At 42.8% G+C, this 113,685-nt stretch overlaps 5 protein-coding genes and 1 long non-coding RNA gene across 12 annotated transcripts; 2 read left to right on the top strand and 4 right to left on the bottom strand.

Moving 5' to 3' along the window:
• Positions 1 to 32,680: 32,680 nt before the first annotated feature.
• On the bottom strand, positions 32,681 to 49,439 carry vimr2 (vimentin-related 2). The gene is made up of 10 exons (XM_014211819.3): positions 49,251 to 49,439; positions 48,286 to 48,430; positions 47,714 to 47,863; positions 47,226 to 47,345; positions 44,617 to 44,712; positions 42,408 to 42,545; positions 40,775 to 40,927; positions 37,746 to 37,856; positions 37,025 to 37,149; positions 32,681 to 33,593 (listed from the first exon to the last, which is right to left on the bottom strand). The coding sequence occupies exons 1-10, from the start codon at positions 49,364 to 49,366 to the stop codon at positions 33,551 to 33,553; spliced, it is 1,197 nt and encodes a 398-aa protein (XP_014067294.1). The 5' UTR covers positions 49,367 to 49,439; the 3' UTR covers positions 32,681 to 33,550.
• On the top strand, positions 36,344 to 38,221 carry LOC106611528 (uncharacterized). The gene is made up of 3 exons (XR_001330116.2): positions 36,344 to 36,439; positions 36,572 to 36,646; positions 38,100 to 38,221. It is a non-coding gene; the product is annotated as an uncharacterized LOC106611528 (long non-coding RNA).
• A 270-nt stretch (positions 49,440 to 49,709) lies between the features above and the next one.
• On the bottom strand, positions 49,710 to 85,622 carry ocrl (OCRL inositol polyphosphate-5-phosphatase). 6 transcript variants are annotated; one of them, XM_082955843.1, is made up of 24 exons: positions 84,666 to 85,622; positions 83,886 to 83,969; positions 78,811 to 78,902; positions 78,364 to 78,402; positions 77,612 to 77,725; positions 71,716 to 71,925; positions 71,208 to 71,472; positions 70,281 to 70,442; positions 69,685 to 69,786; positions 69,171 to 69,285; positions 68,812 to 68,928; positions 68,069 to 68,250; positions 67,539 to 67,650; positions 67,021 to 67,130; positions 66,251 to 66,386; positions 65,838 to 65,948; positions 65,303 to 65,468; positions 64,434 to 64,669; positions 60,881 to 60,904; positions 54,623 to 54,742; positions 54,228 to 54,312; positions 53,576 to 53,703; positions 53,255 to 53,366; positions 49,710 to 52,876 (listed from the first exon to the last, which is right to left on the bottom strand). In XM_082955843.1, exons 1-24 carry the CDS (start codon positions 84,707 to 84,709, stop codon positions 52,752 to 52,754), a joined length of 2,991 nt encoding a protein of 996 aa, XP_082811969.1. In that variant the 5' UTR covers positions 84,710 to 85,622; the 3' UTR covers positions 49,710 to 52,751. The 6 variants fall into 6 exon arrangements, with proteins under 6 accessions (XP_082811969.1, XP_082811968.1, XP_082811970.1 ...); XM_082955842.1 differs by having other exon boundaries at positions 71,208 to 71,475; positions 84,666 to 85,620; XM_082955844.1 differs by lacking the exon at positions 60,881 to 60,904 and having other exon boundaries at positions 71,208 to 71,475; positions 84,666 to 85,619.
• Positions 85,623 to 85,807: 185 nt separating this feature from the next.
• On the bottom strand, positions 85,808 to 96,018 carry si:ch73-335m24.2 (protein eva-1 homolog C). Of its 2 annotated transcripts, XM_014211817.3 has the most exons (8): positions 95,800 to 96,018; positions 88,797 to 88,999; positions 88,349 to 88,472; positions 87,935 to 88,087; positions 87,398 to 87,541; positions 87,136 to 87,213; positions 86,918 to 87,001; positions 85,808 to 86,606 (listed from the first exon to the last, which is right to left on the bottom strand). In XM_014211817.3, the coding sequence occupies exons 1-8, from the start codon at positions 95,909 to 95,911 to the stop codon at positions 86,212 to 86,214; spliced, it is 1,293 nt and encodes a 430-aa protein (XP_014067292.1). In that variant the 5' UTR covers positions 95,912 to 96,018; the 3' UTR covers positions 85,808 to 86,211. The 2 variants fall into 2 exon arrangements, with proteins under 2 accessions (XP_014067292.1, XP_014067293.1); XM_014211818.3 differs by lacking the exon at positions 86,918 to 87,001 and having other exon boundaries at positions 95,800 to 96,016.
• A 4,373-nt stretch (positions 96,019 to 100,391) lies between these two features.
• clic2 (CLIC family member 2) lies at positions 100,392 to 105,300 on the top strand. The gene is made up of 6 exons (XM_014211812.3): positions 100,392 to 100,681; positions 102,373 to 102,482; positions 103,301 to 103,426; positions 103,517 to 103,620; positions 103,941 to 104,122; positions 104,402 to 105,300. The coding sequence occupies exons 1-6, from the start codon at positions 100,628 to 100,630 to the stop codon at positions 104,561 to 104,563; spliced, it is 738 nt and encodes a 245-aa protein (XP_014067287.1). The 5' UTR covers positions 100,392 to 100,627; the 3' UTR covers positions 104,564 to 105,300.
• A 1,050-nt stretch (positions 105,301 to 106,350) lies between these two features.
• On the bottom strand, positions 106,351 to 108,159 carry urp1 (urotensin-related peptide 1). The gene is made up of 5 exons (XM_045723831.2): positions 108,015 to 108,159; positions 107,423 to 107,554; positions 107,200 to 107,240; positions 106,963 to 107,068; positions 106,351 to 106,632 (listed from the first exon to the last, which is right to left on the bottom strand). Exons 1-5 carry the CDS (start codon positions 108,115 to 108,117, stop codon positions 106,601 to 106,603), a joined length of 414 nt encoding a protein of 137 aa, XP_045579787.1. The 5' UTR covers positions 108,118 to 108,159; the 3' UTR covers positions 106,351 to 106,600.
• Between the last annotated feature and the right edge of the window lie 5,526 nt (positions 108,160 to 113,685).

Raw genomic sequence — 113,685 nt, 5'->3', positions numbered from 1 at the left:
TTAGTTGTGTTGTGACAAGGTAGCGGGAATGTACAGAAGATAGCCCTATTTGGTAAAAGACCAAGTTCATATTATGGCAAGAACAGCTCAAATAAGCAGAGAAATGACAGTGCATCATTACTTGAAGGAAGACATGAAGGTCAGCCAATACGCAAAAAACGTGAAGCTTTATGATGAAACCGTCTCTCATGAGGACCGCCACAGGAATGAAAGACCCTCTGCTGCTGAGGATAAGTTACCAGCCTCAGAAATTGCAGCCCAAATAAATGCTTTACAGAGATCAAGTAACAGACACATCTCAACATCAACTGTTCAGAGGAGACTGTGTGAATCAGGCCTTCATGGTTGAATTGCTGCAAAGAAACCACTACTACAGGACACCAATAAGAAGAAGAGACTTGCTTGGGCCAAGAACCATGAGCAATGGACATTAGACATGGAGGAAACTTGTCCAAATTGGAGATTTTTGGTTCCAACCGCCGTGTCTTTGTGAGACGCGGTGTGGGTGAACGGATGATCTCCGCATGTGTATTTCCCACCATAAAGCATGGAGGAGGGGGTGTTATAGTGTGGGGGTGCTTTGCTGGTGACACTGTCTGTGATTTATTTAGAATTCAAGGCACACTTAAACAGCATGGCTACCACAGCATTCTGCAGCGATATGCCATCCCATCTGGTTTGGGCTTAGTGGGACTATCATTTGTTTTTCAACAGGACAATGACCCAACACACCTCCAGGCTGAGTAAGGGCTATTTTACCAAGAAGGAGAGTGATGGAGTGCTGCATCCACAATCCCCCGACCTCAACCAAATTGAGATGGTTTGGGATGAGTCGGACCGTAGAGTGAAGGAAAAGCAGCCAACAAAATGCTCAGCTTATGGCAAGACTGTTGGGAAAGCTTTCCAGTTGAAGCTGGTTGAGAGAATGCCAAGAGTGTGCAAAGCTGTCATCAAGGCAAAGGGTGGCTATTTGAAGAATCTCAAATATAAAATATATTTTGATTTGTATAACACTTTTTTCATTACTACATGATTCCACATGTGTTATTTCATAGTTTTGATGTTTTCACTATTATTCTACAATGTAGAAAATAGTAAAAATAAAGAAAAACCCTTGAATGAGTAGGTGTTCTAAAACTTTTGACCAGTAGTGTACATGAAATTATAACACAATTATAATATGTATATTTGCATTTGACATTCAACAGCTATTCAAGTCAGCCCTGTCATCAGCTCTTGTGCCAGTGTTTACCAGTCTTGTAACTCTTCTATAGAATAGAACTAACTTTGGTCCCAAGAGAAGGCTGTCAGAAGCCCTGTTTATACCTGCCACTAACATGTGTCGTTATCTTGTCCCGATCTTGCCCGTTTACACTTATAAGATCTGATCAAAATCAGTTCACAATGCATATTTTAATCATCTACACCTGTCTAAAAATTTGAGCACAATCAATATAAGGACAAGATCATGACAAAGGACGCATGTTAGAACCAGGTATAAAACGTGGCTATAGCCAATTCCAAGTAATAGGACACATGCAATGAACTCCAACCACATCTCTGTTGCAATGCTATATCAAACCCATGACCATCAAGTAACACCTTGCCTGTGACAGGTTCCTATAGCTTCAACTCCTTATTAAGCATAATGCATATTAATACGGCATAATTGCTGAGTATGAATATCATGGAGAAGTCCAGCTGTATTAGCATTTAGCAATCATGCACCGTATTGCGACACAGGACCCTCTGGTTCTAAGATTACACTCAGCTGCTGGATAATCTTAAAGGAATCCAGCTAAAGCAATTACAGTTGACATATTGAGTCATAACATTTCTCTTTCTCCGTGAAATATCCGCATATTATTCAACAGTCGCCTCAGGCTTCAAGCTGCTCTCGACTAGCTTATAAAAACAATAACGTCTTGAGATTGGTTTATATCACCACCTACATCGCTAACCCCTACTTTGGCACTGTCCTTTAATTGACCCACATGAACACATAGACCTATTAATATTGTCTATTATCACAAGAATAAAGGGTTTACTTTAAGTATTTTCTTTGGTCTTAAAAAATATCTAAACTAAAGTGACATCACTGACTCCAGTGTAGTTCTATCAACTGACTTGGAATGTAGGTGACTACTTTAACCCTCAAAGTGAAGTGTCCTACCAAAAGAGGAACATAATGTCAAATTGAATTTACGAAGTACCCTCTTTAAGTGTCTATTATGGTCTCACCTATCATGAAAGGAATCTTTGAAAAGCCCTCTGAAGGGAGTGTGTGAGTGAATAAGTTAAGGTAGATGTCTAAGGTTCTGCGTGGGAGCCACTCTCCTTCCACTACGTCCAGTGGGACCACTCTGGGAAGTGCCTTGTTAGCATGCAGAGTTGACACGGCATGACAGACAGGAGGTACCCCCTCTGTGCTGCGGCACCCCCAAAAAGCCGCCCAAGGTTATGTCATCAACCCCGGGTCAGCTGTATAATTGGGCCGGGGGTCACTGGGGCGATACGGAGCGTGACAACGAGACTATAGAGTTACGAGGCAGAGAGCGTCGCCAACGGGGCGTTACGGCCACCAGACGGGCCCCTTTGAATGGTTAAAAGTTCAGTATAAAGAGCTGCTCCAGTCTGTTCACTGTCATTGCTGGAATGCATGTCCCTGCCACTGCTTTCCAATCCCAGAAATTGTGAGGGGGAGGAAAGGTCCATCCGCTTCAGTTGGGAGAGAAAAAGGTTTGAGGCGTAGAATATGATGAGCAAGGCACCATGGGAAATAAGTGTCAGACACTGAGTCCCTTGTGGCTCTCTTAATTATTGACGATATCCCCACGGCAAGCGAGGGAGAGCAGGGGAATCGACTGTGGAGGAGAGGCACACAGTGTGCTGTGCCTAGCTAGCTATGGAACACAGAGGAGACAGGCTGCAGGAGGCAAAACATCTGTACTGCTTTTGGCACTGAGTCCCAGGATCACTTCTTCTGCCACAGTATAAAAACCCCTTTACTGCAGTTGGCTGGCCCATTATACCACCAACAAAGCCCTCAGAACCACTGACAAATCAAATACTGGTGGATTCTATCGATTCCAAATCTCTATTTTGCTCACCTGGACTGGATCGAAGATCTCACTAAATTGTGATCAAGTGGATCTGACCACACTGCTCACTGCTGGATAGGCACCGGTTCAAAGGTAAAAAATTCAAGGGGAACTAAAGAGAACACAACACCACGGGCAATTAACTACACAACAGCCTGTGAGAGATGCCACTTGGATGTGGTGAGGGGTGGTGTTGTATCTGCAACTGCTCTGAGATGAAAGGAAAACGCTCTACTCTGCAAGCAGAGAGCCTGGAGCCAGGTAAGAGGCAGGAACAACAGTCTGTCTAATTCCCCTCAGCTGTGGTAACACCAGCAGCCTCTGCAGCGGGCCATGGATCACTGGAGTGGTCATAAAAACAAGGCCAGTGCAAACACAAGACAGCCAAGGGAGTGGGGAGGGGAGAGGAAACTGGGAGACTGGGAGAGAGAGTGACTTCTGTCTCCTTCTGTTGTTAAATGTGGACAACAATATGACATCGTAATAAAAAGGGTCGATTTCGTAATTACAGACATCAACCGAAATCAAATATGCCAAGACTGCCACAGCTTTTCCTAATTTGAATCTTTCCTTTGGGGAATGTCCATATTGGGAATAGCCAATGGGGTGGCAGGTAGCCTAGTGGTTAAAGAGGCGAGCCAGCAACTGGAGGGTTGCCAGTTTGAATCCCGGGTCCAATGGGTTATTTCTGTCCGGAAATGAGCTGGCAGCTGGAGGGTTACTGGTATCAAATCCTAAATGCATTGTCTGCTGTTATGCCCTTGAGCATGGCACTTAACCCCCACAACAACAGCTTCCCACTACTCTCAAAACCTGTATGTGTGTCTTTCAGAGGGGTTGGGATAAAAACGGAAGTAACATTTTGGTTGGACCTTGTGTGCAATTTACTAATAAAGTGATCTTAATTTCTTAGTGGCAGTCTTTGAAGATTAGAATTTTGTTGTTGTTGATTTCTTAAGGAGGAAGTCGCCCTGCGGTACATAATGATGTCATACTGCTGAGTCTACCTTTAAGGTGGAGATTCCCTCCAATGGGGTATGTACTGTAGAGAGATTTATGATATCATCCCAAGTTCCTTTGAAGTTAGAGAGCACTTCTAAAAAGGTATGGTGAGAATGTGGTGGGGGATGTTGGGTAATGTTGCACCTTTCATTGAACTAATTTCCCTCGTCACTGAGCCAAAACTGTCCTCCAGGATGAAACCGCACACTGTACAGCTCAGCCACATTAGCCCTACATCGCAGGCTGGGAAAAAAGCAAGTGCACTAGCCCATAGGCTAATGTATCGTCGACTGTGGTCAGAATAGCGTGGAGGAGAGGTGTGGTCAGAATAGTGTGGAGGAGAGGTGTGGTCAGAATAGTGTGGAGGAGAGGTGTGGTCAGAATAGTGTGGAGGAGAGGTGTGGTCAGAATAGTGTGGAGGAGAGGTGTGGTCAGAATAGTGTTGAGGAGAGGTGTGGTCAGAATAGTGTGGAGGAGAGGTGTGGTCAGAATAGTGTGGAGGAGAGGTGTGGTCAGAATAGTGTGGAGGAGAGGTGTGGTCAGAGTAGTGTGGAGGAGAGGTGTGGTCAGAATAGCGTGGAGGAGAGGTGTGGTCAGAATAGCGTGGAGGAGAGGTGTGGTCAGAACAGCGTGGAGGAGAGGTGTGGTCAGAATAGTGTGGAGGAGAGGTGTGGTCAGAATAGCGTGGAGGAAAGGTGTGGTCAGAATAATGTGTGGAGGAGAGGTGTGGTCAGAATAATGTGGAGGAAAGGTGTGGTCAGAATAGTGTGGAGAAGAGGTGTGGTCAGAATAGTGTGTGGAGGAGAGGTGTGGTCAGAATAGCGGAGGATCGGTGTGCAGAGAGGCCTGAGGTCGTCGGCTGTGGTCAGAATAGCGTGGAGGATCGGTGTGCAGAGAGGCCTGAGGTCGTCGGCTGTGGTCAGAATAGCGTGGAGGATCGGTGTGCAGAGAGGCCTGAGGTTGTTGGAGGCCGATGCACACAGTGCTGCAATCTTTACGTGTACATTTTTGGCAGTAAACATAGTCCCATAGGGGGATCTGGTGATATTGCAAAATGGAGCCTTCTGCTGTGCTGTCATGTTTAAAATAACCAAATAACCTTTTATAGATGTGTTTTCTGTTGTTATTGGGAGTCTTATAAGATGAACACTTGTTGGTTTTCAATGGTTTGTTTGTCAGCAGGATGACACGTCAATTGATAAGAACAATATTTGAGGTGTCCGTTTGTCCTTGAGTTCCATGAAACGGGCCTATCTATACACCCCAGAGGCAACACACGCAAGAACCAACATAGCGCAGGGAGGAAGTCAGATCGCAAAAAGCGAAGATTATCAGTTGTGTGCATGGTAGAGATTGTCGGATGACAACAGCACATCCTGGGCCCTAGAAAGACCGTTGATGAATACCTTTGAAGCTCACACCAGTAAACCTTTCTCTCTCACCCACACAACAGCCCACCCAATCCCAAAACAACATTTAAATTTAAAAAATTCTGCTGTTCAGGGGGTGCATTGCCGTGCCATTATCTTGTTAGGGCCAATTAATTAAGAGGCCACGTCTTTAAGGGGCCGAAGCAGGGCTTGTCAGCAATATTTAGGGTGATTTTTTGACCAAACGTTTGTGTTTTTTCGTCCTTTTGTTCTGCCAACAGTGCAAAATGACTGGAAGGGCAGATAAAATGAAGTTATATGGGCAGCTTCAAGTTGAAAGAATGGGACAGTGACAGTCCTTAAAATAACAGGGGGGAAAACCCATCACAATGAAAACCCATTCAGCTTCTCCCTCCCCCAGTTCCCTTTGTAACTTAGCGGTATTCCAAAAACACATCACACAACAATAACTCTGGAGTATAGTGGCCATGTCCTTACTGGATGTCTTCCCAGTCAAAATAGAACGGGAATAAACATATAACTTAGTGCAGCGGGAAACAGGGGACAAAAGCATTAAAAACGGAAGACAATGATGCTGTGACACACACTAACCTATAATTGCACACAGCACAGGATGCGAGGCCAGTCATTGGCTGCCTCTCCAGGGCCCTGTGGCCTCCGAGGACGAAAGCCATCATGAAATTGCATAGGATCAGCAAATCACTGTCAGATGGCCACTGGCTAAACCATTCCAAAATAAACCCATTTTCCCATAAGCGTGAAGAAGTTTACAAAGCACAAGGTAAGGAGAGAGACAAGGATAGACCACAATTTGTAGTGGCCTAATAGACAGATGTCAACGCAATGATCTTAAAACACAATCCCTGAATAGGCTCCATTAGCAAAGGAGAGGAGAAATTGAGCTTTTAAATCTCGATAGTGTTCCCCCACGATGACAACATTACCTCAAGCTGCTTGAATGCATTAGGTTACTTGGAAAGTAGTGTAGTAGTACTCGAAAGATCTTGGCTCTGGAGATTCATTCATCCGATGAGACAGAAACAGGTTGCCTTAGTGAATACTATACAGCTCATAAATGCATTAGCTTGGAGACGGAGACATTAAGTGAAGCAGCAAGTATTTGGGCCATGTCCAGACAGCTCTAATCTGCCAGCATGGATTAGATGAACCCTATTAAAACTGTAATAGCAGATTTCCCTAAATCACTGCCAAAGCTTTCCTCTTTAACAAGTTTTTGAAGATATGCACTAAGACCAGCCCCTTTTAACCGTCAGGCTGTTCTTCATGTCTTAACGCAGGTCAACTCTCAGGTGTCACAAACCAGCTGCAGAGAGAAGAGATAGAAAGAACAGAAACAGAAGAACACCAGAGGGAGAAATACTCCACATATTTGTTTATTGAATGAGAAGGAGAGAGAGAGAAGTAGAGAGTAAGAACACGGAGTGGTCCCAGAAACCAGCCAGCTCCCTATTCCTCCTCTATCTCTCCCTCTCTCTGACAGACACAGCATTTCAGGCCCAGCCAGTCTTTTCTGGCACCTCTCCCCCACTAAGGAGAAGACAGTGTAGACCCATCTACACCTCAGTGTGAAGCCAGTGCTCCGCACATCAACGTCAGTCAGGCAGCGGCAGTGGCAGGCGCATCATTTATGGCAGACAACCACTCTCTAATCATGCCAAGTGGAACCATACTGTGCTGGCTCAGATATTTTCTCTTAACATTGTTGAGTTCCAACAACCACGGTGGATGCGTAACCAGGCCAGCGCAATACAGTTCGGCTTGGCTCACTAGTATGGAAAGGGTATTAGACAGCCACTCAAACTGTATATACTGCAGATTACTGTATACATGAGTGTAAATATGAGCCATATGCAAATATAAAATCATTGTCCTTGATAATTGTCCTCCCACAATCCCAGTGGAGTAAATCTGCATTTTCTAATTTCTCCCTTTAGGTTCTTAATTGATTAAAAATGAATATGGTATGGTAATATTAGGCAAGCTTTTAACTGTGACTGGTTGTAGGCGATATATGAAGTTGGAGTCCCTGTGGTTAATGAAAGTGGGGTCTTGTCTAATTATTTTCTCAGAATTGTTTATCAAACACAAACCCTGAATTCCTTTCCTCCTCCACTCTGGGCATGTGTGTGTGACATATCTGGTTAGCATTCCGAGTCCAGGGTTAGTAAACACAGATGGGAGGAATATACAGAGCAGATTTCAGAAAAGACATGCATAGGGTGCTAACAGCTAGCATAGTGAGGCTGTGACTGCTAACGGAGAGCATTGCTATTGCTACTACCGACGCATAGCATGCTAGTAATGTATAGCATATGCTAGCAATGCATACCAAGCTAATGGATAGCATAGATATACAGCGCCTCGTGAAAGTCTACACACCCCTTGCACAGCTTCACATCTTGCTGCCTTAACATTTTATCTAAAAATGGATTACATCAAAAATGAAATCTGCCAATGTACATAACCTACTCCACATTTCCAAAATCAACCAGCCATTCTGGGGTGTCTTTTGCATTAACATTTGTGTCATTTTCAGCCCTGAAAAAAAAACCTCTATCCCAGGGTTAGGTATTCAGAAGCCTATGGTAAGGGTTCCTTTAACTTTTGATCTGTTCTTTGCTCCTTTCATATTTATTTTGACCCTGACAAACTCCCACAGTCCCTGGCGGTGACAAGCATTCCTATAGCATGATGCTGCCACCACTGTAATTGAAAATACAGAGGATCAACAGCATTGCATTCACTCCACATTACTGGCCTGCATGACAAAGTTAAAAGAATGACACCTGTTTTAAGAAATACACTCCAAATCATCCATTATGTTTGCAACAAGGATGTGTAGTAATACTACAAGACAACACGGCAAAGAAATTCACTTTTTGGCACAAACCAAAAAATACAGGCTTGGGTCAACTTCAATACAACACAAAACAGATTGAAAACCTCTGTATTGTGGATGGCAGGATCATGTTATTGGTATGCTTGTAACCGGCATGGACTGGGGAGTTTATCAGGATCAAAATAAATTTGAAAAGAGCAGCCCAGGTAAAAGCCCAGGTAAAAAGTTTGAGAAAAACCAGCCTCAGTTTTCTAAAAACCTAACCCTGGGGAAGAGTTTTTATTTTCAGTGGGACAATTACAAAAACATGTATGCCAAAGACACACCAAAATGGCTTTCGAATAGGTGTTGAGTATTCCTGAGTGGTCCAGCCTCAGACCTGACTTGAACATTTGCTTGAAAATCAGAGACAAGGTTTGCTGTCCATCAATGACTCACAACCAAATGTACTGAGCTTGAGCAATTTTGACAAAAAACATTGGATAAATGTTGCCCTAAGAGTTGTGCAAAGTTGGTAGAATCTTATTGAGAATGATTCACAGCTGTGTAATGGCTGCCAAAAGTGCATCCAAACATACACAATCAAGACATTTTAAAGCAGCAAAAATGTGAAGACCGCGCAAGGGATGTGTAGAGTTTCACTAGCGGATAGGGGATGTGGTTGCTGTGCTACAAGGATACACAACATGGAGGTGCAGCCTGGGATAATAGTCTCATTCTCAGCTGTATGGCTTCATAACATCAAAGTTAGCCTGGCTGGTTAAGGGAAGGCAAGCTCCTGAGTTGATGGAGTTCCCAGGGTTCCTGGGGAATGGATCATCCACCTTGGGGGGCAGGCAACTGCCAAGGCCACATGACAGGCGTGCTGTCAGGTAATGGACCAACCCGAACCTAGCCAATCACAGCTCAGACGAACACAGAGGACTAGCACTGGAGAGGGGCTATTTGGCAGGCTAGTTGGACCTGTTCTTCAAAGTGTACATGTGTGTTAACCATAACATGATCACAAACATAATCTAGCATTGTATTGGAAGTCATTACAATGTTATTACTGAGAAATATCAGAAGTATTTTATATATCTCTCTGGGTTCAGTATTGTCTATGACATTTTGGGAAATCAATGTTGACAAGCCTAATATTCTCGAGTTAACTACTCGCAGCTGTAAACTTGGCTACAGTAACAGTCACACACTAACTATGATATGAATAATGTTCATCGCACTGCGGTCAAAGCACTTCAACTCAATAGCCTCACAGTGTATGGAGAGACAATTCCCAAGGTTTTGAATATTAACAGCCAAATCACTTTTCTCTCTTTGCTCAGGAAAGTGTATTCACATGGGTGTCATCTCCTCAACAGCTCCTTTAGTTGTGTAAACATGACGTCTAGTGCAATAACAGCCTGAAATATTGTAAGTGTAATCTAATTTCAAGAGGAACACAATGTAAAAACCAAAGCCAAACACCTTAAGAAAAAAACAGTCGGTTGCTAAATCCGTTGCTAAACCCGGCGAGAACTAGGAACGGCTTGCTGGAGCTCATCTGGCTGGATATGCCGTCACCCGCAAGTTACTGCTGATTGGTTTTGGTTCAGCCCATTACTGTGCTGTCCGGTTAGAACGTGACGTTGAGGCCCATTACTGTAACTTGGTCACCGCCACACACTCACACACACACACACACACACACACACACAGCTGCTTCCATTAGAAGGGTTTGGTTCTAGTGTGGTTCTAAAAAGGGATAGCAATACAATCATTAGGATCCACTTACAAGAGGCTATTGAGATAAATAGACGCAATACAACAGACATGCAAACTCTAAACGGAGATCAGGATGTGTTAACATATGACCTGATTAAAAGCATATCAACGAATGCAATAATAGTACAGGCTAACACAGGGATATTCACACATCAGCAATGTAAACATATTGCCAGAGAGGGAAAGAGAACTGAGTCTAGGGACATTAATAAGATGTGTGGCCCTCTATGGCCTGGCTACAGATCTTATCTGAGGCAATTAATAACTGCACGTGTGGGGGCACGAGAGAGGCTATACTTTGCAGCGGTAGAATGTAAACAATATAACCATTGTTAATACACTTAATACTGAGTAAGCTAGCTTGCACTCAGTAAACACTCTTGTAACAATGAATAAACAATACTAACTGGATGAGGTAGCATGCACAGGGTACATATAACCAGACAGTGATACCCTTAGCTCAGAGCTAGTAACAACAATTCAAACCTCTTACAAACTTATCTACACAGTTACATTGCACAGTAAGGTAACCATCACTCACTAATATTACACCTAATCTTATCCCATTAACATTTCCAACACTTAAACTTCATTCACATTACCCATAAGCACTCTGTTACGTTGTGCCGGATGTCATGCATTTCAATGGATACATCCACAATGGAGTGGAATCGCAATGCCCACTTTCGGTTGAAGGCTCCATTGCGTAACTTTACGTCGTTTTCAGTCCAGACAGAGTCCGTCGAAGAACAGAAGTTACCAAACCACAGATGAAAATATGTGGTTTTTGGTGATGGCTTTATGGGATAGATAGCTAGCTGCTCTGCAGTGTAAGCTTGACTTGCTATAAAGTAACAAGTTGAGGAAAAAGTAAGTAGGAAAAACATGTTTTATTATCACCTGAAACAAAATATTTATCCTGTCTTGAATGAAAAGGTCATATATTGCAATCTCCCAAAAGAAATGCAATCTCTGACGAGAGATCACGGGGCAAGATTCCGTGAAGATAACGTACGGCATAATGAAATACATCACAATGTAAACAGGGCATTACTTATTTCAATGGACGCAAACAACACTTTGGTTCGAAAACAGCTCGTGAACAGTCCGTAGGCACAACACTTTCTTCTTCTTTCGATGCCATGGACACACACACTAATGTGAGATGTCAGGGGGGCCTCTGGATTTCTGTTGGAAATCTACACATCATAAAAGGCCTCAATGGGGGCTTAGTCCTGAAAGGGTCTAGTCCTATCTGACAGGGCAGGAGGGCAAAAGGGCAGAGCAGCGAAGGGACCAGACAAGGTGGGGTCTAGTCTTAGTGTGCATCTGGCCGAACTAGAGGAGCAGCTGATTACTAAGGTCTCTTTAGAGGCCGATGGGGACCAGTAGGGTGCCGGTTCCACTGCAGACAAGGGGCTTAGAGGCAGCCCAATGAGGGAGGTGTACGGAGACACAATGACAGTCCTGGGCAACCCATGGATGTGGGTGTGGAGGAGGATCCTCTGGATTAGCTGGTGCAGGGTGCTCAGCTGATGCAGGGTGCTCAGCTGGTGCAGGTCGCATCCTTGGATTCTGAGCACAGTGCTGGAGGCTGGCCACGGCTGGAGGAGATGGCTCGCCTACTGCGACGGAGGAATGTGGCACGCCGGCGACAACTGTTGTTAGCAGTTGAATGCTGAAGGTGATGGCTCCCACGGTGGAGCAGGTGGGAACCCCTGGGTGAGGCTCATTAGGGATCTGAAGGTAGTGACAGGTTGGGCCTCAGAGACAAGGTCAGGTGAATTCCCAGGTGCAAGGGATGGAGGGTCTTCCAGTGCAGGAGGCGGGCGGTCCCCCTGGGGATTTAGATCTTACTACTAAGGTTGGAGGCTTAGAGCCAAGTATGGCAGTAGACTGTGAACAAAGCTGATTAGAGAACTTTGAACTGGGTAAGGCAGTGTTTCCCAAACTCAAGCCTCGGGACCCCAAGGGGTGCACATTCCATTACACAGCTGATTTAAATATTCAAGCTTGATGGTGAGTTGATTATTTGACCTTGAGGTCCCCAGGACCGAGTTCAGGAAATGCTAGACTAGGGGCAGGGACTGCAGACCTAGCTAAACAGCTGACACAGAGCCTAGCTGAACAGGAAATCCAGGGCCTGGAACTAGTGCAGGGGAAGTGACGTGTAGCACTAAGGGAGCTTACTGCTTACCAACTGAGGCTGGGGGCTGCTAACCAACTGAGGGCAGAGCCTGTGGACCTAGGGGGGCAGGTAACCGAAAGCCTGGCAGAGCAGCGGGCTGACTAGGGCTGGAGACAGCGAAGCTAAAATGGCTGAAGGCTGACATACTAGTGCTGATAGCTTTGGGCCTGAGAGGGAAACTGACTCTGAACCTGACAGGGAAACTGACTCTGGACCTGACAGGGAATCTGACTCTGGACCTGACAAGGAAAATCATTATAATTATGCAGGATTGACTGGACCTACCAGGAAGGCAGGGAACTCTAGACCTACCGCAGGGGCAGGATACACTGGGGGAGGACACTCAAAGCCAGGACACTTTACACCTGCCAGGTAGGCAAGAAACTTAAACTTTGACCCTACCAGGAAGGAAGGGAACTCTGACCCTGCAAGGAGGGAAAGGAACTCTGACTCAACCAGAAAGAAAGGGAACTCAGACCCTACCAGCAAGGGAACTCTGACCCTACTGTGAAGGAAGGGAACTCTGACCCTACAATGGTGGTAGGAAATTGGATGTCTAGGTCAGGGGGGACATTAGGGGTGACTTCTGGTCACCCAAGGTGATGTCCATATGGTTCCCAGAGGGATGGAACTAGCACAGTGCTAGAAGACAGGGCAGGAGAGGCCTCAATGTCCTGGCTGCACTTGACATCTGCAGTAGCTGCAGGCTGTGGCTCCATGCTACGAACAGACAAATAATCCAACGCTGGCTTGTCAAACCTCTGGCACTCGAGCATCAGTGGAATTATGTTTTTAGAAATTTTTACAAATTAATTAAAAATGAAAAGCTGAAATGTCTTGAGTCAATAACTATTCAACCCCTTTGTTATTGCAAGCCTAAACAATTACAGGAGTAAGCATTTGCTTAACAAGTCACATAATACATTTCATGGACTAATAATTTTGTTTAATATGATTTTTGAATGACTACCTCATCTCTGTACCCCACAGGTTATCCAATGCCTCACAATGAAGGGCACCTATTGGTAGATGGGTAATAAAATAAGACATTGAATATCCCTTTGAGCATGGTGAAGTTATTAATTACACTTTGGATGGTGTATCAATACACCCAGTCACTCCAAAGATACAGGTGTTCTCCCTAACTCAGTTGCCGGAGAAGAAGGAAATCGCTCAGGGATTTCACCATGAGGCCATTGGTGACTTTAACACAGTTACAGAGTGGCTGTGATTGCAGAAAACTGAGGATGGATCAACAACATTGTAGTTACTCCACAATACTAACCTAAATGGCAGAGTGAAAAGAAAGAAGCCTGTACAGAATACAAATATCCCAAAACATGCATCCTGTTTGTAACAAGGCACTGAAGTAATACAGCAAAAAAATGTTGCAAAGCAATTTGTTTTTTGGCCTGAATACAACGAGTTATGTTTGGGGCAAATCCAATACAACACATTACTGAGTACCATTCTCCATATTTTCAAGCATATTGGTGACTGTATCGTGTTATAGGTATGCTTGTAATCATTAAGGACTGGGGAGTTTTTCAGAATAAAAAATAAACAGAATGGTGCTAAACACATGAAAAATCCTACAGGAAAACCTGTTTCAGTTTGCTTTCTACCAGACATTGGGGGATGAATTCACCTTTGAGCAGGACAATAACCTACAACACAAGGCCAAATCTATACTGGAGTTGCTTACCAAGATGACAGTGAATGTTCCTGAGTGGCCGAGCTACAGTTTTGACTTAAATCTACTTGAAAATCTATGGCAAGACCTGAAAATGGTTGTCTAGCAATGATCAACAACCAATTTGAAAGAGCTTGATGAATTTAGAAAATAATAATAGGCAAATGTTGCACAATCCAGGTCTGGAAAGATCTTAGAGACTTACCCAGAAAGACTCACAGCTGTAATCGCTGCCAAATGTGCTTCTACAAAGTATTGACTCAGGGGTGTGAATAATTATGTCAATGAGATATTTCCCCATTTCATTTTCAATCTTCAAAATGGTTTTCTTTCTGCTTGCATTTTGTATTTATATTTTGATGCGTGTATTTTCTGTAATTTATGTAATTCAGGGCTCATGTGTAAAATTAACCTTTTTTGCAAAAATGTCTAAAAACATGTTTTCATTTTGTCATTATGGGGTATTGTGTGTAGATGGCCTTCAAAATATATTCTATCCATTTTGAATTCAGTCTGTAACACAACAAAATGTGGAATGTCAAGGGATATGAATACTTTCTGAAGGCACTGTATAAGGATTTGTACATTGACTACCATAATGAGTCTTCTATCACAAGCAGTGAGTAAAATAGAGCTTGAATAAATTGTGTGTGTGTTTTGTTAATCTGATTAGCCACCAGTAGCTCTGTGGTCCCAGTAAGACGTAAGCAGTAAGGAGGACCTTACAACGCAGTGGCCCTAGTCTCGCTGGTTTCTGTCCATGGACTTTTCCATGTGCCAACAACACAATTCAAAAGGCAACAAGGAGAGAAACACAAACAAACCCAAAAGCTCTGTGAATTAGTCTTGGTCAACAGCTGCTGGACAACAATGGTGCTCTATGCCTGACTGGGGTATCTGACACATTATTATCCCATTCGCTACACTTAACTTACAGTCGGGTAATCAAGCAAAAGCTTAAGGTGGCCAAGACAGAAAGACTAAGATAGAGATCTGGTACTATTCATGGCCACTACCTAGGGTCATTCCCAGCCTAGTTTTGTGGACCTCAGGAAGACTAGTGGTCGCTAAGGCATCAGGTAATTGGGATCAAGTAAAGAAGAAAGTTCATACTATGGTTAAATATAGCCAGAGCAGAGCTATATAGCCTGGAATCCAAACGTATAATGCTCTGTTTCACTATCCAGACTTAAGCAAAGAATTGGTACAAATGCAAACAAATACTATGGTTCTGGTAGAGAAAACACTCTCAGTTCATACAGTATCCAAATGTGTAGCCTGTTCGTCATAGATGTCCTGTTTACAGCTTCTGTCATCGTTAAGCCATTGTAATGGGAGGCATGCAGAGGTAATGTGAAACATGTTCTAATGTGTTGAGGTATTGTATAGGTCTGGTCCCATAACACATCTTCACATATGCTACAGTATATAGCACCTAACTGACAGAAGGGAACATCGTTGAGTTAAACATGACAGGCTATGGGCCTATGTCCTGGTCCTCACACAAGTATGATCGACTGTGTTTGAACCCAAGTCACCTGCGAGTCATAAGACTGTGTTAGCCCGCTGAGTTTAAGTTTGGGCATTCGGCTAGGGGAGCATATGCAAGTCTTCAGGTCTCGGGCAAAGGTCAGTCATCCCGGAACCATGTCTGTTACACAATGTGAAATAAAGTTCCATGCTCTCAATTCTAGATAATTGAATTAAAGCAGCCTATGTGCTAGACTAGAGGAAAATATATCTCAGTTGTTTCTGGTTGTTCGCTGCGATTTTTGGATTCCACGTATGAAACGCAAACCATGCATCATCTGCTTGCTTTACATTACATTGCCTTTCTTGTTGGTTGTGTAACAATGTGCAGCAACAAGACGTGTGTGTGCAAACATGAGGCACAATGCTCTCATTATCATGTGGCTACATCAGCTACCCATGCAGAACACTGGGTCTGCATACGGGCAGGAAGGGTCCCTTCCTTCCTCTCTATAATACATTGTGCCCTTGTATATCCCCTGTAGAACTCTCCTTGGATAGGGAGTCTGATGTTTATGCAGTTGCCATGGCAAGGGCTGTCCTTTGGAGAGGAGCAAGGGAGGTGTCGCATGATACACATCATCCTTCCAGGGTAATCAGACAAACCTGGATGTCAACCACAGAAATACCATCTCTCCTCTTTCTGCAGTCTGGTTGAGTGCTCTGGTGAGAGAGGAATGAAGAGAAGATGCATCACAATCAATCCAAAGAGAAGTCATTTTTTTGCATTCATTGTAATACCACCCAGAAGAGAGTTAATGATAGCTGCTGAACTAGCCGAAATACAAATATTCCCATAATTGTGGAACAGATCCCACTGTAACAAATGTGATATGAATTTCTTATTTTTAGCTCTTTATTTGTTTGCATTTCGAAGGTCCAAAATCTTCTCTGCTTTCGTTAGAGATTGCATTCCCTGTGAGACTATATGAATAGAATGTATGCCAGAAGAATACGCTTTCTCACAGAAACAGATACAATTCTTTTAAGGGAATGGAAATGGTTAGGAGTGCTTTGTCAATACATTGACTTTACAAAACATTAGGAATACCAGGTGAACCCAGGTGAACACTATGATCCCTTATTGATGTCACTTGTTAAATCCACTTCATTCAGTGTAGATGAAGGGGAGGAGACAGGTTAACCTGTTGGGGCTCGGGGGCAGTTTGACATGTTTGAACGAACGTAAATAGATTATTTACTAGTTGTTTTTTTTGTTTTTCGGCGTGATTTTACAACCCCCCCCCACCACGTTTTGTGGGAGCATAATGAACGCTAACTACTTGGTGTTATTTGGACATAAATTATGAACTTTGTCAAAAGAAACCACATTTGTTCCGGACCTGGGATTCCTGGCAGTGCCTTCTGATGGAGATAATCAAAGGTAAGGGGATATTTACAATGTTATTATCGATATTAGATGATGCTAACTGTATAGCATAGCTTATTGTTCTTAGCATAGCACCCCGTTTATTGCAAAATGTGATTTCCCAGTAAAGTTATTTTGAGATCTGGCCATTTGGTAGCAATTACGAGATGATAATATATTATTCTTTGAATGACAATATTATAATTTACCAATGTTTTCGAATAGTAATTTTGTTATGTTCACCGGAAGCATTTAAGAGAAGAAAAAAATCTGAATTTCACGCTACTGTAAAATGCTGTTTTTGGATATAAATATGAACTTGATGGAACAAAAAATGCATGTATTGTATAACATAATGTCCTAGGAGTGTCATCTGATGGAGATTGACAAAGGTTAGTGCATAATTCTAGCTGGTTTCTGCTTTTGGTGACGCCTGACCTTGAATTGAAAATGGATGTTTGTACTTTTGTGGCTATGTACTGTCCTAACATAATCTAACTTTATGCTTTTGCCGTAAAGCCTCTTTGAAAATCGAACAATGTGGTTAGATTAAGGAGATGTTTATCTTTTAAATTGTGTAAAATAGTTGATTGTTTGAGAAATTGAAATTATTAGATTTTTTATGTTTTGAATTTCCAGCCTTGTTAGCAATCCCGACTTGGGGTTCATTGCTAACCTGTAGCCCCAACAGGTTAAAGAAGGATTTTAAGCCTTGAGATAATTCAGATACTGAGTATGTGTGCCATTCAGAGGGTGAACGCGAAAGACAAAAGATTTAAGTGCCTTTGAACTGGGTATGGTAGTAGGTGCCATGTGCACCAATTTGAGTGTGTCAAGAACTGCAACGCTGCTGGGTTTTTCAACAGTTTCCCGTGTGTATCAAGAATGGTCCACCACCCAAAGGACATCCAGTCAACTTGACACAATTGTGGGAAGCATTAGAGTCAACAGGGGCCAGCATCCATGTGGAACGCTTTCAACACCTTGTAGAGTCCATGCCCCAATGAATTGAGGCTGTTCTAAGGGCGAAAGGGGGTGTAACTCAATATCAAGAAGGTGATCCTAATGTTTTGTACACTCAGTGTATATATATCCTTAGACATTCAACAGTACTTTATGAGATCATGTCATATTAAAGGCCATGCAATTGAACTAATTATCAATTAAAAGAGTTAATGCTCTCTGGCTTAAATTAATCAGCAATACACATGGCAAGTGTTTATGTACGCAGGGAATTTTAACTGTTGCCATTAAAAGAAAGGAGTCTCTCACTCAAGTAATTTCCTATAAAAGTTGCAATGCATTAATCTTTACTGTCCTTCCAATGTTAAAACAACATTTATATTTGGATACACACATGAAACCGATTAAAAACATTTTAAAAAAGCACTCAATATCGCTTCCATTCTGCCAAAGGGGCTTGGCAAAAGTAAAATTAAATATGCACCTTGGACATGTTTGGTGTAGACCCATAAAATCAAGGGGTTTAAACTGTCCAAAATATGCTACTTAATTCGTGGTGCATATTTGGCACTCCCTCTCCGCCCTGTTTCTCTGCACATTTGTCTCTGGCTGGCAGCTGAGTTGGGCCTGGCCGCCAGCTCCTTTCTGATTGTTTGATGATTAAATACATCTTGATTTGCTGAGCTAGCTGTGTTGTAAACTTCCTGTGCGGGTGCAACCAGTCAGGTCTGCGTTCGTTCTCCACCTGCACTCCCCAAAGGCCTTCTGGGAACACCATTATTAACCCTGCTAATTAGCCTGATTAACCACGCCTCTGCTCCGGCTCCGCTCTCTTTTAACCCCTAATTTTTCACTGTCTGGACTCTGGACCTGAGGATCGAGAAGGGGGGGGGGGGGGGGTCTTCTAGCTAGCTCCTGTGAATATTAAACAGCAGTGACTGCAGGAATGCTAGCCTGCTAAATTGGCAGCAGATGTTGTTGGGGGGATTGGGTTAAAACGTTTTTTTTTTCTCCAAAGGGGCTGTAAAACATTGCAGGGCAGACAACTCCTTGGGTGGAACCTCCATGGAGTTGAGGCGCAGGCGATATGGGCCCGGTGGCTCTGCTGGTTTATTGGTGGCTAAACACTCCACCGGGCATTTAATGGTCACTGATGAGGGGTCTTCAGGAAACAAGTTCCGAAGGGAGATACTCCTTTAACAGTCTGAATACAACAGGGATTGAGTCTATGTAGCGCACTTGAGCCTTGCCTTGCCCCCATTGTAGGTGATAGAGGAAAAATAATTCTGAGATTAACTGGAGGATAACCTTCTTACTACCACCATGGAGTGATGTCAATGTGCTCCATATGTTGACCCTCTTTATGTAGACCTCCTAAGCTTTTATCCGGATAATTAAAAACATGTCGGTTTTGTCTGCACAGTTTGCGTATTTTCGGTTTAGATGTCTTACGTCAGCTAACTGGAAGTCCCATTTGGGCTTAGATGGGCACCAACATGTTTAATGTGTTCGCAAAGCTACATGGGATTTAAGTTACCTGCTTTGTCTGTCAATGTTGTGAGGAACCAGACCTAGTCGTCTGGGACAAGATGAATGACTGGCACGCCAAGACCAGCTATACCTCCAGGCTATGGCTGCCTACATAAACTGTAACGTGTCATTTTTTGGTTTCAAGCTGGATTTCTGGTGTTCTGGCTTCATGTCTTATGAGGCGGATGAAAAGGAACTGACAACGAACTTAAATAAAAGTCAACGAGTGTATATCAGAAACATATATTGAAATGAATTCTTTAAAACAATGATCCTCCTTCATTCCATTGGCAATACAGGCATATTACGGCATTCTAGCCTAAGCTTGGATATCCACTGCAAGGACATGGTACGAGGACATTTAGGTAGAAGATGAGGCTTAACATGGGAACTCGATGTTCAACTCCAGGGAAGCCATGATCCTTTCAGGCCATCTGCCAAAAGTCCAATAAGGAAAATGGATGGATCTGTGTAAGCCATGGCCTAACAAAGTCACTATGCTGAAAATGTTGCTAACACCTTGTAACGCAAATGAAAGCCACAGCTAAAGCGCCATACAAATCCTGCCAATTTACAGGTGTTCCCGTAGTCAAGACTGTTATCCGCCTCCATCCATTACACCCTTCTGAAGTTGATTAATTGAACACTTGAAAAAAAGGGTAACCTTTTATCAGCTTTGATCAAGACCCATTGGCTTTGTAGTGGTGGGAAATCAGGCGTAAATATGCAGAAATTACGCTTTTTATCATTAGATCAGAGGCAACATTATCATCACTCGGATAATATCCATAGAAAATACAGACATTATTTATAAAAGGGCCTACTACAATATTAATGGCTAAGTAACCGGGGTCTCAAAACAGCAAAATACACAAGATTCAAACACGGAACACTAATGAGTGGTAATGTACTGCTTGCCACCTGCTATGGGAGAGACATATGGGGAGTGTGGGATAAATGAGGGGCCATGGCTGTCAACAGTCTCTCAGTTATGCACACCAAGTGGAGACTGAAGACACGAGGGGCCACAAAAAAACATGATGAGAGGATAGAGACCCTTAGGCCACATGACTAAACCACTGCCATCACAATGTGGTCAGGGAAAAGGTGTGTGAAAGAGGTTGGAAGGGGGGTCATGGGGTCACATTTCTTTATGGAGACAATGCCAGAGTTCTGGTATTTTTTCAGGGACTAGGGGACGAATCCTATGTACTTCGATGCTGGTCTTCTTCTCCTACAGTGGATTTAAGTCCATGACCCCTATAAAGATAGAGGGATGCCCACGTCCTTCTACCCTGGGGCCTGCCAGTCGCACCCCCCAGGGAGAGGGGGCCCCATCATTTATTATTTCTTCCCCTCTTGTTAAGGAAATACTTTCTCAATACCCTCCTCAGGTTTGTATATTTGTACAGTCTTTATTTTCTTCCTTGATTCAACCCCCTTTTTCTCCTATTTATTTGCTATATAAACACCAGTTCGGTCCCCAGCTTCCACCCAGGGTTGAATTATTTGTATTTTTTTTATGATGTTTCTTCCCATTGAAGACTGTGTTTATTTGCCCGGGCGATCTGGTTGGGATAAGGGTATTTTGGGGGTACTTATGAGTAGGCGAGAGCTGAATTGAAGCATAAAAGCTGACCTGGTTACCATTACCTCAGGTTCTAATCAAATTCCTCAGCTGCAGATGGGAGAAATATGTTGACTGATCCAGCTCCTGCTGTTGGTCTCAAATGTCATAATTCATAGGCAAAGGCCCTGTCTCATATTAACAGGTTCAATATTACATTTCAATATTACACTCAATTTCAATAACCCACCCTGTAGTTTGGGTAAAAGAGCCAAACAGTCAATTATGTTAAATTTTTTCTTGGTCTGTTGATTGCCGTTTTCTCCCCTCCTTGAAACTCATCAAGGGCAACAGGATTAAAAGGCCAACCAAGTCACTGACCACTGACCCGTGACACAGCTTTGATGACCCCTACAACACCCCCACCCTTCCTTAAAGTAAAATTGTCCAGTTATCGAGGGCTGCCCTAGGCCCCTTCAATAGCTAGGTTTCCATTCAATTGGCGACAGATCTCCATGCGAATATTCTAAAATCGCGTAAAGAATATATGCACATTTTGTCACCAGTGGTGCTTCCACCAAACGGACTTGTTGTGGATAAAAGTCAGTGGGTGATGACATAGTGCACACAAAATGTTTCCATCACATTTTCAACTCTACTGATGGTTTTGTCACAAAAATTGTTGTGTTAAATAGAAAATGTACCTAATCATGTCTTGGCATGTGCGCTCTAGCTAATAGCTCGCTGTGTGGGTAGGGTGGTCTATATGACGAAATTATTATGGATAAGAGCGAGAATATTTTTATTTGCCAAACAGTAGTCAAGCATCGATCATCATTTCACCAGAATAAGACCCTTTATTTTTATAGGAAAAGAACATCAAGATCACCGTGCACTTTCACCACTCTGTGAAGTTCATCATAACTTATTTCATCTGTAGCCTAGTAAACTGCATGGTTTCCCAAGTCATAGAGGGATGACCAAACACCATATCATCGCTTGACTCTAAGTTTACTTTGATATGATGGTTATTAGATACATTTTTGTGCATAAAGGCGTTTCTACCGCCATTTCTCACATCATTATTTTACCGACACAAAAAGATCCCACCATGTCGAACGAACAAATTATCTTTTGGTATTTATAAAATTGTATATGTTTCAATCACAGCTGTCGTTATTTGTTTTTATATGGTATGACTTTACTTGCATAAAAACTGTAGATGGAAGCGTGGTTAATGTCACAGACAAGCTTTTTGGGGTTAACAGCAGCCATATTCTACTAAGCTAACATATGGAGTTGTTTTAAGATGGTCATACCATGGATCATTTAGCTATTTGATTTAGAATTGTAGGACCCCTTTAGGCATCCAACAAAATAAATATATATATTGAATTTGGCCTTTACTACTATAGCCCATAGAAACGCATTGAATAACACAATCAAAAATTAGAAAACTGACAGTAAAAAAAATACATAATGAGGAAAAATATTTTGAAGAGTCTATCCTATATCTAATTTAGGATATAAAAGAAATCTCAGGAAATATTGTAGTTTTTTGGACAAATATTTGTTTTTGTTGGCAATAATCTCCATACTTCCATTCATTCACCTTCAGACGAGTCCCGTGACAATTGTGAGGCTCATAAAAAAAAGGAGAACACCATCATGTTCGTGAGAGTCTCATCTTTCAATGAAGTGGTCATAGTTAGTAGGCCAAACCATTCAGACACTACAGATATTTTCGTGAGAAGACCGATTTTCGGGATGTCTGCTGGTCTGACAAACAGCTCTGTAGCTCTGTCACTTCCGCAGATGCGAAATCAAATCAAATCAAATGTATTTACAAAGTCCTTCTTACATCAGCTGATATCTCATAGTGCTGTACAGAAACCCAGCCTAAAACCCCAAACAGCAAGCAATGCAGGTGTAGAAACACCGTGGCTAGGAAAAACTCCCTAGAAAGGCCAGAACCTAGGAAGAGACCTAGAGAGGAACCAGGCTATGAGGACTGCGAAAGGCCGACATAGGTGGATGCGGGGGATTGAGACAGCACATACAAAAAAACAGATATCTCTAGCTTAAACTGACAGACTTTGATGGGGATTTTTATATTATATTACTTAGATTGATGCACAGGTGAACAAATAGACTCTTAACGATGTTAAGGTCTTCATTCGGCATAGTCGAATATATAACTGACTTACCATGCAGTTGTAACAAGTTTCACTGCATTTTGAGTAGAGTTCATGCCAACTTCTGTCTTGATGGATCGGAGTTGCCTGCCTGCATAGTTACAGAAATAAAATGTTCTGTTCAATGTGTCTCTCAACTGCCTCCACACCTTCTCCAATATGAGCAGAAGAACAGTGAAGAAGAAGTAAAATAAGGACTTGGTGTACACACACATAAAATGCACAGCACTACTAAATAAATACAGCACGATACAATATGAAAATTAAAATCTATTTTAATTCTTAACAGGCTGCATAGAGTTGCATAGAGTTATAGAAATTGAAAACAGCATTCAGTTCAATGTTTCTCAACTGCATCCGCGCCTGTTGGAAAGTAAAGCAACATAATTGTCAGTGCATGACCAGTGAGATATGTCGTGACGTGACTACCATTAATGTGATGACTGCTATTCATCAAATAATTACCTCCTACATTTAATTACTACCCGATTAAATTAATCATGTAACAATTAACTCATTAGGAATCTGGGGCACCACGGGAAAAGTTTGTTTAATAAATTACCGTTTCCCGAATTAACTCAAGAATATATCAGAATATATCTATCATACCAGTCATCAATTAATCAATTCATAATTTCCTCATATCAGTCTCATTCTGAATGTTGTTGACCTCGTAAATCTGCACAAACCCTAGCCTAAGTGATGAATCAGCGATAATCAAATTGGCTTAATTATTTATTTACTAACTAACTAAATAATCACACAGAATTACATAAACACACACACACACGGTATAGGTTATATTGATTACTAACATAATGCAATGAAAAGTCCCTAGTGGACTAACCTAATATGATGGCTTGTTACACAATGGAAAGGGGGTGGGGAAATAAAGAGCGGGAGAGACAAAGTGAGTGGACTTATCGAACATACATGTGGAAGCTATGCACGTGGGAATATGAATACTTTGCACATGAACGACCACTCTTTCGAAAATAATTGCAATGTATATATTTACACGTGGATGTCTTTGTCGCCTCTCTGTTGAACTCGATCCGTCTATGGGAAGTGGTTCGATGTAAGTCTCTGGTTGTGTAAGTCTCTGGTTGTCCACCAGAGGTCACAATGTCCTTAGTTGTAGTCTTCTTTGTCTTGGAGTGTTTGTTAGAATGGATACATCAGAGGTGTACCAAGCAGTGTTCAGAGGGATCTGTATTTCCCTACGTTTGTTAGATAGACACATTGGAGGTACCTATGATGGTGAGAGGAATTTGTCCTTCCCTCTCGTCTTGGTCAATTGTCCTAGACTACGTTACATGTAGAGCTGCTGGCGGTGCATGTTTTAGTCTAGTCTTCACCTTCGTCACTCATTGAGCGTTTCAGAGGGTCTTAACATTTTCTGGTCTTGAAGTTTTAACCATTTCCATCCGTGTAGCCCCCGCTCCATGCTGTCTGGTCTGGTAGAGTCTAACCATTCATGACGTCCGGCTTACACCGTCCACCTGATTGGTCTAATGTACATTTCGTTATGAGTCCTTTTAAGCACTCTGGTCTTGGAGGGTGTTCTATCCTGTTGACACAATGTATGCGCTCACGTGGGCGTGGTCACTGACCTGGCCCAGGTCTACATGAAAAGCCATTATCCCATTTAGAAGGCCAAAATCCCGCTTCCATCTTCTCAAAAGTATTGCTAAACTTAATCACCTATTTTATTCAACATTCAGATGCAAACCTGATAACACTTTCAGAGCTACAGCTATCTTGCTATACAGTCGTTCTGAAAATCTCAATGACATCACAAAATAGAAATACATTTTCCATATTCCATCTGTCATCATTACCAACATTCTTTATGTTAGAAATATTGTTTCAATGTTCATTGTTTGATGTTTTAGTTCTTTGGCAAGAGTCTCTCTGTAACACTAAGACATTCCATTCTCAATACTGCAGAGCCAAAGGGAAAGTTTCTGCTAGGTATTTACGGTCTGGCTGTTAAGTCATAAAACCGGGCCAATTCCCCCAGGAGAGAGAGAGTTTGGCTATCTGTCAGCCATTGGCCTAGCTCAGTGGTTCCCAAACTTTTATAGTCCCGTACCCCTTCAAACATTCAACCTCCAGCTGCGTACCCCCTCTAGCACCAGGGTCAGCGCACTCTCGAATGTTGTTTTTTGCCATCATTGTAAGCCTGTCACACACACACTATACAATATATTTATTTAACATAAGAATGAGTGTGAGTTTTTGTCACAACCAGGCTCATGGGAAGTGACAAAGAGCTCTTATAGGACCAGGGCACAAATAATAATATAATAATAATCAATAATTTGCTCTTTATTTAGCCATCTTACATATAAAACTTTATTTGTTCATCGAAAATTGTGAATAACTCACCACCGGTTAATGAGAAGGTTGTGCTTGAAAGGATGCACATAGCTCTGCAATGTTGGGTTGTATTGGAGAAAGTCTGTCTTAAATAATTTTCCACATGTAACCAGTATGAAATGGCTAGCTAGTTAGCGGGGTGCGCGCTAATAGCGTTTCAATCGGTGACGTCACTCGCTCTGAGACCTTAAAGTAGTTGTTTCCCTTGCTCTGCAAGGACTGCATCTTTTGTGGAGCGATAGGTAACAATGCTTCGAGGGTGTCAGTTGTTGATGTGTGCAGAGGGTCCCTGGTTCGAGCCCAGGTAGGGGTGAGGAGAGAGATGGAAGCAATACCATTACACACACACACAGTCTGTGCCTGTATTTACTTTTCATGCTAGTGAGGGCCGAGAATCCACTCTCACATAGGTACGTGGTTGCAAAGGGCATCAGTGTCTTAATAGCGCAAATTGCCAGGGTAGGATACTCTAAGCGCCGCCCAATCCAGAAATCTGGCGGTGGCTTCTAATTAAATTCAATTTTCACAGAACCGCTTGTTGCAATTTTGATGAGGCTCTCTTGTTCAGATATCGGTAAGTGGACTGGAGGCAGGGCATGAAAGGGATAACAAATCCAGTTGTTTGTGTCATCTGTTCGGGGAAGTACCTGCGTAATTATGCACCCAACTCACTCAGGTGCTTCGCTATATCACATTTTACATTGTCCGTAAGCTTGAGTTCATTTGCACACAAAAAAATCATACAATGATGGAAAGACCTGTTGTCCTTGTTAATGCAGATGGAGAAGAGCTCCAACTTCTTAATCATAACCTCAATTTTGTCCCACACATTGAATATAGTTGCGAGAGTCCCTGTAATCCTAGATTCAGATCATTCAGGCAAGAAAAAACATCACCCAGATAGGCCAGCCATGTGAGAAACTCATCATCATGCAAGCGGTCAGACGAGTGAAAATTATGGTCGGTAAAGAAAACTTTAAGCTCATGTCTCAATTTTTTACAAATGTGTCAATACTTTGCCCCTTGATAACCAGCGCATTTCTGTATGTTGTAAAAGTGTTACATAGTCGCTGCCCATATCATTTCATAGTGCATAAAATACACGAGAGTTCAGGGGCCTTGCTTTAACAAAGTTAACCATTTTCACTGTAGTGTCCAAAATGTATTTCAAGCTGTCAGGCATTCCTTTGGCAGCAAGAGCCTCACGGTTGATGCTGCAGAGCAACTGCTTGCACGCGCGTTAACACTCCACTATGTCTCCCTGTCATGGCTTTTGCGCCATCAGTACAGATACCAAGACATCTTGACCACCAAAGTCCATTTGATGTGACAAAGCTGTCCAGTACTTTAAAAATATCCTCTCCTGTTGTCCTGGTTTCCAGTGGTTTGCAGAAGAGGATGTCTTCCTTAATTGACCCCCCATAAACATAACGGACATATACCAGGAACTGTGCCAGGCCCGCCACGTCTGTTGAGTCATCCAGCTGTAATGCATAGAATTCACTGGCTTGAATGCGAAGCAGTAATTGTTTCAAAACATCTCCTGTCATGTCACTGATGCGTCGTGAAACAGTGTTGTTTGATTAAGGCATTGTCGGTATAGTTTTTTTGGCCTTTTCCCCCAGCATTGTCCCAGCCATATCCGCGGCAGCAGGAAGAATGAAGTCCTCCACAATAGTGTGGGGCTTGCCTGTCCTAGCCACTCAGTAGCTCAACATATATAACGCTTCTAGCCCCTTCTTATTAATGGTATCTGTTGCTTTTATACATGTCTTACTACTCGAAGTCATCTTAATTCTTGCTCAAACTCCTGTGGCTTATTTTTCAAATTGGCATGTTTTGTTTCTAAATGTCTGCACAAAAGTGAAGGTTTCATCAAGTTGTGAGATGGTACTTTTGCACATATAACACACTGTGGGTGAGGAAAGGCACTACTCCCAATATAAGTGATCCCCAAATCAATGTAGTTATCATATTTGCGCCTCTTCGATGGTCCAACGTCCCCATCTGTTGTTCGGTGCTTTCCCGGGTAAGTGTGCAGTAGCTCTTTGGCTGCATCAGATTCACAACTGTCAGTGTCCATGCTAGCTGGGCTAACAACAAACGTAGAATTACTGATGCTAGCATTGGATGTGCTTGTGGAAGCAGAACAACTTGTGTCATCTACAGGTGCAGGTGTAGTACTGCTTGTAGTAGCAGTACTACCAGTAGAGCTGGTATGTGTCTCTATGGACGCGGGCCTTACTTTTTTTAATCATTTATCCATTTTCGAGCAAACTGAATGAGCAGCAGCTAAGTTTGGCTACATATGGACTGTTAGTGGAATTCCCGCGAGAGAACAACGGTTAATGTGACTAGATGTTAATTATTTCACTCTGCTACCTGTATCTGACATTGTGTTGTTATTTCGCTAAACACTAGATGGATTCACTTTATTTTTGGCAGTGAAACGAGGCTACTCAGGCAAGAAAAAAACCTCACCCAAATGTATAGCCCTGTTGGAAAATATAAATGGACTGTTTGAAAATGTGAAGAAAAAAATAAATATATATATGGATTATATATATTTTTTAAAATGGGAATCACATTTTTATTTGGCGTACCCCTCGACGGCATTGCGTGTACCCCTGGGGGTAGCTGATCCGGCACCTTTGATCCTCACCAAGGAGAGAGAGTCATGACAGATACAATAAACTCGGTTTACCAAAGAAAATGACAGCATTGCTAAAATGCTAACGAATCTGCATAGCTTGCTAGTGAATGCTAAGTTAGCAGCTGGTGCTCAACATGAGTGAACATTGAGTTTGTGTACAAAAATAACATTTACAACCAACAGAATTCGAACTCAATGCAATAATTACATTTACAATAAACACATTTGACCATTTCTAGTAAACAAAGAGCGATATTAACACGCTTTTAAAAACAATACCTTCTCCAACAGGTATAGACAGGAATATATAGCCATTGAAACAGATGATGCAACAGGTTCACAAGAAATTAACCGAACCAGATTACACTGAACAAAAATAAACGCAACATGCAACAATTTCAAAGATTTTACTGAGTTACAGTTCATATAAGGAAATCAGTCAATTGGAATCAATGGATATCACATGACTAGGAATACAGATATGCATCTGTTGGTCACGTGGATCAGAAAACCAGTCTGACCACCATTTACCTCTTGCAGCGCAACACATTTCCTTCACACAGAGTTGATCAGGCTGTTGATTGTGGCATGTGGAATTTTGTCCCACTCCTCTTCAATGGCTGTGCGAACTTTCTGGATATTGGCAGGAACTGGAACAAGCTGTCATACACGTCGATCCAGAGCATCCCAAACATGCTCAATGGGTGACATGTCTAGTGAGTATGCAGGCCAATGAAGAACTGGGACATTTTCAGCTCCAGGAATTGTGAAACAGATCCTTGTGACATGGGGCTGTGCATTATCATGCTGAAACATGAGGTGATGGCATCAGATGAATGGCACGACAATTGGCCTCAGGATCTTGTCACGGTATCTCTGTGCATTCGAATTACCATCGATAAAATGCAATTGTGTTCGTTGTCCGTAGCTTATGCATGCCCATTCCATAACCCCACTGCCACCATGGGGCACTCTGTTCACAATGTTGACATCAGTAAACCGCTCGCCCACACAACGCCATACATGCTGTCTGCCATCTGCCCGGTACAGTTGAAACTGGGATTCGTCCATGGAGAGCACACTTCTCTAGAGTGCCAGTGGCCATCGAAGTTGAGCATTTGCTCAGTGAAGTCGATTACGACGCCAAACTGCAATCAGATCAAAACCCTGATGAGGACGACAAGCATGCAGATGAGTTCCCTGAAACAGTTTCTGACAGTTTGTGCAGAAAATATTTGGTTGTGCCAACCAACAATTCTCTGGCATCAGCTCTGGTGGACATTCCTGCAGGCAGCATGCCAGTTGCATGCTCCCTCAAAACTTGAGACATCTGTGATATTGTGTTGTGTGACAAAACTGCACATTTTAGAGTGGGCTTTTATTGTATTAGCACAAGGTGCACCTGTGTAATGATCACGCTGTTTAATCCGATTCTTGATATGCCACACCTGTCAGGGGGATGGATTATTTTAGCAAAGGAGAAATGCTCACTAAGAGGGATGTAAACAAATTTGTGCACAAAACGTTTTTGTGCATATGGAAAGGTTCTGGGATCTTTTATTTCAGCTCATGAAACAATGGACCAACACTTTACATGGTGAGTTTATATTTTTGTTCAGTATGGTTGGCCATCCTCACTGGTTCTATGTCATGTTTTTATACCAGCTCTGCTAAACTCAAATGACAAAGATTTGCATTGATGTTAGAAATAATACACCAGCATAGTGATAATAAGCCAGTTAATATGCCAGTAAATAAAGAGAGCAATAAAATAACCCTTAGTGACCAGATTGACCATTCAAGATCATTTCTGATTAATCAAAATAGTGGCACTGGCAAAAGTCAGCGACTCAGTGTGATACCTCTGGTCTGGTATATATCAGCTTGTTGTTAACGTACCACTACTTCGCTACAACCAATTGGCATGGAATGAATAAAAATCTTGCCATCCTGTCTTGTATTTGGAAAGTTTAAAAAAAATGTGTTTTTATGTGTTTGTATATTTCTGATGTGTAAGAACATTTCCCCATGAGACCGTCAAAAGACAGAATTAGTGTGAATGATAGGAGAGAGAGGCCATACTATACTATACTATCTCTTTAAACACATATGATTTTATCTTCCACTCCTTTTTGACACATGTACAGAAGGTCCAGAAATCGACCATCGGGGCCCTAGCAGTCCCATGTGGTAGAGGAGATGGGTGGTTGGCCGTTAGAGACCTATATCCATCCTGCCCTGCCTTTCTAAAGTCTTCGAAAGCCAAGTGAACAAAAAGATCGTACAACCATTTCAAATCCCAACAGAACCTTCTCCGCTATGCAATCCGATTTCCGAGCTGGTCACAGGTGCACCTCAGCCACGTTCAAGGTCCTAAACAATATCATAACCGCCATCGATAAAAGACAGTACTGTGCAGTCATCTTCACCGACCTGGCCAAGGCTTTCGACTCTGTCAATCACCGTATTCTTATCGGCAGACTCAACAGCCTTAGTTTCTCAAATGACTGCCTCGCCTGGTTCACCAACTACTTCTCAGACAGAGTTCAGTGTGTCAAATCGGAGGGCCTGTTGTCCGGACCTTTGGCGGTCTCTATGGGGGTGCCACAGGGTTTAATTCTCGGGCCGACTCTTTTCTCTGTATATATCAAAGATGTCACTTTTGCTGCGGGTGATTCTTTGATCCACCTCTACGCAGACGACTCTATTCTGTATACATCTGATGCCCTTCTTTGGACACTGTGTTAACAAACCTCCAAACGAGCTTCAATGCCATACAACACTCCTTCCGTGGCCTCCAACTGCTCTTAAATGCTAGTAAAACGAAATTCATTCTCTTCAACCGATCGCTGCCTGCACCTGCACGCCCGTCCAGCATCACTACTCTGGACGTTTCTGATTTAGAATATGTGGACAACTATAAAAACCTAGGTGTCTGGCTAGACTGTAAACTCTCCTTCCAGACTCATATTAAGCATCTCCAATCCAAAATTAAATCTAGAATTGGCTTCCTATTTTGCAACAAAGCCTCCTTCACTCATGCTGCCAAACATACCCTCGTAAAACTGACTATCCCACCAATCCTTGACTTCGGTGATGTAATTTACAAAATAGCCTCCAACACTCTACTCAACAAATTGGAAGCAGTCTATCACAGTGCCATCCGTTTTGTCACCAAAGCCCCATATACTACCCACCACTGTGACCTGTATGCTCTCGTTGGCTGGTCCTCGCTACATATTCGTCGCCACACCCACTGGCTCCAGGTCATCTTTAAGTCTTTGCTAGTAAAGCTCTGCCTTATCTTGTAGCACGCGATCCAGCAGGTATATTTCACTGGTCATCCTCAAAGCCAACACCTCCTTTGGCCGCCATTCCTTGCAGTTCTCTGCTGCCAATGACTGGAACGAATTGCAAAAATCACTGAAGTTGGAGACTTATATCTCCCTCACTAACTTTAAGCGTCAGCTGTCAGAGCAGCTTACCGATCACTGCAGCTGTAAACAGCCCATTTGTAAATAGCCCATCTAACCAACGACCTACCTCATTTTTTTTTCTCTGCTCTTTTGCACACCAGTATTTCTACTTGCACATCCTCATCTGCACATATATCACTCCAGTGTTAATTGCTAAATTGTAATTACTTCACCACTATGGCCTATTTATTGCCTTACCGCCATACTTACCTCCTTACCTTCATACTTCATTTACACACGTGTGGCTCAGTTGGTAGCGCATGGTGTTTGCAACACCAGGGTTGTGGGTTCGATTCCCACGGGGGACCAGTACGGAAGAAGAAAAAAAAAATGTATGAAATGTATGCATTCACTACTGTAAGTCGCTCTGGATAAGAGCGTCTGCTAAATGACTATAATGTAAATGTATACAGATTTTTCTGTTGTGTTATTGACTAAGTTTGTTTATTCCATGTGTAACTGTGTTGCACTGCTTTGCTTTATCTTGGCCAGGACACAGTTGTAAATGAGAACTTGTTCTCAACTGGTCTACCTGGTTAAATAAAGGTGAAATACAATACATTTTTAAAAAAGAGGGGGGTGGCAGGGGGCTGGGTGGGATATAAGTCTTCTGTGGGTCCAGTCCTCAGAGGCAGAGAACATGATTGAGTGCTGCAGCCCTGAGAAAATAAAGGCCCACAGACCCACCGGTCTGCTTCCTCCACTGCTCACCATGTTTCATGTCCACACAATTAAACAAGTCCCCCTGACCGCTTGCAGCCTTCTCCTAGTGTCTGTGTGGATGTGTTTCAATTCACCAGGAGATCACCGGTCAATATTAGCGGTATTGTTCATCTTTATGGCTGAGCTAACAAGCCTCTGATACCGTTAATAGCCAAGAACATTCACATGTGAGGTTAAGCATGAAGACAAATGGGGAAGGGATCACACAGCATAACTCATCCTCTGTTAAATGTACAGGTATGATTGTGAGGTAAGGCACTTAAGGTGAGAGTGAAAAAGACAAGAAGGTGATGTCAAGCAAAATGTTTTTTTTATTGTTCTGGTTTTAACTTGACTAAGTTCTTCCAGGTGTCATGGGCAGAGAATGAGCAAATAAGTCAGGAACAGCACAAAAGCTATCTGCTGGCCAGCTGTACGGAGCTGCAGAATGTCAACTTAAAACAACTATTTGCAAAGCTAATATACCAGTTCGCAAGTATACATGAACAGTGTAACTGACTTGACTGCCATTTCTGTGTAAAACATTAATGCATGACTGTAAAACAAATGATAGCCTTAACCGATCATGGCAGGTCACCTATCTTATGGGATATAAGAGCTGTCCAATGGCTGTGAACAGTGGAGAGGTCAGTGGTTAAGAGCGTTTAATGGGCTCATGCTGGAGTGAGGGGTAACGGGAGGTAAATGATTCTGCAGGGCCAGTCAGTGTGTGTGTGTGTGTGTGTGTGTGTGTGTGTGTGTGTGTGTGTGTGTGTGTGTGTGTGTGTGTGTGTGTGTGTGTCATATCAGTGAGTTAGCTCCAGAGACTGTAGCCACAACAGATAGAGACCACTTAGGGAAATTTCACAGACACTGAATACACACTCTCTACCCAGTCCCATCCCCCTCCACCCCAATGTTAGACAATTCCATCTTTCTTATAGGACAGGGGTCACCTGCCAGTGACCTGTTATCAATGGCCCTGGCACACCCTCCAGACCTCTGTCATGATTAATCGGTCAATGATACTTTTACATCTGCTCAAATGGTTGTGTGGCGGTTAGCTTCATGTGATCTCTAATGGCTGACTTAGGTCTGTTGTGTTTTGGCAACGCATGAAATCTGTATGGGAGGATATCCATCGCCGAAAGCAGGTTGGTTGGTCTGGTCTGCATCGGTTCCTCTCACAGGTAGCAAAGCCTCTCATCCTCCTCTTCCACCAAACCTCTGGGAATAGAAGAGAGGAAAGGGAAGAGAGGAAGAGGAAAACAACTGTAAGAAGGTCTGCTGATAACACACACACACACACACACACACACACACACAGAGTTCTTCCACTTCAGCTAGGAGGACTTAGACCCAACATAGCTAGCCTCCATAGAAACATTGTCTGTTTGATGTACTTCTTAATAAGCCACTATGGAAGCATACCTATCGGAGTTACGGACATTACTTTTTCATATTATTGAGAACATTTTTCTGTCCAGCACTTGATTTCAACCAGAATGTTTAGATAAGATGTGAATTAGATCAGATGAATTCCATCAGTTGTTCCTATTTTTCCTATTTCATTCATTATAGCCACCATATCAGGGCTAGGGGTAATCTCAATATCTGTTTAAACTTCTGCTTGTTGTTGTGTTGTCTACCACTAAGACATTGTTTGTGTCCCAAATGGCACCTTATTCCCTATAGTGCACTACTTTTGACCAGAGCCCTATAGGCCCTGCTCACAGTCCGAGTTACACACGTAATACTGCTGAAAGTGAATTGTTAACATTAAGACTCTGTTACTGGGGAGCTACAACAGCGGCGAGCATCTGGTCCAAACGGCTCAGTGTACATTTTACAGGCGAGACTCGTGTCATTAGGCTCTCTTCCGCAGACACATTTCCAAAGTGTGGAGAGAAGCTATATTTAATCTCTTATTCATGGTTTTAATCACAGATGACAAAACAGCCCTGTTAGCAAAATGTTTTAAAAAAGTTAAGCAATGTCGCACCCAGACCATCTTGCCTGCCTGTGCCTTGCCTAAGTGTCCGTGTGTGTGTATGTTAATGTGCGCCCGTGTCTTGAGTCTATGTGGTGCGTGTCTTTGGAACAGTCTGTTCAGGGACCAGAGTGTTTAAAAGGAGGCTATGGTGTGTTGCGGGGCTGCTGACATTAACAGGCTGGCGGATAAAGTGGCTTGGCAGAGACCCAGCCCACGGTCCTGACAGTGTGAGGTCCCCCCTGTCCATTCTAATGAGGAATTGTTTGAGGCTGCCTCTTCCTGATCCACAAGGATGTATCGGGGGGGCCTCCCAAGGATCGGATGCGTATGGAGGGGAGTCCAAATGTAGGGGGTCGGCAAGGGCAAAGTGCATCATTCTACATACCAGGATGGCAGATGGTTGAGCGCACAGATAGACAGGCACAAAGACACACACACAACAGGAGGGAGGCATGACAGCAACACAAAAACGTCTTCAAGGACACCGGACAGGAAACTGCATCATGTTTTCTGGGGCTGTCGTAGGGCCTTTGTTTCCTGTGACCCCAGTTAACCTCGGATGTCAGGCCTTTGTTCTCAGGAATGTCTTAATATGGATATTATGGATATGGAGTTGCACAGGTGACATGTCACATATACTACATGTTCACAATGTAGGGCTACACAAATATTGTGAACAAAATCGAAAATATCACGTCATCTGAAGATGCCATTGTCATTGTAATACTACAGAGGCCTCTGTACACTCTTCTCAATTTACATCAACAACATAGTTCAGGCAGTAGGAAGCTCTCTCATCCATTTATATGCAGCTGATATAGTCTTCTACTCAGCTGGCCCCTCCCTGGATTTTGTTTTAAACGCACTACAAAAAAGCTTTGTAAGTGTCCAACAAGCTTTCTCTGCCTTGTTCTGAACACCTCCAAAACAAAGGTCATGTGGTTTGGTAAGAAGAATGCCCCTCTCCCCACAAGTGTTATTACTACCTCTGAGGGTTTAGCGCTTGAGGTAGTCACCTCATACAAGTACTTGGGAGTATGGCTAGACGGTGCACTGTCCTTCTCTCAGCACATATCAAAGCTGCAGGCTAAAGTTAAATCTAGACTTGGTTTCCTCTATCGTAATCACTCCTCTTTCACCCCAGCTTCCAAACTAACCCTGATTCAGATGACCATCCTACCCATGCTAGATTACGGAGACGTAATTTATAGATCGGCAGGTAAGGATGCTCTGGAATGGCTAGATGGTCTTTACCATTCAGCCATCCGATTCGCCACCAATGCTCCTTATAGGACACATCACTGCACTCTATATTCCTCTGTAAACTGGTCATCTCTGTATACACGTCGCAAGACGGTTGATGCTTATTTTATAAAACCCTCTTAGGCTTCACTCCCCCCTATCAGAGATACCAACTGCAGCCCTCATCCTCCACATACAACACCCGTTCTGTCAGTAACATTCTGTTAAAGGTCCCCAAAGCGCACACATCCCTGGGTCAGTCCTCTTTTCAGTTCGTTGCAGCTAGTGACAGGAACGAGCTGCAACAAACACTCAAACTGGACAGTTTTATCTCAATTTCTTCATTCAAAGACTCAATCATGGACACTCTTACTGACAGTTGTGGTTGCTTTGCGTGATGCATTGTTGTCTCTACCTTCTTGACCTTTGTGCTGTTGTTGTCTGTGACCAATCATGTTTGAACAATCACTAGTTAACACTGCTGTGCAGTCTTTTTCACTACTACATAAGCCTTGAGTACCCTGTAGGTTATCCATTGTTATGCATAGGAATTTTGGGTTAAATGTATCAGTGCCTCTAGTATGGTGCTGGAGGGGATGGCTGCCATTTTACTGACTCCTGACCAACTGTGCTATTTTGTTTGTTTTTTCGCATTGTTTGTAACTTGTTTTGTACATAATGTTGCTGCTACCTTCTCTTATGACCGAAAAGAGCTTCTGGATATCAGAAAAGCAATTATTCAAACTCAAACTGGAAAAATATTTTTTCTTTAAAGATTCCGATGTGAAGGATATGCTTTGTGAAGCAAAGACAGAAAAAGGGGGAGGAGTGCCAATGAGTAAGTAAACCACCACTACCCTCCATATTATTGGCCAACGTGGAATCATTAGAAAATTAGCTAGACGATCTATGATTAAGACTACCCTACCAACAGGACATTAAAAACTGTAATATCTTATGTTTCACCGAGGCGTGGCTGAACGACGACACGTAATATGAGCTGGCTGGCTTCTCCGTGCATCAGTGGACAGAGCAGCTACATCTGGTAAGACAAGGGTCGAGGGGGTGTGTCTATTTGTCAGTAACTGATGGTGCACGATGTCTAATATTAAAGAAGTGTTGCGGTATTGTACCGATACGCCCTGTATATAGCCTTACGTAATTTTCTTGTGTTACTTCTCTGATACATATATATATATATATATATATATATATATATATATATATATATATATATATATATATATATATATATATATATATATATATATATTTCATTTTCGTTTATTTAGTAAATATTTTCTTAACTATTTCTTGAGCTGCATTGTTGGTTAAGATAATATAAGTAAGCATTTCACGGTAAGGTCTACACCTGTTGTATTTTGCGCATGTGACAAATACAATTTGATTTGATAGGGCCCACCTGTAGGCAGCGATCTCGATTTCCCGGGCCATCTTCTGACCCAGCAGCTCCTCATAGTCATCACATTGTTCCCTCATCTGGACCTGCAGGTCATACTGCTGCTCCCGCATCTCCTCAATACGACACTGAGGAGAAACAGAGAGATAATGGGCCATGTTCTAATAGCCGTACAAGCATACTACCACTTAGTGTTAAGCCATGTATCTAAGTATTGGACACATTCTAAGTGGTATGCTAGTGTGTTTATTGGAATCGAGCCATTGGGTTTATGGGATGGGTGGAGGTAGAAGTTATTGGAATAGAGCCATTGGGTTTATGGGATGGGTGGAGGTAGAAGTTATTGGAATAGAGCCATTGGGTTTATGGGATGGGTGGAGGTAGAAGTTATTGGAATAGAGCCATTGGGTTTATGGGATGGGTGGAGGTAGAAGTTGACCCTAACAGCTGGTCTATGGTCTGATATTTAACTTTCTACCCTTAGGATTGAGGGTAGGGTAAACTATTCCTAGATCTGTGATTCGGTTTGAGGGTGAGAAAAACAGTTTCTAGATCTTTGGTTCGGATTGAGGGAAGGATAAATTGTTCCTAGATATGTGATTAGGATTGAGAGTAGGGTCAACTGTTCTTAGATCTGTGATTAGGGGCAGTGTCTACTTGGAGCAGAGATGGTGGGGTACTGTACTGGGGTCAGTTTAAGCTCGGTGTGGTCTGTCTCTCTTACCTCCAGCTCAAAGATCTCCTCCACATATGCTTCTCTCTTCATCTCAATCTCATCTTCCAGCTCCTCACCACACTTCTCCAGCTCTGCAAGCTCCTTTTCAAGCTCTGCAATCTATACACACAAGTACAAACACGCAAAAACACAGAAATTCAGGTACATGGTCAGAGGAAACATGAGATGCGTGACTTAATCTCTGCCAATGTCATTCTAAACAGCACATTGAAACCTCAAACTGTATACTCTCTTCCTAACACACATACAATCACACCCGGCTTCCTGCTGTAAGTACACTGAACAAAAATATATATCCAACTGTTACGTTCCCCGGTTTTTGTTTGTATGTGTGTGTTTCAGGATGGCTTCCTGAAATTCCCCCCAAGCAGCCGATTGGTCGGCCACATCGATGATTGGAGAGCTGACCCCGTCCCCTCGTCAGGATACAGCTGTATCCCATTAGATTCCTTCTTCCAGCTATATAAGCCAGTGTTCTGTTGCTCAGAAGATAGCTGAGGGTTATATCATGTGTTGGTTGTTTCTCAGATAGAGCTGATGTTCTGTGATTGTTGCTGAGGGAGATGATTAGTATGTTATGTGTTGGTTTTTGCTGAGAGACAGGTTTTTTGTTAAGTATTTTGTAGCCGCTGCTTTTAAGGTATGTGTGTCCCCATAGGAGGCAGTGTTTTTGATTATTGAAATTGTTTACTTACGTTTGTATTCTGTTTTTGTTCCCATGGGGGAAGGGGAAGGCACCTAGGGAGTGCTTAGGCAAGAGGCCTGCGGGCATACGTAACCCGTAGTATTCACTGTCTATGCACACTAGGTAAGACCTGGGCGGACCACCCCCTGTATTTTGGTTAGCGCACCAGGTGGTGCTAAGTTAGGTAAGTAGTGGGTAGGCAGGTAAGGTAGGGGAGGGGGCTTTGACATTTAGTTTCTTTGCTTTGGTTCCGTTCAGCCCCTTTTCCCCAAATTTACCGTGTGACGGAATAAATTCCCAGTAAACGGTAAATTCTCTGCCTTTGTCATCCTTACTCGCACCTACAGTCCCATACCTCTTTCACTCTATGGGGAGTTGAGTTGTAACAGGGCGTTGCGTTCCCTCTTCCTAGAGGCGTACGTAACACCAACATGTAAAGTGTTTCATGAATTGAAATAAAAGATCGCAGAAATGTTCCATACACACGAAAAGCTCAAATTTTGTGCACAAATTTTTTAACATCCCTGTTAGTGAGCATTTCTCCTTCGCAAAGATAATCCATCCACCTGACAGGTGTGGCATATCACGAAGCTGATTAAACATCATGATCATTACACAGGTGCAACTTGTGCTGGCGACAATAAAAGGCCACTCTAAAATGTGCAGTTTTGTCACACAACACAATACCACAGATGTCTAAAGTGTTGAGGGAGTGTGCAATTGGCATGCTGATTGCAGGAATGTCCACTAGAGCTGTTGCCAGAGAATTTAATGTCCAACGTTTTAGAGAATTCGCAGACCACGTGTATGGCGTCATGTTGGCTGATGTCAATGTTGTGAACATTGTGCCCCATGGTGGCGGTGGGGTTATGGTGTGGGCAGGCTTAAGCTACGGACAACAAATGCAATTTAATTTTAGCGATGGCAATTTGAACACACAGAAATACCGTGAAAGATATCTATGACCAACAGTGGCATATCTGTATTTCCAGTCATGTGAAATCCATAGACTAGCGACTAATGAATTTATTTCAATTGACTGATTTCCTCATATGAACTGTAACTAAGTAAAATCTTTGAAATTGTTGCATGTTGCATTTATATTTTTGTCCAGAGAAGTTAAACAATTAGCTGTCAGAGACGGATGAGGATCAGGCTGTCTGCTTCTCTTTCAGGTAGATCACAGGAGCTCCAGGCTACGTCCTAAATGGCACTCGATTCTCTATATAGTACATTACTTTTGACATCTGGTCAAAAGTAGTGAACTATATAGTGAGTCATCTGGCAGACGGCCCCAGTCAGCTAGGTCTCTCTCTCCCCCCTCCCTCTCTCTCTCTCTCCCCCCCCCTCTCTCTCTCTCTCTCTCCCCCCTGGTTGGATGCCCTGTGTGTGGGCAGGGGGGTGGGTGTGTGTCATCCCCCTCTATTATACACATCTCTAAGCTGAGTCTGATTTCACTGCAAGGTTGTTTGTTTGGCCAAGTTGTGTCTCAGTGAGAAACCAGAACTGGAACATCCATCATGGCCGGTGAGAGATAGATTAAGGGAGACAGGCAGGGACATGTCCATCAGACTAGGCCCAGGCTAGGCAGAGCGAGGGCTCACGCGCTGCACATTAAGGGAAGAGGAGACGGTGTTATGAGAGCGCGACTGTGGTTACTGAGGGGGCCTGATTCTATTAAGTGTTGATTCTTGAATGATGGATGAACTGCAATGGGAAGTTCCAGCATTTCCTTGAATACTGTAAACTTGAGTGAATCATTGAGTTTTGGGGTGGTTGGAGACTAATTCGTGAAAGACTGTACTGAGACATTCTACCATTTTCTCAATAAAGCCTGTCTGTTGTGTGTTTCTTTTTCTCTAGGAGATGGGTGATAGATGAGGTTCTATTTCCATTGTTCAGTTTGGGGTCTCTTGAGACACAGAGGAGGAATGTGTGAAGTTTTAAGAAGTTGATGATGAAGAAGAGAGAGTACTGTGAAAAGTCTGTCTAAAAATATATGAATGAGAGAGAGAGAGAGAGAGAGAGAGAGAGAGAGAGAGAGAGAGATCACTCATGGAGAACTCCTGAGGAGTGAACTGCCTTTCCCTCCCTATACTTTACTGTCTGTGGGAAGAAGCCATACATTTTCTACAATTCCTCTCGATTTCGTGGCTGATGTTTGATGCTGAACCCATGGTGGGGCTTCTCTAAGAAGATGTCTGGGAGCTGTGAATTTACTGGAAGGAAAGTAAGAAAACTTGAGAAAACAGAGTAAAATCAGCAGGTAGTGATTGTCTAAAAAAAAAAAGTAGGTGCATGCCAGAGAGAGAGAGAGAAAGCGGTTCCTCACCAGTTTCTTCAGTTCGCTGACGTCCGTTATTTGGCCGACGCCTGTGACCCCCGCAGGTCTGGCCACCGCCAACTCCTTTCCAGCTCCAATGGCGACAACAGCACCAGCAACAACAGCACCGGGGACAACCGCACCAGTTTCCCTGCACTCACACTGGAACATAACATAGTTACTACCTTCAATTTACTGCATGACACTAGATGACAGTGTTTCCCTTAAATTACTTTCCGGGGGGGTAAGTACAATAACCACAAGTAGATATTTCAGTTGTCTTACGGTTGTTGTTTAGAAATGCAGTATGCATGGGTTATTCATGTGCAATGAAGTCCTTATGTAGATACACTTCCAATAAAGTGTTACCCTTTCCACCATAAAGGGAATGGTGAAGGGGAACAACTTAAGACAGCAAATGAGTGGCAACAAGGGCTCACAGGTGTGTCAGAGTCAGCCAGCAATGACAATTACACTTCAATCCCAATGGCAATCATTTGGGGATGGAGACAATTGCACCTTGTGAGACACTAATGGAGGCCAGGCCCAGACCACAAGCTGTCCAGCTGGCAATGAACGAGGGAAGGAGGAGGAGGGGAGGATGAAGTGGGAAGGAGAGTGTAAGTGTCTGGGTTAGAGAGAATAAGAGCTGTGGTCAATTTCAACTAGTTCTCACAGTCTCACATCAGAATTAGACGTTCATCCATGTTTTGCAAACGTCAAATTTCGAAGTTGTTGCAAACGTCAAATTTCAAAGTGTGTAAGGTTAAGTTTAGGAATGAACTTCTAATGTTTAAGGTTAGGGTTACGTTTAGGAATTAACTTTTAATGTTAAAGGTTAGGGTTACATTTAGGCATTAACTTTTAATGTTAAAGGTTAGGGTTAAGTTTAGGCATTAACTCCGAAATCTTAAAGTTTCTATCACTGGATTCAAATTTGCAACCTTTGGAATCAGAGGTCGATGCTCACGCCCATCCACCATCCCCGTCCACAACGGCCTTGCAAAACCAAAACTTAGTTGACGGTAACAGCGCTCACTGTTGCCCCTAGTGGCCGGTGTCCAGGTCATCTTTTGACATCCACAGACATAAATGGACGTCAAATATTGACTTTAATCACGGGTAACCTGGCTGTAAATTTAGCCCAAAGCCTTTTCACATACACATGCACACACACACGCCGCCTAGGGGCCTGGGAAGGAGCCCAGGGGTCTGATTACGAACGTGACCTTGCTAGGGGGGGCAGACATCCCCGACCCGGGACCCTAAGGAGGGTCAGACCCACCGGAGAGCAAGGTTGACCCCAGCAGAGCACCTCTAGCTTGTAACACACACTCTCTTTCTGAAACACACCAACATAGACACACCAACGCAAGACACAGGAGGGACAAAGTGGGTCTGTACTGGTGTGCGGCAGCACCTCTGATTCTAAGGTTCGCCTCTAGTGTTATTTCAAGAGGAAAAGAAAACAAGCAGGCCCATCCCTCTGCGATGTGAGAAGGCTCAGGTTTAGCCAGACGGTTTGGGGAAGAAAGGGGGAGTGGTGTGTAGCCGGTGAGTGGGCTGTCAGGAGTTACATTGAAGAGTATGTGTGTTCTGTTTTTGTGACATGCACATTGTGTGTATGCTCCAGACTCTGTACCTGGATGGTCTCAGCCAGCTGGCTGTAGTTCTCCTTGATATCTATGATGGCTGACTTGATGTCAGGGTTGCAGAACTCCAGGACTCCTCTCCCTGCTGCAGCTGGACCCTCTACAGGGGCCACCATGTTCTGAACCATCTGCAGACACACACACACCATTATGTAAGTAGGTAACAACATTAAGCCCCCACCATGTACGTCTTCAGGTCACAATACCTAAAACTCCATTATTAACCTCCATGCATCCATCATAGTAGAATGAAGTGTTGGAGAAATACCCAAGCAGCTTGACCCTCATCTAATTTTTCCTCGACATGAGTAACGGCGGCTGATTCATCAGGGGAATAGGTGTTTGGAAATGCCTGGTAATAATAGCAGTTAATAAAACAAAGGAGGACTTCTGTTTTCATTTGGTATTGAGCCGGTGCTGTGAGTTATTCAGTGCAGGGAGTTATCGAGCATGTCCCTGAGGGAGTGTGTTAAACGTAGCCGGCCAGCCGAGTGGCCGGGCTTCACAGAGGAGAAAAAAAACAGAGTGATGGAACTGCCTCGCTTTCTCCCTCTCTCACTGCTCCCAGTTTCTTGTCTCTCTGCCTCGGCCTCTCCTACCGCCTCGGCCTCTCCTACCGCCTCGGCCTCTCCTACCTTCTATTCTGCTGTCTCCTTCTGCCCCTCTCCCTCTGATATTGCATTAACACTCCTACTCTTACGATAAGTGCCACGGGACCTTTAGTGACCACAGAGAGTCAGGACACCCATTTAACGTCCCATCCGAAAGTAGGCACCCAACACAGGGTAATGTCCCCAATCACTGCCCTGGGGAATTGGAATATTTTTTTTAGACCAGAGGAAAGGGTGCCTCCTACTGGCCCTCCAACACCACTTCCAGCAGCATCTGGTCTCCCATGCAGGGACCAACCAGGACCAACCCTGCTTAGCTTCAGAAGCAAGCCAACATTTGGATGCAGGGTGGTATGCTGCTGACATTGCCCTGTGTAGAGTGCCGTCTTTCGGGTGGGACGATAAACGGGTGCCCTGACTCTCAGTGGTCACTAAAGGTCCCATGGCAGTTATGGTAAGAGTAGGGGTGTTAACCCCGGTGTCCTGGATAAATTCCCAATCTGGCCATCATACCATCATGACCTCCTAATCATCCCCAGCTTCCAATTGGCTCATTCATCCCTCCTCCTCTCCCTTGTAACTATTCCCCAGGTCATGCTGTAAATGAGAACGTGTTCAGTCAACTTACCTGGTAAAATAAAAAATAAATAAAATGATTGGTCTATAAACTCATTTACCACCTGGTGATGTCACCAGGCAGGCTAAAATAGACACATTTCCAGCAGTCTTTTCAAACACTAAAAGGGCATTATCATTTTCATGATTTCACAGTATTATTCCAACCTCAAACAATACATTTCACTGCAGCTATCTGGTGTTTGTGACAATAAATTAAAACAATTATATAGTGTGGAAATATATAGAAAACACAGGTCAATTACATTTTTGACTGCACTGGCCCTTTAAAGATATGTGGGTTTTTGGTAATGGAATTACAAGGCACAAGGCAATGTTTCTTAAAATAACAGAAGGAAAATAATTTCTCCAAAACAAAATATAAGTGCTGATATTAGTTGGCAGAGGTCTTTACTTCAACTTGTGTTTTGATGTATTTCTAATACCCTTTAAGACTTTTTGTTTGCAAATGTTTTCTAAGACCCCCTTTCCCTCTGTTTGACCAGAAATTAAAGCCATTACTTGATATGCTCTTATGAACTTCACATGTTAGAAATTTCCTTTAACAACTGGTTATATCACCTGTGAGATCTATCCTTGGCAAGGCTTATTCTGGTTCTACCCTGCTTTGCTGTGCTCTAATCCTGCCTCAGTATCACAATTGTTCCTTGTAAAATAACTACTGTTCATGGTAAAACCTAATCAACAAGGTGGCCGGGGTCATCTGAACCGTGTTGCCTCCGGCAAACCCTAAACAGAAAAGCTTACTGCTTGTGTAAATGAGGTGGTTCAGCAAACCTTGCCAGAGATCTGAAGACTCAGTGGGCAAACAGTCTGTGGGCATGCACTTGTAAGTAATGACCCAGAGAGCCATTGAGTAGTACACTTTTCCACATTTGTGTACTAATACTGTGGGATAATCAATGTTTGCCATCCAGCCAGTCATAACTAGGATATGTCCCTTCTCTCTTACCGTCTCATGCTGTGCCTCCATGTGAGCCAGTTGTTCCTCATAGATTTTCACCTGCTCCCTCAGGGCCAGACAGTCTGCAGTCACTACATCCACTTCCTACAAAAGGGGTAGCAGACAGCCAGGTCAATAGAAAACCGAAAGCACCCGCTTGTCTTCTGATAGACTAGATATCATTTTCACAAGATTGCTTACACCAGTGTTTCCCAATCCTGGTGCTGGGGGCCCAAAGGGGTGCACATGTTTGTTTTTGCCCTAGAACTATGACGCTTGATTCAACTAATCAACTCGGATTAAGCCTTTAGTTGAATCAGGTGTGTTAGTGCTAGGGCAAAAATTAAGCATGGGTCCCTAGAACCATAATTGGGAAACACTGGCTTACACCAATCCAATAATATCTACACTGAACAACATAAAACGCAACATGCAACCATTTTAAATATTTTACTGAGTTACAGTTCGTAAAAAGAAATCAGTCAATTGCAATAAATTCATTTAGCCCTAATCTTCCACATGACTGGGAATACAGATATGCATCTGTTGGTCACAGATACCTTAAAAAAAGGTAGGGACCTGGATCAGAAAACCAGTCGGTATCTGGTGTGACCACCATTTGCCTCATGCAGCATGACACATCTCCTTCACAGAGTTGATCAGGCTGTTGATTGTGGCCTGTTGAATGTTATCCCACTCCTCTTCAATAGCTGTGTGAAGTTTCTGGATATTGGAGGGAACTGGAATAAGCGGTCATACACATCGATCCAGAGCATCCCAAACTTGCTTAAATGGGTGACATCTCTGGTGAGTATGCAGTCCATGGAAGAACTGGGACATTTTCAACATCCAGGAATTGTGTACAGATCCTTGTGACATGGAGCCGTGCATTGTCATGCTGAAACAGGGGGCTAGGGGTGGTAAGGGGTGGGGAGGAGGTAGGGGCTTGGGGTAGGGGTCGATTTGAAATTCAGTACCATGACACACTATTTTCTCAACCAGCAGATAACTAGACAACGCAAGGCAGAGGAAGAGGGGCTAATTAGCTAAAAATGCCTTCGTCCTCGATTCCATTCAGCGGCAGGGTTTATCAAGCCCTTTTTAAGTGCCTGATTAATTGGTGATGAATTCAATTACTCCTGGTGCTAGCATTTGTATCTGAATGCAAAACGGGTAGGGTCCAACGGTGGAACCTTCCTGCTGTGGCTGCTGGAACACATGGGTCCCTGATGGACGTGACACGTAAGGCAGGCTGTCTGTTACTGTTATCTATGGGCAAACACAAGGCCGTAAATTGGAGAGTCATGCACTCACAGTCTATGGACTGTAAAAACCAAAGAAATCCCCCCTAGATCACCCTTCTCTTGTTCCCCATCCATCGCGTCAGGCTAGCTGTGCTTTATAGCATCGTCTTCTGCTTAGGATTTGGATGAGAACCAGCCAGCTCCTCCAGCCTTCTTCCACTGTGGGAAGCCTTGGTGGGAGCCTGCTGAACCTTTTAAACACTATAAGCCTCAGCCCCAGATAAAAGCTCAAAAGAACACTCAGAGAATTGGCTGGCAGAGAGACGGACAGACAGACCATGGAGGTTGTCCAAGATGTGGGCAGCTTTAGCACAAAATACAAACAGGCTTAATCAATAGCTAATGGCAAGGCTGGATTTTAAATACCCAGCCATGCCTTGTTTTAAGCTTCTTCCAAAGTCTGTCTGCTTGCCTACTGAGAAAGACTGCAGCCTCCTCTCGTGGAGCTGCTTCCAACACTGGTTCACAATCACATTCAATCTCTCCTCTCCCTGCCTGTTTCTGTTTGTTTGTTTCCCACCGACTCTAAGCTCTCTCCACGCTCCAGCTGCTTTTCTATCGGAGCCAGAAGCTGAGCCAGCCAGCAAGCCAGCAAGCCAGCCAGCAAGCAGCATTACTGCACCGACTACATTACAGTCTGTATTACATCTGTATAGGAGAAATTAAAGACTGAATGACTCAATAAGGAGACATGTAAACGGCTTCTCCCATATCTGGGCTGGCAGTGGGGAGATTGGCTGTGACGGCAGGAACATGTGTGGCAGGCAGTGAGGGAATGGGATGGTAGGGTTTGTTAGGACTGGGGTTTTGTGGTTGTGTTGTGGCCACCGGCCCAGACTGTAGGACTGATAATTAATCAACACCCTGTGGGTAGAGATACAGAGGAGCAGCAGGGCTATGCTGAGCCACACAGCTTATGAAATTCGTTTTTTTTTTTTTTATAGTAGAGAATAAAACAGTGTTGGCAAATCATGGCAATAGTGCCGTCTAGTGGTAGTTATACATTAGTACAGTCAGTTTATAAGTGCTCCTAAAGAGATATTGGCCTTTGAACATTTAGATACTTCATGTTTCTTTCCACCCTTCCTTGCCTATTTTCAATCTTTCATTTTGAGGAATGTTCAAACTGGGTAAATTGGGTATAAAAGTTGAGCCACCACACGTTAGATCTATGTCTATATACATGTTCTAAATTGACAGTAGCACACATGAAAAGTCTACTTATTGTTAGAGAATAAATTACCAACGAAGACACCAATTCAACACAATAACTAAACAATAACACCAAAATGGCACAGGAAGTGAGGTCATTACCAGGCCAACGTCTTCCTGCTCCAGTTGGATGAGGGTCCTCTGCTGAACGGTCTCCTCATACTGCTCCTGCAGACACTCCAGCTCTCTCCTCAGCTCCTCCACATCAAACAGGCTCTGGTCCTGGACACACACAATTACTTATCAGTCTGGCACTGGTAAGTAATGGTAATGGTCTGTGACAATGGCTACCTGTCCATTTGGCAGCCCCCGTGCCTCTCTGATTCAGAGGGGTTGGGTTAAATGCGGAAGACGCATTCAACTTAACTATATTCAGTTGTACAACTGACTAGGTATCCCCTCTTTCCATCTGCACAGTGGCTGTACATACAGACGCTCACGCTGACACATATACACTCACATTCGTTCGCACACACATTCACACTACTTATCTGTCATGGGAACCAACCACCATTAGACAACAGGTTCCTTTTTCTCTTAACATTCGTGTGACATGAATGCCTCCACTCTGCTGCATTGTTAATATGTACCCTGTCCTTGCGCAGTCTCTCCACCACGGCGTCCAGGCTGTATTCAGGGACAGCTACGGCAGTGGAGGTGGTCTGTTGGCCGGTCATCCTCTCCTCCAGCTCACAGATCTGGGCCTCCAGAAACTCATTGTCCTCCTCAAAGCAGCGTGCCTATAGGGCGCACACAGCATGTACAATGGTATAGGAATGTACATGAACGTTAAGGGTTGCAAAATTCTGGTCATTTTCCCATAATTCCCAGTTTGACTATTAGAATTCCTGCTTATTCCTTCTTGATTGCGGGAATATTCCAAATGTGATTTCTGGAAAATCTGGGAATTTGGGGAAGGTTACCAGAATCTTTTTGGGTTGCTTCCTTGGAGCATCTGTGTAGAATAGACTTGGTCAAATACAATAAGAAATATCTTTGAACTTTTGGGACTTTCCCATTGGTTCTACTGTGTTTGTTGGTCAATCTAAAATCGAGCACAGTGCTCAAGTTAGTGTTCATTGTGACCCTTAGGTGTCAAGTTTATATAACATTATAGAACCATAGAATAATGTTTCAAGGGTTGAATCCATCCCGGGCTCACCATGTTGATGAGGGCGACAAAGCGATCATTTAGGGCGGCAATTGTGCTGCGGTCTTTAGCGAATCGGACCAGAGTCTCCTTATTGAGCGTCTTGGCAGTCACAAAGTCCAGCTGGTCACACGAACACTCCTCAGCAGCCGCACCCCTGTGGGAGACACACAGCTTAGGAGAGGCCCGAGTTTGTATAAAGCCCTGGAGAGACACACAGACACACTAGCATAACACATTTCAGAAAAGTATCAGCGTCAGATTTTGTGGATGTACATAGAAAATGAAAGATCGCAACCCCTAAAAAGTCTTTAATGCATAGCATTGCTGCCCCTCCCAAATTAGATCTGTGTAAATGAACACAGCCAAGGGGAATAAGTCGTCATTATCTGATGGAAGTACAAAAGGCATTTGTCAACACCCTTCTAACTTTTCCCATGGGACTGACACCTAATGTAACCAATGTGCGTAACTAACACTAAACACACAACAGCCAACTGGGGGACATTCAACACTGCATATGAAAACCATGCAAAGCTACCACACATTTGCTTGCGATTCAATTAAATAAATATTTAGAAATACTTAAGGAGTGAAAGGAAACGAACGTCTGGTCCCTGGGATGTTGCTGCCTGGTCCCATGGATGTTGTCTGACACGTTCTAGTTATAATCTAAGCAGTCCCCCAAGAAGAAAGCATACTAGCTTTCCGGCCTGTGGTACACTGTAGTAAACCATCCTCAGTGCACAGGGTGTTCTCCATAAAGCCCATCTCCAGTGGTCCGTATGCATGTTGAGTCACGTTGATAGGGCTTACCGTAGCAAAACATTTTGTGACAGGAAACAATAATCCTTGAGTTTAGGTAGTACCTCCACATTTCACTGTTTCTAAATGCCCCCCCCCCCCCCAACTGAATAGGACCCAGGCCCTCTAAGCCATGAAGAGGTGAGGGGGCTACCAAGAAACCACACACTGACCTGGCCTTGACCGCTGAGGAGCGGTACTGCCCTCCACAGCTTCCGCTGGACAGTCCATTCCGACTCCATTGCTCCTCAAACTGCCGGCGGTAGGACGACACTCTCAGCATGGCCATGGTTGATACTGGGACACGTACTGCAGGCTGGAGCTACAGTAACAAATAATGGCAAACGGATGACAGCGAGTCCAGTTTGAGGACTTTATACATGGAGATGAAGGGGAATGTTGCATCCAGGCGATGGATCTCTCACGGCCCGCTGACTGGACTAACTATAGGGGCTCACACCAACAGCTGGCCATTTCACACGGAGCAGACAAGTCGGCCATAGCAACGATGTCACCATATTGTTGACTTGAATGTTTTCTTAGGATTTCCAAAAGTGGGGGACTGTGATTACTTAGAGTATCACATGTGAACAATTGGGTATTTCTTAGGAAAAAAAAGTTAAAACAAAGGATGTTTTTTGTACATTATTTTATTTCCGTTAAATAAATTAAAAGTACCACACAAAATATACATTGAAAACAGTTGTGCAAGTTTTCCTTTGCATATGTAGCATTATTACTAGACAGACCATTACAAAACTTGAGGCATGAAGAGGAGCAGAGCGCATAAACCAACACATGAATACACAGACAGGCGCCAGATGAAGAGAAATAAGGAGGCATGAGTGTGGATTTCTCCCAAATATGACTTTTCAGTCCTGACAATCTCTCCTCAGCTTGGGTTGGCCTTATTTCTGATGTAAAAGCTTTGTGTTGTGAATGAGATGAAAATACCAGATTTCCTGTTCCTCCTCTTTTGACTCCGAGACAACCAGAAGGACAAATCCATCCAGGGCCAGCCATGGTTTAGCAAAGCTAAGCAAAGCGCTTAAGTCTATGACAACTCTGAGGAATGCTAAAGGCATGCCTGGCCCATTTTAGAAATATACTGTATGGAATGATTGCAGCGAGGCACAGAAATATACACAAGGCCCACTCCACTCAAACTCCTTTCAGGTACAGAGCTAACACTGACATAGAAACCGGTAAGTGCTTTGATTAACGAACTGTCAGTGTTACAGCTATAAGATTATGTAACACACCGAAACAAAAACTTCCGTCTCAGAACGCATTTTCTGGTGTAGCAATGGTCCAGCAATGCCTGTTAAACAAGATTACGAAGTACAGGCTTTTCTGGCAAGACTGTCGGTGTGTTAGCTATAAATGTTATTTAACCCATTGAAACACTGTTTGAAATGTATTTATTAGGCTGGACCTGTAGTAGCCAGGTTCCATACTGTGTATGCTGTAGGCAAATCAATACTCGATGTCATACCTTAGCATTGAATGAAAATAATAGAGGGGTTGGCTACAAACACATACAGTGTACGGAACCAGGCTAGTCTTGAAGTGTCTGTTGATTAAGTAACAGGCTTTTCTGGCATGATTAGTTGACTGGAGACGTACGCCAGGGCAACAGTTCCAGTGGAAACGGGTGTCATATACCAACCGTGTCACATAACCGGCCTGTAAAGTGCCGACCAGGAGAAATTTTGACATATTACTGCTAAAATTACTAGACAGTGTCAAACACAGGGAGGAAACACTGTTGAAATTGCACAGCATTGGAGTTCCCCATTTCATAACCATAATACAATCCACGACAGCGTTCGGGGAAAAAAACATTTCCTTTGTGGCCCAGAAAAGATAATGTGTCTGGAAAACAGTTTTCGTTTCTCAGGGTGTAATGAACAACTAAATCCTGTTCAACCTGCACTGTAAAAAATGCTTAGTCACAGAAAAAGGTAAAAGAGTGTGTCTGAAATGGCACCCTATATAGTGCACTGCTTTTGATCAGAGCTCTGGTCTAAAGTGGAGCACTATAAAGGGAATAGGCTGCCATTTGGGACACAAAGAAAGCAAAACAGGACATTATATTGTCTGAATATACTGCGGGAGACAAAGTGACAAAAAATACCCTTGCATGAGCACACAAGCCCAAAACAACAAAGCTCTAAAATCAGCATGAAGGCAGATAGTGAGGCTGAAGCAAGGAAAGAAAAAAAGTAAATGAGGACATGGCAGACATTAAAAACGACGGTACCACCTGCATGACGAACACACAGCACATACATTTTGAAAACACAAGAACACATAGTTTGCACCAGCATAGTAAGAGTTGACAGCAGAGTCAAACATCGTGGACAATGGGGACAGGAGGACTATTTACAACAGTTAAGACATACCGTAGAGGTGTTTTCTCTCTGATGTTCTGTAGGGCTGGTTTCTGGGACTCATTAAAAGCCTACTCTTGAACAAAAAAAAAAAAAGCATGCTCAATAGAGAATGTTCATCTCTGGGTCTGAAAAACTGGCCCATAAAAATGGCAAATAAATGCAGGCGTGATGACTGATCACTCTATTGTGAAGTTAGTGTGACGGGTTCAGAGTTGCAATGTACTCTCACTGATATTGAACAACACGTGTTTCAGAATGGCAGAAGCAAAAGGTGGGTTTGAACAACCATGGGCAGTTAAACAATATGCAAAAATGTGGTCTCTTAAAATAATTATGAAGGTGAAATAAACTATAAAGATGGTGAACAAAAGTAATGCAAGGAAAAAAAGAGAATAAATAACATTAGTTTAAAGTACAGCCCACTGATCATTCGAACATCTCCCAATATCACAGAACCCAGACGGGACTTCTCCCCATTGTCATCGTTATCTTGTAACAACGGAAATCTTCCTTTATCAGATTTTCCGACAAGCAAGGATTCACTCAGTCTCTCTGTGTTCACTAGAAGTATTTTGTGCCCAATATCACTGTCTACTGATGGTTTGAATAGTTCACCCCGAGAGTAGGATGCATCGGGTAGCTGCAATCCAAATCTTCTGGACGACCACCTATGTGGTCCATCTTTAGTGTCATGGACTAACGGATCATCATTATATTAGTATCTATGGGTTCGTACATACATGCATACATACAGTACACACATACATACACACATATTGTATTTTCATTCAGAGTTCAGATTCAGATCAGGTATAGGGAGTCATTTTGGCATGGAACATGTTATATGACGCATGGGGGTCGCCGGGGGGGTGTGATCCATAGACAGGGCATACAGGTCTTCTGGTACAGCAAAAAGTGCAGAGAGGCATCAGTCAGTTCACTGTCACTCCAAGCAACCAACACCTAAACCCCTGGTCCTGCAGCTACACTATGAGCAGAGGTGAAAACTATGATGGTTGTGAGTGACTGAACTACAAAGGCTGGGGTCCGGGCATTGATAAGAACCTGTGATAAAAGAGAGGGTCCCATATAACTACACTGTTTGCTCTCCCACCACAGGATCCAACACACATCCCCTAAGGGCCAGGGGGTGCAGGGGTGTCACACCATGGTCCTCCACACACACGCCTTGAGTGCACCAAAACTCCACTCTTATAACAGTTATCAAAAGGTCCAGCCTGGAGGATGTCTGAGCCCTAACCCCTGACGCTTAACCCCTCACTCGTCGTCCCCTCCCATGAGGAAGCCCATGATGAAGACGACGGCTCTCTGTCGGTCCTGCGGGGTCTGTCGGCCCACCATTTTGGGCGGGGGCCGGATGAGCAAGCTGGCAAAGAGGGTAGCTGGCATGGGGCACAGTGGAGGAGAGAGAGAGGTAGAGGAAGATGTTAGAAACAGAGGCAATTCTTAAGCAAGAGTAGTTTGGATATGTTTCCTTTCAATTCAGTCAGGACTCAGTGAATTCCAGTTCCTGAATATTTTTTTCATTTCTAAACTTGGGAATTTCATTTCCAGAATTGAAGTGGTATTGACCCTAAATCTGGGTTGTGTTCAGTAGAGAGCATACATTTTGAAATGGAGTCAAGTGAGGACAAACTACTCTACGTGAACATGTCCAATAAGAACACTGATATTTGCATTCTGTTGTCAAATGTTTTCCTACATTGAACCCTAGTGAACTCAACCTCGGAAAGCAGAGAATGTGGCCAGGGGGAACTGACCTATGAGGCTGGCAGTGAGGTTGTTGTTGTGGGCGTATTTCAGCAGCTCCTTGAGGAAGGCCATCAGGTAGCGGAACACGTTGCGGTGAGCCCGGGGCAGCTGGGAGATCAACTGTCAAAACAACCCAGAGAGAAGACAAATGAGAACCCCAACCAGACCCTTCTAGAGCCTAGATGCCAAACTATGTCTCATGGGTATCCAATGACCATATGAGCTTTTAACGATTCAATAGAAGTCACTGACTCAAACTCGTATCCATTATCAGATTCATATGGTATCACGTACATACATTTTTATGTGGAAATATGTATTCACTGCACCTGTTTGCAGAGGCGTCTGTCGTGGGAGCAGTCCAGGCTGCGCTGGTAGAGCTCGTAACACACTACTGGCTCAGGCAGAGCTTCCAGAAATATCAACAGGGCCTCGGCCACCGAGTGGTTACAACCAGCTGACACACACACAGTCGGGGAATAACACATAGATTTGTGGCAGAGGGTCGGTGTGCGTGTTTCATCTACATTGCTGTCATACTGTGCAGAATCACTGACCTACAAATCACCTTGAATTCAAAATAGCTACCCATTATGTGATGAAGAATAGCAATCTTGCGCCTCTCCATGCTCAAACTGATCCTCTCACACACACTGGTTGTGTGTGTGTGTGTGTGTGTGTGTGTGTGTATGGGCAGGAACACTGATGATAGGGAGAATTGTACACCATAAAACCCAAATACCACACACATCATTTTTCATCCACATGGCAAATCTATGTAACGTATGTCGTGAATGTAGCACCTCCTAATACTACCACCCCATGCACCTTGGCAGCAGTCTGTGTATAGCAGCCACTTTATCACGGTGTCCCATATAGCTGTGTGGCATCTCAGTCACAGTCTCCTGTTACAGGGCTGGGCCTAATAGTGGATCTGGGCCAAAGGGTTTGGAATGACTGGGGACATATGAGCAAGGATACGGATGGAGTCAGGAATGCTGGTGTCCAGGCAGTCAATGATACTCTGCAGCTCCTCCTGCAGGCCCGGTGTCTGGAACAGGTCCTCCTGAAATAATGGTAAGGAGTTTACAGCCATTTTGTTTTTCCTTGGAATAAGGGTAGGGTAGAATACAATTTAGAGGCTGAGACGCTAAGTCTAGAATAGTACTTGGAAGGGTTAGCCTGGAATACAAACAAAATGTTGTGCTGTTTCGCTCCGTCCAAACAGAATAATTGAAGTGACAATAGTGAAATGGAGCGATAATCCGTTTGGATCCCAGGCTAACCAAGTTCACCCATCTGTGAGGAATATCCAAATTCATTGCGACAGCACTTGAGAATAGCGCTTTGAACATTCCCCCTTACTATCCTCTCACCTGTTGGCAGGACTTGGTAAAGAGGTGGTTCACCAGCAGCCACACCTCCTTGGGGATTTTTAAAGGCTTGTCCTCCATGCCAGCACTGTCCACCATAAGGAAGCTCATCTTGGACTTCTCCTGAAGTAACACACACAACCACAAGATGTCAGAAACATAGATACTATACTGAGACCACCACAAGATGTCAGAAACATAGATAATATACTGAGAACACCACAAGATGTCAGAAACATAGATAATATACTGAGAACACCACAAGATGTCAGAAACATAGATAATATACTGAGAGAACACCACAAGATGTCAGAAACATAGATAATATACTGAGAGAACACCACAAGATGTCAGAAACATAGATAATATACTGAGAGAACACCACAAGATGTCAGAAACATAGATAATATGCTGAGAGAACATCACAAGATGTCAGAAACATAGATAATATACTGAGAGAACACACACAACCACAGCATGTCAAAGGCATACTATACCATAATGACACAACACACACAACCCCAGTATACTGAAGAAAATAGTTGGCATTTCAGCGCAACTTTCGGTCAAAAAAAAAGACCGTCGTCAGAGCATAAGCATACCAGATTCTGACACATAAAGTCTCTGTTAGTATTGTGATTGAAACCAGCTTTACCCGGTCGATTCATAAACTTATGAACTGCTTAATTCCCTAGGGAGGATTTGATTAGATTCATCCTGTGCCATTACATAAGACAATTTAAAAGTATCCCATTTATCAAAAATGTTGATTCCATTCCTAAGATGATTCCACATGGCACATTGCCTGTCATTATAGGAATAGGGAACATATTATAGCGGATTATCGCAAGGTTTGGATGTCGAGTCGGCTTGCAGGAGAGCCATTTTACTGAAAGCGGATCACATCGTTTTGTGTCTAGCTGCAAATGGATCCCTGAGAAGTAGGGAGAGTCGGGCCAAAAATAACCACTGGCAATGGGGGTCACACACACGAATGGGACACAGTGATAGCCTGCAGAGCCATATACAACATCAAGAGCTAGAGAGCCTCTCAAAGTGTTACTGTTCCTTAAGCTTCTAGGAGTGCAGCTTCTACAAAAGATGTAGCCTAGGCTATGGTTAGGTGACCAGAAATAAAGGCTTTTACAGAACTCAAATACATCAGGCCCTGAATGTTGATTTGGGGGGGGGGGGGGGCAGGGCTTTTTCCACTGGTGCTACTAACTTTTTCAGTTGATGGCACCCAGCATTTGATTTGGGCGCACCAATTTTTTTACCTGACTAGTGTCCCATAATGTACCTACATTCCATAGAACCAGGCTAAAAGACTAGACATCTTTTAAAGTAACATGCCATTACAGGGCTCGACATTCAGGTCCGTGACAACTGAAAGCTACTGGCCTGAATGAAAAGAATACTGGCCTGGGAAAGCAGATGATACTCGCATTACTTAAATGTTCGATTTAATTTGAGGGCTGAGCAAATACCCTATTTCTCGGGCTACCCAGACTCCTTGCTCCATCCAAATGCTACGCCACACCACGGACGTTAGTTTCTTCACCGCAATTAGTCTGGATTGGAGTACCTCCCCAACCCTTTACCGAATGCGAACACATTCAGGGCCATCTTAATAGTACAGAAACCGATGGGTTGGGCCAGAGACAGAACACACATGGGTAAACCGGCAGTTTGACAATTCGTCATTGGATCTGATACTAAGATTGGATAGAGACGATCCAATCGCTGATGACTTTGTTTTGTACAACACCCCTCGTCACCACAAACAACTTCAATAACGGCGCAATCTCAAAAAGGCTGTTTTTGTTAGAGATTTTTAAGGTCACTCCACAGTTAAAGAGCCCTTTTTATATTTTGGTAAATTCTGTTTTATTTTTCTAGGTTTGCGGTTTTCACTCTCAAAATCACACTTTATCAATAAACTACATGTTCTATATTCACAAAAATGCTTAAACCACATCATGAGACCAATTTTGAGGTCTGGAAAAAATAGGAGGGATTATTAGGTGGCCATGATGGTATGAGGGCCAGATTGGGAATTTAGCCAGGAAACCGGGGTTCACACCCCTACTCTTACGATAAGTGCCATAGGACAATTAGTGACCACAGAGAGTCAGGACACCCATTTAAAGTCCCATCCGAAAGACAGCACCCTACACAGGGCAATGTCCACAATTACTGCCCTGGGGCATTTGGGATGTTATTTTAGACTCTGTGGATGTAAATCAGTAGTTGTTTAGTAAACTGTTGAAAACATTAACTTGCTGGACCTTGCTGTAGGTCATGTAACTGTTTGTTACATCTAATATTTGCTTTGTGGACTTCACCGGACAGATGTTGCTCTCCAGTTTTGTCATGAAACAAACGAATGTGTAGTTGAAATGATTCCGCCTCTGTGTGACTCGTCTTTTTGCTGTCTTGCCTTATTGTACTGTATATCACAGTGGCGTATGAATGAATGGGTTATAAAGCACGCAACGCAATTATCACAGCATAGGTTGTAATACAGCTTTTTTTACTGGCTTGGCTTCACCAGTGATTTAACCCACGCACCACTACTGGTAGTTCCTGAGTTAATTAACAACTAGCATCCCATCATGCTTAAGGTCATGTATAAAAATGCCCAGCTGCCCATTATTTTGGCTACCATGGCTAGAAGAAGGATCTCAGTGACTTTGAAAGAAGGGTCTCAAAGGAGCATATGGGGTTTAAAGGGCGTGTGTGTGTGTGTGTGTGTGTGTGTGTGTGTGTGTGTGTGTGTGTGTGTGTGTGTGTGTGTGTGTGTGTGTGTGTGTGTGTGTGTGTGTGTGTGTGTCGCCAGATCCCAACCCAATTGAACACTTATGGGAGATTCTGGAGTGGCGACAAACAGCGTTTTCCACCAATTATGGAATTTATTGTAGAATAATGGTGTTGAATCCCTCCAATAGGGTTCCAGACACTTGTAGAATATATGCCACGGTGCATTCAAGTTGTTCTGGTGGCTTGTAGTGGCCCAACGCCCTATTAAAACACTATGTTGGTGTTTCCTTTATTTTGGCAGTTACCTATTTATGGTGCCATCTGTAGTGGGTTTAGCCATGCAGTGATTCAGTTTCACTGGCCGGTGAGCTGCTCAGATACGGAAGGTGAAGATGGGATTAACATCAGGCTTTATATGGGTGAAGCTGATGCTGCTTAACTGAGCACAGGCCCCCTCTGCTTCTCCCTAAACTCTCATTAGCCTTAATCATGTGTGTGAAGGCCTGTGCACTGTAGGGTGACCTGCTGTGAAATGAGCTTGGGTGTGCGGAAAAAGGACTGTATGTGTGTGTGGAGGGACGGTTGTGATGCGTGTGTACTGCGGTGGAGACGTGCTTGAAGTCTAGTTCATGTGGTGTCACTTCTATGATCGCACACACACGCAAGTGTGAGAACCAGGCTCCTCTCTTGTAGGGCTGGGCGATATATCGAATTCATTTGATGAATTCAAATGTATGTTTTTGCGCAATATTCTAAATGCCTGTATTGCTCCTTCTGTGCACCTTCCCATTTACACCAGAGATGTGAATATAATGACAAGATGCTCATGACTCTGCCCTAACAATAGGAGTCGTCCCAAAGGCGGGAAGGCAGGCGACAAGCTTAGGTCCAAAATAAGCCCATAGAAACGCATTGGGCTTATTTTGGACAGATTTTAACAAGAGCGAAACCTCTCGCTTCGCCTCTTCCTCTGTTCACACACCCAAGCCCCTGAAACTCACACCAACAAAGTTGAGAGATCACTTCTTCCTCTCTATTTGCATTTGAGGTTTGGTCCAACAGAATCGGTCATATGGACACCCAAACACATTGAGACATTTTACTGTCATAGTAGAAGTTAACCTGTCTAACGATATCCTTTATATGTCTCAACGACTCAGCTGTCTAGTCTTTTATAAAATGTGCAATAAGCATAAAATACAGTTATATTAGGAATTGGCCACATTATCATTCGGAGAAATACGATAGGTCACTTGATTTGAACATCTGAACAAAGTGAAGAGGCTAGCATGCTGTTCAAACAGTTGGAGACGCATAGAAGGTAGTCTTCATTACAATTCAACTGTTCTGCCGTGTTAGCTACAAAACATATCCAAGTTGGCTAAACTTGAAATATAAAGATTAGCTGGCTACTCACTAGCATGTGGGTTTGTGCTTGAGAGATTGTTGTTGAGACCTGTGTTCATTTTCTCTAATGCCTGCTACAATAAGTTAGTCATTATTAGTGAATGTGCATTATGCATGGTTCTGGTTAAATTTATAACAAGGGCATTTTCATAGACTCGAAAGCCAAATCAGAGACGTTTGCAAAAAAGCAGGTTAAACTATTTTTTATAAATAATTACATTATCAGTGGGGCTTTTAGCCTAATTTCACACGCCCTGAATTCATTACATTATTGCTGTTTGAAATGCAGTGTATTTGACCTTTAACTATACAACAAAGCTTAGAGAAAATGTTTAAAAAATATATATAATAATAATAATAATTATCGAGATGTATATCATGAAAGTTTGAAAAAAAATTAGATATGATTTTTAGGCCATATCGCCCTGCTCTACTCTCTGGTCTATCACTGCCTTAGGGTTATCAATCTCAACCAGTGCTTGCATAATTTGAAATATTTAAAGCGTATAATATGCACTCATGCACATTTCATGACGGTCTTATGCGGCCCACCAATATCTCAGATTGAAGACTAGCACAGCTAGTAGTGCTGAGAGATTAGGTCTTTAGGTCGATTATTAAAAAAGTAACATCGATTTCAAATATTTTTGTAGACATTAAATGCAATACGCATTATGTGGGTTGAATGCTGTAACAGAGAATAAAAGTCCCATGATGGTAGTGACTGCCCATTACTGCTTATCACTTATTAACCACAATTTATTCACATTACTTCAAAAAAATATTTCAGCTGTGTATACTACATTTGTTTTAGGCCTAGTTGATGACGTTATTATTTCATTCCAAGTGATCATCTCTATAGAGCAGCTGCCTATGCTGTCTGACAAAATAGAATATTGGCCTGTTGGAAACTACAACGACCTACTATATCACACAGTTGGGGCTTGATCTGATTTCTCTCTAGAGAACCTGCACATTGCGCTCACAGCAAAAAAGGAATTCAAATAATTGAACCAACATCAGTCAATTAGTTGTTTAAAAACTGAAAAATACCACAATTCAACTAATCGCTCAGCACTAACTAACAGTACTGCTATGGCAAAGACGGACATGCAACCCCTGCGTCTAGAGCTGTAGTAAATTAAGACTTTAGTATTGGATTCCAGAATATTTGATCATGGTCTTGTCTGAACCAATGTCCTTCCCTAATTCAGAACATGAGGTACTGTATATTTGGTTAATCTAAAGGTGTTTTTATGTCAAATCTAGAAAGCAACATTACTAGACTAGAACCTGGGTTGCCTATTTCGCTGACCAACAGCGGGGCAACAGACTAGCCTTATACCCTGACTACACCGCTTGCGTCGCATGCGCAAGCGTTGCAAAATAAATGTAGAAATCTATGTTATTCAATTATTGCACCCACACTGCTTGCACGCGTCTGCGTTGCCAAGGGCTAAAATAGAAGTCCTTTCTATTTCTGACGCAGATCGCGCTGCAAGTCCGGTCTCTCCCATCTCCTCATTGGTTTATAGAAGCAAGTACCTCATTGGTTATACCCATGTGGGTGATTGAAAGACAAACTGTGTTGCCGGTCGTCGTAGTAATACTATGAAAGTTTAGATGCCAATCACCATATAAGTTCAAAGATGAAAAAGCTTGGAAGGTGGAGAAAGTACTAGAAACGATTCGGTTGGCCGTTTTATGTGTGGATTAATTGTCGGAGTAGAAGACCTTGTGCATTTCAGGTAAAATAACAACTCAATGTTTATATCCCAGGACAAATTAGCTAGCAACAGCAAGCTAGCTAAATAGGTCAAATTAGCTAGCAAGTGCAAGCTAAGTAGCTAAATTGCCATAAATGTTTAATGCTTTTCGACCTGTCCCCAAATTAATGGAATTGGTTCAGAGTTTGTTTTGATATTTTAACCTGCATGTCGTGATCGCGTTTGGTGTAGGGGGACAAAATAGATTTATGCACGATGGCGCACGAGCGCAGCCGGTTTGGGTTCCGTGTTACAGTGGGACACCATAGAAATAGAATGATTCTAATCATTATATATTTCTATAATGGGCACACCATGTTGACTTTACCTTTTCCGTGTAGCTGTCCTCTCCCTGAGCACCCAGCAGCCACCAGCACAGCAGTGAAGAGTTGGAAGGGAATGATCAAAGCAATGAGGAAAGAGAACAGAGAAGATACTGTAGATAGGAGATAAAGCGTAACCCACGAGGAGTAAGGAAGTAAGATAATGACATGCTGTTTGAAAGGTGCAATCTGTAGTTTACTGTCTGTTTTTTTAAGTATTGTCCTAGGCCGGCAGGATTGGGGGAAAGGGTCTTCGAGAGTGTATCGAGCACTGATTGGCCTAAATTGAGTTTTGTTTTGTGTGTGTTTTTGTTTGAGCATTGATTCCTTGAGCATTACAGGGCATTACAGATTGCACCTTTAAAAATGAATGATTCCACCCAAAAGTACCCATGCAAAGAATGACAGTAGAAAAGTAACAGTGGAAGGAAGAGATCATTTGCAATGCAATGGATCATATAAACATAGCATACTAATATAACACTAGCGGCCAAGGTGGATATAGATAGAAATGCATGGACAGGCTATTTGTAATGTAAAGTAGACCAGGGTATATGACTAGCCTAGACTTAGTCAATGATCCCAACATTTCAGGAAAGCCCTTCTGACATTTGTACACATCATGTTCCACTTCCTTATTCCCTTGGAGATTCTAAACAATGGCACGGGTTGAAACATTCTCGCTGCACTCGACAGACTGTGGAGATTAGGGCTGTGGCGGTCACGAAATTTTGTCTTTATGTTAGGTCCTGATCTGGCTATGCCAAATGGATTTGGGCTACCCTAGTTCATTTAGTAGACCAGATTTGCTTAGAATTCCATGGCATTATTTTATATTATGAAGAATACAATTGAACAAAGCGGAATAAAATAGAAACGATTTGAGGGTGTGGGGCTATTCTGTGTTGAGCGGTTAACAAAGAAATAGGTACTCCTATATGCTTCATTTAGAGTTATTAATGTAACTTTAGTTGTTCTACAAACGTTGGGCTATATGTTTTTATTTTTAATACATTGTAAGGTTGCATGATGAGACTAATGATGATTTGAAAAAAGTTGCTTGAAAGGCATGAACTCTGCTTTGTTTTTTTGTGCAGGCTGTACACACTTCATCAGTATCTCATTCACAATTTGACAAGCACTTGATAATGCCTTGAATTTCACAGCGGCCTCCCCTTTGTGTGGCCGTAATGTACCCTAAAAAAATCAATTCTTTTTGCGGCCAGTGGCCGTTGTGCCCTTGGCCCGGAGTGCTGTGTTGTGCCCTTCTCCCGGAGTCCTGTGCGCCCTGAAGCACCTCTTACTCACATGGCTCTCCATCACGTGATCGGGTCTTTCTCACAGGTTACAAGTGAAGACAGACATCTGGGATGCAACTGCGCGCGTCCTTATCCGATTCCGAGATACATATTAAAAGATATTGGAAGAACTGTCCACATTTACTTTTCATCAGCAAACAAGATGAGTAGACCTACCGAACAGCAAAAGCACTAGCCTATGTCAATCTACTATCCCCCATAGTACAAAAGTCAACCTATTATATTCTGTGCGAGAAATAAATATTCCAAAACAGTCTGGGAAAGTTGTGGGATGCGATAGATCCCAAATTAATACAACCACTAATATCCAAAACCCTTTTTCTCGCAATGTGGCTGACGAAACAGAGCAGAACATTTAGCTTAAAACGTTGATAAATTAGGCTATTTCTTCACATTATAAGCGCAGCAATGTGCACATTGCAGTAGGCTATAAGTGCAAATGTTTTATTAGCGGGAAAACACCATTATTAAAAGTGACCGCAATTGTGATTATGCATGTAATGCTTTTATTATAAATGATCTTCCCCAAACTTGAAACTCACGCGCTGCTTATGTATGCCAGTTAGGCTCTACACCCCTTGTAAAGTGGATTAATGGGCTTCATTTTAAGAAGTTATTTGGCGACTTTAGTTGTGATACAAACCTTATCAAAACATATAAACTATGGGCTAGTTTACATGATGTGTTCGACTATGATTAGAAAAAGGTTTTTTTTTAGTTTTTTTTTAAAGGCATTGTTTCTTATGCTGGGCATCATTCACAAGTGATAATATATAATTCAGGCTAATATTGTCACCCATCAGACTATTCTTAATTGAATCTTGTCTTTACATATACTAAATAATATGTGTGAAATTTGTTTTGATTTAGAATGGACCATTATCATGCACCTGTCTTGAAATAGGGTCAGTGTGAAAAAATACATGTCATCTATGCACTTAAATAGCGAAATTAGGACGCTTTTCCCGTGGTTCATTTTCATGCCAGCTAGGTACGCTATACTCCTGTTGTAAAGATAAGCAATGTGCTTAATATTATGAAAGTTGAGAAATAAATATAGTAGGCCTAGCCTACTGAAAGCTGATGGGATTCTCCTCTTTTTAGTAGAGGCCATCACTGTTTTCTCGTGCAATTGCATAGCCAATAGAAATGTTGCGCAACATGAGCTCTCATGAAGTGTTTGATGAAATTTTCGATTACATTTGAATTGTCAGAGTGATTAGAGGGACAATAGAGTGCGGAGTACCAGTCAGTTAGCAGGTTTGGTAGGCTACTTATGACCATCAGCAGCATCAGAGATTGGAGAAGCCTAATTACCGTGACTAAACGGTCACGTGGAATTTGACTGCCTTCATGACCACCGGTATGGCGGTAATACGTCACCGCAACAGCCCTAGTGGAGACTCTTACAATCCCTTAAAGGAGTGGACAAACAGGCCTTCACGTGTCCCTGCCAGATATCACTTTCTGAACAGGCTTTTTGAAAAAATAAGGAGGGGCTCTTCAACACCAACCTTTGAGGCCTGCTTCAGTGTTGGCTGCTTTTCATGTCTTAACCGTTTAGATGGTTTAGGGTTAGGGAAACCAACTTTAGCAGAATCTCTTTGCCAAAAGTGTCATGGAGAAAAACAACTACCTGCCATTGCTGCCTTCAGTTCCTTCACAGACTGAAGTACTGTATATACAAAAAATAAGCTGTTGCATTGACTGTTCACCTAACCTGGCAATGAATACTATATTTATGCTGTGTTGTCATCTTAGGTCTCTCTTTATGTAGTGTTGTCTCTCTTCGTGATGTGTGTTTTGTCCTATATTTTCAATCCCAGCCCCAGTCCCCGCAGGAGGCCTTTTGACTTTCGGTAGGCCACCATTGTAAATAAGAATTTGTTCTTAACTGACTTTGCTAGTTAAATAAAGGTAAAACAAAAAATAACATTTAAAAATATACACAGTACCAGTCAAAAGTTTGGACACACCTACTCATTCAAGGGTTCTTCTTTATTTTTACTATTTTCTACATTGTAGAATAATAGTGAGGACATCAAAACTATGAAATAACACATATGGAATCCTGTAGTATCCAAAAAAGTGTCATATTACATTTGACTGGTACTGTGTGTGTATATAATTTAACAAACATTTCTTCAATACGGAACAATATATACATCACTCCTAACCTACTTTGAAAGTATTCCTTCCTGGTTGCTACAGTAACTTCACGTTAACTAGTCCCACTCACCAGGTCGATGAGCTTGGTGATGGGGATCTCCCGGATGGGCTTCTTCATGCGGCACAGGGTCTCCAGTGAGGTACCGAAGCAGCTGGGCAGGTAGTTGCCTGAGATGGTGATGAAGTAGTCCTTTCCTCGGTCCAGATGCAGCACCAGAATGTCCTCGATGGCGTCCTCTCCTGAGTTGAGCAGCGTCACCGAGTCCTTGCTCACATACACATCCAGGAAGATCTCTAAAGTTTCGTCTGGTAGGGAGAGACAAAGAGGGGAAGTTTTCATTCGGGTATGGGATGGAAAACATTCTGCAATGGAAAGTGGACATGGGCTTCTCTTATTGAACAAATCCAGGTAGACCAAAATCCTTGTTTCAATCTGTTTTCTTTCCTTTTGGTGCCTCAAGAACAAAGCCCTAGTGGTATTATAACTGATGAGGGATAACACTGAGAACAAAAGATACATGCACACAATGGGTTATGACAGAGTATAGATGCAATACAAATGCATTCTTCGGTCCAGTTGCGAAACAACCCCTAGACCCTAGGCACGTTATGTAAAAGATTTGATTGGTAGGCCTATAAATAATATGGTAGCAGCATGCCCTCTTACAGGCTTGGTAGGACTTTTAACATATTGTTTATTGTATACGTGTCAAAAGCGTATTTAAGGAGTAGGGGGTAGGGGTCGTATCTGGACAGGCCTTCCTTCTCCCTCCTCTAGGAGATTATTCAACTAATTGATCAGTGAATCCTTAGATCCTCAGATCAGTGAAATCCCAGCAAGGAAGAAGTGAAGTATGCATTGTGAAAGTATCCCACCAGACAGGGCCTGTGACTGACTGTGGAAGGTAGGTGACATGGCTTAAAGTGATGGGGACTCACTGGGCTCTAGGAAGCCTTCGCTGGGCTCGGCGTGGAGCCAATTCTTGCAGTACTGTGAGTCGTTCAGCTTGGGAATGAAGGCAAAGTGACAGGGGACCTGCCCGTCGTTGGAGATCACAAAACGCTCCCGCTGAAGCTGGCGGAACTTGACGTCCTTAAAGGTGAACTACGGGAGAAGAGAGAGAGAAAGAAGTTGAGAGGAGGACAGACACGCAGTAAGCCGGAGTGCAATAATATTTGATTGACCTATGCAAAGTAGATAGTTTAAAATACAAATAGATGCCCATACCATTCTACCTGTGCAAAGTAACTCAAGCATCTTGGCAGGCTTATATCAATTTTCTTTGTGATTTAAATTCAGACCAAAATATTGCCTGTCACAAGTCCCTGATTCAATTCAAAACGACCATGTACCTTGCTTACTGACAAAAACAGAGAATTATTGATCTGAATCAACATGGGGAGGACATGCTGGACAGGAAATCAATACGATGAGAGTCATGGCTCTTCACGTGTGCATGTTCTGTCTACTCACCTCTCTGTGGGTCAGTGACAGAGACGGGAGGAATTCGTTCTCCATCCTGTCCATCATGCGCACAATCTCCTCAAAGACCTTCTTGTGGCGCGCCTCGTTCACCACCTTCACCTGTTACACACAGATTCATTTTCCATCAACACCGATTCATTCATTATAGCATAACCAAGCACGCTATTCGAGAATAAACACATTAAGCCAATTTATATGTATTTATATTATCATTCTTAATAAGCTGTATAGTATGTTAAAGGTTTTTATGTCTATTTTACTTAATGGACTCCTTCAGCTTAGCAGATATGTGTTTATTGTGAATGTGAGGTCTCCATTGACTGCCTCGACCTCAATCAGTCAGATGTGATTTCCAGACGCTGACAGACAATGAAGTGAGTGAGTGGCTCCATGATCCTTACCCCTACGCTGAAGAGGGAGCTGACGGGCTTGTGGTCACTGGTCTTCAGTTCCATGTGGCTCCTGTAGTGGAGCTGCTTAACGTCACTACCCCTCCACAGGATCCGGTCGCACCACGCCGGGACACGACACTTACCACTGCAGGAGAGCCCCAGACAGAGAGACAGTGGTTAGAGGCACAAGGTCAGCTAACCTCACACAAGGATCGTGTTCATTTGGGCACTAAATGAAAGACAGCGGATTGAAACAGTGATGGACAACGTGGACTCGTCCAATAGGAAACAGTAATTTTCGCTTTCCGCTGAAATGTTTTCCAAACATGTTCAGTTGCATGCCACACAACCCAGTGTCTCCCTAGATACCTTAGATTGTTTTCCAGGTACATAACAAAGGCCCCCAAAGCAACCTCCTGGGTCTCTTCAAATGATTTTAGGCAGGAGGGGAAAAAGCTAGTTAGGGGGGCCTACCATGCCCATTCAATACTGGAAAAACATTGCCTCAAACAGCTGTTTATATTTGAGTAAGGACTCATTTCATTACTGGGACAGAATGTTTGGAAAGGTGGCTTTTCAGATTTGACCTAACTAGGTACATAAACATGAATAATCAAGGTGCTATGGAATATGAGGACTATCCTACACAGGGTATTTCCTTTGCACTCTGTTGGGTGGGGGAGTAATAATTTACAGCTCAAAATACTAACCTCTCTGGGTATTATATACTGTAAGTCCGTACTTGACGGGAAAGGAATCAGGATCAGTGGTACATTTACCTAGAGTCCCAACGGTCCGTCTTGGCATCATACTTATATGTGGGCATGAAATTGATCTCTCCCTCAATGAAGTCTGTGAAGGCTTGCCTGGTCTGTCTCTGGATATTCAGCTTCACACAGAGGAAGGAGGGGAAATATACCAACAACAAAGGTTATTCAGAGACAGACAGAGGAACTCCTGTATTTATAACCCTCATAAACAACCAGAGAGAAAAAGGGAACAAGGAGGGATTCCACCAAAGTTATTGCAGAATACAGAAGTCCTAACTCCACTCAAAAAATAGTTACTTTTATTTAGTGTCACTCTTATTGTTGAAGTTGCTGTTTATTGTTTTGTTTTTGTAACTGATTTGTCACAGTGCAGAACTTTAAATGACAACATGATTGATGTGCAGTATTGTTTTATTCAATTTCAACAATTTATGACAGCGCTGAACCTTAAACTTTAGGTTGTTTGCATAAACAAGTTGTAAAAACCCATTGCGTGTGTGTGTGTGTGTGTGTGTAAATATTCTCACCTGGTCATACTCCTGCAGCTTCCTTAGTTTGTTGTGGGAGATGAGCTGTTTGACCTCGGCTGCATCGTACACAAACAACCGGTAGTTCAGATCTCCTACCCAGATCACTACACTGGACCACAGAATGGATGAAGAGTTATGCATTGTAACACAACACCATGTAAAGTCTTACTGTAATGCCATAAGTTTACACATAACATAAAACTCTACGAAAGTAAATCTGTGACATGGTTACACTATTTTACAGTCCACTATTTACTTTGAAATTATGTTGAATTACATTATTTTTACCTGAGAATTGTTTATTGGGTATTCAATAACAATCACCACGGCACTTCGTAAGTACTATTTCAAAGAATTACATGTATTATGGGCAATGACGACTACTGTAAGTCCCTTAGATCTTGAAATACTATTATTGAGAACACATGCCCAATGCATTGCCCAATGCTTTACACTAAGTGGCATGCTAGTGTGGGCATTGGATCAATGCCTATGACTCTACAGTATGGGTCTTGTAAGGGACTGACTCGTGTTTGACGATGGTGAGGGGAGGGTGGTCTAGCAGGTGGAAGCTCATGCGGGCACAGATGTCTTTGTAGTCCTGGTTCCTCCTCTCAAAGTCCTCGACGTGGGCCGCCAGGTGGGAGTTGACAAAGCAGAAGCTGGTGTTGTGGAACACAAAGCGCACCGCCACGCCTCCCTTGTTCCCCTAATGGGAAAAGAAAGCATTGGATGTTGATTGACTGATTTGTTTGTTCAGTAGTGTCCCGCAACAAACGCTCAGCCCATCAAAACTTAAGACATCTATGGCGTTGTGTGGTGACAAAACTGCACATTTTAGAGTGGCCTTTAATTGTCCCCAGCACAAGGTGCACCTGTGTAATGATCATGATGTTTAATCAGCTTCTTGATATGCCACACCTATCAGGTGGATGGATTATCTTGGCAAAGGAAAAATGCTCACTAACAGGGATGGTAAACACATTTGTGCGTAAAATTTGAGCGAAATAAGCTTTTTGTGCGTATGGAACATTTCTGGGATCTTTTATTTCAGCTCATGAAACATGAGACCAACACTTTACATATTGCGCTTATATTTTTGTTCAGTGTATTTCATATTGCATTAAAATATCTGTTAATTTACATTTGCGCACAAATACAGTGTCTATGTTCTGAATACGTACCTATAAAATGGTATAAAGTTATAAAGTTGATTGGAGAAATACGAGAACACAAACACTTCCTCTTAGTTGACTTGACTCATTCGTACCATTTTTCCCATGATGCCAGTTCCCACTTGCTCAGCAGCCACTTCTTTGATGTGATTCTTGTGCACCTTGTTGACATACACCACCAGCATCATGCCCACTAGTCGGATGGTGCGCACCTGCGGGGACAAAAGCATCCATAGTGGACGACATTCATATCCAAATAATATTACGTCTATTTGTGTATGAACAAAATATGTTGATAAAGGCATCTGCTGCTATTGATAAGTGTGTGATTACGGTAATTATTTTACGTAATTACAAGAATGTAATATTCTAGGAAACAGTTTATTTTTAGTTTAGTTGATCGAACCATTCCTGTTTAACACTAAAGATGAGAAGAGACCTGTCACTAACTCACCCTTTTGTACTTGGCTTTGGGGTGAAGACTTCTCTCCACAGCCTCCACCCACAGCTGCTCCTTCGAGGAGTCCAGATAGAAGAAGGCCTCTGTGCTCAGGTCCAGCTCCTGGAAACTACAGCACCCAGAATGCACAGGGAAGTCAGTGTTTCAATGCTTAGGAAAGTGCAATCAGCACTCATGCATGGGAAAGTGCACAAAAACACTTAAGAGTATGTAATGAAATTTAGGTTATAACTAAGTCCATCCATCATTAATGATGTGGCATTCAGAGGATCCGTTTCCGAAAAGTATGTTATTTGCACAATTCTGGGTTGTATTCGCTAGGCCCCAAACGGAAGAAAACGGACTGAAGCAGGGAGGGAATACCTGAGGTTGTCCGATAAGAAAAGCTTGTTGCTTGTTTCCGTAGCAAAACATTTTGCAACGGTGTGCACTGATGAATACAACAGGTTCATTCACTCATACATTCTGTGTAGAAGACATTGGATACTCAGATAGACATGTCACTGACCCCAGAGCGTATACGTCAGGAGGTTCTTGGTTACAACACAGCCAGGGGTCTAGACAGCTGTCTGGGGACTGGCCGTTCACATTCCACGTTCCGGTAAACAATCTGAAACACACACAACAGTCTTATATAGACATTCACATGATTAAGTGGACAGACACACAAGTGAGTTTAGTGCTTGGGTGTAGGCTGATAAGGGTTGCAGGTAAGAATGGGGACAATGGCTCAGTGAGTGACGGTACTTTTTCATTCAATGCAGGATCCTGCCCACTACAGCCTCCAGAAAAATGTATAATAACTAAATAGGTGCATTTGATTTAATCTCACCAGAATGGAATTTAAAAGGGTGATGCTGCTATAATCCACTTTCAATCGATCTCCTCAATGTTCTGTCCAGAATCACAACTGGCTACTGCAGGGGAGCACATATAATGGAGCTGGCTCAATGAATCACGCGTGTGTGACGTTACCTTACCGAGACCGAATACTCAGATTAGCTCTCCAAGGTAATGCCTAGTGTTTCGCTTGTGGCACACAGGAGACCCGGGTTCGAACCAAGTCGGTCACACACACACACCCACAAACCAACGGGTACTCACCTGAAGTCCTTGATGTCCACATACTCCTTCTCCTTCTTGCCCAGGCGGTGTTTGATGAGGTACTCTCTCTGGCCGGCCTGAGTGGAGAACATGGCATTCCGCATGCTGTTGGTGGTGGGGCTGTCGTTCCACGAGGTGGGCCGGTCCACTGCAGTCCTAAGACTGCAAGATCAGATGAGCTAAGTCATCGCCACAGTATTTCCACATCATTATTTCACAAGCAGGATGTAGAGCCTACACATCAACAACTAGGCCAGTGGTCACCAACAGATCGATCGAGAGATCTCCAAGGCATTCGTAGGCGATCACCAAACATTTCTATAGAAAAGCCAACGATAAAGCCTTGTGTTCCTATTTTTTTGTTTAGCACAGTTGGCGGAAGGTGCACTTGATTCAGCAGCCTTAGGGCCAGGAAGGTAAAGTGTTCCCATTTTGAACCATTTCATGTGTCTGAAGGCAGAACTTGGCATACGTTCATGTATAAGTTATTCAGTGCTTTAAACACTTTGTTCAACACTTTTTATAAGCTATTCTGCTTACTTCCACTCACGCTACAACCAGCACTGCAGCTGCAATTAATGAGTATATCAAAATGTTTCCATAAGCTTGTGTTTTCATTAACGGCTTGTCTTTTTCAAGTATAGCCAACATGCAGTGATAATGTATTGGGCCTATAGCGCAAACATTATTGCTACAGAACGGTTTTTAATAGGTTAATGTTGCATACACTTATGTTTTTTAAGTGACGTTTATTTTGGAATCAGAAAGTGATCTTGACTCAAAAAGGTTGGTGACCACTGATCTAGGCCCTCTAGAAATAAATAGAGGCCATCTGACACCAATAGAATCCAAATACAGTTCTGTAGGGGAAAAAATATCTCCAACAGGATGGGCATACTATGGGACGGTCCTACTGGTACCACTCACTCGGTTTTGGCAGGCGTGACGAAGGCAGCATCTTTAGCCTGTACGGACGAGGCTCGGTCTTTGGAGGTGGGGATGGGAGCGGGGGGGAGAGGATTGGAGGGAGTGTACGAGCCTTTACGTGGAGGTAGAGGGGGAACTGGGGGGGCTTCCCGGGGGGGCACAATGCGATTCTGCTGGTTCTTCTTCTCCTCCACTTTGAGGGAGTGGTTGAAATTGTCCTCAAAGCCAAAGTCCGTGGCCAGGGATAGAGCTGTGTCCTGTCTATCTGCTGAGATGGAAAGATTCAGATGTGAGAAACCCTGTGACATTCAACAAGTACTGATTCACTCCTGACCTCTTCGCTGTATTGTGTGCTGATGTAAAATGGCTGCAGCACCATCACCCAGGTGGGTGCTAGACATAAACTGACAAGGTGAGTTTACCCTATACAATGTCAAGCGCTTTGAGCAGCTGGAAAAGCGCTATAAAAATGCATTCAATTTGAACTATATTATCCATGTATCCATACCTGTGCAGGTCTGGTTAGCTGAAGAGCTATTGTTGAGGTTGGGAGGCGGTGGCGGTACGCCGATGGGCTTGGTATGAGAGTTGACAGCTTTGTGGATCCCTCTTTGTGGAGGGATGGGTGGGACTGGGGCAGAAACTTTGTGAGGAGACGACATTATGGGAGCCGGCACGATGGGATCCATCACTTTGATTTGCGTGCTTTTGGACTCCACTGGAGGAAAAAAAATAAAAAATTAAATGAGAACCTTGGGTTTGACAGCAGCGCTGGATCACTTAAGAGATAAATGTTCTGAGTTACATAAGACAGCATTTCTGTACAAGTTGCAACCTGCATAGTACATAGTACCAAGAATTGCAGTCTTTCAAATGTGTATAGTTCCAAGAATGACCTCAGAGTACAGTAAATATAGTTTTTAGTGGATCTAAGGAGAATTGCAATAGCAATATCACTACTCCCTTCAAAAGGATCTAAACCATTTTTCTATGAAATTTGCCATCTTGTTTCTATTGACCATCTCAAGCGGACATCAGCAGTTTCTGTGAATCATTATTACAATGACTGGGAAAACAGACTATCTAGAGGGACAATCCAGGAGGAATAAGATCGTTGTGGATGGCAGTCTTCGTATGAGAACTGGGCCGTATGAAGAAAAATGCTCAGTGAAAAGCTGCAGATGGATCATACGAAGATTAAAGTGGAGCGCGCTTGCAGGTCTGGAAAACATCTAACCAGCCAATAGTGGTCAAGTTCCTGAGGTTTTTAAAAAAAAAAATGTATTTCACCTTTATTTAACCAGGTAGGCAAGTTGAGAACAAGTTCTCATTTACAATTGCGACCTGGCAAAGATAAAGCAAAGCAGTTCGACAACATACAAAAACACAAAGTTACACATGGAGTAAAACAACATACAATCAATGATGCAGTAGAAAAATAAAAAAAATAAGACTATATACAATGTGAGCAAATGATGTGAGATAAGGGAGGTAAAGGCAAAAAAAATGCCATGGTGGAAAAGTAAATAAAGTATAGCAAGAAAAACACTGGAATGGTAGATTTGTAGTTTGAAGAAAGTTCAGAGATAAAATATAAATAATATGGTGCAAAGGAGCAAAATAAATAAAATAAATAAATACAGTAGGGGAAGGGGTAGTAGTTTGGGCTAAATTATAGATGGGCTATGTACAGGTGCAGTGATCTGTGAGCTGCTCTGACAGCTGGTGCTTAAAGCTAGTGAGGGAGATAAGTGTTTCCAGTTTCAGAGATTTTTGTAGTTCGTTCCAGTCATTGGCAGCAGAGAACTGGAAGGAGAGACGACCAAAGGAGGAGTTGGCTTTAGGGGTGACCAGAGAGATATACCTGCTGGAGCGCGTGCTACAGGTGGGTGCTGCTATGGTGACCAGTGAGCGGAGATAAGGGGGGACTTTACCTAGCAGGGTCTTGTAGATGACCTGGAGCCAATGTGTTTGGCGACGATTATGAAGCGAAGGCCAGCCAACGAGAGCGTACAGGTCGCAGTGGTGGGTAGTATATGGGGCTTTGGTGACAAAACGGATGGCACTGTGATAGACTGCATCCAGCTTGTTGAGTAGGGTATTGGAAGCTATTTTGTAAATGACATCGCCGAAGTCGAGGATTGGTAGGATGGTCAGTTTTACGAGGGTATGTTTGGCAGCATGAGTGAAGGATGCTTTGTTGCGAAATAGGAAGCCAATTCGAGATTTCACTTTGCATTGGAGATGATTGATGTGAGTCTGGAAGGAGAGTTTACAGTCTAACCAGACACCTAGGTATTTGTAGTTGTCCACAAATTCTAAGTTAGAACCGTCCAGAGAAGTGATGCTGGACAGGCGGGCAGGTGCAGGCAGCGATCGGTTGAAGAGCATGCATTTAGTTTTACTTGTGTTTAGGAGCAGTTGGAGACCACGGAAGGAGAGTTGAATGGCATTGAAGCTCGTCTGGAGGGTTGTTAACACAGTGTCCAAAGAAGGGCCAGAAGTGTACAGAATGGTGTCGTCTGCGTAGAGGTGGATCAGAGATTCACCAGCAGCAAGAGCGACATCATTTATGTATACAGAGAAAAGAGTTGGCCCAAGAATTGAACCCTGTGGTACCCCCATAGAGACTGCCAGAGGTCCAGACAGTAGGCCCTCCGATTTGACACACTGAACTCTGTCAGAGAAGTAGTTGGTGAACCAGGCGACGCAATCGTTTGAGAAACCAAGGCTACTGAGTCTGCCGATGAGGATGTGGTGATTAACAGAGTCAAAAGCTTTGGCCAGGTCAATGAATACGGCAGCACAGTATTGTTTCTTATCGATGGCAGTTACGATGTCGTTTAGGACCTTGAGCGTGGCTGAGGTGCACCCATGACCAGCTCTGAAACCAGATTGCATAGCGGAGAGGGTGCGGTGGGATTCGAAATGGTCGGTAATCTGTTTGTTGACTTGGCTTTCGAAGACCTTAGAAAGGCAGGGTAGGATGGATATAGGTCTGTAGCAATTTGGGTCAAGAGTGTCACCTCCTTTGAAGAGGGGGATGACAGCAGCTGCTTTCCAATCTATGGGAATCTCAGACGACACGAAAGAGAGGTTGAACAGGCTAGTAATAGGGGTTGCAATAATTTCGGCAGATAATTTTAGAAAGAAAGGGTCCAGATTGTCAAGCCCAGCTGATTTGTAGGGGTCCAGATTTTGCAGCTCTTTCAGAACATCAGCTGAATGGATTTGGGAGAAGGAGAAATGGGGGAGGCTTGGGCGAGTAGCTGTGGGGGGTGCAGTGCTGTTGAATGCAGTAGGGGTAGTTAGGTGGAAAGCATGGCCAGCCGTAGAAAAATGCTTATTGAAATTCTCAATTATAGTGGGCTTATCGGTGGTGACAGAGTTTCCTATCCTCAGTGCAGTGGGCAGTTGGGAGGAGGTGTTCTTATTCTCCATGGACTTTACAATGTCCCAGAACTTTTTAGAGTTGGAGTTGCACGAAGCGAATTTCTGTTTGAAAAAGCTAGCCTTGGCATTTCTAACTGCCTGTGTGTATTGGTTTCTAACTTCCCTAAAAAGTTGCATATCGCGGGGGCAGTTCGATGCTAATGCAGAACGCCACAGGATATTTTTGTGTTGGTTAAGGGCAGTCAGGTCTGGGTTTAAAGACAAGATGGCTGTTCTGGAGAGAGCCAAGATCTTGAGAGGAACCAACATCTCCCTCAAACAGGACTTCTCTGAAGCTGTGCACCAGAGGCGGAAATAACTTATCCCAGCTATGAAAGCTGCCAGAGAGCATGGGAACATTGCTTACATTGACTAAGACCCCATTAGGGGTGTCTGTTATAAAAAGATGCTCTGCGTTTTGACACAAAAATCAACTGTATTAGTTGTTCAGGCGCTGGTCTTGTCCCATCTTGATTACTGTCCAGTAGCATGGTCAAGTGCTGCATCGAAAAACTAAGCAACGCTGCAGCTAGCTCAAAACAGAGCAGAACGCCTTGCCCTTAACTGCACATAAAGAACTAATAACAACATGAGAAATGTTACTGTGACAAATTCCAGATTGTCTGCAAAATCAAATAACATTCATCTCAGATACCAATACATAAGACATGCAACCAGGAGTCTCTTCACAGTCCAAGTCCAAATTGAATTCACAGAAACGCACAGTTTTATACAGAGCTATGACCGCATGGAACTCCCTTCCAATTACTCAAGCAAACAGAACAATTACCTTTAAAAAAAATTATTAGCCTCCCGAGTGGTGCAGTGGTCTAAGGCACCACCTCGCAGTGCTAGCTGTGCCACTAGAGATCCTGGTTTGAGTCCAGGCTCTGTTGCAGCCGGCCGTGACCGGGAGACCCATGGGGCGGCGCACAATTGGCCCAGCGTCGTCCGGGTTAGGGGAGGGTTTGGCTGGCCGGAATGTACTTGTCCCATCGCGCTCTAACGACTCCTGTGGCGGGGCGGGCGCATGCACGCTGACACGGTCGCCAGGTGTACGGTGTTTCCTCCAACACATTGGTGCGGCTGGCTTCCGGGTTCAGCGGGCATTGTGTCAAGAAACAGTGTGGTTTGGCTGGGTCATGTTTCGTAGGATGCACGGCTCTCGACCTTCACCACTCCCGAGTCCGTACGGGAGTTGCAGTGATGGGACAATTGGATACCACGAAATTGGGGGAAAAAAAGGGGTAATTTGAGGTTAATTTCTGTGACTTTCCTTGTCTATCAGTGTATCAGTGTTTTGTTACCTTCCATGTTCTGTGGACAGCAAGAGTAGTTGCTGCTTCTGCAAAAGCTAATGGGGATCCAAATTGCCACTGGTCAAAATTTGTGCACGGAATAGGGTGCCACTTGGGACAGTAGGAGAGACAGCGCGTAGGCAGTTTGGGTGGTATCTAGGATCTAGGAAGGAGCTGGTTGATGTAAGAGGCTGTGTTGCTATATTTTTACAAGCTCACTGTGAGACTGCGTCCCAAACGGGACCCTTACTCCCTATATAGTGCAGCCTATGGGCCTTAGTCAAAAGCAGTGCACTATATAGGGAATAAGAAGCCATTTGGGACGATGTAACAGTGTGATCTCATTACAGTGGGCTTTCTCAATTATTAACCAGCGATGCCAACCATTGACACGGACAGGAACTGTTCTAAACTTGAAGGGCGGGTTGTCATATTGAATAGTTACTATCCCCCATCTAGCCAAACTGATCCAGAACCTGCATTTATAATGGCTAAGGCTGCGTGACCAAAGGCAACTGCCCCTTTCTGCCCCCTTGGTAGACTCTTCCCCAGAGCTAAAGAACCAAATCACATTCTGCACGTGTTACTTTAGGCAGACATCCCCATCTCTTTACATTTCATACTTTACTGACCCTCTTCTAAACCCTTTCTATCAACCAATTTGACTGAAATGATGACGTAGCCTACAAATCAAAACGTTCAAAAAATATATTTTTATAATTTACGATGTAGACTACAACCACAACCTTCTCTGTCTGTGTAACTAAGGATATTGCAGTAGCACACAAAGGACGCAGGCAAAAACGATCTCTGTTTTAACCACTAACATACATCTGTTAAACACTGAAAAAAATAACACTACAACTTGACTGCCTGTCTGCCTCCTGCCTGGCCAATGTTTGCAAAAATAACATTCAATCGGTACTGAGAGTGCCTGTCTGTCCTGCTTGTGTTTGATATGCTGGGGCAGCAGATGGAACAGGAAAGTAAAGAATCCCACACATGTGCAGAAGCTTTGGTTGTTTTGCTATAGGGAAGAATATTCCAGAGAATTGCCCAAGGCAGCCACTCCATTTTCAGATAGATCTTTGTCAATATTCCAGGACTGGGCGTTGTGAATGAGTGAGCAATCAGTGAGAAAAGTATTGTATTTTCAACTAATAATTACTTTTGGGGGGGTGAAACATTTTTCCATGTACAATGCATGTACAATGCATCTATAGTAAAGAGCCACTAAATATTTTGGCTGTGATAGATGAGGAACGTGGACACCAATCATTTAATACCAATCATTTAATACGCGTAATCCCATAAAGATAACCCACATTGAGTGGCCCCATTACCCCCGGAAATAGCTGAATCAAAACATACGTCTACCAGAGACTATCAAATGTGGCAATCGTAACATAACACAACACCAAAGAACGTGGGTACTACTAGATACTCTGGTTGCATTTCGGTGGCTGCCACTACCACCTTTAGAGGTGCATTTGACCTTAAACATATCTGTCACAGGCAGGCATGGGTTCGACGTGAGAGAAGAGAATGTAGAGATATATCAGTAACCTGAAGCAGTGCAAGTGAATAATACATGCCCAAGGGAGTAGGGACGTCAGTCCGGTTCGGCAGTGTTGAGCAGTGTGAGAGAGAAGAGAGAAAGAGAGACTGGCTCACCTTGCTGCTTGGCTCTCTTCACCTGGGAGAAGAAAGACTGGCTGCGCTCATCGTCCTGTAACTCCAGCACCAGCTCTGGGGCTTTCTCCCCTCTGACACAAATCCTAATGCAAGCTGGAGGGGCAGGGAGAAAGACAGATTCATTCAAACAAAACACACATTCACCATTGACTCACCTTATGGCCACCACAGACCCATTCAATTCATAACACTTTATTCCCAAGGGGCAATTATTGCTGGACATAGTGTGTGACACGGGCAGGAGTGACATGCAGACAACACATGGATAAATGAGTTACATTCGCCACAAATATACCATTGACTCACTCACCACAACCATGGAGACAATACCCACGTCTACATGCATGTCTACCCACTATGTACAAAATTAGGTAAACAGTGATTTGGAAACAGTGACCCACTTCAACCAAGTGCAGATTGCCCCATTGCCATAGGCAACTCATGACCAACTTTTGCAACCAAATAAAGCTGCAGACACATCCAGACATGGAGCTCAGGGCATTGCATGCTCTAAAAATGTAGCCAAATTGGATGTAGAGTGCTGTAACAACCGACTGAAATGTTTTTATTGTAGTATTGTTGCCACAACACTGGTATTGCACATAAGCTCATATTATAAAAGGTAGAAACAACGACCTAATCCATTGTTTACAGTAAATCGCCATTAGAAACAATTCCTATCAAGACGGATGCACATTTAAAAAATGGAAGTATGAGGAGAAAAGTCTTACTTTTTAATGGTAAGTCAATGAACAGCGCTTCTTCGGCCTCTGAAATAAAGCGGTTAAAAAGAGGTGGGGGGTGAAATGATGTCGTGAGAAGGTTCCAATAGGCTCTTGCTACTAGCTGTTGACTTTTAAATGCTGTCTAGCAAGAGAAAAGAAAGCACCTTGAACTTGTTGCATACTACGACAAGCAATAACCTTGAGTAAATACTGCTCCCATGGTAAGGAGTTAAGGAATGTGAAGTGAAATGCCTGCAGGATTTTGAGGAGAGGGGCTCTGCATCACAAATAACTGTTTCGTAACTGGAAGCGCAACAATTTCATATTAAAAAAAAAATCTCTGAAAACTAGCCTGTTGGAAGTTAATTTCCAAATCATTTACTTAGGCTGCATTACAAAGTGCATGGAATTTAGTCTCAAAGGATAACTTAGAGAAACCATACGTTCACTTACGTCGCACTATCTGAAAATGACTGTTGATGGGTATGGACAACTGAGGTACCGGAGAGGACACAACAGCATCAGGGTTAGCCAAAACACCCAACCTGGAGGGAGAAGAGGAAATTATATTTGGATACAGCACCCTAAATGGTTGGTTTTCAGCTAAAAAGTTTCATTTGATCCAATTTGCATAAAACTTCATGCAAAATAGTGAGCGAGAGGTTGTCATAGCGATTTCATGGACCTCATCTCAAAAAAAGTAACAGGGAGGAAAAAAATACATTTCTAAATAACTTCTATAACTTTTGCAGTTTCATGCAAGACATTCAAATGCAAGTGCAATGAAAGGAAATGTAAATGATTAGGTCTGTATGTTAGAGCTTCAGAGCTGTGATGCTAGGGTTAATATAGGGTCATATATCTCTCGCTCCCTGATGATGACAACGCAACAGCCAAAGCATCAGCGAACTGAAGTCGATTCCAATTGAAATCCATGCAAGACACTCAAATAAAAGACAGCTTAACCTCATATGAAATGCTTACAAGGCCTGAGCTTTAATCCATATAAAATGGAGTCTGCCCGAGCTGTTACGTGGGTTAATGTAGGTCATGTTTCACTCCCCAACAATGACTGTGCAGCAGCAGCCAGGGCGTCGGGTTCGGCAGAACATGTCCACACTTCCTTTCAACACTTAACAGGAAATGTGATTACTGTGGAGTTGTGGAAGATGATTCAACCCTGGCTGCTTGTCGGAATGTGTCGAGTCGGGACACTCTTTTCCAAAAAGGATAGCTGGAGATTGCTCAGTAAGTAGTACACCCAACTTAAAAAAATAAATATATCAAATCACAATGTTTTATCCCCTCGTAATTTAGGCTACATTTAACATCAACAAGTAGGCCTCTATTACTATGACAACCCTTGTCCCTCACCATTATTCCAGCAAGAAATGATCAATTCAATACGTGACATGACAAAAGCCTGACATCATCCCCTCCTGGCACCTCTCCTTGCAATCACTGCCTTATAAGCACTTTTCCTTAAAGTTGATAACCAACTATAGGCTAGTCACACAGAGAGCCTGGGACCTCTCTCAGCCTATGAGAGCATAGCATAGGCCTACTACTCAGACTAGAGCAGGGCTTAGCTCAGTATGTACAGTTTTGATGCATTTAGGTAGCCCTCATGCCAGTCTCATTAGAATCTAGGACATGGTGGTGGAATGCATGTATAATACAGTGGCTGGTACTAGGGCTAATTGCCCTCTCTTTGCCACACACCAGATGTAATGTTCCAGAGTCTTACTGCTCGCTAAACAAAAACATCCAACCATGTGCTCAAGCTGCAGGCTGAGAATCTCCTCGTGTGAAGCCAAGATTGGTGCTGTAAACAGTGGGCCTTACTTTGAGACTGTGGCTGTTCTGCTTGCTCCTGACTGTCCATATTAAGAACTAAGCAACAACAGGAGTTCAGTACTTTTCACTTTTATACTGAAACATCTGATTGCAGGAAAAGCCACTTCGGCAGCAGACTACATCAACATGAGATTCTGACGTGAAAACCACTAGGACATCTGAGCTCTGTAATAAATTGCCTGCGTGCATTTGACAGCGAACTCCCATCAGGACACAGCGGATCAATTCAGGCTCTTTCTGGCATGATGCACTGAGGTCTATCACTTTATGCTTTAGTGCTGCACTGTTTCTCTTTAGAGGCATACCTGGGAATTATCACTCCACCTCAAACATTATACTGCTAAAATTGTAACAACGCAACCTTGTTATTCAAGGTAGACTACAGTATACACAGCACCACAGCCAACATTGGTATGGTGGTTCTGCAGATAGTCTTGTAGAGATGGTTCACAAAAGCAAAATGCCTTACAAGTAGCAGTCGGAGCGTAAGAGGTTTTGCAATGCAACGTGTCATCTTAAATTGTACACCACAGCTTGACAAAAATAAACCTGACCACTTGAGTGCAACTCATAATTAGGTCCATGTTTGTTGACCCAGTCTGTGTGAGAAAGGCAGATATGAATAGGGCTTTGGCGGTCATGAAAATTTGTCAGCCGGTAATTGTCATGCAAATTACTGCCGGTCTAACGGTAATTGACTTAATTAACGTAAACACTTTTAGCATCTCCAAGCAAGAAAATGAATTTCAGAAGAACAAAATATGAGTCGGCCTACTGTTTGTTATCTGGCTATGCGCCATGCCATAGGCTGTAGGCTACTTCAATTAGCATACAAGATATGCTTATAAGTTCTGTGCCATTATTTAATATTATATGATTTTATAGTAAGAAGGATATAATTTAACTTAGCTGAATAAGATAGAAAGGATATTTTCACCATTCCAGAGCGAGTGCACATATGAAGTGGCTACATTGAGCGTAAAAGTGATCATTTGAAAAGGTCCTATATGCTAGATTTAGAGTTATTTGACAACTTTAGTTGTGAACGATACAAACCTTAGAATGTCTTAGAAATCAAAGCATATATGGGCTGCATGATGCGACTACACCGAGTGTACAAAACATTAGGAACACCTTCCTAATATTGAGTTGCACCCATCTTTGCCCTCAGAACAGCCTCAATTCGTCGGGGCATGGACTCTACAAAGTGTCGAAAGCGTTCCACAGGGATGCTGGCCCATGTGGACTCCAATGATTCCCACAGTTCTGTTAATTTGACTTGACGTCCTTCGGGTGGTGGACCATTCTTGATTTACGTTGGAAACTGTTGAGCGTGAAAAACCCAGCAGTGTTGGATTTCTTGACACACTCAAACCGGCGCGCCTGACACCTAAAACCAAAACCTGTTCAAAGGCACAAAACTTTTGTCTGGCCCATTCAACCTCTGAATGGCATACATAGACAATCCATGTCTCAATTGTTTGAAGGCTTAAAAATCCTTGTTAACCCTGTCTCCTCTCCTTCATCTACACTGATTGAAGTGGATTTAACAAGTGACATCAATAAGTGATCATAGCTTTCAACTGGATTCACATGGTCAGTCTGTCATGAAAAGAGCACGGTGTTCCTAATGTTTTGTACACTCAGTTTATAGGCTATTGATGATATGAAAAAGTCGCAAAAAAGCTTGCTGTCTGTTCCTTGCCTCAGGCTGCACACACTGTTCTCTCATCACAATCAGACTATTCTCAATTTAACCTCGTCTTTGCTAATATGTAAAAGGAGTTCAGATTTAGAATGGCCAGTTATTAAAATGGGCAGGAACAGGGGCAGGGGGGAAAAAATACCTCATCCGTATGTACTCGATTAGTGAATGGAGGCCGCTTCCCCATCGAATAGTGAATGGAGGCCGCTTCCCCATCGAATAGTGAATGGAGGCCGCTTCCCCATCGAATAGTGAATGGAGGCCGCTTCCCCATCGAATAGTGAATGGAGGCCGCTTCCCCATCGAATAGTGAATGGAGGCCGCTTCCCCATCGAATAGATAATGGAGGCCGCTTCCCCATCGAATAGTGAATGGAGGCCGCTTCCCCATCGAATAGATAATGGAGGCCGCTTCCCCATCGAATAGATAATGGAGGCCGCTTTCCCCCTGGTTTGTTTTTTAATCATGCCGGGTATATAGCGGTTTTATCGCTGAGCAATGCTTAATATTAGCAGCTGAGAAATATATATAGAAGCAGTAGAAAGCTGGGATCCATTTTTTAGAGGCAACCATCAAAACTGTGCTTCACACGGGATTGCATTTAGAAATGTCTGGGCTTATAAGAACAGTTATTTCACTCAAGGCATCAACCACTGTTTGAGTAGTATGCAGCCTCTCGCTGCGTGGCTAGGGATATTCCACCCAAATTCTGTTTGCCATGGACTCTCCAACCCTGTTCCTGCAGCTACCCAGTACTTAATTTGGTAAAACAAGTGAAATCTGTTCGGGAACATCAATAGTAACATGTTTTCACAACGAAACATATTTCATTAAACTGTTGACAGCCACTCACTCAGCAGGCTCGAGAAAGGAATGAAGGACAGAGGAGATAGAAACACTCGATGGTGAGATATTCTGTAGCTAAAGGTGTCAGCCTAGTCATTATGAAAATATAAAAAATGCCAAACACAGATAGGCTGCAATTGTTTCCAAATATGTAGCCTATTTGACTGATAAACCTTAGCTTCCAACCCAATATGGCGAGTAAAAAAGACTTGCTTTGTAATTTGACGAGCTGACGCTGTAGACGGTCGTGGCCGTCTGTTCTCTCGGTCACGCCAGCGCATTCTAATTCCAGGTGTTCTTTCAAAATAAACCGCCTTTTGATTGATTTGGGCTTAACTCTAAGCCACCCTGCACTATCAATGAACCAACAGCATCGCCTACAGGCTCATGGATAGAAAGTTTGGACTGAAGCATAAGGTAACCAGTCCATCCAGTATGCATAATACAGTCCGCTCAAAGGCGATTACTAGAATTTGTTTAATTTTGCAGTAGAGGCTAGACCAATTATGTACCAAAGACATGTTAAATCTGTTTTTTTTCTGCCATGCGTAATATGTGGTAGGATATTAGGCTTTGTATAATGCCACAATCATTATTTTAAATCAGTTTTTTTTTTTTTTACAGATCTGGGGGTCATATATAGGCCCATGCGCATTGGTGTTTAGAATGAGTCATCACCTTAGAAAGCGCTGTCCATTTCTTTGCGTTTGGCTTAGAAAACACATCCACAACAACCATGTTTTCCACTCAGTTTCAACCTGTTGTGGAATTTCTTTCTTCAAATTGATCAATCACAGTAGGTGAGTTTTAAAAGCATGGTACTGTTTTGATGACAAGTGTTTTGTTGTGATTTTCAATTGCATTTGCATTGTGAGTGGTTAAAGGGACAACAGAGTGCCGAGTACCAGGCCTTTAGTGACCTGACAGTACTACAGAGTTGGGTTCTACTAACGCATGTCCAGACTGCGTAAAAGGAGATTACCATGACTCAACAGTTACGTGGAATTGTACTGCGGTCATGACTGCCGGTGTGGCGGTCGGTAATATGGTCACCACAACAGCCCTAGATATGAATTAACATCACATTTAAGACAATGAGTTCTCTATTGTTAGTACTTACATAAACTCCCCAGAGCACTCAATCAGCGACAATAGCCTGGGCTCCTTCTGACCAGACAGCCTTAGCTCCTGTCCTCTTACAGTTTGAACATCACTATTAAGGAACTAGCAGGAATCATGAGAGGGCAGGGACACAGACTAGTCTGTGTCCCTGCTTAAACATAAAACTATAAATAGGCCTAGTGAACAGAATATTGACTATGATTTTGTGAACAAATATTTTACCCACTAACTATTCAAGACTGTTGTGAAATCCTTCAAAATGTATCTAATGCGTATAATGCTTGTGGTATTATTCAAGAAACAAAATGTTGTTTAACTAAAGTTAGTACATTTGCACAAGCCTCAAAGAGTAAGGCATCATGACCATAGATTGTACGGGCCAAGCAATGGGTTATTTGGTTACATTGATAGCTACATTGTTTTGGAAACTGAAGCAAAAAGCAAGCGTTAGTTACGTTAGTCTGTTGCCATTCCACCAACAATGGCATGCAATTCTGAACATAGCATTCCAATCTAACTAGTTTAGTAACTCGGCTAAATGGGTTATCAAATCAATAAACATCTGAAATATTCAGAGTAACACACCCAAATGTTTGACCTGCAAGACAGTATTAGCTACATAAACTGTACTGTTTATTTACATTACAATGCAAGCAAACCTAAACAGTTGGACAATATTAAGGAAGCTAACGTTAGTTAGTTACCATTATGCTAGCAAACTAGCTAAGTTTTAAAAGCAAAACAAACAAAAAATGGCACAGACTTTTAAAAGGATATTGCCAAACACTGCTCGTCACGTCCAAAGGCCAAAGAGGAATCCATTCTCACCTATATATATATATACACGTGTGGTAGTTATAGACAACTAGCTATATTTACTCGGTCCATCCAGACGTTTTAGGCAAAGAAAGTTGTTCAATCCCCGGGCCCACCCCTGACCCGCGGCCTTCCGGATGACAGCTGCGGGCGGGGGGCAGGCAATGCTAGGCTTGCAATAGGCTAGCTAGCTAGCTAATTCCACCATCAACCACTTGACAGCCAGTACCGTGTGGTTACCAAGCTAGTTAGATAACTAGCTTAGCTGGTTCAATAATTTGTTGCAAGAGGTAGGCTGCATGCTATGTTCATATTGCTAGACTGGTCCTGGCTTAAAATGTGTTATCCACACGCACACAAAGAATGCGTGCTAGCTGTGCTAATCAAAATGCCGGTGTCATTATTAGCTACCTAGCTTTGATAATAATGTCATTATATTGCTAGTAACTCCTCCATCATGGCACCTTGTCTGCAGTGCTGTCTTCTCTCCTCTTCAATGGCAGGGCTAGCTAGCCATCCAGCCGGCTACATAAACTCGGCACCCGCGTTGCGACCATTTGTGTACAACATTTGGTTACAGATTCACTCGTGAACTTCCCCGCTTCGTAGCGTTTACGCATGGATACTTTCTTCAGAACAGTAGGGACGAGGTCATACGGGAAAAGAAAACGGACTGCATCAGAAAAAGTCAATTGAATATCATTATGATAATCATAAAGCCTGTTCGTGTGTGTGAATTGATCAAACCATAAGGAATGAGCCCACACAAAAACCCTTTAGCCCCTATACACTGTATTAGGCCAATACAGTACCTAATTAGGGACTACACTGACAAAAGCGCTTGGATCCATGTATTCAAAAATGTTTACAGCTACTAATCTCTTACCTGGACTAAGATTATCAATAATGTGGGTGAGAGAAACAGTGAGGACAATGGAGGTCTGTATACCATAGTTTGAGGATGGCGTCATCTACTGGACAGTTTACTGTAGGCTACATGAAGATCACCAATTGATGGAATTTAATGGTACAAAAAAGGCCTAAATCAAAGAAACATTTGATTTGACTCAGTGCAATTGAAATTGTCTTACGATTTCCCAAAACTTCTAGGCAAAAAGTTATTACGTTTATTGAAACCCACCAACTAAAAACATGTTGAACTTGTTATTATGTGTGTGCTTCTTCCAATTATCTGAATATGAGGTTAGGCCACCAAATCATATAAAACGTACATTAAGGAAAGATAGATAACATGAAATTACAATAAAATAATGTCTACTAAATATTCATTTTCAGTCCATGATTAATGTGTTGCTGCTGTCTATTCCCACAAGCTTTCCTGTGGATCCTCAGGCATTGCAGGCCTTTTATTTTCTGTATAGTATAGAATACAATAAAATACCTAGAGATATTCAGACACTGCTGGCCTTTACCTTATGTCTATTCTATTCAATTTGATTCTATTCTACTCTACTCCTGTGGATTCTTGGGCACTGCAGGCTTTTATTTTATGGATATTCTATTCTATTCCCTATTATCTTATGGATGGCGTATGGGCTAGAGTCCCTGTGGGGCCAGATGTCTCCGAACTTGGGCATCTCCTTCTCCTCTCCCTCCCTCTCCACCATCTCCACCGTCATGGTCGCTGGACTGAAGATATCCGCCGCACGGTAGGACTGGGTGAGGCGGCGGAAGGAGGAGGCATCAGAGGTGTCGTCGTCATACTGGTCCTCCATGACTTCCCGGCGGGGTCTGCGGCTGGCCTTGAGCTCATCCCCCAGCTCTGTTGCCAAGTCCTTGATGTCCCTCACCACGGTGGAGCGCAGGCCGAACAGACAGAGCAGGAAGACTAGACCCGCGCAGATCCCTGAGACAAAGTAGAGGGCCACTCTCTCTGGAAGACCTGTGGGTGGAGGGATGATACACAAGTCTGGGGTGAAACTAGCATGATATTGCTCAATGAGAAATAGATAGAAGACAAAGCCTATATTGACAGCTATACAATCAAGATAGTTACAATTGGTGGGCCTGCTCCCAGACCTGTTTGTGCTGTCTAGCCAAATCCTACAGCTATACAGAACAAACAGATCTGGGACCAGGCTAATGATGGGTGACTGCTGATCATTAAGTAAGACAAGGCGTATTATATAAAGTACAAAGAGGCCCTGCTAATGAGTAACCAGCCAACATGCACACAGAAAACAAAAGACCTACCCAGTATTTTGTCAAAAATTTCCAGAGAGTTGGTATAAAGCACGTTTTGAGGCCTGATGATGCCGGGGCCAGTGTACCAGCCTCCTGCAGATGAGAAGGGACTTACTGTGCCTTCTGCCCAACGGCTACAAATCATATTGTCCACCGACCTAATTGCACAGCTAGTAGCTGAGCTAAAGCTACATTTACTTGGATACATGTATTTGTAGGTGTCTTACCATGTGTGTAGTCTGAGATCAAGAAAGGGTCTGATGTTGATCCGCTCCGTCCCACATCCTCCAAGAGATATCGAGGAACTGGTGAGGCAAAAGAGGGTTCATTGTGATCAATTTCTCCTGAAACATTTTCTCAGTAATCTGGTGAGACCATGAAAACAGAGGGAAAGATGATATGAAAACTATTTCTTCAACTGTGGGTTATAGACACCATGATGTTTGTGTCTCTCACATGGTAGTGGCTCTTTGACTTCTAGTCACATACCACATGTAAAGGACACTCTCAGGTGCTTCCTGGTGCCAGGAAAACATGGGTCCCCAAAGTTCTGAGTGTCAGCTAGCACTGAGCAGTTGGCTCGGCCATGACACCTGCGTGACACCTTCCTCAGGGCAGATGGTGACAGACACTCTGAAGGATAGATGTACACTCTGATCAGTCAAATAAGTAAAATACTTTCAAATACTTGAGCTGTGCTTGATATAGTCTGATACAAACAAGCAAAAGGACTAGTCCCCAAAGTACAAACTCCAACCTTAATCAAGCACAAGTATTTAAAATAGGTATTTATTTGATCCTGGTCTGACTCTGATATACAGTAGGCTATAGAGGTTGAAAACATGCATAGCTCAAGCGTATATCCATGTACCTTATGCCTACTCATGTGTTACTCATCTGTAGTAAGTAACATAGTAACACACCATTGATTATGTATTGATAAATGCACATTATTTTTATCCTAGTATTTGACCACTAGAGGACACTTTAGTTCCCTGTTTCACACCAATGACTATGGTTTCAGACCCATGTCAGGCTGTGGTGCAGTTTCCTGAGGACAGTTGGGACTCCCGTGCAGCAGGTGGCCAAATGTAGCCGAGTAGATAGCCAGGACAGTGTTATTCTTACACACGAGCCTCAGTCTCTCGTTTTCACACACCAACCTAGTACGGTGGTGCTCTGAAAGATAAAAACAGCAGTATCGATCACTGACAAACTTACTGTATAATACTGTATATTTCAATAGAATTAGATATTATTCTATTCAGTTAAATAGAAACAGACAAATGTAATTCTGTGTCCGATAATACATTTCCTGATGTATCTAATGTATCCAGTTGTGGAGTACTACTCAAAATCTTTTGTCTCCTAAATTCACAACCGCAGTTTATGACAGTTTGTGTTACCCTCGCACAATCAAACCCTGTGGACTAGTCTTACCTGGGCGGCACTTGTAGGACACTATGAGGTACTTGCTGGTGAGGGGACAGGGGTCCTGACCAAACACTGGGCTAATGACAGGTATATGACAGGAACGCCGGTCCTGACACTCCGACACCACTTTCTGCAGGGACAATACAACAACGTCTGAGTGTGAGAAATATATGCACATTTACGTGCAAGTCCTTAGGTCTCAGGCAAGGTTACTCATCAAAAGGCTCTAGCTCAGCAGACAGTCTTGAGGCATACCGGAGACCCAGGTTCAAACCCACAACTTATTCAATCACTGCTGTAGTAATTCCCAACAGTATGGGATTAATAGTACTTAAGTGAAGAGTAAAATGTTATCAACTTGTGGAGCAAACTGCTGATAACTGCTGATAAGTTGGCTTCTGTTTTGCTGTCGGTATTAGAGGACAACGCTGTGTGGCTAATTACTATACTGTACCTGGATAGCGACAGAGGAAGTGCATCCAGTGTTGTCCTCAGTCATGTTTGTGTTTTCAGGGGGACATAAGTTCTTGCTGGGGACACGGCGTCCGTAGAATGCTGACAGGACGGACACAGAGGTTCTGGAGGGACACTTGATAGAAAGGGTGTCTCCATCACAGGCATGAGCAGTGTGGTTTCTAAGTATTGTGTGGAGGTACACTGAAAAGGAACAAATGGTATGCATGGAGATAAGACTTAGACCTCAAAGATCAAACTGACAACTGTCCAATGCTTTTGATCAAATTCACCACCTCTCAAGAAATGGAGCAGAAAATGCACATAGAAAATTATTCAAAGAAATAGGCCCTATAAAGCAAGGACGGGGATTATTATGCCAAAATATTGTACTGTAATTGATTTGCCATTTTAGAGGCAGGCAATGCCAACAGCACAATATAACACTGTTCAAACAAACACCCTGTCATGCAGTGCCTTCAGAAAGTATTCATACCCCTTGACTGGAGTGTGGTGTCAGGAAAACAACCTCTCACTTAACGTCAACAAAACAAAGGAGATGATCGTGCACTTCAGGAAACAGCAGAGGGAGCACCCCCCTATCCACATCGACGGGACAGTAGTGGAGAAGGTGTACAGTTTTAATGTCCTTGGCATGCACATCACGGACAAATTGAAATGGTCCACCCACACAGACAGTGTGGTGAAGAAGGCGTAACAGCACCTCTTCAACCTCAGGAGGCTGAAGAAATTTGACTTGGCACCTAAAACACTCACAAACTTTTACAGATGCACAATTGAGAGCATCCTGTCAGGCTGTATCACTGCCTGGTATGGTAACTGCACCGCCATCAACCGCAAGGCTCTCCACAGGGTGGTGCAGTCTGCACAACGCATCACCGGGGGAAAACTATCTGCCCTCCAGGACACCAACAGCACCCGATGTCACAGGAAGGCCAAAAAGATCATCAAGGACAACAACCACCCAAGCCACTGCCTGTTCACCCCGTTATCATCCAGAAGGCGAGGTCAGTACAGGTGCATCAAAGCTGGGACTGAGAGACTGAAAAACAGCTTCTATCTCAAGGCCATCAGACTGTTAAACAGCCATCACTAACACAGAAGCTGCCTACTTACAGACTCAAATCATTGACCACTTTAATAAATGGATCACAAGTCCCTTTAAATAATACCACTTTAATAATGTTTACATATCTTACATTACTCATCTCATATGTATATAGTGTATTGTATTCCATCTACTGCATCTTGCCTATTCCGCTCGGCTATCGCTCCTCCATATATTTATATGTACATATTCTTATTCCATCCACTTAGATTTGTGTGTATGAGGAAATTGTTGTGGAATTGTTAGATTACTTGTTAGTTATTACTGCACTGTCAGAACTAGAAGCACAAGCATTTCGCTACACTCACATTAACATCTGCTAACCATGTGTATGTGACCAATAAAATTTGATCTGATTTAACTTATTCCACATTTTTGTTGTGTTACAGCCTGAACTCAAAATAGGTTGAATTTATTTTTATTTATTACCCATCTATACACAATGCCCCTAATGTCAAAGTGAAAACGTGTTTTTAGAAATTTTTGCAGATTTATTGAAAATGAAATACAAAAATATCGAATTAATATAAGTATTCACACCTCTGAGTCAATACTGTACATGTTAGAATCACCTTTGGCAGCGATTACAGCTGTGAGCCTTTCTGGGTATATCAGGAATCAAGGTAAGACCCAAGTGCAGACTGTGTGAAGTAATAATGTTTATTGTAACCACAGGGGCAGGCAATCGACAGGTCAAGGCAGGCAGGGGTCGATAATCCAGAGCAGAGCCCAAGGTACAGGACGGCAGGCAGGCTCAGAGACAGGCAGGCGGCTACAGGGTCACGACAGGCAAAGGTCAAAAACCAGGAGGACGAGAAAAAGAGAGACTAGGGTAAACAGGAGCTGAAGCAACCCGCTGGTAGGCTTGAACAAACAAGATGAACTGGCAACAAACAGACAGAAAACACAGGTAGAAGTACCCAGGGGATAATGGGGAAGATGGGGGGTGGAGACACGCACAAGGACAGCTGTAACAGATCAGGGCGTGACAGGGTAAGTCTCTAAGAGATTTGCACACCTGGATTGTACAATATTCAAACGTTATCCTTTAGAAAATTCTTCAAGCTCGATCAAATTGGTCATTGATCATTGCTAGACAACCATTTTCAAGTCTTCCCATAGATTTACAAGCAGATTTAAGACAAAACTGTAACTCCCCCACTCAGGAACATTCACTGTCTTCTTGGTAAGCAACTAGATTTGGCCTTGTGTTTTAGGTTATTCCATTCCGTTTCTTTTTTAAACTTAAAAAACTACCCAGTCCTTAACGAATACAAGCATACCCATAACATGATGCAGCCACTACTATGCTTGAAAATATGGAGAGTGTGTCACGACTTCCGCCGAAGTCAGTCCCTCTCCTTGTTCGGGCGGCGTTCGGCGGTCGATGTCACCGGCCTTCTAGCCATCGCCGATCCACTTTTCATTTTCCATTTGTTTTGTCTTTGTCTTACACACCTGGTTTCAATTCCCCAATTACCTGTTCATTATTTAACCTCTGTTCCCCCATGTTTGTTTGTGAGTGATTGTTTCTATGTAGGAAGGGCCGTTATTGTGGGCTCTGTTTTTGTATTGCATTTATTATATGTCGAGTAAAATAAGTTTATTTACTCATATCTGCTGTCCTGCGCCTGACTCCTATACACCAGCTACACACAGACTTCCTTACAGAGTGGTACTCAATAATGTGTTGTTTTGGATTTGCCTGAAACATAACACTTTGTATTCAGCACAAAAAGTGAATTGCTTTGCCAAATGTTTTGCTGTATTACTTTACTGCCTTGTTGCAAACAGGATGCATGTTTAGGAGTACGGCTCCACTAAGGGGCCTTACAGATAACTGTATCCTCCTCAACTTAGGGGTTGAATACTTATTGACTCCTCAAGACATTTGAGCTTTTCATTTTTAATTCATTTGTTAACATTTCGAGTAACAGAATTACCTTAGACATTATGGGGTATTGTGTGTAGGCCAGCGTAAAAACAATCTAAATTGAATCAATTTTAAATTCAGGCTGTAACACAACAAAATGTGGAAAAGGTCGAGGGGTGAGAATAAACTACATGACCAAAAGTATGTGCTTGTCGAACATTTCATTCCAAAATCATGGGCATTAATATGGAGTTGGTTCCCTTTGCTGCTATTACAGCCTCCACTCTTCTGTGAAAGGCTTTCCACTAGATGTTGGAACATTGCTGCAGGGATTTGCTTCTATTCAGCCACAAGAACATTAGTGAGGTCAGACACTGATGTTGGGCGATTAGGCCTGGCTCGCAGTCGGCGTTCCAATTCATCCCAAAGGTGTTCGATGGGGTTGAGGTCAGGGCTCTGTGCAGGCCAGTCAAGTTCTTCCACACCAATCTCGACAAACCATTTCTGTAAGGACCACGCTCTGTGCACGGGGGCATTGCCATGCTGAAACAGGAAAGGGCCTTCCCCAAACTGTTGCCACAAAGTTGGAAACACAGAATTGTCTAGATGCATTGTATGCTGTAGCGTTAAGATTTCCCTTCACTGGAACTAAGGGGTCTAGTCCGAACCATGAAAAACAGCCCCAGACCATTATTCCTCCTTCACCAAACTTCACAGTTGGCACTGTGCATTGGGGCAGGTAGCGCTCTCCTTGCATCCGCCAAACCCAGATTTGTCCATCGGACTGCCAGATGGTGAATCGTGATTTATCACTCCAGAGAACTAATTTCCACTGCTCCAGAGTCCAATGGCTGCGAGCTTTACACCACTCCAGCCAACACTTGACATTGCGCATTGTGATCTTAGGCTTGTGTGCGGCTGCTCGGCCATAGAAACCCATTTCATGAGCTCCCGACTAACAGTTATTGTGCTGACATTGCTTCCAGAGGCAGTTTGGAACTCGGTAGTGAGTGTTGCAACCGAGGACAGATGATTTTTACTCGCTACGCGCTTCAGCACTAGGCGGTCCAGTTCTGTGAGCTTGTGTGGCCTACTACTTTGTGGCAGAGCTGTTGTTGCTCCTAAACGTTTCCACTTCACAATAACAACACTTACAGTTGACCGGGGCAGCTTTAGCAGGGCAGAAATTTGACAAACTGACTTGTTGGAAAGGTGCCATGTTTTAAGTCACTGAGCTCTTCAGTAAGGCCATTCTACTGCCAATGTTTACTATGGAGATTGCATGGCTGTGTGCTCGATTTTATACACCTGTCAACAACGGGTGTGGTTGAAATAGCCGTATCAACTAATTTGAAAGGGTGTCCAAATACTTTTGTGTATGTAGTGTACTTTCTGAAGTCTCTGTATCTAATCTTCTGGGAGTGGTTTTATTCAGCTTTTTACTAGTTGACAAGCTGTTCAGAGTTTATGAAACATATTTAAGAAATAAAGGATGACCTCACATTCAAGAAGCCATATAGGGCTTGATACACTTGACTTGTTGAACCAAGACTAAATAAAGTAGAGTTAGTAATAAATCAATTGCCATACAAATAAAAGAATCCACTAAACACAGAATGAGTTTGTTTTTCCTAAGTCATCATCTTTTAACAATGAAATTATATGACATCTCATGTAATGCAGGTGCTTCTACACCTGCGTTGCTTGCTGTTTGGGGTTTTAGGCTGGGTTTCTGTACAGCACTTTGAGATATCAGCTGATGTAAGAAGGGCTTTATAAATACATTTGATTTGATAAACCATCTTGGCCGGTTTACCTGACACTGACGAAGCCTATCCTGGACAAAAAAGTCATTTTATTGGAGAATCTCCATTGTTTGAAAATGCTTCTTAATTGAGGACTAGGCTTCATCTGTGAAGCAACAGTTTGACACATTGTACATTCTGTGTCCTGTGTCATTGTACTCATGGTCACCCAGCCCTGGTTACAAGAGGGTTGTGTCCCAAACATTGGGAGTAGCTCTCCTGAGCAGTGTTGCGCTATGATACACAAACACATAGGATAACAGAGTTCATAACAGAGTTGGATCCATAGAAATAGAATCCCTAGAATGGACATAATTTTGACTTAAAGGGATATTATCTGTTCTAGTCATTCTTATTCTATTGTTGGATTTGGACTCATCTTATTGTCACAGCGATTTCCTGGGCCATAGAAATAGAATGAATAGAAGGAATATCCTTTCTAGTCATTCTATTTCTATGCCCTGGCCCCTGTCTGTCTCTTCCTGGCTGGGTCTGTTTTGTGTTCCCCAATGGCATGCAGCTCTGCAGAGCCACGGTAGGGCAGTACCAGTCTCTCCCTCACAATGTGCTATTCTTAGAGCAGCTCATTGCTCACACCCATACACAGATGTTGATCCCTGTAGTGGTCAGATATAGAGATGGAGTGACAATGACAAGCCCCAGACAAAGGCAACACTGGACAGTAGTGGTCACCCCAGCATGGACTGGCTGTCTATCTTGTCCAAATAAATCATCATGTAACATCTCTGTTTGTTGTCATGCTGAAGTGTCTGACATTCATCAATGAATATGCAACCAGGACAACACAAATACACCCACTGGACATTTTATTAGGTACATCCATCTAGTACCAGGTTGGATCCCCCTTTGCCTCCAGAACAGCCTGAATTCTTCAGGGCATGGAAATGTTGCATAATTCATATCAAGGGACCTAACATGTGCCAGGAAAACCTTCCCCACACCATTACACCACCGCCACCAGCCTTTACTATTGATACCAGGCAAGATGGGGCCATGGACTGATGCTGCTTATGCTAAATCCTGACTCTGCCATCAGCATGATGCAACAGGAACCGGGATTTGTCGCACAAGACAATGTTTTTCCACTCCTCAATTGTTCTGTCTTATTGATTGCATGCCCACTGGAGCTGCTTCTTCTTGTTTTTAGCTGATAGGAATGGAATCCGGTGTGGTGGTGTGCAGCAATAGCCTATCCGTGGCAAAGACCGACGAGTTGTGTGTTCCGAGATGTCGTTCTGCACACCACTGTTGCACTGCGCCGTTATTTGTATGTTTGTGGCCCGCCTGTTAGCTTGCACGATTCTTACCATTCTCCTTAAACCTCTTATCAACAGCTGTTTACGCCCACACGATTGCCGCTGACTGAATGCTTTTTGTTTGTGGCACCATTCTCTGTAAACCCTAGACACTGTCGTGGGTGAAAAGCACAGGAAGCCGGCCATTTCTGAGATGCTGGAACCGGCATGCCTGGCACGCCTGGCACTGACGATCATACCACACTGAAAGTCGCTTAGGTGACTCGTTTTGCCATTTCTAACGTTCAAATAAACAGTAACTGAATGCCTTGATGCCTGTCTGCCTTGATGCCTGTATGAGCAAACCATTTTCATGAACAGGGTGGTGTACTTCAACTGACCACTGAGTGTATATCACTGCTATAATCTCAAACAGGTGTCAATGTTATTCTTATTTAACTACAAAAAAATACTATTACTCAAGCCTATAATTCTAGATTCTGTTTGCTTGATATGTGTACTGAAACAGATAATCGTGCATGGCCATTATCAGTGATATGTGGAGAATTAAACAAGAATTATATTTTCAGAATTATAATGGTTATTATAATGACATTATTGTCAATGAGAAGGACAGGGTGCTTTAACCCTGTAACCCTGACTCTTGTCTCTCACAGTGAACCGCTGCCGCTGTTTGTTGGCACAGGATGTCCAGGAGATAAATCAGGGAATGTACCGTCCCAAATGACACCCTATTCCCTATATAGTGCACAACTTTGGCCAGAGACCTGTGAGCAAACCGGGTGCCATTTGGGATGCTGCTAGTGTCTTGCGTAGGCTTCCTCTCTACACAGCATGTAGTGCTGAGTGAAACATACCAGTATCTATTTTCCCCACTTTTTCTCTATAACAGCAATAACAAAGGCCAAAAACACACTTACCGGAGAAATCTGGAGAGGACCATGCGCTGTGTGTGTTCAGAGCCAGGATAAGGAAGAGGGACAGAGACCAGCAGGACCTCCAGAAGCTCCATGGAACTGTCATGGTGCCCATCCTCTATATTACACACCACCAGTGGGGTTTATCACTATGCGATGCTGCTTGGCTGTTTTCTTGACCGTGATCGAGTGGTCAATGTTACCCATTGTCTTGACCGTCGAACAGTCCCCCTTTTCACAGTCAAAAGGATCAGCTGACGTGTGTGTGTGTGTGTGTGTGTGTGTGTGTGTGTGTGTGTGTGTGTGTGTGTGTGTGTGTGTGCGTACGTACGTACAATTGTGCGTGCATGTGTGCATGCATGTCCTTGTGGGTGTGCATGCAAGCATTTTTGTCCATTTGTGTGATTCTCACCTACCATCCAAGGTGTGAGAACTATAGACCTACTGTATATAAGAAGAGACCAATGTTATTGAGGTTAAAATCAATCAACTCAACACAGCTATTAGGTCCACATGGATACCTTCTTTGTTTAGTGTGATAACATGTATTGACCCTGCGTGTGTAATGGCCGAATCAAGACCCCCAGCAGCCCACTGGTCAACATGGAGGGTCCTGTTCATATAGACAAAGAGGTTATCTGCATTCCAAATGCAGGGGTGGAAAGAGTAGTGAAATATCCTACTCAAGTAGGACTATTGTTTCTTTAATTACATTTTACTCAAGTAGAGGTAATATTACTGGAGTAAAAAAAAACTAAAAATACATTCAAATTAAAAAGTAGCCAATTTAAAAGTACTTTAAAATAAAAACATTGACCTTGATAATTATCTATTTTCGCTAAGGTTACCTGAACGTCGTTACACATGAGAGGAAATGTATGTACAGTAGGAACTACGGTTTTATTTATTTTATGAGTTGCAGCAAGGCACATCTACATGTGAAAACGAAGGATTTGTCAAAAATATACTATTAACATTTGTCAACTTAAACATTCAAGTAAATGAAGATGTATTGGTAAAAAAATATATACAAAATAAAGTTAATAAACAAAGTTGCCAGACTTCTATATACAGTACTTCTACATACAGACTCCATAAATAAACATGTCTAATTCTTTCACTTATTCAATCCCTCATTCCCCCCTCTGTTACTTGTTACTTGTCCAGGGGACCGGCTGATATTCACTCACTCCCCCATTCACACTCTTTCCTTCACTCACTCAGTCCCTCACTCACAAAATGTATCTTTTAAGAGCAGTGAAATATCCTACTCAACTAGAAGTACTGTTACTATAATTCAATTTTCCTCAAGTATAAGTAAAATTACTGACTTTCAAAAATACTCAAAGTATAAGTACTCGGAAAAGCTAGTCAATTACAGTAACAAGAGTAGCTGTAATTAGTTACTTTACACCTCTGTCCAAAAGAAACCCTATCCCTTTATAGTGCACTTCTTGTAATGAGTCTTGGTCAAAATTAGTGCACTATATAGGCAACAGGGTGCCATTTGGGACTTCCTCAAAGAGGTGGTTTTCCAGAGGGGCTCACTTCCAGATGCTGTGTGTCTAATGGAGATATGGCTAGTCTGTCTCCTTGAGATAGGCCTTTTCTTTTCCTCTGCTCTGTGGAAGGGGAAGAGAGAGGTCAATGGCTAGTAACACATTTCCAGCCAGCTCTGCTTTTCCAGTAACACTCCAGATATCACACTTCATTCTCACAATGTTTATGTTAATACTTGTTTCATTGCTCCATACGTTTGTGACATATCTGTTGTTTCCATTTTTCTTATCCTGGTCCAAAAATGTGATTTACTAGGAAAGGTACATTACCTGAAGAAAAGTTGTGTGCTTGCTTCAGCTGTCCAAATGTAAGAAAGGATGAAAGTAAATAGTAAGTAGTATATTAAATAACAGTAGTGTTGCAAACACATTAATGAATAAATATTGTCTTTTTACATAGACAGGTTTATTCAAGGCAATTGAAATGCATGCCTGTATCACAGGAGGTTGGTGGCACCTTAATTCCATTCGCTCCTTTCCAACCATTATTGTGAGCCACCAGTTGGGGAACCCTGCTCTAAAGGTCAACCAATTCCAAGATGAGTCACACTCTTGGACACTCTTGGAGCGATACAGTAATTCAGATGGAATTCATAGGGGCTTGGATAGATACACATCCCTGCTTTTTGATCCTATTGAGAAAACCTATTGATCCCACATTTCCAACTTTCCCTTACCACCTAAGTTATTTTAACTTGACAAGTGATCCAACAAACGCACCACTGAAATCCAGAACACCTCCCAATGAGTGTCAATGCGGTGACTAAGTCCTGAAGGGAACTCCGCCTATGTCTATCACAGGAGGTTGGTGGCATCTTAATTGGGGAGGACACGCTCGTGGTAATGGCTGGAGTGGAATGAGTGGAATGGTATCAAATACATTAAACACATGGTTTGGTGCCATTCCATTTGCTCCGTTCCAGCCATTATTATGAGCCGTTCTTCCTTCCGCAGCCTCCACTGATGTCTATGGTATGACCTCCTATTCGTTCTTCATTGGAGGAGGCTGCTTTGTTACTCTCCCTGCTGGATAATTTCCTGTTCTGGCTGCGGGTTATTTGTTTCATTTCCAGGATTTGCTGGGAGTTTCCATGTCGAGCGTTTTCTTTTTATCCTCCTCTCTCTGTGATGGAAATACCCATCAGACCCTGGGGCGCCAGATACTATATATCTGAGACTAGAAGTACACTGAGCAGAGGTCCATATTGTTCAGTCATTTGTCCCTGGACTCCTTGTCTTATCAAGGTTTTAGCCCCTTGGAAGGCATGTGTTTCCTGAGCCGTCTCCACACTGCTGAAAGATGTCAGAAATTGGTGAACTCCCCCCTAGACTTATTTATACTGGGTTTACATATGTACAGCTGGAGCAACTAAATTTCCCCTGCAGATGTTACAACTGCCAACTGATTTCTCAGTTATTACACACTTCAGTGAAAGGAGAACTAAAACCTTGTCTCCTGGGAGGTGTAAAGTGACAATCATATCAAATTAATTCAATGAATTCACATCTAGAATATAATGTACTGTAGATATAACAATATAACACCCTGCAGTTTTAATGCTTTATTTGTTATAAGCATGTACGGGCCTGATTAAATGACAGGAGATCATACATGCTTATTATAACTGCATTATAATGGATTGTCATTGATAACGTGCTGACTGGTTCATTCATATTTACCTATGTCCTCACAAATAATCAGTAGATCTTTTACGCTACTGCTACTCTCTGTTCATCATATATGTATAGTCACTTTAACCATATCTACATGTACATACTACCTCGATCAGCCTGACTAACCGGTGTCTGTATGTAGCCTCGCTACTGTATATAGCCTTGCTACTGTATATAGCCTGTCTTTTTACTGTTCTTTTATTTCTTTACCTACCTATTGTTTACCTAATACCTTTTTTGCACTATTGGTTAGAGCCTGTAAGTAAGCACTTCACTGTAAGGTCTACACCTGTTGTATTTGGCGCACGTGACAAACTTTGATTTGATTTGATTAGATCCTTGCGTTATTCGATGAGCTAAGGACTCGTGACAAACCATCTTCCTTAGAGCAGCTTGTGCCTATTTATGGTTTATGGACAAACCCTTTTGGTTTTCTTAAATTTCCCTGTTCCACCGCTATACCCTCAGATGGGAACTGAAAGCAAAACGAATCCGTTCCATTCCCTCTACCCAGGGGATGTAGGCTGGGGGTTCTCCAATCATGACACAATGACCCGTGCCTCCACCTCCCCTGTGACTCAACAAGTACCAACATTAACCCCAAACACCCATGTGATTTCACTAAAATCATGCCGGCTAGATTCTACTGCTGGCAAGATATCATGCATTCCTGACATATTAAAAAATGTAATTAAATAAACGCTTTATCACAGATTTATTTTTACAGGGATAACAGTCGTAGATCTTAGTTTTATATTAAGGTAGCTAACCGTGTAGTCTTAAAGGTTACTGGCAATTCTGGGCAAATGTCAGAATTTTTTTCCAGAAATCCTTACCATAACACAGCATAAAAAATATGTTTGATATATATATTTGTTTCTTATGCGCGATTGGGTCTCATCACAAAATATCCTCATCTGGAAGTCCAGTTACCAAAGCAATCACTTGGTCAAACAGATGAAAGCCACTTGTGAAACTGAGAGCCACTCAGTTTCCAAATCAAATGACATTTCCAAATCAAATGAGGTGTTAATGGTTGCCAGTATATTCCAATACAGTACATGCTTTGTAAGGAGCGAGCCAAAAAGTATAACGTGTACACTGTTACTAGTGTGACAAATCATCAAAACAGTGTATTCAATATGGCTATACTGTCAGTATGGGGAATATGATGGCCATCAGGTTTTTTTGTCACATGGTGAAACTATATTTCTACATCGTTTGATTAACCATTATCAACTGACAAATAATAGGACCTATTTTAGGCTCTCCTCATAGAGAGAGCTTGGCACTGTTTATATAAGGGGGGACCACGCCCATCCTCTGGACCCACCCCCTCCTCTGACTTTTCACAGTGATAGCCTCATGAAGCCCTCAGACAAAGCATGCCAGCCACAAGGGTCTTACACTGCCTCTTAAGATCCATATATAAACCAGCACACTAGAGCACACAGATATATAGCAGACTCAAGGGCATAGTGAGGTTTTACTTCAGTGGACTTGGAGTCTTCAGCGTCAACAGGTTTTGGTTGGGTCTGAGGACACTTGTTGGAAAACGCTTCTGAACTTGGCACCACACAACACAGCTTTTGGACAAAATGGCACTACGACAGAACTCCGACAAAGACCCGACTATTGAACTCTTCATAAAGGTCAGTATTGTGTTTAGTTTAGTATTGTGTTTCCTTCAGTTTAGAATAAGAAAATAATAATTCGTTTTAATTCTAACATACTGCCTATGAATGTCTATTATTTCAACAATATGTAAGAAGATGTAAATTATGTGATGATTGAAATACAGAAAAACATAACTCAAAAGTGTTTCATGTGAAAGCAAATTAAATGTACAAAATCGAGCTGTAATGTAAGCTTCAGCCACTTCAGCCATAGCCTCTGTTTCAAATAAGGGCTCAATACTTGTAGTGTTGTGTTCAGGATTGGTAAAAACTGGAATGTGACCAAGATTTGTAGTTCACTTATCAGCACTCAGCATTGTAGAGGGGCAGAGATCTACATTATGGGCACCATCAATCCGAGCTTGGCTCTCCATGAACGGTCGTCATCTAGGGTTACGTAAAGCCTGGTGTGTGTGTGTGTGTGTGTGTGTGTGTGTGTGTGTGTGTGTGTGTGTGTGTGTGTGTGTGTGTGTGTGTGTGTGTGTGTGTGTGTGTGTGTGTGTGTGTGTGTGTGTGTCTGAGCATACACTCCTCAGTGAGAGTGGCCTTTATCCCTGTGTAATGACGCCAGATACTGGAGGCCACCTTATCACCACACGCCCAGGAGGAGCTGGCAAGACGCTGGGAACCCCTGGCCCCCGATGAGACAGACACGCCCACACACTGACATCTACACACAATACCCCATAATGACAAAGCAAAAACAGTTTTATTTTACATTTCATATTTACATAAGTATTCATACCCTTTCCTCAGTACTTTGTTGAAGCACCTTTATCAGTGATTTAAGCCTCGAGTCTTCTTGGGTACAACGCTAGAAGCTTGGCACACCTGTATTTGGGGAGTTTCTCCCATTCTTCTCTGCAGATCCTCTCAATCTCTGTCAGGTTGTGTGGGGAGCGTTGCTTAAACCACACACACACACACACACACACACACACACACACACACAAAAAAAAAGATCTAATTGCGTACAACAGTGAGTGAACAATTACATTAGTTTCTCAATACCAGAGGCCGTTATCTACCGTTATCTTCCTCTCCAACACAATGTCTGCTTTTTCTATCAAGTAGCAGCTCCTAAAATACCCCAGCCACTCCCACCACTACAAGTGTGTATATTTGTGTCTTTTGTCATGAGATGAATATGAATTGCATGATAGGGTTTGAGATCAGGACTTACTGTAATGGATAACATGGACAATGTTAACATAAAGCCATCGGAATTTGGAAAGGGCACAATATCTTACATGTGACCGTGAGTCTTCTGGCAGTTCTCATATATTGCTGTCTATGAAATATACTACTGGTAAACTAGCCTGGTCACAGATATGTTAATATTGTCTTGCCAACTTTTTATTTTTCCTTTATCTAACTAGGCAAGTCAGTTAAGAACAAATTCTTATTTTCAATGACAGCCTAGGAACAGTGGGTTAACTGCCTTGTTCAGGGGCAGAACGACAGATTTGTTAATTGTCAGCTCGGGGATTCGATCTTGCAACCTTTCGGTTACTAGTCCAACGCTCTAACCATTAGGCTACCCTTCCGCCCCAACTCCTATGGTCATTGTTTGGTATGACAATGACCAAGGAGTTGGCAATACAGCACAAACAGAACCAGGCTATAACCAAACCTAAACCCAATTATTAATGCTGCTTGTCCTTCAGGCTGGCCACGATGGAGAGAACGTGGGCAACTGCCCATTCTGCCAGAGGCTCTTCATGGTCCTGTGGCTGAAAGGAGTCAAGTTCACCGTGACCACCGTCGACATGAGGAAGTAAGCCCCCCGCCTCCCACCCTTCCACTTCCTGTGCATCTGTTTAAAGGTCCCCTTACGCAGGGTCCTGTCTAGATTATGTAAAATTGACTTCAAAAATGTAATTATTTAGCATTTTAGCTAACCTTAACCCCAACCGTTTCCGTAATCTTAACCTAATTATCCTAACTTGCTATATTAATTCTCCTAACCAACTGCATGAGTTGTCCTAACCTGCTACGAAAAGTCAATTTTGACATAAACTGTATCCCTTCTAGACAAAACCCTCACTCACGCAGGGCTCTATTAAGAGTTGAGGGAGAACAAGGATGTTTTTCAGAAACCAAACCGTTTAATAGGGTAAAAGTAACACTCAATGGGGTGTGATACAGAGAGGGGATAGAGGGCGGTGCTTGCAAGGCTAAAGCAATAGCAGAATGGTCAGTGTGTTATTGAACAAACATATTTTCTTAATCTAACCCGTGTGAATTTCTCAGGCCCATTACCAGTGAGTTAATAAGATCAGGAAGCGTTGAAAGGATGTGATAACTGAGTGATTAAGAAAACACACAACATGAACCCTTTGAGCTAGCCACTCCCATGCCAGTGTGTTTTACTTACTGAATCATGGGCATTGTTGGAATCATTAATCGAGAATGCCAACACTGGATTTTGACATGGCTTGATAACCATTGTGTTCGTTGTGATTGTGTCGCTGAATGATCGACATTGTATCTATTGATATAAAGCTGGAATGATCACATATATGACCCTGTCTACTCCCTTTCTCCCTCCCCTTTACCCACCTCTCCACCCAACCCTGCCCTGGTACACTCTAGGAAGCCAGCAGAGCTGAAGGATTTGGCACCAGGGACCAACCCTCCATTCCTACTGTACAATGGCACCCTCAAGACAGACTTTATTAAGATCGAGGAGTTTCTGGAGCAAACACTGGCCCCTCCCAGGTATAGTGTTATTATATTAAAGAAAGTGAAAGGCACTGACCTTCTTCAAACAAATTCATACTCAGACTCATCTCATCTCCCTCCATTCAGGTATCCACACCTTAGCCCACTCAACAAAGAGTCCTTTGACGTGGGTGCGGACATTTTCGCCAAGTTCTCCGCTTTCATCAAGAACAACCCAGCCAACACTACTTGTAAGTGAAGTTACAGTCAGTCCACATTCATCTATTAGACCATGTCTTATGAGGCAATGGAAAATATGTACTCAACGGAATATACACTATGGGCGTATGCCTTCATGAAATGCTGGTTTGATGTGAATTTTAGGGACCAGACCATGCCTAATCCTGGACTGAAAAGCATGCTCAATGGAGAATCTCAATTGAAAGTGCTTTTTCACCCAATATATAAGCTTAATCTGGGTCTGGGAAAGCCGCCCATAAGGAACACCTCTATAGCTATAGATATATAATATATGTCTGATATACATGCCTGTGTCTCTCTCAATCCACAGTCCAAGAGAAGGCGCTGCTGCGGGAGTTCAAGCGGCTGGATCTCTACCTGAACTCCCCCGTCCCTGAAGAGATTGACCACAACTCCAGAGAAAACATCACCCTCTCCAAGAGAAAGTTCCTGGATGGCAACCATCTCACCCTGGCAGATTGCAACCTGCTGCCCAAGCTGCATGTCATCAAGGTGAGACAAATAGGCCTATAACATAAACGGTTTAGAATATGAATTTGATTATTTTCTGGTATTAGGCATGTCTTATGAAGTGTAGTACACAACCTATGCAATGACAGGGCCCATCCTTACTTTCTAATCCTGGGAGAAGTGTAACTTAATTTTTAACCATTGGGAATTAACATTCCTTATTCTCCAGTCTTCATTATTTAAATAGTGTAATATGACTATTATGGTTTATAGTGTCTCACAATTCAACAGTTTTCCCATGTATTCTGTTTTATTTGATAGATTGCTGCCAAGAAGTACTGTGACTTTGACATCCCGGTCCAGTTCACTGGTGTATGGAGGTACCTGAACAATGCCTACGAGAGGGAGGAGTTCAGACAGACCTGCCCTGCCAACATCGAGATCGAGAAGGCTTACCTGGACGTGACCAATAAGAGGCTGTAAACCTATAACCAACCTTTAACCAACCATTACACAACATGTCCTCTTTTACTATTACCTTACATGGAAATGGTAACTCATTCACAACAACAAAATATAACACATTTTTGGGAGGCCACAGCAATCATTATCAAAGTATCTCAAGTCAATTGTTTGAGGTGGAACAATCAACATTTAGAAATTCCTTTGAAATCAATAGGCATTCTAGGAATCAAATCAGTACAGAAGTTCACACCCGCTTAAAGTGCATTATGTTAAAAAGTGCATTATTTACAAAATTAACTGCAATGCCTTATGTTTTACAGACAATTTAATAATAGGCTGCTACGGTAACTATGGTCTATGTATGATGTTCATTTCAAGTAATTATACTGCCAATTCCCATTATATGCCACACTAAATAGGCCAAGTGTGCAATTTGACTGTTTATCTAATTAAGTGTTTCTTTGTCCATAGTGTAAATATATATATATATTTTTTACATGATGTTTATGACCTGAACACCCATAATATTAGAATGTATAAGACTATAAGAGTGTATTATAATTATGTTTATGTGTGATTGAATGTAGTGATATAAAATCTATTTTAACAGTTGCTCATGATTACCATAGAGAATAGTCAATTATCATGTAAATAAGTTTAGGTCAAATGTTTTACCATAATACATTACACCTGCCTGATTCTAGTTTTTTCAAACTATGATGTGAACTAAAATAAAATCTATTTCATGAGTCTGACCCTCGGGTGTGTGTGTGTGTGTGTGTGTGTGTGTGTGTGTGTGTGTGTGTGTGTGTGTGTGTATGTGTGTGTGTGTGTGTGTGTGTGTGTGTGTGTGTGTGTGTGTGTGTAAATCTCTAGGACTCTGCTGCTCCCTTGTGGGTGTAAAAAGGAAACACAGAAACCATTGCTGACCATGTCAAAGAAACCCATATATACTGTATGTAGTCATATCGGATTTATGCTGTATGATTACCCTAAATATTTCTTTACTGTGCATTTCTAAATTTAAATAAGTTGACAGATCATTTTTGTGTTTAATCCTTAAGTCTATTGACACACCCATGCGTCAATCTGAGTAACATAATAAAAAATATCCCCATCAATTTCGGTCTGTTCATTTTTTTTGCATGGGCTGCGTCTCAATCCACCGCATCCACCGATATCGGCCTTCCACATCTCCGGTGGAAGGTGGCCGAGCTACTGTACAGCGGTGTCTGTCAGACCATAAGACCTCCCGAAAATCGGTCTTCTTGTGAAATCGTCTGTAGCATCTGACCGGTTTGGCCTATAAAACTATTATGACCACTCTATAGAAAGGGGAGTTACTCACGAAGGGGTTTTACATTTTGCTCTACGACCCCCACAAGTGTCACGGGACTCGTCTGAAGTCGGTAACACTGATGTGCCAACTTCTGTCTGTTGCGTCCGATCTGACCCCACTTTGAAAAGAGGAGACTCTCACGATAATTGTAAGGTACAAATGGCAGTATGGTTGTAATTTGTGCCCAAAAAATAAGGGGTTAAATATGTGTAAAATATAAATATATATATATATATATATATATATATATATTTCCTGAGCTTTTTTATATCTCCTAGACATACGACAGAAACTTCAAAACCTCATTCCTTATGATACATTTTTTTACTGTCTTAGACTGTAATGTTGTTGACTTCATTTCGCTTCCAAGCATTGGTTCTAGGCATGTATTCTGTGTATTTGTGTAGAAATGTATATGCAATCTGACACAGTGTTGGTGTCAAAAACGAAGTTCTTCCATTCAATCCACATTATACTGTATATTTCATTTTATTGTCAGCCAGCCTCAATGCAAGGCCATTTTCAACTGGATTAAAAAATATATTTCCTACCAATCATTTACTCTAGGTTTCTATGTATGACCAATGTACCCATTGTCTTGGGGCTGTAATTTGAATATTTAATAAGGGACACAGCTTGGGGTGAGGGTGGTGAGATAAGGTGTTCTTGTCCAGGTATCGTCAAAATGTATCTTATCCTCCTCCAGCACACAGCTTCTAGTTTGTCACACAGTATTTCCAGAAGCATGCTATCCAGGGAAGAAAGAGACGAAGATAAAGACAAATGTCAAGATTATGTGCATCAGTTCTGCTTTCATGAGTCCTATCATATCCTGTTTGTATCCTGCAATGCTATAGTTACTCCATCTCACCTTCCACGGAACAATCCTTAGTTAAACATCCTTACCAAACACTTTATTGCATTGCAAATATTCCTGCATAGATACATTTTCTTCCGTTGTTGATGCAACACTGTTTTTGATTGTCCTCAGCAAACATCGGTTCTTACTGTGTACATAAGGAACATAAAGGAAGGTATGGCAACAGAGTCGGTCCAGGATAACATTCTTCTTACTCACCTCTCTTGTTGGTTTTCGGCAAATTCTGCTCAGACCGAAGGAAGCCCTGAGAGCGAAGCTTGTCGGCTGCAGCGAGCTTCAAGACCACCGCCTTCAGATCATCAACCTAAAAAAGCACAATATATTTTATGACACATGGAGCAAAATAGAACCAAATAGAACAGAACAGAATATAATGGCTTTTCCTAGAGGGTTCTTCTGTATTACACATTCAATAAAAAATTCTAACACTCTTACCATGTTGACAAATTTATCCTGCTGCACAGAATCTTTAGCTTCTGAAGGAAAATTGAGAAAAGAAACCAAATTCAATATAGAACTAATCATGTTACATGGGTGACTAGCTGTTTGGAATAAAACCAATTGTCCTTTTGATTAACATATGGCAAAGAGTTATGGGATATCAGAACATTCATGTCCAATCCTTGGTGTCTTGATTCTAGGTTTCGTCTCTCCTCACCTGCTTTATTCCATGTATCCCTGGCGCCATTGCGCTGCATCAGAAGAGGGTAGAGATTCTTCACCTCTCTCTGGTCATTCAGCTCAGCGTTCTCTCCATCCTCCACCTGCGCCACCAACTTCTGGATCAGCTCTGCTCAGACAAAACAGCTCTCAATTATCAAACAGTATTATCACCATCATCAATACTGAGACCTACACCATTGTTGAAAGTTCCAGTGAACCCAATTATGTCACCCTAATCCAGACTCAAACCCTGAACTTAACTGTCAAAATAGCTATTGCCATCAATGTTCTCAGAGGAAAATCTATCCCCTTTGCCATCTATGGGAGACCGACATGGTTATAGAAAATTCTCTGTCAACAGACAAAGAATTTCAGAGTTCAACATTGCCCTCACAACATTATGCATTGGGATCTAAGAATGAATATCAGAAACCTGAACACTATCAATTCCACCAAGAAAGGATGAGACCTTAATTGTCTCATAAGGTTCAGCAAGACATGCCCTAAAATAGAACATTATAGACATAGACTATTCAGAAATGATCAAATCAAGGGATATCAAACACACCACAGATTCTCTTGCATACCTTCTTGAGGTTCCAAGCTTGTGTCTGGATACAGTGGTAGAGCATGCGTCCGTCTGGCAGAGCAAATAACAGCTAAAATGTAGAACAGTGCTAAGGACAGCATGATGACAATAGCTTAGGTGGCTCTGGACTGTACTATCTTACCCTGACTGGGAACTTCACTTTTATATCTTCCTCAACCATCCATCATGACGGGATCGATACATTATCACGTCACCCAGTCTCAGTCTAAATGGTTTTGATGTAATGGTCCCATCGTCATAGACACAATTCGGGGATTCTGTCAATGCATCTAGGGCCTATCTCTGCTTGTTCAGAGGGCCCTAACAAATGTTTACTCTCCAATAGCAATCAGAGGCCAGTCAGCATCCTCAGATTTTTTATGTCTGACTAACACCATTTTCTTGTTCTAATGGGTTGTTCATCCCATCACAGACAACATGATTCACTGTTCTAATCACAGCCCCTTCTACGCACAGAGACTCTGTATCTTTTTTGTCTTACCCTTGTAGTCATACACTCTCAGAAAAAAAGGCTATGGTTAGGGTACAGTATTGTTCCCTGAGGTACAAATAGATCAAAATACACAATGTACCTTCAGAGATACACATATAATCTTGTACTGTTTGGTACCTATTAGGGTAGGCCTACATATTTGGATAATCTAGTATAATGGTACATTTCTGTACAATCATAACACACAAAAAAACCACATTGATCATTATCATATGTCCCAGCATGCTCTATTGCAGGTTGATTTTTAGAATGTTGTGTTTTTGCATGCACATTGATTGATTGATCTTATGCTACACAAAATGAACTAATCCAATATGAAAGTAGATGTTCCTGTTTAAATGGTTTAGGTAGTCTCATTTATACATTTTCCCAACCTTGGCAGTCATTCTAAATGCAGGTTGCTGTTATGTTTACTCCCGCTCCCCGGCGCTCAATGTTGCCAGTTTACTCATTATTACCCACACCTGCCACCATTGTTATGAGCACCTGAGACTCACCTGGACTCCATCACCTTCCTGATTACTTCCCCTATATCTGTCTCTCCGTTTGGTTCTTTCCCCAGGCATAAATAGTTTCTGTTCCTGTGTTTTATGTCTGTACGCTACTTGTGATCCTTGGTTTGTTCTTTATTTCACTCCCTGTACTTGCTTCCCGATTCGTAACATACACGTTACAGTTGCGGCTGATTAAAAGTTAACATTTTTGGATAGCCTAACTCTGATTGAGGATCAGTCTATAATTTTAATGGTAGGTTTATTTGAACAGTGAGAGACAGAATAACAACAAAAAAATCCAGAAAAACGCATGTCAAAAATGTTATAAAATGATTTGCATTTTAATGAGGGAAACAAGTATTTGACCCCTCTGCAAAACATGACTTAGTACTTGGTGGCAAAACCGCTGTTGGCAATCAGAGGTAAGACGTTTCTTGTAGTTGGCCACCAGGTTTGCACACATCTCAGGAGGGATTTTGTCCCACTCCTATTTGCAGATCTTCTCCAAGTCATTAAGGTTTTGAGGCTGACGTTTGGCAACTCGAACCTTCAGCTCCCTCCACAGATTTTCTATGGGATTAAGGTCTGGAGACTGGCTAGGCCACTCCAGGACCTTAATGTGCTTCTTCTTGAGCCACTCCTTTGTTGCCTTGGCCGGGTGTTTTGGGTCATTGTCATGCTGGAATACCCATCCACGACCCATTTTTAATGCCCTGGCTGAGGGAAGGAGGTTCTCACCCAAGATTTGACGGTACATGGCCCCGTCCATCGTCCCTTTGATGCGGTGAAGTTGTCCTGTCCCCTTAGCAGAAAAACACCCCCAAAGCATAATGTTTCCACCTCCATGTTTGACGGTGGAGATGGTGTTCTTGGGGTCATAGGCAGCATTCCTCCTCCTCCAAACACGGCGAGTTGAGTTGATGTCAAAGAGCTCAATTTTTGTCTCATCTGACCACAACACTTTCACCAGTTGTCCTCTGAGTCATTCAGATGTTCATTGGCAAACTTCAGACGGGCATGTATATGTATTCTTGAGCAGGGGGACCTTGCGGGCGCTGCAGGATTTCAGTCCTTCACGGCGTAGTGTGTTACCAATTGTTTTCTTGGTGACTATGGTCCCAGCTGCCTTGAGATCATTGACAAGATCCTCCCGTGTAGTTCTGGGCTGATTCCTCACTGTTCTCATGATCATTGCCACTCCACGAGGTGAGATCTTGCATGGAGCCCCAGGCCGAGGGATATTGACAGTTCTTTTGTGTTTCTTCCATTTGTGAATAATCGCACCAAATGTTGTCACCTTCTCACCAAGCTGCTTGGCGATGGTCTTGTAGCCCATTCCAGCCTTGTGTAGGTCTACAATCTTGTCCCTGACATCCTTGGAGAGCTCTTTGGTCTTGGCAATGGTGGAGAGTTTAGAATCTGATTGATTGATTGCTTCTGTGGACAGGTGTCTTTTTTACAGGTAACAAGCTGCGGTTAGGAGCACTCCCTTTAAGAGTGTGCTCCTAATCTCAGCTCGTTACCTGTATAAAAGACACCTGGGAGCCAGAAATCTTTCTGATTGAGAGGGGGTCAAATAATTATTTCCCTCATTAAAATGCAAATCAATTTATAAAATTTCTGACATGCGTTTTTCTGGATATTTTTGTTGTTATTCTGTCTCTCACTGTTCAAATAAACCTACCATTAAAATTATAGACTGATCCTTTCTTTGCCAGTGGGCAAACGTACAAAATCAGCAGGGGATCAAATACTTTTTCCCCCCACTGTACATTTCACGTTGCAAGCCAGCATAATGGGACGTGTCTGATGTGGCCTGCAAACCAGGAGTTTCAGACCACTGTGTTGGTGTAAAACAAGGCTGTCAAAGTATGGCGTTATGATATACATTGAGTATATCAGGGCCCATTTTGACTCCAATACTTCCCACAGTTGTGTCAAGTTGGCTGGATGTCCTTTGGGTGGTGGACCATTTTTAATACAAATGAGAAACGGTTGAGCATGAAGAATTCAGTAGCATTGCAGTTCTTGACGCACCTGGCACCTAAACTCAGCAAAAAAAGAAACGTCCCTTTTTCAGGACCCTGTCTTTCAAAGATAATTTGTAAAAATCCAAATAACTTCCCAGATCTTCATTGTAAAGGGTTTAAACGCTGTTTCTCATGCTTGTTCAATGAACCATAAACAGTTAATGAACATGCACCTGTGGAACGGTTGTTAAGACACTAAGACACTAAGCTGTTAGTGTCTTAACCTCTTACATCTAGATGTTCCGCTAGCGGAACACCGCTCCAATATCCAATGATAGGGCGTGGCGCGAATTACAAACACCTCAGAAATCCCAAAACTTCAATTTTTCAAACATATGACTATTTTACAGCATTTTAAAAGACAAGACTCTCCTTTATCTAACCACATTGTCCGATTTCAAAAAGGCTTTACAACGAAAGCAAAACATTAGATTATGTCAGGAGAGTACCCAGCCAGAAATAATCACACACCCATTTTTCAAGCTAACATATAATGTCACAAAAACCAAAACCACAGCTAAATGCAGCACTAACCTTTGATGATCTTCATCAGATGACACTCCTAGGACATTATGTTATACAATACATGCATGTTTTGTTCAATCAAGTTCATATTTATATCAAAAACCAGCTTTTTACATTAGCATGTGACGTTCAGAACTAGCATACCCACCGAAACTTCCGGTGAATTTACTAAATTACTCATGATAAACGTTCACAAAAAACATAATTATTTTAAGAATTATAGATACAGAACTCCTTTATGCAATCGCGGTGTCAGATTTTAAAATAGCTTTTCGGTGAAAGCACATTTTGCAATATTATGAGTAGATAGCCCGGCCATCATGGCTAGCTATTTTGACACCCACCAAGTTTGGCACTCACCAAACTCAGATTTACTATAAGAAAAATTGGATTACCTTTGCTGTTCTTCGTCAGAATGCACTCCCAGGACTTCTAGTTTACACCCAATGTTGTTTTGGTTCAATTACAGTACTTCGAAGCATGTCAAACGCTGTTTAAAATCAATTTTTATGCAATTTTTCTTGTAAAATAGCGATAATATTCCGACCGGGCGACGTCGTTTTCGTTCAAAGACTGAAAATGTAAAATGGACTCTTCACGTGCATGCGTGCGCCCGTTTCATTGTTCTCAGATCGACCACTATCCAAATGCGCTACTGTTTTTCAGCCAGGGACTGCAGAGTCATCATTCCCCGTTCTCGCGCCTTCTGAGAGCCTATGGGAGCCTTAGAAAATGTCACGTTACAGCAGAGATCCTCTATTTTCCATAAAGAGGCTATAGAAGGCCAAGAAATGGTCAGAGAGGGCACTTCCTGTATGCAATCTTCTCAGGCTTTGGCCTGCCATATGAGTTCTGTTATACTCACAGACACCATTCAAACAGTTTTAGAAACTTTAGGGTGTTTTCTATCCAAATCAAACTATTATATGCATATTCTAGTTTCTGGGCAGGAGTAATAACCAGATTAAATCGGGTACGTTTTTTATCTGGCCGTGAAAATACTGCCCCCTATCCTAAACAGGTTAACAACCGTTCCACAGGTGCATGTTCATTAATTGTTTATGGTTCATTGAACAAGCAGACGTAGGCAATTAAGGTCACAGTTATGAAAACTTGGGACACTAAAGAGGCCTTTCTACTGACTCTGAAAAACACCAAAAGAAATATGCCCAGGGTCCCTGCTCATCTGCATGAACGTGCCTTAGGCATGCTGCAAGGATGCATGAGGACTGCAGATGTGGCCAGGGAAATAAATTGCAATGTCCATACTGTGAGAAGCCTAAGACAGCGCTACAGGGAGACAGGACGGACAGCTGATCGTCCTCGCAGTGGCAGACCATGTGTAACAACACCTGCAAAGGATCGGTACATCCGAACATCACATCTGCGGGACAGGTACAGGATGGCAACAACAACTGCCTGAGTTACACCAGGAATGTACAATCCCTTCATCAGTGCTCAGACTGTCTGCAATAGGCTGAGAGAGACTGGACTGAAGGCTTGTAGGCCTGTTGTAAGGCAGGTCCTCACCAGACATCACCGGCATCAACGTCGCCTATGGGCACAAACCCACTGTCGCTGGACCAGACAGGACTGGCAAAAAGTGCTCTTCACTGATGAGTTGCGGTTGTGTCTCACTAGGGGTGATGGTCGGATTCGCGTTTATCGTCGAAGACTGAGTGTTACACCGAGGTCTGTACTCTGGAGCGGGATCGATTTGGAGGTGGAGGGTCAGTCATGGTCTGGGGCAGTGTGTCACAGCATCATCGGACTGAGATTGTTGTCATTGCAGGCGATTTCAACGCTGTGCGTTACAGGGAAGACATCCTCCTCCCTCATGTGGTACCCTTCCTGCAGGGTCATCCTGACATGACCTTCCAGCATGACAATGCCACCAGCCATACTGCTCATTCTGTGCGTGATTTCCTGCAAGACAGGAATGTCAGTGTTCTGCCATGGCCAGCGAAGAGCCTGGATCTCAATCCCATTGAGCATGTCTGGAACCTGTTTGATCGTAGGGTGAGGGCTAGGGCCATTCCCCCCAGTAATGTCAGGGAACTTGCAGATACCTTGGTGGAAGAGTGGGGTAACATCTCACAGCAAGAA

Source organism: Salmo salar, chromosome 09 (assembly GCF_965601325.2).
Source record: "Salmo salar chromosome 09, fSalSal1, whole genome shotgun sequence".
Classification (NCBI taxonomy): Eukaryota; Metazoa; Chordata; class Actinopteri; order Salmoniformes; family Salmonidae; genus Salmo; species Salmo salar.
This window is presented reverse-complemented; position numbering and strand designations above follow the sequence as displayed.

Excerpts from the sequence above, each read along its gene's own strand:
- vimr2 (XM_014211819.3), bottom strand. The coding sequence starts at position 49,366 with ATGGCCATGCTGAGAGTGTCGTCCTACCGCCGGCAGTTTGAGGAGCAA. Across the intron at positions 47,864-48,285 it reads TTGTCGCCCTCATCAACATG|GCACGCTGCTTTGAGGAGGA; the intron begins GTGAGCCCGGGA and ends TGCGCCCTATAG. Across the intron at positions 37,857-40,774 it reads TCAGCGAACTGAAGAAACTG|ATTGCAGAGCTTGAAAAGGA; the intron begins GTGAGGAACCGC and ends TTGTGTGTATAG.
- ocrl (XM_082955842.1), bottom strand. The coding sequence starts at position 84,709 with ATGGATTCCTCTTTGGCCTTTGGACGTGACGAGCAGTGTTTGGC. Across the intron at positions 71,476-71,715 it reads AGCTAACCAGACCTGCACAG|CAGATAGACAGGACACAGCT; the intron begins GTATGGATACAT and ends TTTCCATCTCAG. Across the intron at positions 52,877-53,254 it reads CCTCACTGCCAGCCTCATAG|CTACCCTCTTTGCCAGCTTG; the intron begins GTCAGTTCCCCC and ends GCCCCATGCCAG.
- si:ch73-335m24.2 (XM_014211817.3), bottom strand. The coding sequence starts at position 95,911 with ATGGGCACCATGACAGTTCCATGGAGCTTCTGGAGGTCCTGCTGGTCT. Across the intron at positions 89,000-95,799 it reads GTCCTCTCCAGATTTCTCCG|TGTACCTCCACACAATACTT; the intron begins GTAAGTGTGTTT and ends GTTCCTTTTCAG. Across the intron at positions 86,607-86,917 it reads AATTTTTGACAAAATACTGG|GTCTTCCAGAGAGAGTGGCC; the intron begins GTAGGTCTTTTG and ends CTCCACCCACAG.
- clic2 (XM_014211812.3), top strand. The coding sequence starts at position 100,628 with ATGGCACTACGACAGAACTCCGACAAAGACCCGACTATTGAACTCTTC. Across the intron at positions 103,427-103,516 it reads CAAACACTGGCCCCTCCCAG|GTATCCACACCTTAGCCCAC; the intron begins GTATAGTGTTAT and ends CCCTCCATTCAG. Across the intron at positions 104,123-104,401 it reads CCAAGCTGCATGTCATCAAG|ATTGCTGCCAAGAAGTACTG; the intron begins GTGAGACAAATA and ends TTTATTTGATAG.
- urp1 (XM_045723831.2), bottom strand. The coding sequence starts at position 108,117 with ATGCTGTCCTTAGCACTGTTCTACATTTTAGCTGTTATTTGCTCTGCC. Across the intron at positions 107,555-108,014 it reads AAGCTTGGAACCTCAAGAAG|AGCTGATCCAGAAGTTGGTG; the intron begins GTATGCAAGAGA and ends TTGTCTGAGCAG. Across the intron at positions 107,069-107,199 it reads AGGATAAATTTGTCAACATG|GTTGATGATCTGAAGGCGGT; the intron begins GTAAGAGTGTTA and ends GTGCTTTTTTAG.